This window comes from Podarcis melisellensis (assembly GCF_964234715.1).
Source record: "Podarcis melisellensis genome assembly, chromosome: 3".
NCBI lineage: Eukaryota > Metazoa > Chordata > Lepidosauria > Squamata > Lacertidae > Podarcis > Podarcis melisellensis.
The window spans coordinates 107,580,473-107,720,235 of record NC_138530.1 but is presented as its reverse complement, the minus strand read 5'-3'; the positions used below and the strand labels follow the sequence as shown (position 1 = coordinate 107,720,235).

Below are 139,763 nucleotides of genomic sequence, written 5' to 3'. Positions count from 1 at the left end.
AATGAGATTCAGAAGCAATACAAAACACAAGTGAGTGAGAAGATTAAAGATTTCCTTCTAAACAGCAAGCAATATGTACATACCAAGCAAGTGCTTCATTCTGCCACTGGGAAACCCTCAAGAAGCGGTAAAGTGACTCAGTTGGCACGGCCCCATGACCAATTGATCTGTGCATGAGCTTCTCCTTAACTCTGCCCCAAACCATCCAATTTAGACATAGCTAGCCTGTGTGGCTTGCCCAACCGGCTACGTGCAGATTATTCATTAGTGGCTATGTGCAGATCATTCATTAATGGCTACATGCAGATTATTCATTAGTGGCTACGTGCAGATTGGGACGTGGGTGGCGCTTTGGGTTAAACCACAGAGCCTAGGACTTGCTGATCAGAAGGTTAGCGGTTCGAATCCCTGCAACGGGGTGAGCTCCTGTTGCTCGGTCCCTGCTCCTGCCAACCTAGCAGTTCAAAAGCACGTCAAAGTGCAAGTAGATAAATAGGTACCACTCTGGCAGGAAGGTAAACGTCGTTTCTGTGCACTGCTCTGGTTCGTCAGAAGCGGCTTAGTCATGCTGGCCACATGACCCAGAAGCTGTAATGCCGGTTCTGTCAGCCAATAAAGCGAGATGAGCGCCGCAACCCCAGAGTCAGCCACAACTGGACCTAATGGTCAGGGGTCCCTTTACCTTTATGTGCAGATTATTCATTAATGGATACGTGCAGAGTATTCATTACTGGCTTGATGCAGACTATTCGTTACTGGCTATATCTAGATCATTCATTAGTGGCTACGTGCAGATCATTCATTAGTGGCTACGTGCAGATCATTCATTAGTGGCTATGTGCAGAATTATTCATTAGCCACCCTCTCCCAATGCCTCACTTTCTCAAAACAATGTCCAACATCAAAGAAGTTACCTAGCACTATCACTTCCTCCCAATTGATTAGGACATTAAAGGCTTTTCTCATGCCATCAAAGAACTTAGCAAGGGATAAGAAGGGGGAAGGAACAGAGGCAGGAAGGGTAACCATGTCAGATCACTAACTCCTCGAAAGACAATTTATCTTCTGGATAGATGGTCCATACAACTCGGTGAAGACATGGATCCAAAACAAGCAAGACACAGTGTTGCAAAATTTGGATGCCCCCAATCTCTGCCATGCTGTGGCAAGTTTCTAGGGGGTCCAGGGAATCCCCAAGGGTCAGTATCCCTGCGAGAATCAAGATGCGGCAGAGGCTATCATAGCTTTAAGAAATAGGATTCATTCACATATTGGCATGGACTGCTTGGATGCAGAGGAATAGTGGGGGGAATCAGATGGGGAAGCCCAAGAGAAGAAGGCTCAGGGCTCAGAGCCCAGGGAATGGTGGTGGCATGATGACGAGTTGTAAGAGGGAGAAGATTGAGGAGTTGTCAGAAGCTGAAGGGGTAACTGGGCTTAGTGAGCTGGGGGAGTCTGTGGCAGAGAGAAGTCTAGAATCAGAGGCAGAAGCTGAAGCAGGAGAGTGGGTTGAGGGAGGCCAAGAGGCAGAGATGAGTCCAGTTGGTGAAGATTCATAAGCATCTCTCCCTCCTGCAAGCTCCACTCCACCCTGGTCTCTCAGAACTAGAAGAGGCAAGAAAAGAGTGGTGGAAGCTCCTCCCCCTCCCAGCCTTCTCCCTTTTCTTCCTCTGACCAGTCATCATTGTCCCACCACCACCAGTCCCCAAACTCTGAGCCTTCTTCCCTCAGGTGTTTCCCAGCTGGGTCCTCCCACCATTCCTCTGCACCCAACCAGTCCCATATTTTCACCTGAATTTAGATGGAAGGAGCCCAGATCTTACAGCATGGTCATCTCCAGAGGGGCTTGTTCCCCACAGTAGTGCAGTTCATGAGTGCAAGGCATCTCCCCCAGCCTGCCTTCAGCCAACTGGCCAGAAGTCCTGTAACTCCACACTTTGTTGAGTGGAATCCTCACGATTGCTCATGCCACCAACTCTTCCTGAGACATCGCACCCAGTTACCCTGGCAACCTTCCACACCTCCTGTTTCTGATCGCACCTCATGGCGGGGGGGGGGGGGGAGAGAACAGATCTCTTGCATTACCAATGGCCTTCAATCATTACGTGGTCTGCCAAAACCCTCCGCAGTTTTCAAGTGGTCCATAGGGTGTCTGGGAACTGCTGACTTAAGGCATGCTGAATCATAGAATAATAGAATTGTAGGGTTGGAAGGGACCACAAGGATCATCTAAGTCCAACCCAAATCTTTTGTCCAACATGGGGTCTGAACCCACAACAATCAGATTAAGAGTCTTGTGCTCTCCCAACTGAGGTGTCAATGGCCTGTTTTATTTCTGAATGGCCCTAGCTTGGCCAGGTCATTTTGCTTAGGCTAGCCCAGGAATTCTTCTGCAGTTAGCTTTTTCCCTTCATATCCCGAATAACCAAAATCCTATAATTTCTCTCTGCTATTTACTAATAGACTCAGTTACCTCATAGCTGTAACAATACACTAGACCTGAATCGTTAACACAAATAGAAGTCATTAATATTGCAGTAATTGAAATTAATAAGATTTTGGAATGCAGATAACATAAAAAATCATCAAAACATCAAGTCTAGCACATGAGGGGCCACCTAAATTATTTAGTTTGGTATTTGAATGATTGGATTTTATTAACTGTTTTATAATTTGGCATTGTTATAATGAGGCTATCATTGGGTTGTAACTGAAAACTAATAAAACTTATTATCATCAATACCTGAATTCCACCCCCTTGGGTTTTAGGGGAGGAAAGCAGGAAAGGTCAAAGGAGCACAAGGATGTTCTGACCTCACTTCCGCTTTGCCAGCACAAGCGACGGACAGGAAATTCTCTCTCCCACCCTGTCCTTTATGGTTGTGGCCTGAATCGTGAGGATTCCACTCAACAAAGAGTGGAGTTACAGGACTCACCGGAAAAGTGGACCTTCTAGGAAGAGATGGAGAAAGGAAAAGATGGGGCATCAGGCTGGTCTTTGTGGGGAGGGGGGCAAGAACAAGGGAAAACTGGAAGGGGGAAAGTAGAAGGGCTAGTTATGCTGGCTGCTGTTTTTGCTGCCCACAATGAACAGATAATCTTCATACACCCCTCTCCTTTCATGCCTTTGAAAGGCTCTGCTTTGCAGATTGCAGAAAGAAGAGTTTTTGACAAGCAATGGAGCAACTTAAGCAAGGGAACCAGCGATGCTTTTCTGCAGGGCTGGAGGAAATGGGACTGTCTGCCATTAGCTCTGGCCTGCCTGGCAAATGGTCAGCAATTGTGGGAACTGTAGTTCAGCAAGATTGGGAGGGCCATGCAGGCTCCCAATTCCTGCTTTGATGCCCTCACATTATGGGACGCGGGTGGCGCTGTGGTCTAAACAACTGAGCCTCTTGGGCTTGCCGATCAGAAGGTCGGCAGTTCAAATCCCTGCAACGGAGTGAGCTCCCATTACTCTGTCCCAGCTCCTGCCAACCTAGCAGTTTGAAAGCACACCAGAGCAAGTAGATAAATAGGTACCACTGCGGCAGGAAGGTAAACGGCGTTTCCATGCACTCTGGTTTCCATCATGGTGTTCTGTTGCACCAGAAGCGGTTTAGTCATGCTGGCCACATGACCCAGAAAGCTGTCTGTGGACAAACCCTCGGCCTGAAAGCGAGATGAGTGCCGCAACCCCTAAGCCCTTTGACTGGACTGGAATCATTATTCTTTGTGGAAAGAAGAAAAGAAAACCAGTAATTTTTTTTTACCAAAAATAAAAAAGGTTAACCTTCCTTGGTATGTGTTCTTTAAAGGCAAGATCTAAATAGAAGAAAAGAAATAAAACAATCACATCCAGCGCACAATCCCAGTCATGGTCCAGCAGGCGAACAGCTGAAATTGAGGAATCAGCATTCTAGAGATACTAAATAGCAAATAGCATTCCAGTCAACCCTGACCTCTGGTCTCTTGTTTCCTGTTTTGATCGTCTGCCTTCTGCGCGGAGGCAATGTGGATTGTACTTTGTGTGGCGCAAAGGGGGAAGGGAGGGCGTCGGCCTCCCATCCATTAAAGGCTGAGCTGAAAATATACCCAAGTGGGGGCTCTTAAATGAAGCTCTTCAAAGAAAGTGCAGGATTAGACTGGATTAGCTGCCGACGTCACAGAGCCACACACAGAATGAGTTATGTAATGTGATTCTCTTTGTAGTGCAGCGACTGGACAAGAGTGCCGTTCCTAAGAATGACAGAAATAAGCAAGAACAGGACCAAGAAGGGGGAAGGATATTTTGACAAGATGTTTCCCCAAAAGCTCACCCCCATTAAAGTGTGTGGTGTTGTTGGCCTCCATGTGTCTCAAAGGACTGCTTTGAGCTGTGTTAGCAGCACCAAAGCGACCTCCCCGGGGCACAAGTCTAAGTAGTGTCTAGTCTAAGGAGATCCTGGGCTGCCCAAAAGATAAGACCCCTCTCTTGGCCTCGCTGATGTGGTCCCACAGGTATTCTGCAAAGCAGTGGAGGTTTAGAATCACCGTTTTCTTTCTCCTAGATGTTACAGTGATAGTTTGGCCCAAAACCCTACGTCGTGCGATTCACTCAAAGACGATGCCAAAGGCTGCCATATGGCCCCCTGAAACTATTAGCAGTGAAAATGCCACGTTTCATGATAGGCCCTAAAATGAGTCCTCCATGCCCTCCGTGCCCTCGTGGTCACAGTTTTGGCCAAGAACCTGACGTCGTACAATTCACTCAAAAACAGTGCCAAACACCTGCAAATTGCCCCCTGCAATGTTTGGCACTGCAAACGGTGCATTTCCAAGTAGGCAACAAAATGAGCAGTAAAGAAAGAGAAATATTTGCTTTCTACCCCTGGATTATTTGGAGATAATCAAGCAATGAAGCCAGGTTGGAATGACGCAACAAGCTGGACTCTTACGGTGTGGCAGAGCAAGAGGGAGGGAGGAACACCACAGAGTTTTTGCACCAATATAGTGCTGGTTCATATTAAACTATAGTTCGTTTTAAACCATGGTTTAATGTGGCATGCGGGGACGTGGGTGGCGCTGTGGGTTAAACCACAGAGCCTAGGACTTGCCGATCAGAAGGTCAGTGGTTCGAATCCCCGCGACGGGGTGAGCTCCCATTTCTTGGTTCCTGTTCCTGCCAACCTAGCAGTTCGAAAGCACGTTGAAGTGCAAGTAGATAAATAGGTACCGCTCCGGCGGGAAGGTAAACGGCGTTTCCATGTGCTGCTCTGGTTCACCAGAAGCGGCTTAGTCATGCTGGCCACATGACTCGGAAGCTGTACGCCGGCTCCCTCGGCCAATAAAGCAAGATGAGCGCCGCAACCCCAGAGTCGGTCACGACTGGACCTAATGGTCAGGGGTCCCTTTACCTAATGTGGCATGCAAACCAGGGCATTATGAATCTAAACTGTAAAAGACACTGACTTTTTACTGGGTCTTTTACTTGTTGTAACACTTTAAAATCTTTACCACAAGCTTCCTGCCTCCCCCTTTTAACTAAGCTTCTATTCTGTCCTAAAAATAATCTGCCTATTTTTTTCCTGGGGAGAGAGGATCTTTTCATGTGATTATGATAAAACCAAATGCATTTGCTTTCTCTGTACAGAAATAATCCTCTTGGCTGAGGCTCAGAATCGGGTCGTGTCTCCGCTTCCCTCGGTTATTTGCAGAAATCTATTTCTTGCACACCCTGAAATTGCATTTTTGAGGCCTAGCCATTGCCACCGGGTTTGCTGCTCCTCTTGCTGCAGGCCAATGCCCCCTTGCTGAAAAGAATAGAAATAAAGGGATGAAATTAAGATTTGGACTGGGTTTTTGCTTTGCAAAGAGTCAAAGCTGTTACAAATCTGCAAAAGTGTCTACAAGGCCTCATGGGAGAAGGGGAAGGGGAAGGGGAAGGATGATTTCTAAGCAGATTTGCACATTTATTTTCCAGTTCTGACATATGCAATTGAGTCTTGTCACCTTCTTAAATGCTTTGACGGCTGCTGTGTGTGAACAAAGCTGCCTAAATGCTCATTCATTTGGGGGAAAGGAGGCAGGCTAATCCTGTTTCACTGATGTTTTGAGAAATCTGACATGTTCGAATTGAGGGGTGTGTTCAAATGAGCAGGATTATTGGGATTCTAGCCTTTTACAACCGCCACACAAAGACTTTCTAAGTGGTCGAAATGCCCAACCGTGAAGCAGTAGAGGCAGTGGCATAGCATCGGGGGAGGGGGGCTGCTGCTGCTGGGACATTTGCCCTGGGTGCATTGGGGGGGTGCTGATCACACCACACACCCCCAGCCAGCCCTGCACCACTTTGCACGGCTGGGATCTGATGCTTACGGCTGCTTTGCGGAGGGCGGCAAGAGAAGGATGGCATGAGAAGCCACCTGCACTTCGATCCCAGGCCCTTGGGGGCGTGGCTGTGATTGAAGGGTGCAGGACGTCATTCTCACAATATGGTACGATGATCTTTATTGTCATTGTTCCATACAGAACAACGAAATTGAAAATCTGCATCAGACATTCTGAAACCCACAAGCCTGCTATCCCAGCTATCCCAGCCTGGTTAGCCCCCTAAAAACTCTGATACAGTGGTACCTCGGTTTACATACACTTCAGGTTACATATGCTTCAGGCTACAGACTCCGCTAACCCAGAAATATTACCTCGTGTTAAGAACTTTGCTTCAGGATGAGAACAGAAATTGTGCTCCGGCAGCGCGGCGGCAGCAGGAGGCCCCATTAGCTAAAGTGGTGCTTCAGGTTAAGAACAGTTTCAGGTTAAGAACTGACCTCCGGAACGAATTAAGTACGTAACCAGAGGTACCACTGTACCACATAACTGAATACAATATACTCCCATAGAGACTACCTTACACTGTGTTTAAAACCAAAATTGCATTTGGAGAGAAACTGTTTCTCAGGTGGCTAGTCCTAGTCTTTATAACCCTGTTACCTTCTTCCAGGGGATGCGGGTGGCGCTGTGGGTTAAACCACAGAGCCTAGGACTTGCCGATCAGAAGGTCGGTGGTTCGAATCCCCATGGCGGGGTGAGCTCCCATTGCTCGGTCCCAGCTCCTGCCATCCTAGCAGTCCGAAAGCACGTCAAAGTGCAAGTAGATAAATAGGTACCGCTCCGGCGGGAAGGTAAACGGTGTTTCCGTGTGCTGCTCTGGTTCACCAGAAGCGGCTTAGTCATGCTGGCCACATGACCCGGAAGCTGTATGCCGGCTCCCTCGGCCAATACCAATTAAGCGAGATAAGCGCCGCAATCCCAGAGTTGGTAACGACTGGACCTAAAGGTCAGGGGTCCTTTTACCTTTACTTTTACCTTCTTCCAGAAGGCAGAAGCTGAAAGAGATCGTTTCCGGGGTGCGCACACCACCCTCCCAAGAGCGGCTTTGCGAGGCTAGGATCATTCCAGCCTCGCAAACAGCTCAGGGCTGGGTTTGCTCTGGCAGCATCGGTGGTGAGAGCTCTGTTTGCGTATGGTGAACTCCTTTCGTCTTCCATGCGTTGCCTCATGTTTGAACCCTGGTGCGCATGTTCACCCACCCACCCTGGGCATTATTAAAGCACGCTCTGCCACTGCGTACAGGCACACCCTGATCTAGGCATGTTTACTCAGAAGTAGAACCAACTCTCTTGAATGGGGCTGACTTCCATGCCAGCATGCATAGAGTTGCAGTCTTTGGTACATTTCCTAAGGATAATGGAACCCATTTCTTAGTCTGAAGGCTTCTTTTTGGGTCGTCCTGCCAAGAGGATATTGCTGACTTTAATTACTGACTGTGTTGCAAACCTGTTCGTCAAGGGTAAGTAAAATAAGAAAACATATCTGGGGAAAGCAGCAAGAACTGCCTACTTTGAGCTGAGTACCAGACAACTGCTCTAAGATAAAACTAATGTCTCCTCAAATAAATAGAAGGAAGGGGAGTTCCGTTCAGAGATCATACACACACACACACACACACACACACACACACACACTGTATTTTTCTGTCTATAAGACGCCCCCATGTATAAGATGCCACCTATTTTTGGGGACCCATATTTAAGAAAATGGGGGTGATGGCCCCATGTATAAGATGCCCCTTAATTTTTGACATTATTTTTTTGGGGGGGGACCTAGTCTTATACACGGAAAAATACGGTCTATATAATTTTAATTAAATTTTCTGTTTTACAATTTAGAATATTGAGAAAACCTTACAATCTCAATGCCTTCACTTCTTCTTTTTCCATGGTTCATTTTGCATAACATAAATCCCTGCATATTTTATATAAACTAAACCATTCCGTATTCCATTATTACATCCATCAAAACGTATTTACACTGTTGAATTTATCTCAATGCTGCTGTTTTCAAGTGTACACAATTATCCCCCATATATTCAATAAACATTTTCCAATCTTCTTTAAACGAATGTTCTTCTTGTTTTCTTACTCTATAAGTTAGATCTGCAAGCAGCACATATTCCAACAGTTGAAGTTGCCATTCTTCTTTGGTTGGGACCTTGCTCGTTTTCCATTTTTGTTCAGTTCAGAAATCCTCACATGCAATAGACAAATCAAACAGGTGATAGGTGCTTTTACTGCTGACATATGAACTGTGTGGATAGTGTTGTTATATAGCTTATCCACTAGGTGGCGCTGGATAGAGTCACAAGTTTCCTGCTGTTGCTCTGTCCTTCATTCAGCAAGACAATAAAGTTCTTGTCTAGCTTCCCAACTAGAGTCTTCTCTAAGCCCTCCATCACGGGCGCCTATATGGTATTGCATGCCATTTCTGTGGGCAGACCCAGCCTTGCCACATGCAAGTGGAGATGTGTTCCACTGGTACACCAAAATCTGTCCTCCATTTTCTCAAATGTTCTTTTCCTCTGCAAAAGAGGCTTCTCGGGGCACTTTAGAATTGCCCTGGAAATTATAAAATAAAATTATATATATATTAGAATTGCTTTAACATGGGATTGAGGTGACTTTATTATTGCAAAGTGGCTGTGGCGGACTCCTTCTCCCCTTGATATTTAATTTTCTGCATGCAGGGAATTGTCTTTTATTTTTTTTACTGCGAGGAAGAATTCAATCCTGTGAGCTCTCCTCTGTAATCTGAAATAGCACAGCTCAGAGACAAATTTGCCAAGATAGTAAGAATGAGACCTCCTTGACTCGAATTACTGAGGCATTCTTTATATAGAAGTGGAACAGATTAAATGTCCACAAGGATGAGCCATATTCATCAATTGGATTAGGTCTGGAGATTTTTAAAGAAGCTTGCTTCAGGGTACTGGGTCAAGGCAATTACTTACTTGAGGTGAAACTTTAACAAGGGGCAAATTGTAGAGAGCAGGTATCTAGACTGGGTTTTATTGGGTACTGGGTTTTTTCTCTCTCCATATTTCTGATCCAGTCCTTATTTCCTCAACATTAATTTCTCCATTTCAGTTTTTCTCTGTGTCTCATTTTCCCAATCTTCAATTCAGTTCTCTACATCAGTTTGTAATTTTTTAAAGAAGTCCGTACAAATATTAAACAGCATTTTAGTGCTATTTTCCCTGAATATACACATTTTGCATGCAGTTTTGCCTAAGATCCAAACCAACTTCCCCTAGTATAAAACAAGTTTTCATCTTATATATATATTTATGCAAACTTCCCTCCGGCGTATGCATTTTGAGACTGCAGAACTGCATTGCAAAATTCAAAATTGGCTGCAGAACTGCATTGCAAAATTCAGAGAAGTGTGAATTTTGAGGACTGGCTGTGTTTCGGTTTGTGTATTTTTCCAGAAAAGCACAAATGAGGCAGATTCACCTTTAAATGCAAAATAAATCAAATCCTCCTCCTTGGGTGCTAACCATTAATTGAACAGCGTCAACTATCGCTTGGGCAGGGGAGCAGGGAATGATAATTTTCATTGCAGTTATGTGTTGCGTAACAAGAATATCAGGTGCATCAGCATTCAGCATCTGTTTGAGAGTGTGGTGGGGAGGAAAGGCAGATACTGAAGAGCTCTTTCTGAGCATATTATTCATGCATCAACTGTGTATGTCTCGTAGGCACCGAGTTTGTTGGCCTAAATACAGGTTTCCTCTCTGCATCAGGGAGTGATCATTTCTTTCCATGTCACTTGGGATATTCGCAATGAGGGGTGACGTCTCCTCTTCCGCGGCTCCAAAGGGAGGAAGTTAAGAAATGTGGGAATGTTAAAGATAGGATGGGCAAGCAATTTTATAGGTAATGAGCTTCTTAATTTGGGAAAGGATCTATTGAATAAGTATTATCCTCGTATCTATGGGACCGCCTCTCCTAGTATGCCCCGCAGAGGACCCTTAAGGTCCATGAATAACCATAGTTTAGAGGTCCCAGGCCCTAAGGAAGTCAGACTATCCTCCACCAGGGCCAGGGCCTTTTCAGTGATGGCTCTGACCTGGTGGAATGCTCTGTCCCATGAGACTAGGGCCCTTCAGGATTTAACCTCCTTCCATCAGGCCTGTAAGACAGAGCTATTCCGCTGGCCTTCAATTTGAATTCAGCCTGATCTTTTATTTCCCTTCTCTCCCCCCCCCTTTATGGAGATCACCCGCTCTGAGACCCCACAGCTAATTCTCCCCTGGCCTCCTTGCTGGTCCAAGTAGAACCAATTCAGCCAGCTAGCCCTGGGGATTGATTTTTGAATTTTATTGTTATTCATGTTTTTATACTGTATTTTATGCTGCTTTTATAATTAAGTGTTTTAAATTTGTTGTTAGCTGCCCTGAGCCCGGTTTCTGAACCGGAAAGCTATAAATGAATTTATTATTATTATTATTCCTTCACTAACGCTAGTAAGCAACGTAGCAGAACAGATTCCCCTCAATATAGCTGGAAGCTAGTTTGCAGATTTGTTTGAATCTCTTAGTTAAGATTATTTCCTGATGTCCCATTTAATCCCTCTTAAAACAATAAAGACACAAGAGTCTTTCTGAGTAAAGTAACAAAAAGTTTACTCACATTTCAATTCACAATTAGATCCCTGAAAGGCAGACTTTACTTAGTAGTTGCACAAAGAAACTGTGAGGGCCTTCTCGGTAGTGGCACCCACCCTGTGGAATGCCCTCCTATCAGATGTCAAAGAAATAAACAACTACAGTGGTACCTCGGGTTACATACGCTTCAGGTTACATACGCTTCAGGTTACAGACTCCACTAACCTAGAAATAGTGCTTCAGGTTAAGAGCTTTGCTTCAGGATGAGAACAGAAATCATGCAATGGCGGCACGGCAGCAGTGGGAGGCCCCATTAGCTAAAGTGGTGCTTCAGGTTAAGAACAATTTCAGGTTAAGAACGGACCTCCGGAACGAATTAAGTACTTAACCCGAAGTACCACTGTATCTGACTTTTAGAAGACATCTGAAGGCAACCCTGTTTAGGGAAGCTTCTAATGTTTGATGTTTTATTGTATTTTAAATATTTTTTTGGAAGCCGCCCAGAGTGGCTGGGGAAACCAAGCCAGATGGGTAGGGTATAAATAAAATTATTATTATTATTATTATTATTATTATTATTATTATTATTATTAGACTGAACTCACAGGATGCTGGCTAAGAGCCAGCAGACAGAAAAATTACATTAATACAGCAAAATAGCTGCAGGAGAGCAGCAACAAGATAGTAAGCAAGATAAGGCAAGACTGGTGGAGTAGACTAAGAAAATGGCTGCATGACTTGGCTCTTTTATGGAGTCAGTCAGGGCCACACCCATCTCCCAGATCGCAAGCAGGGGGAATAAGGAATGTTGAATTTGACTATACCAGTGGATTACATCCCACAAGAAACGGATGATTTCTCAGCAGTAAAAGTGGAGGAAGGAGACGGGGAGGCGGGAAGCATTTTCTTCCGGTGCTGCTTCTTTTAAGGAGTTAACCGGAGCTGAAATCACACCGTTGGTAGAGAAGCGTTAAGCAATTCTCGGCATGTACTAATGGTAATAGGATATCAATAATTTAGGAAATTAATCTCTTGGCGAGTGAGCGAGCAATCTCCCCAACTCGACATGCCCAAAGGAAGGAGAGACATCTGCTGTTTACCGAGCAGATCTAAAGCACACTTTGGGGTTCCTCCCCAGCCCTCGGTTTAGTAGCCATTTTTAATTAAGCAGATGGCAACAGAGCTCTCCTAAGGTTCCCAGTGACAGAGCTATGCTTTTGCGCTAGCGAGGGGGAAAGCCTTCTGTGCAAATATTTGGTTTCAGCTCCGAACGCAAACATGCAAACCTTGTCATTGCACCCACCGTCTAAATGCTCAGCACGTCTAAATAATAATAATAATAATAATTCGCCACATTCAGCCTCCGGAGAAGATACAGAAGCAGGGTGCGGAAATCAATGCATTGACTTAGCGCTTATGAGACTGGCAAAGAGCACTCCAGACTCATCCTGGACACTGTGGGAGGGTAAACACATCCACACACGTATATTGGTACAATTCGCCCAACAAATATGAAATCTGTTTAATAAAGGGCAAAGTTCCATTGTGGATTTTTATTCGAGTCCATGGAGATAGACTAGCTCCAGGAAAAAGGGGGGGGGGACCGATCAGCTTTCAGTTGAGGATGATCACAATTTTCTTTAAAAAGCAAACCTAAAACTGCAAAAACATGGGTATATTCTGCAACAGCTTTTCTCCCGCTTGGGGTGAGGGTGGACAAATAGCAGACAGGCAGAAAGTTTCTCAGGCATTTCCCTGTTTTCCTGCAGGTTCCCAGAGGCAGCAAATGCTGGTCTATTAGGGCGAATGGAGCCCTGTCCCACCAAGATCTGTCTGCCCTCACTTGCCTGCCAACCTGAACAGAGCAGAGGATGGCTCTGAATATCAGCTGCCTCCTTCCTAGTCTCAGTGCTGCCTTTTGTATAATGCAACAAGGAGGACGATGGAAACAAATGCAAAATGAGTTTGTCCTTCCTATTATTTGCTTTAGTTCCACTTGTGGCTTCCTCCTCCTCAATTTCTTTTCTTTTCTAAATTTTATTTATGCTTTTATAAAAATAATAATAATTCATTATTTATACCCCGCCCATCCGGCTGGGTTTTCCCAGCCACTCTGGGCGGCTTCCAACAAAGTATTAAATTACAGTAGTCTGTTAAACATTAAAAGCTTCCCTAAAGAGGGCTGCCTTTAGATGTCTTATAGAAGTCTGTTAGTTGTTTTTCTCTTTGATATCTGGTGGGAGGGCGCTCCACAGGGCGGGTGCCACTACTGAGAAGGCCCTCTGCCTGATTCCCTGTAACTTGGCTTCTCGCAGTGAGGGAACCGCCAGAAGGTCCTCAGCGCTGGACCTCAGTGTCCGGGCAGAATGATGGGGGTGGAGATGCTTCTTCAGGTATACTGGACCGAGGCCGTTTAGGGCTTTAAAGGTCAGCACCAACACTTTGAATTGTGCTTGGAAATGTACTAGGAGCCAATGTAGGTCTTTCAAGACTGGTGTTATGTGGTCTCGGTGGCCGCTCTCAGTCACCGGTCTAGCTGCCGCATTCTGGATTAGTTGTAGTTTCCGGGTCGCCTTCAAAGGTAGCCCCACGTAGAGTGCATAATAGTAGTCCAAGTGGGAGATAACCAGAGCATGCACCACTCTGGCAAGGCAGTCTGCGGGCAGGCTACGCACCAAATGGAGCTGGAAGACAGCTGCCCTGGACACAGAATTGACCTGTGCCTCCATGGACAGCTGTGAGTCCAAAATGATCCCAGGCTGCGCACCTGGTCCTTCAGGGGCACGGTTACCCCATTCAGGACCAGGGAGTCCTCCACACCTGCCCGCCTTCAGTTCCCCCAAAATAGTACTTCTGTCTTGTCAGGATTCAACCTCAATCTGTTAGCCGCCAGCCGTCCTCCATCTGCCTCCAGACACTCACACAGGACCTTCACCACCTTCACTGGTTCTGATTTGAGAGAGAGATTGAGCTTATACATTTCACTACCTAAACTCTACAGTGCTACCTTGGTTCTCAAATGCCTTGGTACTCAAACAACTTTTAACCCAAACACTGCAAACCTGGAAGTAACTGTTCCCGTTTGTGAACGTTTTTTGGAAGCTGAATGTGCTCCATTTTAAGTGTGACGCTTCCGATTTGAGTGCAACATTTCCATTTTGAGTGTTACGCTGAGGTCTGGGGGGGGGGCGGGTTGCTATTTATTTTCGTTTTTGATTTGGCGGCTCTATTTTTGTTTTTGTGACTTTGTGGAACCCAGTTCAGCTACTGATGCATTGATTGTTTGACTGCAGTACATTGTTTATTGCTTTCATTTTATGGATCAATGGTCTTGTTGGATAGTAAAATTTATGTTAAATTCATGTTTTAGGGATCGTTTTTAAAAGTCTGGAACGGATTTATTCATTTTGCCTTACTTTCTATGGGAAAGCACACCTTGGTTTTGGAATGCTTTGGTTTTGGAACAGACTTCCAGGATAGATTACGTTTGAGAACCAAAGTACCACTGTATAGAACTACCTAAATTATTAAAAAAAAAATATTTATGTATGCTACTACAGCAACAAGAATGTTACTTGCCCCCAAATGGAATGAAGTAGAAGTCCTAGCAAAAGAAGAATGGACACAAAAACCTATGGAATATGCAGAAATGGTGAAATTTATCGGAAAATTTAGAAATCAAGATAACAAACTTTTTATAAAAGAATGGAAATGGTTTATTGAATATTTACAGATGAATTGTAAACAGATAAGAACATTGGCAGGATTATTGTAACAACCTGCAGTTTCATAGCAGTATATATTTGAAGAAGATGAATAAATGAGCAAATTAAGTTAATTTGGATATGCAGAAGATATTAAGAATAAATTTAAGGAACTGCAGAAAGAGGGGGAAGTTTTGAAATGTCAAAATGATTGTCAGATCAGTGAAATGCATAAACCTGAAATGTATAAGGAATTCATTGATTTATTTTTTTAAAAAGGTGGGTGAGGACTGAGCATGCTCAGTGGGCACAAAATCCTGGCCAACAGCTGGAGGACCAAAAACGGGCGGGGAGATGCAATAGAATGGAATGTGTAGCACTCCACCTTGCAACAGATACTTGTATCAATCTTATCATTGCCTTCTGTATCATCAGGAGCTAGCATTTGAGGGGGGTGTCCAGATTTTCATATTTTTATAGCCTCTCTAACCCCAAAAAGATGAGATATTTTCTAAGACATTTTCAGAAATTCCAGACATGCAACTTTAATCTAGATTCTCTCCATTCCCTGCACACAAACACCCAAAAAATTCTATATAGTGTGTGTGTGGGGGGGGAGTATCTCCCCTTTGCAGTAGAAGTAGGTTGCTTACTCACAGCTACTAAAATTGTCAGTCAAAAAAGAGAAAGTGGGAAGGGGAGGGGTGCTGAGAAGATCCGAACTTAATTATATGCTTTGATTTGAATTACACAAAGTGGCGTCTTACTGCTGCTTCCTTTATACAACTCGAAACAAACATGAGACAAGAAGATTCCCTGTGTGAGTAATTCAGACCTAGTTTATGGTAAGGGATGCCAAAAGCAACTTGTCCCCTGTAGGCAGAAAACGAGTCTTTGCAAGAACTGTTTGATCTCGCTTGGGAATTGGAAGTGTGGCAGGTGGGGGGATGGAGAGGGAGAGAGATTTTCGTCATTTCCTCCACTCCTTGCGTAAGCTCACCCCAAACTCTGGTTTGTTTCTTAAAGAGAAGAAGGCGTTCAAAGGATGAAGTGGGGCGTTTGTAAGTGGCATGCTGCAGTGGCGTAGTGTGGGTTGTCAGCACCCACGGCAAGGCAAGTAATTTGCGCCCCCTAACCCGTGGATTTGCGCCCCCTAACCCTAACCCCCAGGTGTTGCGCCCGGCCCCCCCTGCACGCTACGCCACTGGCATGCTGAGAAAAGGGAGGAGGAAGTCCCAGCCAGCAGTTGGAAGATCTGCCATGTTTGGTGGAAATCTGAGCTTTTGCAAACTACAAAACACTTCCAAGGTTGGAAAAACTAAATGTGCACCTCCATCAAACAGGCCAATGAGGACTGGGAACCCTCAGGGATCATGAAATGTTGAGTGCCTGATGGAAAAGAACAGAAAGGGAAGAGGGGGTGGAATAAACTGCCTGGTTGGCTGGCCGGGCCCAAATATCAGCTTGTAACATGGGACCGCTCCCTATTTATTTTATTTATTCAATTTATATATCGCTCTATACTCGGAGGTCTCTGGGCGGTTCACAGAACAAGATCAAGGCATGCATCCCATGATTCCATCCTACACATACCATCTCACAAATCATGAAAGAAAACTTTCTGTTTTGAGAATACAATCACATTTTACACATTTCTGAAATCACACTGTGGTCCTCCATATTGGGCTTTTCTACGATGACCCAAATACCTCCCCACTCTGGTCTGGCTTACATAATAGTCTAAAGAAGAAGCCTAGTTTCATACAAACAAGCAAAAGTAGGAACTGCTGAAAAGACAGCAGTCACTTTGCGATTCTTCTGGTTGTGCTGAGCGTTCCCGACATTTTTCGTTGCAAAATCATCACACACACACACACACATGCCTATTTCTCTGTCGAGGTCACAGAAAAACAAACGAACAGGTAGACAGCTGAACTATTCTTTGAAAAACCGGAGACCTGTTTAATATCTCTGTTGCATAAAGACTCTCCTCCCTGAAAGAGAGGGGAGTGGTTGTGGGCGGGAGCCCGAGCACCGCCCAGCAGGGGGCGTTTGCCCTCTGCCTCCAGCTCACCTGGCTGGCGCTCACGCCCCCGCCGGTGGCCATCCAACCAGGTGCCACAGAGGGGGCGTGCTCAGCAGCCTTTTGCTACAGCGCCAGCCGCTGTATGGCCATTGAAAGAACCAGGAAACTCGTAAATCGGGCGGTAGCCCGTTTGGTGCGCTTTATGTATGGCCGAGTCATTTATCATGATCGTATCCGGATCGGCGACCAAGCTTTATACCGGAATGACGGTATCCACCTATCGGATCTGGGGAACGACATTTGGTTAGGTAGTGTCATCAAAAGCATCTGGGATTGGTTGCAGCCGTGAAGGTATTGGCGGCGAGCCTTGTGGGCTCGGGTGGCGGTTAGGCATTGGAATAATGTGCTGTGGTGTGTCGAAGTGCTAGGTGTGGCCATCACCTATGCCTTCAATTTTTAGGGGTATTCCGTTAAAGGAATCTGGCGGTCGTGTATTCTGTCCGATGCCTGCTTGGCGGGAGGCCATGGCACGACCCTCGGTGACAGCAGGGGTGAGCCTATAGTTGGATTAGCATCAACAGGCTCCACCTACTGGTGAATAAACCCACCTGTTTTGCGATCCAATGCCTAAGCCAATACCTTTTCACTGCTGTAATCAATAAAGTTGTGGCCTTTCCTAGCCCATTAACCTTATATCACATGTCCTTGTGTCTTCATTTCACTTTGCAGAGGTCGGGTCCTCGAACCACAAAGACTCTCCTCCCTGAAAGAGAAGGGAGTGGTTGTGGGCGGGAGCCCGAGCATCGCCCTAGCAGGGGGCTTTTGCCCCCTGCCTCCAGCTCACCTGGCTGGCGCTCACGCCCCCGCCGGTGGCCATCCAACCAGGTGCCTAAGCCAATACCTTTTCACTGCTGTAATCAATAAAGTTGTGGCCTTTCCTAGCCCATTAACCTTATATCACGTGTCCTTGTGTCTTCATTTCACTTTGCAGCGGTCGGGTCCTCGAACCACAACCTCATTGCATTTCTGGCTGACTGATTTGTACCGATAGCTAGACATGGCAGTGCTTCTGTGAGTGTAACGCCCCCCCCCCAAAGCAGCACTGGCATTCAGTGTCCCTGGGATCAGGGTTGTTTTAGGGTGCTTTGTACCGCGCCTCTCTCCTCATGCCTTTGCACAAGTTTCTCTAGTATTAGTACTCGAGAGAACATGTCACCTAGGGAATCATAGCTCTCTGTCTCTGGAGAAACTAATCCTAGATTACCTGCACAAGCACACACTGTACGTTCCAGGAAAGGACCTGGGCTGGTGATTCACTGTTCAGAAGTCAGAGCACGTTCTGCTCTAACACTAGCTACTGACTCCAGGAAACCTCACAAGGTCTTTGCAATACAAATATAAACACAGGGAAGTTTCCACAGATATCTTCAAGTGCGAGCTACATTACAACCAGCTCTTTCCCCAGCCTGATGGTTTGACTCTTATTCCACATCACTCCCCCAACAATCACTCTTGGTGACTTGCAGATTGAACCCTCAGAATGAGATAAATAAAAGTGGGGGAGCAGTGCAAGCTCCAGGATTTGGGGTACCCTCTGACATGCTTTTAATGTTTAATAGGTTATTGTATTTTAGTGTTCTGTTGGAAGCCACCCAGAGTGGCTGGGGAAACCGAGCCAGATGGGCAGGGTATAAATAATAAATTATTATTATTATTATTATTATTATTATTATTATTATTATTATTCCCTCCCCCTAACCAGGTTAGACCAGTGGTTCCCAACCTTCTTTTGGCCATGCCCCACCTAAAATCTTAATGCCCCCTCCCGTGACATAGAATTCTTATTACAGTGGTACCTCGGGTTATACGCTTCAGGTTACATATGCTTCAAGTTACAGACTCTGCTAACCCAGAAATAGTGCTTTAGGTTAAGAACTTTGCTTCAGGATAAGAACAGAAATTGTGCTCCGGCGGCGCGGCGGCAGCAGGAGGCCCCATTAGCTAAAGTGGTGCTTCAGGTTAAGAACAGTTTCAGGTTAAGAATCGTCCTCTGGAACGAATTAAGTACTTAACCCGAGGTACCACTGTATTCAAAAAGTGAACTATTCACGTACAGGAAACCTAAAAGGCCATTTACTGCTAATAACTCCTTCTTGAATTGTCCCTCCCTTAAAAATCAAATTGCCCCCCGTGGAACATATGCCCCATGTTGGAAACCACAGGGTTAGACATACAAACTGACAATTCTATTTAGTTGCACCTGCTCTTCTTGGGATTTTCTGCAGGAAGTGGCAACGGTAGCGCCATTATGTTAGTTTGCCTTCTGTTGGTTTGTGGATGCTGTCAAATGCCCACCCATGCCATTCTCTGGAGCTGGAGGATAGCAAACGTTCCTGCCTCCCATGGGGACATGGTGGGCAGCTGGATGAAACTTCTTGGAACTGTATGACATGGGCTATGAAGGAATCTGGTGCCAAGCATGAAGTTCAATACTTATTATTATTAGATTAAATTTATATACCGCCCTATACCTAGGGGTCTCAGGGCAGTTTTACTAGAAAGCTGGACCAAGAAAGGCAAGAGGTGGACGTTGTCTGCATAACGACAGTATCCTTCCCTTTCAAAAATTGCAAATCAAAAGCAGAGTTGTTCATAGTAATCAGGCCTGCTTTAAATACATCAATACTTAAAAATAAAGTAGTTTACACGTCCCTTCCCCATCTGCTGATTTTGTTTTTATTTAGTAGGATTATTTGACATCATACTGCTTGCTGCCAGATGGTACAGTATGCTTTTCGAAGTGACCAAGCGAATATTTGTTAGGATGTTCCAGCATGCCTTTTCTTCCCCCCCCCAACAGCTATCCCACCATGGTTCCAAAAATAGAGGCAACACTTTCTCCACATGGACAAATAAAAAACGTTATTTGTGGCAACTTGTTTGGTTCTAATTTTTGCCTTTAAAAAAAAGGACATTGTGAGAAAATAATTTCTGTTCTTATTTAGAGCTGCATTAAGGAAGCTTAATGACTTGGTCATGTCCCATGGGATTCTCTTCCGTCTTAAACAGCAAGTCCCTGTACAGTGGTACCTTGGGTTACATACGCTTCAGGTTACAGACTCTGCTAACGCAGAAATAGTGCTTCAGGTTAAGAACTTTGCTTCAGGATGAGACAGAAATCGTGCTCCGGCGGCGTGGCGGCAGCAGGAGGGCCCCATTAGCCAAAGTGGTGCTTCAGGTTAAGTACAGTTTCAGGTTAAGAACGGACCTCTGGAACGAATTAAGTACCGTATTTTTTGCTCTATAAGACTCACTTTTTCCCTCCTAAAAAGTAAGGGGAAATGTGAGTGCATCTTATGGAGTGAATGCAGGCTGCGCAGCTATCCCAGAAGCCAGAACAGCAAGAGGGATTGCTGCTTTCACTGCACAGCAATCCCTCTTGCTGTTCTGGCTTCTGAGATTCAGAATATTTCTTTTCCCTTGTTTTCCTCCTCCAAAAACTAGGTGCGTCTTATGGACTGTTGCGTCTTATAGAGCGAAAAATACGGTACTTAACCCGAGGTACCACTGTACATTTTTTATCATCACCTTTATTTTTAAAAATGTGGTTGACATATGGAACAGGGAGCCACTGATTAACAGCTTCACTTACAAAGCCATCTCGGGTTTTAATTCAGCTGTTGGAGTGCAGATATTTAAGTCTGTGGCTGCTGGTAAACCTCTGAACTCTGGTTCTGTTTAAAGATTGTTTGGCCAACAAAGAATGCATATATTTCTCAATCAAAAGTCTGTTCATCAATTAAGGGTTATGTTCCCAGACTTCTATTTTTCCTGCAATATCATGGATGTCATTTAGGTATTTTAATTGTGGACTGTACAACTGCGGCCTTCAACTGGTGAATCGTGTTTTCGAAATCTAAGTTTCAGCTATGGGGATAATTATCTGAGGAAATTAACATAATATATGGGGTTACTACTTCTGAACCCATCTTCAACCATACAGCTGGATTCAAAATGGCCAATTCAAAAGTCTATAAGGAACACACACACAAACACAAGATTTATTCTTAATTTCTAGTAAGGAAACCATCCATAGTGGCCTCCAAAGAAATTCATAACAGCAGCAAGTAGAAGAAGAGATGTCATTTTTATTGACAAAATATAACCATCAAACATAAACGACATCAGGAAAAGCTAGATGTTTGCATCATGAATTAGGCCTGAAAAGAGATTTGGGGTTGTGTACAAAACTCCAGCTCCACTTGCTCAACAGACCTCCATGCCTTTGACGGAAATTCCTTTCTCTTTCTTGTTCCCTGCAGCCCGTGTGTGGGACCCTCCAGAGCAGATTGGGAGGGGTGTACAAGGGAGGGGGAGGTGAGGAAATGGAGGACAATTATAGCAGAATTGAAGCATCCCCTTACTAATATTGGCTTTATAGATTCATCCGATGCTTCGAGCTGCCATGTGATACAGGAATTCTACAGCTGACATCGCGTGCGACACATTTTGTAACCTGCTTTTAATACATGACTAACCCATCAGATGTTTTTAAGCTGTTATTTTATCAGCCAAGTAAGGTAACCAACCTCCATTAACTGCCACCATTGGACCGCTGGCCCATCAGTCAGTAATACTTCCTAGAGAAAGGTTTTATTACGATGTATTTATTAAATAGGGATTTATTTGTTTTTCCAAAAGGAAAAAATACATGTTCCAATTTTTGCAGCCGTCTGTTCCCATTTTTGAAAGCAGCCATCCCAAGGATGGAGGCAGGGATCCCAATGAGATCTTGTGCATGTGCAAAGAGCCTTCAGGTGTGTGGGAGGAGCTGGCGTACTTTTCCAACTGCAGCTCCTTGTGCAAAGTCGAATGCTTCTTCCGGACAGGTCCTTCAAGAGGTTTTTCAGTGGGAGCAAGGAGACGTGATGGGATGGGGGGGGGGCACTAAATGGCAGCACACATGTGGAACGCAGAAACACTTGCAAACAAAACCTAATTACGATCTTCCACGATATAGGACAGATCTAAAAGCAGACTGGCCGTCTCGACGGCGACTTGTAGGCCATTCCTTTTCGCCGCAAAGCAGTCCAGAATGAGACTGTCGGCGGAGGTTACGGAAGACTCGCCAACGCAACTTTGCGGGGGGAAAGGATGAGAATGGCACTGCAGAATCTTCCAATTGAGACCTTGCTGGGGGCCACAAAGGCCGCAGCCGCACCTCTGAACTACGTCAGACCAATCGGACCCGCTAGGAAGATCAGGTAGAATGCTCCAAAAATGTCCCCATTTCGTATCGGTGAGAGCGTCGCCGCCATCATGCTCTAGGCAGCGAGACACAGATTCTAGCGAGCCGCAAAAGGAATCGGCCACCAACTGGAACTCTGCCCGAGAGCAGCACAAATTTTCCAAGGTGCTGGATGTCACAGCGCAACTCTAAAATAGGAAGGGGATGGGGTTGAGAAAACTATTTCCTAGTATGTTATGATTAAGATACAAAACAAAGATATTCAACGTGCAGAGCAATCCTATGCGCTGTTTACTTGGAGGTAAGTCTTGCTGTATTACTCTCAGGAAACTGAGCATAGGATTACAGCCTCCATATAGGGTTTGAGCCAGAGGAACCAAAGCAACAATAGCATTATTTTTAGAAAGCAAGTGTCTTAAATTAATATTTTGCCTGGAAAACAATGTTAATTACAATTCCACTCCTTTTATTTATTAGTAAATGTCACTGGGGTGGTTCCAGACTTAGTCATACTCAAAGTAAACCTAATGAAATCAATGGGAACTAAGTCTGTCATGACAGTTTAATGATTATTTATTCTTCCTCTTTCTGTATTATTTTAAATTTACAATTTACTCTGCGTATGATTAAGTCTGGATCCAAACTATTAAAGATCGTGTGCTCAGCAGCAGGCGACTTAGGTGGTTTGCAATCTAACAAAACCACCTTCGCCATTGGGAGTGGCCACCGGGACCATATAACATCAGTCCTAAAGGTTCTTCATTGGCTCTCAGTGCGTTTCCGAGCACAATTCAAAGTGTTAGCATTGACCTTTAAAGCCCTAAGCGGCCTCGGCCCAGTATACCCGAAGGAGGGTCTCTACCCCCATCATTCAGCCTGGACACTGAGGTCCAGCTCCGAGGGCCTTCTGGCAGTTCCCTCACTGCAAGAAGTGAGGTTACAGGGAACTAGGCAGAGGGCCTTCTCGGTGGTGGCGCCCGCCCTGTGGAACAACCTCCCATCAGATGTCAAGGAACTAAACAACCATCTGACTTTTAGAAGACATCTGAAGGCAGCCCTGTTTAGGGAAGTTTGTAATGTTTGATTTTTAACATGTTTTAATATTCTGTTGAGAGCTGCCCAGAGTGGCTGGGGAAACCCAGGGCAGGGAATAATAATAATAATAATAATAATAATAATAATAATAATAATAATAATAATAGCTACTACTCAGGGTTCATTCTGCATTATTATTATTAATGATCATCGTAATAATACAACTAATGGATTAATTTTATTACTCAGACTGCTTTCATACACTAAACATCAGATAAGTGATGAACAAATATCTCACTCCACAGTTTCAATTTACAGCAGGAAAAGAATTTTTCAAATAGCCATTTACGCAATACTGAAGAAGGAACGAAATAGATAGGAGAGTAAATGAGGCTGAGGCCTTTCACTAGAATGCGCTGATCGGATAAGATTTTAAGAAGTGCTTGTGCGTTTACTTTTTTCAAAAAAGAGCAGTACAGGCTTGAGGACGCTATGGCTCAGACTACTCAGTAACACACAGGTATCTGTGATGCTTTGTAGTCCAGTCATGCTCATCGGAGAAGATATCTGCAAGGCGGGGGAGACCCTGCTTTTCTCTCTCGTCATTTTCCAGACCAAAATTACCCTTCCCAAGCACGGCAGAGGTGGGGGAAGTTGTATGCCTTCCTCTCCCCTACTTCTCAGCAGGGGATAAAAACAACTTGGGAAGGTTTTTGTGCTGGAGTTTTCTCCATGTGGGAGGCAATTTTGAGCTGACAAGAGAATAAAGAAGGAAGGAGAGAGCATCTTCCTTCGCTTCACCCTTCCTGGGAGCCCGCCTATGCTGTTTTGGATTTAGACAACATCAGCAGCAGCAACAAAATCTCCAAACCATACAGGGTTTTAAGAATCACAGGCATTTAGAGCCTCGGAAAGGTGTTTCACCTCCGCCAATAAACCAATAACCCTCAATGCTCTGAGTGGATTTAAGTGCATTAAACGGCTTTAAAAAGCCACGCGGATCTCAGCATACCTTGTGCCTTACGTAGGACGACAAATGAGTTTCTGTACAGCCACCACCTAACAGTACCCAGGGGTCGGAGACAGTTAATTGCAAAACATGCTCCGCCGTTTGACAAGCCAGCTAGGAAAGAAGCAAAGGACTTTCTGTTGTTATTGTTCTTTAAGCCGAGGAAGAAAAATCCAGGTGAAATAAAGAAATGGTTTTAAAGTGGAGGTCTCCTTATGCAACCCATCTAAAACAAAAAGCCATTCGCTCATTGTATCTGCATACGCCACATTCCCTCAAGGAGCTCTGTGTAGCGGACGTAAGGCTTATCCCGTTCTGTCCACAGCAACCGTGTGAGCTGATTGAGGCTGCGAAGTCCTAACTCGCTCACGTCACCAGCTGAGCAGAGACTTGAACCCAAGACCAACCACAACTGGGAAGCAACACATTGGGGAAGGCTGATTTAGGTGAAAGGTCTCGCTCAGCTGCAGCCGATTTTGCTACCTACGCGAATTAGCTCAAGAGACCTCACTCGTAAACGCAATCCTGATAGCATAAGGCAGGCTTCCTCAACCTCAGCCCTCCAGATGTTTTTGGCCTACAACTCCCATGATCCTTAGCTAGCAGGACCAGTGGTCAGGGATGATGGGAACTGTAGTCTCAAAACATTTGGCGGGCAGAGGTTGAGGAAGCCTGGCATAAGGTCACTACTCTTGCAAACTGCCTCCTCAGTTAGCGTAAGCAGTGGTGGACTGGCAGATTTCCACAAACTATTAATGATTCGTCCCCTCAATGCTTCTCCAAGAATAGGCATCACAGCCGATATTTAGAGAGATTACACCTACCCTCAGCTCCTCCCATGCAGTCTCGTTCCTGCTACAGAGCACCAAGCTGCAGACAACCGGGTCGTCAGGGATTAGATGCAAGAACCGTTTTGAAGCAAACGACTCGGCCCGCAAGTCCTTCAGGCGGCCATAGCAAGCAGGGGACAGAAATTGCAAAGAAGGCATCGGCTGAGAACCTGTTCAAACGAGGAGAAGTCACAGCATGGCATTATTTCACAAACATTGCGCGTAGCGTTGCATGGAACCGAAGTGAACTTTTCTGCAGTGGCTCCCTGTTTGCAGAAGGCTCTCCCAAGGTAGGTTTGGCTGGCGCCTTCATTAGACACCTTGAGGCGCCAGGCACAAACTTATTTCAAAATGTAGGGGTGGGCTCATATCATTTTCTATAAAAGGTAAAGGTAAAGGGACCCCTGACCATTAGGTCCAGTCGTGACCGACTCTGGGGTTGCGGTGCTCATCTTGCTTTATTGGCCGAGGGAGCCGGCGTACAGCTTCCGGGTCATGTGGCCAGCATGACTAAGCCACTTCTGGCGAACCAGAGCAGTGCACGGAAATGCCATTTACCTTCCCGCCAGAGCGGTACCTATTTATCTACTTGCACTTTGACGTGCTTTCGAACTGCTAGGTTGGCAGGAGCAGGGACCGAGCAACGGGCGCTCACCCCGTCGCGGGGATTCGAACTGCCGACCTTCTGATCGGCAAGTCCTAGGCTCTGTGGTTTAACCCACAGCGCCACCTACGTCGCTATCATTTTCTATATGGTCCTCTAATTCTTAGTCTTCTTCCCCTGGGTTCTAGCCCAGGGATGAGGAACTTCAGGCCGGGGGCATGCAGGCCTCCATCTCTCATCTAGCCCTCAGGACTTTCCCAGAGGTCATGCCCCCTTCTGCCTCCCTCTCCCCAGGCCATCCCCCTCATTTGTCCTGCATGGAAACCTCAGTGTTTTTGCCAAGCTAAGATGCGTTTCTCTTCCCACTTGGTTTCAATGCATCTAAGTCGGGTTCATTGTCTGGGGCTTTTTTTTTTTGTCTGGTTGTAAGTTGTTTTGAGTTGCCCTGGGCTAAATAAAGCGACTTAAAAAATTAATCATAATAAAAAATAAAAAATCCTTGAATTCCAGTGAGGGCTCTTGCTCGCCTGCTTGGAGGAGAGGAGTTTTTAGAAACTAGCCTGCTGGATGAAAGGTAACATTCACATTAGTTCCTCTGCCCACCAGGTTGCCCAGAGAGCTGGGCTGAAAAATGTTGCTGTCAGTTATATGCACCACCATGTGCCCTCTTAAGTCTAGACCAGTGGTTCCCAACCTTTTTTTGGCCAAGCCCCAGCTAAGCATCTCTAAAATCCTGATGCTCCACTCCCCCCGTGACATAATTATCATTATTCAAAAAGTGAACTTCTATTCACGTGCAGGAAGCCTAAAAGTCCATTATCTTGGTCTAAACAAGCTTCCTAATTGCCACCCTTAAAAATCAAATTGCCCTTCTGTGGGGTGTGTGCCCCACGTTGGGAACCACGGGGCTAGACGTAGGTTTGCTACATGAAAACTACCCCGCTGGCGAGTTCAGGTACAAAAGGGAAATGGATAATGCAAGCAAGTTCTCTCGGAGGCTGAACGCCTGCTCACCTTTGATAGCCTAGCCAGATTCTACAAAAACTGGGTTGCATCATCACTGTTTATTCTTATTGCTATTAAATTTATATGCATTGTCGTAGTTGGGTTGCATCAGCAGAGCCAATGAAGAGCCACGTGAACCATTAGCTAAATGGACTATATTTGAACAGCGCACCCTCATTAACGAACCAAAACATGGGGGTGGAAAGTAGCACATCGGAGGAATTGTCACGAGCGAGAATACTGCTTATGGCATTACTCTTCCCCGAGAAGCACATCGTGAACATTTCAAGATCGAAAACTCTTTTTAAAGTCTTCATTTTGGCATTTTCACATGAATAAAGGTAAAGGTAAAGGGACCCCTGACCATTAGGTCCAGTCGTGACCGACTCTGGGGTTGCGGCGCTCATCTCGCTTTATTGGCCGAGGGAGCCGGTGTACAGCTTCCGGGTCATGTGGCCAGCATGACTAAGCCACTTCTGGTGAACCAGAGCAGCGCACAGAAATGCCGTTTACCTTCCCGCCGGAGTGGTACCTATTTATCTACTTGCACTTTGACGTACTTTCAAACTGCTAGCTTGGCAGAAGCAGGGATCGAGCAACGGGAGCTCACCCCGTTGCGAGGATTCTAACTTCCGACCTTCTGATCGGCAAGCCCTAGGCTCAGTGGTTTAAACCACAGCGCCACCCGCATCCCCTTTCACATGATTAGGAAAGAACAAAAATCTGCTCGTTACCTGTTATTTGCTTCAGCGGCTCCATCATTGCCGCCCCAACTCTTTCTACAGCCACAACATGTTTCTCCTTCAAGTACTGCTTCAGGGCTGGGTGGATAACTTTTTGGCACACCACAAGGCTCACACCATCGTCTACCATTTGCCTGCCTAAATTCAGCAACTGGCCTAAGACCTCTGCTTCCAGAAACATTCTTTGATGGACAAAGATGGTTCCTTCTCCCGTGTCAGACAAGTCTCCTGATAGGGACAGAGAGAAAAGCGCCATCTTGATTGCGCACGAAGCAGCCGTTCTGACAGGAAGCTCTGTGGTCAGATTCAAGTCGGGTGTTTCAATTAGAAGTCCAGGATAGACCGCAGAATCCATAGCTCTCCTATCTTTCACAGGTATATAAAGACATTTCCCGAAGGCAACGCTGGTCTCCGTGTTTTGTGGGCTGATGCTCAACACAAAGGCCTTCAGCACCAGAGTGCTGATATGATTTGCCTCACACCTGCTAAGCATGCAGGCCCGTTTGCTGGTCAGCACACTGCGCACCAAACCGAGAGGGATCTTGGAGCTGCCGAAATCCACCGGCACTCTACAGCCGCATGCTTCGGATGAGAGATAGTCGGTGCACAGGCTCAAAAGGTGCTGGCAGATTTTAATGGAAGTGCATGGAGCAACGTTCAAGGCTCTGATTTTTTCAAGCAGGCTGCAGCAGAGAATGGCCGTGAATAAGCCGCAGTCGCTGAAACGGGAGAGGTGACTCTGCACAGAGGCTGTCAGAAGTTTTAGCATTGGGTGGGTGACGCAGAGGCCAGCGAGCAACGCGGATGACTGTGATGTGGTGCGGACATATCCTCCCATACCATTGTGGAGCTGTTTAAACCTACCTGTGGGGCCATAGCAAGACTTGGCGATTTCACTGAACACAGACAGAACACAGCTAATGGCTTCCTTAGTCAAAGGTTCGCTGGTACACAATGAGGGCTTTTTAGCATCGAGGCGAGACATTTTTCTCCCCCCCAGGTAAGATTCCAGTCAGGACTTACTGCACCCCATATAGTTGTCTCTTCCTCCCAGTACTTATGGAAATGTTAAAAGGAAAAGAAGAAGAAAAAGGATATGTTTCCATTTCCACAAAGCACATTTAATCAACTATGGAGTCAATGACAAAACAAATGCACACTTGCTATGATAGCTACCAATGTGAAGATGCAGAGATTGCGTCATTCGTCAAGACCCTTTGATTTAATTTCCAAGCTTGTTTTAGCAGAGGACTTTGCGGCTCGTTGAATGAAATAGGTCCCAAGATGGACACCGACAAATGACAGTCCAGCCACAAGGAGCCAGTTTTTCCGAATCCAGCTGATCTTCTTCATCTCTTTAGTTCACGGCCCGAAACTCAAATTAACAAAGTGAAGTGTACCTACAGTTTTAGAAAAAGAGACGGGTGGTGAATGAGGCTGCCGTTAGAGGCACAGTTACTTGTTACTTGTTGTAGATACAATATATTTCAATGAGACCTGCGGGCAAACAGCAGGCCAGCTCAGCAGAATATGAGATTATAGCATAATGTGCAATCAAACTGGTTAAAAGACCCTCACATGTCCTTCCCTGTATAATTGGTTATGCAAGCACAATGCAAAAATCCCGTGTTCATTTAAAATGCTGGGAGGGAGAAACAGTAACCAAAGCAACCAGCCAAGGGAACACCCTAATTTTGACTTGCAGGGCTTCATTTCACCTATATTTTGGCGTACGAAGCAGAAACGTGACCGAAATAATCATGCATTTTCTCAGCTCACATTTTAGCAAGACAATTCACGCCAAACGGATCACTCTGCTTATCTTTTTAACACCGTTGGGGCTCATTTAAAGTCCTGTCATGTATTTGACAGAAGGCACATCATGTGATCTGGTATCCGATAACTCTGGCTGCACGAGCAAGGTGTGTGAAATATTGGAAACATCCTGTTTATGCTAGGGAAATGCTACCCCCCCAAAAAAAACAACTAGTGTGAATCCTTAGACACAACATATCCCAGCGACAAGATGTTAGGGGGCATGGCTGAATGGTATAGACTTTAACTGTCTTTTCAGGAGCCTGATATGTCATTGTAATTTTCTATTCAATGAAACAGAAAGCCTATTAACCTCTTGAATTTGGGGGGAATTATCAGTTAAATAGGGACACGGGTGGCGCTGTGGGTTAAACCACAGAGCCTAGGACTTGCCGATCATTAGGTCGGCGGTTCGAATCCCTGGGATGGGGTGAGCTCCCGTTGCTCGGTCCCTGCTCCTGCCAAGCTAGCAGTTCGAAAGCACGTCAAAGTGCAAGTAGATAAATAGGTACCACTCCGGCGGGAAGGTAAACGGTGTTTCCATGCGCTGCTCTGGTTTGCCAGAAGCGGCTTGGTCATGCTGGCCACATGACCTGGAAGCTGTACGCCGGCTCCCTCAGTCATTAAAGCGAGATGAGCGCGGCAACCCCAGAGTCAGCCACGACTGGACCTAATGGTCAGGGGTCCTTTTACCTTTACCTTACCTATCAGTTAAATACACAGCTCGAAGAGGAAAATAGTAAAAGTGGAATTCTTCACTGTAAGTGTTGCATCCCTTCTTGGCCAACCAATTCTTTGTCTGCTCCCATATCCTACCCACATTGGTCTCCAACGGTTGCCCCATGAGTCCTTGGCAATAAAATTCTAAATTGAGGGGGAGAGCCAGAAGAAAGGAAGCCACAATCCACAACTTCCCACTATAGCCGAAACCCATAAAGCCAAACCTTCAGACCAACATCAAAATGCAACAGTAGGCAGTGCAATGCAGCAGAAGGTTCCCAAAATCAACCCATGTGCCCAAGCAATACTACCAGCGTGGCCACAAAGTTCAGACATTGCAGCTGCACACCTTTTTGTCATGGCCCAACTAAACAAGGGAGCAGCAAGAGCACCCACAATTCATATGATCAGGTTTGCAGATGGGATCTGTAAGTGTCATTGGCCGTGGGTAGTTCTTGGTTGATGTCAGACTATGTGGCCTTCAAAACTTGATATGCTGGTGGAAGATAAAGCCACAGTTGCCATGCCCATCCCTGTAGGTGGGCAGGAAAGGGATCTCAGCCATTTGCTGGCTGCACCTTGTCATGGGCACTGGAATATGGAGGGCAGAACTGGAACAGTGGTTGTTCCTATACTCAGTCAATGGGAATTATAGAGACAGAACTACCTAAATTGTGTAGAAACTTATTCATGTATGCTACTACAGCAGCAAGAATGCTATTTGTCCAAAAGTGGAAAGAAGCAGAAGTCCCAGCAAAGGAAGAATGGACACAAAAACTTATGGAATAGGCAGAAATGGCCAGAAGAGTAAGAAATCAAGATAACAAACTTTTTATAAAAGAATGGAAATGGTTTATTGGATATTTACAGATAAATTGCAAACTGATAAAATCATTGGCAGGATTATTGTAATAACCTGCAGTTTCCTAAGAGTATATATTTAAAGTAGATAATTAAATGAATTTGGATATGCAGAAGGTATTAAAAAATAAATTCAAGGAACCACAGAAACTTTGAAATGTTAAACTGATTGTAAAACTAATGTAACGTATAAACTCGAAAAGTATAAATAAAAACTTTAAAAGAAATACTCAGTCAATGGGCCTACTCTAAACAGGATGAGTCTGGAATGAATTTGTTGCGCCTGGGCAATTTATCTGCAATTCTTGAAGCAGCTGGAATGAATTTGCTGTTCCTAGATTTGCTCTGCCAGTGGCCACCTCTTGGCTGCCTTTACCCATTAGGCTTGTATTCCTACTGGGGGCCAACGGCCACATCAGTCACACATCACCTTTGACCAATGCTGCAGGGTGGTTTGGGTACTGCACTGGTGATTACGATTGTTGTTGGGGTGGGAGTGTGTGATTCGGATCACTGCCATAAGGATCTGACCTAATATGCTTAATTTGTCTCCTTTTGCAATTGGCCCAGCAGCCCCTGCCTATATTAAATGTATGTTTATGAGCCCATTCTTCATCACAACCATTCTCGGATCATGCTACAATTATGGGAGTCCACAGGAGGAGAGGAAGAGGGCAATGGGATCTTCTGAGCCTCAGCTTTCTTGTTGAAAATATATATATATATTTAACATTTGCAGAGATATGAGGCAAAAACACACATGCAATATTCTCATATTGCCAGCTCCCCCTTTTAGTGTTCAACTTTCTATTCCAGGCATAGGCAAACTTGGCCATCCAGATGTTTTCGGACTACAACTCCTATCATCCCTAGCTAACAGGACCAGTGGTCAGGGATGATGGGAGTTGTAGTCCCAAAACATCTGGAGGGCCACATTTGCCTATGCCTGCTCTGTTCTCACCCCCACCCCAATTCCTGCAGATATCATTACAATGCAATTAAAAGAAACACAATTGAAGAGCCCAATGAAGATCTACAGCAGATTTAAAACCAAACCCTAAGACAATGTTTAAAACACACTTGTGCATAAAGACTGCATTTATGTTAATGCACTATAATCTGTCGGTATAAATTAGCCGAAGGACTGCAGTATTGATGACAAACCTTTTTTTTTCTACGTTTACAGAAACGACGGTTTTTAACTTTTTTTTTTAAAAAAAACACCTTAGTAATAATTATTGAAGCTTGCAGACAGGCGGGTTCAGAAAAATTAGGTTAGGCATGTGCTTCTATGCATTATGCATGGAGAACCGTATTTGCAGCAGCTCTGCAAAGGCAGGTGGTGAACCGCAGCTGGGATGCTTCACATTCATTACAGATCTGATCAGTGCCCGTGTCCCATTTTGCCACCCTGTATGAAAATGTAAACTGATGAAAAATGTCACAGCAGATGAATTCAAGCAACCAGGATGGCACATTTTTAAAAAGATAAACAGGCGGCGGTGTTGGGGGAATGGCTGCACCTTAAATTTAAAGCAGCAAATCCCATATTCAGACGTACGCCCCACAACCAAGATGAAATAAAAGCAAAAATGAAAGCTCGGATTCTTAAAGAACCCAGTTGCCCACCGCTGATTTAAGTGTTGCTAATCCCGGTGCATTTTCCTGGGTCACACAGCTGCCTGGTTTTCAGTTAGCAGGAAGAAAAATCAAACCAGGTTTTTATTGGGTTTTTCTGTGAAAACAATTTTAGTCATGGAGCTGTACACAACAATGTTACTTAGCATTTATTGACCGCTGTCGGGTTTTCAAAGTGCTTCACATTTTTGCTTTTTACAACAACCCTATAAGGTAGGGCCTGTGTAATTCTCTCAAGCCCCAGGGAGAACACCTTGCCTAGGACAACTTAGTGAGCTCAGGGCAGAGGTTAAATCTCAACCAAGGCCTTCCTGGTTTGTAGCTCAGCCTCGTAGTTACTATGCTATTAAGGGAAGTGGAGCAGATTTGCTTCCAAATATTCTTTCTAAACCCACCTCTCTGATTGACTGACTTTCAGAAATTGCTAGCGTAAAATCTGTGCCTGTCCTTGACAGGCAGAGCCAAGGACTGCCTATTATGGACCACTGCTGTTCTGGGCACAGGAAGAGGCTCTGGACTGTAGAGATGCAGGAAAAGGGAACAATTTCTATAATTTTGCTGCAATACAAGATTCTCTTTTATTTGCATTGCCTTGATGGTTTTGTTCTTGCTGCAGCAGGAACTTACCTTTCGATTTTCCTGCAGCACCGTTATTGGCTATTTTTTTTACTTTTGCTGTCCTGTTGCAGTGCGTATGTCACAAGGCCAGGGTCAGGGATAGTGTCCTCACTCTTTGGCTGGAACATAGGATTGGATTTGATGTTATACCAGCCCCAGTGTATCAACGCAAGGCTAGGTCCCATAACAATCAAAACTTTGTAGTTCTTCCAAATGCTTTTAATGCCCATAGCGTGTCTGGCTGCTACCTATGTAAAGAACAGGAAAATTTGAAATACGTTCTACTGAACACAATTTAAACACGCATGCACCCTCATACCCCAACAGTAATAATTGTGCAATCAAGCAAAGACTGAACATTTGCATTTGGGTCGCATGATCCTAGATACTTTCTCAGAAATAAGCCCCACAAATTTAAGGAGTACAGTCATACCTTGGTTGTCGAACGGAATCTGTTCTGGAAGTCCGTTTGACTTCTGAAAACATTCAACAACCAAGATGTGGCTTCTGATTGGCTGCAGGAGCTTCCTGCAAGCAATTGGAAGCTGAGTAAGCCGCATTGGACGTTTGGCTTCCAAAGAACATTTGCAAACCGGAACATACTTGCAGCGTTCGGGAGCCAAAAGGTTAGACTCCTAAGGTGTTCAGCTTCCAAGGTATGACTGTACTTGTTTCCAAGGTCATGCCATCTAGCCATAATCTTATAGCAATTTTTTTTTTCGATTCATGTTTGGAGAAAACCTGTGCTCTTTCCCCCACAATTCCCTCCCTATGCTCTGTGCCCATTAAATAATGAAATCCTTAACTACTTACAGCATAAGACCAGAGTCTGGATAGCTCGGTTGGTATGGGCATGGTACTGATAAATTCAAGGTCACAGGTTTGATCCCCTGTGGGACAGCTGCAGATTGCTGAATTCTAGGGGGTTGGACTAAATGATCCTCAGGGTCCCTTCCAGCTCCACAATTACCGTATTTTTCGTCCCATAGGACGCTCCATCCCATAGGATGCACCTAGTTTTTTTTGGGGGGGGAATAAAGGAAATTCCCCCCTTTATTTCCCCCCCAAAACCAGGTTGGGGAAACCGAACCAGGTTGAGGAACAGCGGGATGGCGGCGCTGTGCCCCCTTGCTGTCCCCCGAGCTTGTGGGGCTGGCCGATGTCTGTCCGGCGCGCGGGGCGGCAGGCTGCTATCCGCAGCGTAGGGAGCCCTGCAGGAACTCCCGCAGGGCTGTCTAGGCTGCGGATGTGTTCCTGAAGCCTGGAGAGCGAGAGGGGTCAGTGCACACTGACCCCTCTCGCTCTCCAAGCTTCAGCGAAAGCCTGCATTCGGCCCATAGGACGCACCCAGATTTCCCCTTCATTTTTGGAGGGGAAAAAGTGCGTCCTATAGGGCGAAAAATACGGTATATGATTCTATCTGGCGATGCACTCTTAAAAATCCTGCACTTACCAACTGTGTGATATGCAGCAATATGTGAGAGGGCTTTTTCAACAAGGGAACCTTGATTATGGAATCAAGCTGGCCTTGCCCCTGGTAGGTTTTGGAGGTGTCTTCTGAACAGGGCTGGATTAAGCATTAAGCAAAATAATCACATGCTTAGGACATCAAGGGAAGGGGGGCACCACAAAAAAATTCCATTGCTGGATTTACTATGGACCATATGGCACAGCTGAACAAAACATTATTTATATGGAAAAATAAACATCATTTTCCATCTTACTGTAGGTTGCTTCATTTCGAAAAACAAAATTTTATTTTATGGTTTATATTTTGAATTAGATATATATGAAGAGGAACCCAAATCTTTTAAGCGCTTAGGGCCTCTAAAGGTCTTAACCCAGCCCTGCATATGAAGACATTTTTGTTACCCAGGCATTTAGCTGATTTAAAGTCAATTTGTTTTGTGACTTGATCTGTATCTTTTGTTTGTTTCAAAATGGTACAATGATGTTTCAGTTAGGTTTATTAAATGTATATATTGCTTTCCACGACAAAAAAAATGCCCTGAAGTGATTTGAAAACAAATTAAATACACAAAAAAGAAACCACATAAGCACGTTAAAAACAGAGTTGGAATAAAATGCTTCGTTCCCACCAATCCAAAGCTGAACACCAAAACATTGCAAACACCCATATTCTCTGGCATATTTTGTAAGTGCCCTAAATAAATAATCTCTTTCAAAAACCTAGCTATATCAATTCTCCTTTTTATTGGAGGAACTGGGTTCGTATGTTGTTCTTTCTTTAACCTTTTGTTTTGCTTACTGAAATTAAGAGTCTGTGTTTCTAAAAGTTCCAAGTTCATTTGTTCCCAAATTCAGTGGTACCTCGGGTTACATACGCTTCAGGTTACAGGCTCCGCTAACCCAGAAATATTACCTCGGGTTAAGAACTTTGCTTCAGGATGAGAACAGAAATCGTGCTCCGGCGGTGTGGCGGCAGCAGGAGGCCCCATTAGCTAAAGTGGTGCTTCAGGTTAAGAACAATTTCAGGTTAAGAACAGAGCTCTGGAACGAATTAAGTACTTAACCCGAGGTAAAAGTGTCCTTAATTTATTAAGAACTGTTTTAAGTGGCTGCCTTCTTATGCTCTTTTTCTTCATTATTAATCTCCAGTACAAATTCGTTTTTCTGTTTTGCCTGCTCTTTTCTTTTCACGATAAGCACTGAGTGGGTTCAGAATACCTCTTAGAAATGCTTTGCTAGCATCCCACACTTGCTGTCTCTGGAACATTATTAACAGGGAGGGGAATGCAATTCTTCACATATCCTGATTACTTCTGGGTTTGAGAGCAAGAGCACATTTGACTTCTGGGGGCAGGCAGTTCTTGCTCTAGTTGCAATAATTGCATGGAAGTATGACTGTGCTCTATATAGGTTGATGTTTCATGAAACCTCCAGAGCAGATTAAGGGGTGGGTGGGGGGCAGAGTGGTGGAGGAGGAGTGGGGGACAAAAGACCAGGATCCCCATAGCGCAAATGGATTTTTGATGCACAAGCAGGCAGACTTCATTGGATTCTGCCTACAACCTCTGTTACAAGAATTCCAAGGTCTCAAATATAGAATAAAAAGGTAAAGGTACCCCTGCCCGTATGGGCCAGTCTTGACAGACTCTAGGGTTGTGTGCCCATCTCACTTAAGAGGTCGGGGGCCAGCGCTGTCCGCAGACACTTCCGGGTCATGTGGCCAGCGTGACAAGCTGCATCTGGCGAGCCAGCGCAGCACACGGAAACGCCGTTTACCTTCCGGCCAGTAAGCGATCCCTATTTATCTACTTGCACCCGGGGGTGCTTTCGAACTGCTAGGTTGGCTGGCGCTGGGAGCGAGCGACGGGAGCGCACGCCGCCACGGGGATTCGAACCGCCGACCTTTCGATCGGCAAGCCCTAGGCGCAGAGGCTTTTACCCACAGCGCCACCCGCGTCCCTTGTCAAATATAGAATGAATGTTCATAAATGTACACGGCAAACACATACATAAGTACAGTATATAAACCAGGCTTCCTCAACCTTGGACTTCCAGATGTTTTGAGACTACAATTCCCATTATCGCTGACCACTGGTCCTGCTAGCTAGGGATCATGGGAGTTGTAGGCCAAAAACATCTGGAGGGCAGAGGTTGAAGAAGCCTGATATAAATCATGTGTTTGAAATAGTACAGTCATACCTTGGGTTGAAGTTGCTTCAGGTAGAACATTTTTGGGTTGCGCTCCACGGTGACCCGGAAGTAACAGAATGCGTTACTTCCAGGTTTCTCCGCTCGTGTATGCGCAGACAGTCAAAATGACGTCACGTGCATGCGCAGAAGCAGCGAATCGCGACCCGCACAGGTTGTGTTCGCTTCAGGATGCGAACAGGGCTCCGGAACAGATCCCGTTCGTATCCAGAGGTACCACTGTACAGGAGAACAATCCTGAAGCCATTTTGACTCTCCCAAATTTACCTCAAACATTTCTCTGCAAGAAGGAAAGAAATGGGAAAAGCTTTCCAATTGTCTTTGGACTGTAGGGGCTTACACCTCCCTTATCTGTTAAACTGAGGAAACTATTGATTTTTACTGTTTGGCCTTCCAAATCGTGTATTTTTGCCCTTAGAGCTACCCTGGGCAGGACTCAATGCCCCATTCCTATCTACTGCTATCAGTATTTCCTAGTCTGAAAAATTAGATACAGTAGTCATAAAATTTAGGTTGGCCATCATTTGAGCATGTTTCCCTAGTGATCTGTTTACATTTAATAAAATAAACTGCTTTTCAGGGGCTACCATTTGATTTTCCGCAGTCTGTTCCCGATTCTACAAGTAAATCTCTGCAGGGCTGATTGTTCTGTGGGCTGCATATTCTCCTAGGCGTTTATTTTTAACAATTCTTCATTTCCTTATACAAATGTGTGTGTGCTTCTTGAAAGCTTTCACATTAGCTTTGACAATATATTTCTCCTTCTTCAGATTCAAAAACATTCTTCCCTTTTAATTAAAATGGTAATGCCAGGGTTACACAACGTGCTAAGAGGAAGGCACGCTTGGCAAACCCTCACCGTGATCAACTCCCACATGCAAACCTATGCTCCCACTGTGGAAGGATGTGTGGATCCAGAATTGGCCTCCAGAGTCACTTACGGACTCACTGTTAAAACCATGTTTATGGAAGACAATCTTACTTGGCTACAAGTGATCGCCAAAGAAGAAGACAACTTCAGAATTCCACTAGAGGCTTCCATGATCACAAAGCTGTAGAGTTGGAAGGGACCGCAAGGGTCATCTAGAAACTATTTTTTTTAAAAAGCAATAGATCTCTGCACATAGGAAAGTGGTGCATCAGGGAAAAGATGAGGCTAGAATCTTTCCCTCGATGTCTAGTCTTCTATGCCAGGGGTGGCCAACTCCCAAGAGACTGCGATCTACTCACGGAGTTAAAGACTGGTAGTGATCTACCCCCTTTTTGGGGGTTCAGGTCAAAGTTGTTGAACTTTTTGTAGGGAGGAGGGAAGCCCCTTTTTGGGGGTGCAGAGCTTTTTTTAGGGGAGCCAAACTTGTTCTTTGGGGAGAGCCAGTGATCTACCAGTGATCTACCACAGACATCCAGTGATCTACCGGCAGATCACAATCTACCTGTTGGACGTGCCTGTTCTATGCTAAGGGAATATTTTGTAGGAGCCAGTCAATCATCCTAAGGCACATTATTCATAGATATGAGCCTCATACATATGAGTATGCTAAATTGGTAAAGCTCAGGCACACCATTATCATCTCAGTGAGAACTACGTTTAATCTGCAGACTCACCTCCCACGTGTTAAAGAGCATATATAGATTCAGTTTTAAACTGAACTAGTCTTTTGCTTCCAATAAATGACCAGTCAGAGACATCTGTGCCAATTCAGTTAGAGCTGCAGGCAGGATGAACAAAAAACCATAAATGATTTTTACAATTTCACATCTTTTTTTCTTTTAAAATAAGCAACATCTTCTTTTTTAAAACAAACAAACCACCCCCCCCCACATTATTTGGTTTAAAATGAAGCCGGCTTTTAATACAAGCCAACATGTTTAAATGGCACTGAAAATAAATCCGTGCTCCTCTGACAAACACCCTTTTGCTTTTCTACGTAGAAGAACGAACGGGAGGTGGGAGGGAGAATCTGAATTTAGGTCATATGACTGTCAAACAAATGGCACGGACATTTAGGGCACAAGCCACCTAGAGTTAGGACATTTTTAAGCCAGTTGACTTCAAATGAAGGTTTAGGTTTGTGCTCCTGTCCTAGATTGTGTAAATGCTCTGCTTCATAGCAAACAAACATTATCATCGTTACAGCAAACAGGAACATGTGTTATCTTGTTCAGAAAATATATGAATTAAATAGTTGAATTAAAGTCAGTATTTTAGGGTGGGGGTGGGGTTATATAATCCATCCTAGTGACATAAAAAGGAACAATGATATTTACTGCTTGCACAGTCACGTAGATGGAGTAAAAGTTCAGTTCTGCGCTACTGAAAGCAATGCAGTACAGATAGAACAGCTCTGCAACTGAAGCTGCGTCCAATTTATGATGGTGGTTCCTGCTCCAGCAAGTGACATGCATGTGGAAGCCTTGCTCCCGTGGGTGGATCACATTATCTGCACTAGGGTGACAGTGTTTTGCAAATGGCAAACTTTCCTGCCCAAGCAAAATGGCAAGCTGTTAGTCAAAATGGGCATGTGCAGCTGCCCTTGGTCAAAATAATCCCCTTTAAGGCCAAAATCAATTGGCAAGTGCTGGCAGGATTGTATCTGGGGTCCGAATGGAGTACCTTGGAAAACAACATGCCTGGTTGGGTGGGTGGAACCCTGATCAGAAGCATTTTATATTGCAATGTTTTGTTGCCGGTTCCACTTGTAAACTCATAATACCATAGCTTAAGAACACAAAACGCAGAAAAACAGTGCTTGCAATACAGATGCCTGCATGATCATTAACTACACCCAAGTCTACATGAATTTAAAGACATAACAAGAGCATAGCTGTCAACTTTCAGATTTGAAAATAAGGGATCAGCAGCCTCGAAAATAAGGGATCAACAGCCTCACCTGTCCCGGGTACGGTCTACGGGATATCTAACAATCCGGGATAGCAGTGGGAAACGGCGCTGGAATAAGGGAATTTCCCGCAAAAAAAAGGGAAGGTTGACAGCTATGAACAAGAGCCTTCTGCATCAGGACAAAGGACCATTTAGTTCAACTTCTTATTCTCAGAGTGATCAACCAGATGCTTGCAGTAAGCCCCAAAGCAGGATTTATATGCCTAATGGAAACGCAAAACAAATCAGTTCTGGGTTTTGTTGTGACTGGTCATAGGTTATGAACTACAACAGGCAGAGAGAGACACTATTCAGGGCACAGTTCTGTATGCTAGATTTGCATAAATATTACAAGCAATGACAGGTTTTAAAATCTAAGTCACACGAGCAAACTTCCAGTTTCATAAATTACAGTAGTTCATTTCGTAGACTTGTAGACTTAGAAGGGACCACGATCTAGTCATCTAGTCCAATGGAACCCATGACCCTGAGATTAAGAATCTCATGCTCTACCAACTGAGCATATTTGGATAGTTACAATTCAATATTTGGACTCCAATATTCAAGATCACAATGAGGACGACCCAACTTTTTACACTATGCAATGAGCTTCCCAGTTCTAAATGAGATGTTAAGCTGGTTTCTGGGCTACACAACACTCCAGATTGCATGTGGACGGACTTATTTCTGCAGACAAAAAAACTTCCTGTTTAAAAACTAGTTTTTTACACAAGAAAGCTCCTCTCTGGCATGATCCTTTTTTACATCTGTGAAACAATAGCACTATAGTCAGCAGGTGGTGGTAATATGTCCTTTCCTTTGGTCTTGCAACACCACGAAACCCCGAAATAAAGAAGACTTTTGTTACCCTGTCAGTGCACACATGGATAAATGGGGATTCTGCTACTAAGGGCTTGAAAGCAGTTGTGTTATACTGTAGTGGTTGAAGTGCTGAAGAGAAACTATCAAGACATGGGTTTGAATCCCTACTTGGTCATGAAGGTCACTGGATGACCTTGGGCCAGTCACCTTCCCTACCTCTACCTCTCTCTTAAATCAGAGCCAGTGAAGGCGGTGAATGTCTTGTGTGAGTGTCTGGAGGTGGTTAGAGGATGGATGGCGGCTAACAGATTGGGGTTGAATCCTGACAAAACAGAAGTACTGTTTTGGGGGGACAGGGGGCGGGCGGGTGTGGACTCCCTGGTCCTGAATGGGGTATCTGTGGCTCTGAAGGACCAGGTGCGCAGCCTGGGAGTCATTTTGGACTCACAGCTGTCCATGGAGGCGCAGGTCAATTCTGTGTCCAGGGCAGCTGTTTATCAGCTCCATCTAGTATGCAGGCTGAGACTCTACCTGCCAGCAGACTGTCTCCCCAGAGTGGTGCATGCTCTGGTTATCTCCCGCTTGGACTACTGCAATGCGCTCTACGTGGGGCTACCTTTGAAGGTGACCCAGAAACTACAACTAATCCAGAATGCGGCAGCCGGACAGGTGACTGGGAGCAGCCTTTGAGACCACATAACACCACTCTTGAAAGACCTACACTGGCTCCCAGTACGTTTCCGAGCACAATTCAAAGTGCTGGTGTTGACCTTTAAAGCCCTAAACGGCCTTGGCCCAGTATACCTGAAGGAGCGTCTCCACCCCCATCGTTCTGCCCGGACACTGAGGTCCAGCTCTAAGGGCCTTCAGGTGGTTCCCTGCCTGTGAGAAGTGAGATTACAGGGAACCAGGCAGAGGGCCTTCTCGGTGGTGGCACCCTCCTATCAGATGTCAAGGAAACTATCAATTTTGGGGTCTTCCTAAAAAAAATTCAACAATTTGCAGGTGTCAGGAATTTGAAATTAATTTTACGTGCTTTTCAATTACCCTTCTCCAGCATTTCTAATTTTTTTAAAAGGGGAGGAAGGGAAAAAGTAGCCAAGTCTCTTATCTTTCTCTGCTGCTGAGAAAGGTTACAATTCAATGAATTCAATTCAATGTCCCTCCAGTAGTAGTAGTAGTAATAATAAAAATAAATAATAATAATAATAATAACAGAGTTTCCCTCCCCTGCTGCTCCAGTACCTCTATCTCTCTCTCTCTCTTGGACGGGCCAGCAAATACTCTGCAAACCTCTCAGGCTCCGCAGCTCTCCTGAAATGGACTTCAAGGAGAAATGAGACTACATATCCCAGGATGCACCACGAACGCGAAGAGCTAGGCCGTCCACGGTAAGGGGCCCTCTGTGCATTCTGGGAGCTGTAGTGCGCATGTAGGAGGGAGACTAGGCCTCTCTCCCATGAAACCGGCAGGCTAATTGCCGGAGCGTGGGCTGTGACGAGCTATTGGCTGCCGCCCGTCACGTGGCCCCGTAGAAAAGCCCTTACGTAAGGGCGGAAAACGGAAGTAGTCGGCGGACATCTTTGAATGGGCCGGAAGACGTCAAGCCTAGAGGAACCTTCCTCGTTTCCTATACGCGAATCGGCTCTTTTGAACCGGGCGGGGGATCCCAAGGGCCGAGCACTGCTGCTCGCGCGCCAGATTTCCGAGTCGTTTTCGAAGCGAGGGAGAGTGGCAAGGCCGACAAACGGCGCGTTATAGAGAAGCAACAGAAAAGCCGACTAAATGTTTTGGGGCTGGAAGCAAAGTGCGAGGCCCAAGTGGAGCTGATAAAGAGCGCCTCGCGGTGTAGTCCGTTCCATTCCCACCCACCCCCCCTCCGAACACAGCCGGAAGTCTCGTGCGCTAGCCTCGCCTCTCTTTCCCTCTAAGGAAAAAGGAGCCGAATTCAAGGTTGCCGCGGTGAGTTACTGCGGGGGAAAGCAGAGAGGGGAGCTGCTACCCGGAATCAAGGGCTCAGCTGGGGGTTTGGCCCTCTCATAGTGGAATTACATCTGTTTCCCCTTGGTGCATCTTATTTTGGAGCCTTTTGCACCAAGGTGTGCCGCTTTATGCCCCTGGTTTAGATTCCTAGAATTGCAGAGTTGGGACACCCGAGGGTCATCTAGTCCAACCCCCTCTGTCTGCCAGGAATCTTTATTTATTTTTTTTGCTCGAACCCACTACAGTATCCTGAAATGAAGAGTCTCCCAGGCTTTGATCGACCGAGCCATCCTGCTGCCTTCATTTAAACAGCCCACGAACCTTAAGCATTTGTGTGTGTTTCTCAAATTTATTTATTTGGTTTTTCAGATTTAAAATTTTACAGCCACGTATCGAACATACAACATAAAAACAAGATTCCAAGGAATCTCCTGGACTTCCCTCCTCCCCTTCGTAGGTCCTATTGTTAAGTACGTCCCCCGGCATCTTTTGTGATAATCCAAATCTTTTACCTCTCCGTTGTAATATGTGATGCTAGAGAATAATATGTTTAAAGTTAAAATGGAAAGAAAGAAAGACGTTAAGTGATTAAGTTAATATTATGAGAAAAATTGGTTTTGGAAAACTGTTACAATGATACACTGAAATTCATCTAGGGGAATTTGAGGAAGTCACTTAACAATGTCACTAAGACTGGATCAAGTTCAGATATGATTTGTGTCTGTTTGTTTAAAATTTTGGGAAACCAATAAAAAAAATTGGGGGGGGAAAATCACCATTAATCTACAAGTGCTATTCCAATCCTACTAACGTTTTTAACTGCTTGCAATGGTTTTTAAGATAAGTTATAAATTTTCCCTATTCCTTATTAAAATTTTGGTCTTCCTGATTTCTGATTCTTCTGGTCATTTTAGCCATTTCGGCATAATCCATCAATTTGATCTCCCGTTCTCCTTCTCTTCTTTCCATCTCTGGACCAATAATCTCTCTGCAGCTATGATCGCATACATAAATAATCTTTTCTGCTCTCTTGGGATTTTGGCACCTCAGAGATCCAGGGATTGCCCAGGCTGCAATCCTTCGTGCTGTGTTGGGATTTCATTGGAAGTAGTAATTCTGCATTCCGTTCTCTGCTTTAGTAGCTTTGTGCAGAGCAAATGGACGTTAATACATTTTTCAGTATGTTCAGGGGGTGAGATGAACTTAGAAACATAGAATCATAGAGTTGGAAGAGACCACAAGGGCCATCGAGTCCAACTCCCTGCCAAGCAGGAAACACCATCAGAGCACTCCTGACATATGGTTGTCAAGCCTCTGCTTAAAGACCTCCAAAGAAGGAGACTCCACCACACTCCTTGGCAGCAAATTCCACTGTCAAACAGCTCTTACTGTCAGGAAGTTCTTCCTAATGTTTAGGTGGAATCTTCTTTCTTGTAGTTTGGATCCATTGCTCCGTGTCCGCTTCTCTGGAGCAGCAGAAAACAACCTTTCTCCCTCCTCTATGTGACATCCTTTTATATATTTGAACATGGCTATCATATCACTGACCAGAAGCTGTTGGACCTGCACACCTTTCTAAACTGTGACCTCATGCCAGCTTTCTTTGGTCACATCCATGAGCACTACTAAACTGTGAATTATTATTCTGAAAGTAACATCATATAGAACTGGTTGACCACCACATTCTTAAACAGATGAGCGCTTCTATCTGCATAGTTGCTTGCAGTCTCTGGGAGCTTGTGTCTAGGAGCTCATGACCAGGACTTGTAGAAAGGGGATGTTTGTAAGGGGAATTTGTAATTGAAATTTTACCTGAGGTAAAATTAAACTTAACCTGAGGTACCACTGTAGTTAAATGTCACTTTGTCTTCACTTAGCCCTCACCCCATTGCTCTGCTCACAGCTGTGAAGAATATTCCTCTGTTATTAATTGTCTGGTTCACAATAAAAAAAGAGAGGGGGAGGGAGGAATAAACCAATATATATGTGGACTGTCCCTGGATAGAGTGACTTTTCTTTATCCTTTGCTGTCTCTTTGCAGTAATAATTCTTTTGGACACTAGATGTTGCTGTTGTATTATAAGTTTGAGGTGGATGAAGAATTTTGGGAGTGTTTCTGTTGTTAAAGTGTTGCACTGTTTTTTTTTCTAATTGAGTGTTGCTGCTGTTACGTATATTTGCTATTGCATCAGCTTTTGTTATATGTTTATCATATTTTCAGTGGTGCGCCATTTTTGTTGTACTATAAAATAATTATTAATTGCCTTTGGCTGAGCAAAACAGATGTTCTAAGGACAGCACAAGCAGTCAGGTTTTCTTCTAGCTTGATATGAAACTGTGCAGAATTGAAAAGCAGAAGGTTATAGAGGGATTTAGTGTTGACCCACCAGAATATTCCCATCCGCTCAGAAGCAGGGTAAGGTCATTGCACCATCGTAAGTCTTCGGTCTTTCATTGCTTGTTGAGTTACTACAAGTGGCTAAGCGCTTTGCAGTTAAATGTGGCTTGCCTGCAGGCCTGCAATCACAAATAAACAGGCCATTACAGTATAGGGAAGAGGAAGGATTGCACCAAATTTGTCCGGGGAGGATGAGAAGTTCTTTGACAGTCTCATGGCTGTGGGATGCTCGCCATTAGCTGTGGCAGTAGAACAACTTCCTTTCTCTTCTTCTCATTTTTTGTTTATTTATTTTTGCATTCGTGGATCATGTGATGTATCTAATAGCATCCTTGCCCACAGCAGACAAGCATATCGTGGGGAAGAGATTTAGCCTAGACTTCCCCATTAATTGCTAGCTTTCTACATGTGGGGGTTTGTTTTCTTCTGCAGAGGACTGTTCAGTCCTGTGAGTCTTTAGCTGCAGTCTCAGGTGGTACAGCCCTGGCACAGAAGGAGAGAAGGAGAGAAGGAGAGAACGAGACCTCAAAGACCACCTCTCTCCGCAGGAATTTGGGTTGCTCCTGAGATGATCCATTGAGTACCTTCTTTATGTGCCTCCCCGAAAGGTCCTGAGGGTGGCAGCATAGGAACGAGTGTGGAATGCACACCTTTGGTTGAAAATGTTCTGTTTCAACCAGGCCTTGGACTGAATAACATCTGATACCCTTTTAAATGTGTTGTGGGAATGGGGATTTTTGTTCTTGTATCTATTGTGTATTCTCTGTTTTATCTTGTATTTTTATGTGGCAAACTGCCCTGATGAAGGGCCCGTATACAAATTTTAATAATAATGGTCATAAAATAGATTGGCTCCAACCACCTAAAATACAGTGGTACCTCTGGTTGCTAACGGGATCTGTTCCAGAGCCCCATTCGCAACATGAGCAGAACGCAACCCGCATCTGTGTGTGCACAGGTCACGATTCACCGCTTCTGTGCATGCCCGTGACATCATTTTGAGCGCCTGCGCATGCGCAAGTGGCGAAACCCAGAAGTAACCCTTTCCAGTACTTCCGGGTCACCGTGGGATGCAACCTGAAAAGATTTAACCTGACGCAAACGTAACAAGAGCCATGACTGTAGATTGGCTCCCAGTTGTAACTACTCTCTTTCTCTAGGGTTATGGGTTATGCCCCATTCTATCCCTGTTCCACCCTACCCACCCCCCGTTCCAACCCTTTTGGGAGGGACACAGGTGGTGGGTGCTGTGGTCTAAACCACTGAGCCTCTTGGGCTTGCCAATCAGAAGGTCAGCGGTTCGAATCCTTGTGATGGGGTGAGCTCCCATTGCTCTGTTCCTGCCAACCTAGCAGTTTGAAAGCACACCAGTGTGAGTAGATAAATAGATACCACTGCGACAGAAAGTTAAACAGCGTTTCCGTGTGCTCTGGTTTCCGTCACAGTGTCCCTTTGTGCCAGAAGCAGTTTAGTCATGCTGGCCACATGACCCAGTAAACTGTCTGTGGACAAACGCCGTCTCCCTTGGCCTGAAAGCGAGATGAGCGCCGCAACCCCATAGTCGCCTTTGACTGGACTTAACTGTCCAGGGGTCCTTTATTTTTACCTTCCACACCCTTTTCCGGCCGCTTCCATGCACCATGATGTGCATGGTTGCGCATCATTTGGATGTTGTCTGTGCATACACACAATGAAAGCGCACACAAACAGAGTGGCTTGTCTTAAAACTGCTTAGCTAAAGGATTCTTAGTAGCTGTTTGGACACTTCAGAATAGAATTCAGTGCTTTTATGGTCCTAATTTGCTTTGCTTTTATTGGGTGGGTTTTTTCATTATTATTTAAAAAAGCTTAAATTCTGTCTGAATAGCTTGTTCCCTCTCTTCCCCTTTGCTCCGCTGCTCTTGCTCAACCAGCTTTTATCCTGCCCTGCTTTATTTTGAATCCAGGAAACATTTGCTTTTAATTACACAGCATTAGCCCTTCTGTCAGACCGTTAAGTGTTGAAGTGCAAAGATTAGTAATAAAAGAATCCAGCCTATTTTTCCCAGGACTTGAGGAATGCAGAAAGCATTTTGGTCGGTCTGATGAATGGCCTGTCTTGCATTTCCACCCCTCCCTCCCCTTTGCCTGAAGCACGATTCAGGACAGTGTCTGGAAAGGCAAAAGGGAAGCTAAGCATTTATGGCAGCAGATGATACAGGATGGAACATTGGGAAGCCTTTTTTCAATCTAAGGGTTGTCTCCCCGGCCAGAAAAATAAAAAATAGGCCGCTTCCTTCATTTGGGTCTATGCGGACATGAATTCAATTTTGGAACTGTGGCAAATTGAGCTGAGCTCTTCCCCACTTCATGACCCATTTGATTGACCTGTTGTTGTTGTTGTTGTTTAGTCCTGTCCGACTCTTCATGACCCCGTGGACCAGAGCTCGCCAGGCACTTCTGTCTTCCACTGCCTCCCGCAGTTTAGTCAAACTCATGCTGGTAGCTTCAAGAACACTGTCCAACCATCTTGTCCTCTGTCGTCCCCTTCTTCTTGTGCCCTCCATCTTTCCCAACATCAGGGTCTTTTCCAGGGAGTCTTCTCTTCTCATGAGGTGGCCAAAGTATTGGAGCCTCAGCTTTAGGATCTGCCCTTCCAGTGAGCACTCAGGGCTGATTTCCTTAAGAATGGAGAGGTTTGATCTTCTTACAGTCCATGGGACTCTCAAGAGTCTCCTCCAGCACCATAATTCAAAAGCATCAATTCTTCGGCGATTAGCCTTCTTTATGGTCCAGCTCTCACTTCCATACATCACTACCTGGAAGACCATAGCTTGAACTATACGGATCTTTGTTGGCAAGGTGATTGACCTACTGCCAGGCAAATAGAAGGCTGATTCAATATCCTTGTCTTGCCCTTCTCCCAACAGTCTCAGCCCACAGAGTAGTGAAGCAGAGCAGAAAAGTTTCTAGAAAAGTGGATCGGGTTACAATCCTGCTCTCACCCTCTTACACCAAGCACTGAATTAACTTTATCTGGAAGTTGTTAACCATAGTTTCCCAGGCTGTGTGAACTGTCAACCATGGCTAACAGCTTCCTAATAAGCCTACTGTAAACCATGGCTTGTTCTGAAGCTGTTAGCCATTGCTTCTGGGTTTGCACGTACAGTGGTACCTCGGGTTAAGTACTTAATTCGTTCTGGAGGTCCGTTCTTAACCTGAAACTGTTCTTAACCTGAAGCACCACTTTAGCTAATGGGGCCTCTTGCTGCCGCCACGCCGCCGGAACACGATTTCTGTTCTCATTCTGAAGCAAGGTTCTTAACCCAAGGTACTATTTCTAGGTTAGCAGAGTCTGTAACCTGAAGTGTATGTAACCTGAAGCGTATGTAACCTGAGGTACCACTGTAATCGGAAGCTAGGATTGATGCTGGATCAAATTCTTCAAGTGCCCCCCTTTTTTTTGGTAATTGGGGAACTCGGATTTTTCTGAGCACTCCATCAGCATGGCGGATTTTAGGCTCAGTTGAATCAGACTTATGTTTAATAAAATGTGGGCACTAGGAAAGAAATGGAGTTGTCCAGAGCCTTTAATTTTTCTTCTCCTGTTTGTTTATATCTGTTGGAGCTAGCCAATAAATTCACTTCAGTAACCTGCATCCTTTCGCAAAAATATTCCAGTTCATCAAAGCAACACATGGGCAAATAGCATTTAGCATGTGGCATTCTTCTTTTATTTGAAGTGGTGTTTTGTTTTTTTAATTCCCTAATGTAAAAGGATAGAAAATGCTTGTTTATTTATTGCCTCTGTTAAAGTCTTTATTGCCTCTGTTAAAAAGGAATATAGATGCCAGCATGATGTTTGATATTAATCAGCTATTGGAATAAATGCAGAAGTGATAGCAGGACAAGTCAATCTTCTGTGGTTCAGAAATGCCTATTCATCTCATAGTCTGCAGCAAACAAAACAGATTCAGCTGGGAGGCCAGATCCTTACCTCCTCCATCAGAGACAACTTTGGCAGGACTATCCAGCTGTCAATTACCTGATGCCACACTGACACCCTGTGTGGCCTGTTTTCCTTTGCCTGTGTGGTTTGAAATCAAACCAACATATAGAGGCTCGACACTTTTCGAGCATCGCTGATCATCAGTGCATGCAAAACCCCGTGTCTTTGCAAGTAGCAATGATGCGCAGTCCATCATTTCTTTATTTTGTCTCATGTCTTCCATCGTATATGACCAGAGATTAGGGATTTGCTCAGAAGCACAACCCACAGACAGAGATAGAAATAGAAATATTTTTAGGCAAAGGCCTTCCAATGCAACCTTACGTAAAACATACAATTGCTTCATTTGTTCCATTGTAATCTGAAAACAGCAGTTGAAGCATCTCACAGCCTAGCCAAAAACTCTCATAGAAATGAAGACATTTGGAAACAATGTAATGCTTGATGGATCCGACCCTGTATTCCTCAGGAGTTCTAAAGCTAGGGGGCCATCACAAATATGTCCCTTTTTCTGGTTTCCAATGCTCCAATCAAATTAACTGGTTCCCAATGCTCTGATCCAATCCTGTGGCCGCAGGATTCATTAATTCATTCAATTTGCATGCTGCTTTTGCACCAAAGTGTGGGATGCGATACATAAATAACAGTCAAATACAACATTCATTGTTTGCCTAGAGTGGACATGCAAAGGGGATGTTTGTTCCAGCCAGTCAAAAACTTCCTGTTTCCTCCTGGCCTGGAGCATCCTTCCTTTTGCATGTGACTAGAGATGGGCGTGACCTTACCTGTGCAGGTAACAAAAGCACAAAACACGCAGCCACTCTCTCTTTTTGACTTCGTTGTTGGAGCAACAGCTTTTAGCTAGAGATGCCCTGTTGGCTTTCAGCCAACAGAGGACAAAGAGATTATCTCTATATGGGATAGGCTCACATATATATATCTGTAACTAAGTCTGCCTTCAGGGATCCATCTGTGAACTGATGGTGCTGTGAGTAAACTACTTTTATATATCTTAAATAAGATTGTGGCATATTCTTTTAAGAGGGAAACAAGGGATCTTACCAGGAATCTATATTGAAAAGCTTAAGCAAGCTTTCAACCAGCTATCTGCTATGCACTTAAAAGGGGGGTGTTAAAACTCTGCTAAATTATAGAACTTGCTAGCGTAAGTTAGGAAGGGTGTTAATAAACAATATATCCTCGCCTGCCTCCCTGAACATTCCCACACAAAGGAATCAGGGTGGCTGGGGAAAGTCAGCCAGATGGGTGGGGTATAAATAATTTATTATTATTATTATTATTATTATTATTATTATTATTATTATTATTATTATTAATCATGCTCAGAGCTGCCTGCAACAAGGATACAGGGATGCATTTTGAGCAGACGCTACAAAAGCAAATTCCTAACATAGCAAAGCAACACAGCAACGATTTTGTAATGCAGCAAATTGATAGCAAATATAATAACATACCCCAAAACCAGATCCCAATACTGTAAATATAACAAGATCACTTAAACAACATGCAGCGTCCCATAGCAAAAATGACAAGTTTCATCTAAGTCCTGGGAACAACCACTCTCCCATGATGTTGCGCATCTGGGGACACCTAGTTTGGACCTCAGCTGTGAGTTGTTAAGTAAAGAGATACATGCCTAATGATGTACATAACATGTACATAACATTTCTCCCTCTAAGTACCATATTTTTCTGTGTATAAGGCTTTGGGGACCCCAAATTCAGAAAATGGGCATATGCACTATGTGTGCATAAGATGCCTCCAGATTTTTAACCTTATTTTAAAGTAAAAAAAAAACCTTGTCTTATACACGGAAAAGTACGGTACTCCCACAACTGTGTGCTTTTTGGAACGTTGACTTCAAATGCCGGTGTTTCTTGCCATTTTGCTAAAGCGACTCTCCTTCCACTTTACTTGCAGGCTGCATCCGAAATTGAAGAGGCTGCCGTGATGTTGCACAAATTGGTTATAAAGGTAAGCTGCTTTTCGGAACCTAAATAGCAGCAGATTACTGACTTGGTGAACTTTCCTTGCTTTGAAGTGCACAGCCTTAGGATCTCGACTTATTCCGGTACAGCGGCAGATTAGCATGGCAAATTGTGGTCTTGGTCCAGAGAGCAGCAGAGCTTGCGGCTTTCTAAACCATGTGTTAAGTGCACCTAATATGCTGAAAAATAAGCCATATAGGTGATCAAATAATAAAAAAAACAAATAAAAGCAATATACCAGCTGTATTATTGGTTGTTGGCAAAAGATGTTACTAAGTTGGATCCTAGGAGGCATGAATGGAAATCGGATAGCCAGTACAGCTGCTCGGCAAATTGTATTCAGAAGAGTTTTCTCCAAATAATTTTTATTGGCATTCGGAAGAGTTTGTGCAGTATCATAACTGATACGTTCTATGAGAAATCTCATCAGTCTGCAAGGATGATGCTTGTTGGGTGGAAAAACACATCTAGATTCAAGTTCACTTTTCTGTGCAATAGCACATGGTATAACAGTGTTTTCGAGGGCTGAAGATGCCTTCTGCATGGAGAAGGACATCTTTGGATTCAGCCAAGGTGGATAAAAATCAATGATTTAAAAAATATCAAATTGGATTTTTTAAAATTTAAATCGGATTTTTTAAAATTTAAATTGGATTTTTAAAATAAAATGCTTTTGGAGGAAAAATCTTTCTAAAGATAGTTTTTTTATTTAAGTTACATTATAGTCCAAAGGCTGTCCATCAGGAAATAAGGATTTGTTTTAAGTTTTTCTTGTGTGCTAAAACTCAGTCTAAGTTTCTGTTTTTGTTTTAAATTGTTTAACCACATCAGTTAACAAACATGGATACATGTTCTATAATGTTATTGCTTTAGTTAAATAAATGGTTTAAATTGTTATTAAGAAAATGATTGTTTTTCTCCTTCTAATAAAGTACAGCAGAAACGTCCAAATATAAAACAGTTAACTTATTAAACCGCACAATCATTTTATAATTATCTATGCAATAGTATTCAAATAGTATAACCAAATCAGTCATTTTGGATACAACTGTAAAGACTACTCTGAAAATTTATTATTCCAAAAAATGAAACCTTCATCTGGTTGAAAATATTAAGATTATACCAGCAAGAATGAATCTTTCTGTAAAAAAAAAAAGGTTTAAATCAAGTCTTACTGACTAGTGATTTAAATCCAAACCCAATGTTTTGTCATTTTCATATAATATCATTTAAAAAAAACAGAAAACCTTGAGTGGATAACCATTAGTTATTAAAATTAGTCTGTTCTCCTTGCAAGATTTTCCCATGTCAGCTGTGTGGAAAAACAAATGAATTTTGTGTGTGTGTCTTGGAAGTAATTGCACACTTGGGTGGTCATTCTATCACATTGGTAATGCCTGCACGAAATCTTTCATTTTTCCTATAGCAGCTTATCTGAACCCATCTGCCGGACTTTCCGAGTTTAAAAGTTAAGGGGAACATTTATGGGCTTCTAGCACAGTGCATCTCAGCTCTATTGAGGTGCATTTTCACAGTTTCCCCCATTGCATGGCTTTGCAGAATGTCAAGTCGTACTGAGCAGGCAGACCTGGGTAGGGTCAAAAAGCTGGAGGGCATTTAAAATCCCTGCTGCATTCAGTGTAATACGGAGGGGCAGAGGAAGTGCTTTGGGAGCACACTTAGGATTATATGGCTATTTTTGAGTTGCAGATAATGTAGTTCTGAAACTATTCAATTTACAGCAATCCCACTAAGTTCGGTTGGGCTGCTTTCGCTAGTGACTTGAGTTGATGCGCTTAAATATTAAATGCTACTAAGTCGTAGGGCAAAGGAAAGCAATCCAGTTAGAATGTACGCTTCCTAGCCTAGGTGCAATTAAATGGTAAAGGTAAAAGTAAAGGTACCCCTGCCCGTATGGGCCAGTCTTGACAGACTCTAGGGTTGTGCGCCCATCTCACTCAAGAGGCCGGGGGCCAGTGCTGTCCGGAGACACTTCCGGGTCACGTGGCCAGCGTGACAAGCTGCATCTGGCAAGCCAGCGCAGCACACGGAAACGCCGTTTACCTTCCTGCCAGTAAGCGGTCCCTATTTATCTACTTGCACCCGGGGGTGCTTTTGAACTGCTAGGTTGGCAGGCGCTGGGACCGAGCAATGGGAGCGCACCCCACCGCGGGGATTCGAACCGCCGACCTTCTGATTGGCAAGCCCTGGGTGTTAAGTTGTGGGTGAACCTATCAGACAACACAACGATTCTTGTTTATTCACAGGCCAGGACAGAACTGAACTGAAGGGTTCAGTCAGCCTGCTTTTAGAGCTCCAGTACAACTAACTGTAACAATTTTCTAAAACTATCCAATCACTGAACGTCACCTTTGATCCCTTATTTGCATAGCTATCTACAGTATCCCCCTGCTGGCCCAGGGTGAGAACTTCAGTACATAACAAGTTTTGTGGGTGGCAGCCTAGTTTGCCAGATGCGTAGAGGTGTACAGTTGATTTCTCTTGCAGAAAGAAACTTGGATGTTCTCTCCAAAAAGAGAGAGCTATCCATGGGGTAATTACACCCTTAGTCTGTGGCACTTCCTACACCTCTCCTCCATCTAGCCAAGGAGGCAACACAAATTAATATGTCTCCAATTCTCTCAACAAAAGCCTTGGAAGAGACTGCCTTTTTAGCATGCTTTAGCTATCTAGGAGATTAAAAAGCTATTAAGCAGCGAGCCAGCCCACAATTAAGTTACAGTGATGGCGTTTCTAGTTGCCTTTGTGCAGCGCAAGGGCGAGGAACCTGTGGTCTCAGATCTTGGATTCCATAATCCCTGGCCATAGGGAATGTTGGTTGGGACTGATACGGAGTCCATAACTTTTCAAAGGCCGTGGATTTCTCACAAGGATGTCTCTTCCAAGAGACTTCCTTTCACAGTCGAGTCTCTGGACAATCTTGGGGAAGGATCCTGAGCAGTCGTTTGATAGGACGAGATTCCTGCCTCATGCGAAGCCCACCCACCCACAATTTAGTAATGGATTTAACAGCTTGAAGAGTATGAGAGCGACACATTATCTCAGAGTGCAAGAATAGCCAGCCTTGGTTAACGCTGTGCGCCGTTACATCACGGATTAGGATGACTAATGTTCTGCATGCATAATACCATCAACTCAGGATGGAAGGAATGGCAGTCCGGCGATCTTCTGTCAATGTTTGGCATTGTTCATGCGCTACTGCGATTAACTTCCACCAAGGAATGCGTCAGGGGATACAAGCTGCTGTTGGTATTTTCGGTCCCCGGCAGAGCCCAGCTAATTTTACCGTGAATGTCCAAACCATGCTGTGGTCTGGAGACCACTGACTTGTAAACAGCAAACCCTCATCATGTGATGAGAGGAACGGTTCTAAGAAGGGCTATTAGGCTTGATTATTCGAGTCCTCCTGGTTTCCTTAGGAGACATGCGGCTGCCAAAGTAAATAAGTGGGTTAGGTTTCCACGCCGTATCGGGAGTCCAGAAATTGTTATGGTTGCTGATCAGCAATCTTGTGTAGACTCCTGGTACAAATGCAGAAATTCAGACATTCGCAGTCTACCTCTCCATTTATTTTGGCAATCAGCTTTCGGCCGTGACATCAGGATAGTTAAGCAAAACAGTCGCTTCCTCTGGAGGGCTTATTTCTGCCACACAAGTAAATATACTCTCAGCGTAACTTCCGCAGAATGAGAGAGACACATTTAACAATACAGACATATTTGTATTTCTACTTGTGAAATGATAATAAATCTGAATATTTTCTTTTTTCTTTTTTTAAAAAGAAAACAGTGTGAAGGAGGATCTGAACTGTCTTCTTCACTATGGTATCTGCAAATACATTGGGATCATTCCAGCCCACCTCATTCTCTGCAGTCTTATACACATACAGTCGTACCTTGGAAGTCGAATGGAATCTGTTCTGGAAGTCCGTTTGACTTCCAAAACGTTCACAAACCAAAGCGCGGCTTCTGATTGGCTGCGGGAAGCTCCTGCAGCCAATCAGAAACCACAGAAGCCCCATCAGACGTTCGGCTTCCAAAAAACCAGAACAGTTCATATCCGGGTTTGCAGCGTTTGGGAGCCCAAACATTTGAGAACTAAGCTGTTCAAAAACCAAGGTACGAGTGTACTCACCCAAGAGTAAATGCCATTGAACATAGAGGGACTTACATCTGAGTAAACAGTGCTTTGTTAATGTTTTGCTAAATCATGAAGGCCAAAAGACTTCCTTCTGCTCACTGGTGGAGAAAGCTGATGTTTTCTAGATTTTATAGCTTTCTAAACTGTTTACCCAGAATGTCTCTCCCTGAATGCTTTCCAGTTGCCCAGGCAGTGGAGGAAACGTGGGAGTATAAAAATCATTCCTTGCAATTGGTTTCAAATGATAAATCGGTAGCAGCTTGCATGATAATGCGTTTGGTATCAAACTGATTTTGTTTTCTGTGCTGAATAGATTTTGTTTTCTGTTCTGTAATATATAACTCAAAATGTTTTCACTAAGAAGACTCTGGAAAATTCGCCTCGGTGGTTTCAAATGCAATTTAGAAGGAGGAGAACACCTACAGTCTTAATAGCTTTTCTTCGTGGGAGCACAAGTATCATATTTGAAGGATCCCAGAGGGTTTCAGCGCAGTTTTCCTGATGCAGTTATGCAGCATTTTCTGAAGAGGGAGCACTTGATCTACATTTGAACTGCAAATCTTTAGTTGAAAAATTAACACCACATTAACTGAGGATTGTTTGACTAATCTTATGGTATGCTATGGAGGTTGTTAACATTCCAAATGCATGCATTTTGGTTGTTCCTTGGCTGGAATGGCAAAATGTGCTGCAATAATATATATTTCAAACAGACATGTGCTGCAAAGCAGCCCTCAGGTTGCATTCAAACATCAGTTTATTCCCCTTCTCCCGGCGTTTTCCTATCTGCTAATTTCCACATTACATTTCAGCATTCGCACAGATTTTTTAATTTCTTTCTGGAAGCAAATAACATGGAAATGAACAACGCTTAACTTAACACTATAGGTAAAGGTAAAGGGACCCCTGACCATTAGGTCCAGTCACGGATGACTCTGGGGTTGCGATGCTCATCTCACTTTATTGGCCGAGGGAGCCAGCGTACAGCTTCCGGGTCATGTGGCCAGCATGACTAAGCCGCTTCTGGCGAACCAGAGCAGCGCACAGAAACGTCGTTTACCTTCCCGCCGGAGTGGTACCTATTTATCTACTTGCACTTTGATGTGATTTCAAACTGCTAGGTTGGCAGGAGCAGGGACCGAGCAATGGGAGCTCACCCCGTCATGGGGATTCGAACCGCCGACCTTCTGATCGGCAAGTCCTAGGTTCTGTGGTTTAACCCACAGCGCCATCCGCGTCCCTACTTAACTCTATAGTCCACCGTATTCCAAGAAGTGGTGTTGACATCATGTGGAAGGTCAAATACAATGTGGAATTTAATACGTTAAAGTGACGTGTGAATGCAGTTGAACATAAGCCTTGTTGACGCACACAAAGCCACATAACTGCATGTAGATTGAAATGCAATGCTGATGGTAGCACTGCATTTTCACTTCTTTACATTGCATTTTTTAAAAAGCGTGCTAAAATAACAAGTAAGTATGCAGAGTAACAGTCATTGGTTGTTCTTAAAGCAGCTGGTAAAGGACCTCTGGACAGTGAAGTCCAGTCAAAGACGACTATGGGGTTGTGGCGCTCATCTCGCTTTGAGGCCTGGGGAGTCTCAGGTTAGCTCTCAAATGCTTGCTGCATCATACATATTAGGTCAGGTGTTGAGCTCTTTTTAAAAAATGCAGATCTGGGTTGGGCTGGTGTCAATGTAATCTGACCTCTCTGAGCACAGGATCAAATCTTTGATTACTCATAACTATTGAAGCTATTGTTGATACGAGCAGCAATTTTATCATGGAGTCTACTGTAAAGGAGTTTATCATGGAGTCTACTGTAAAGGAGTTTATCATGGACGCGGGTGGCACTGTGGGTTAAACCACAGAGCTTAGGACTTGCAGATCAGAAGGTCGGCGGTTCAAATCCCCACAACGGGGTGAGCTCCCGTTGTTCAGTCCCTGGTCCTGCCCACCTAGCAGTTTGAAAGCACGTCGAAGTGCAAATAGATAAAACTTGCCTCTGGCGGGAAGGTAAACTGTGTTTCCGTGTGCTGCTCTGGTTTGCTAGAAGTGGCTTAGTCATGCTGGCCATATGCCCTGGAAGCTGTACGCCGGCTCCCTCGGCCAATAAAGCAAGATGAGTGCCGCAAGATGAGAGTCGGCCACCACTGGACCTAAATGGTCAGGTGTCCCTTTACCTTTACCGTAAAGATAAAGATAAAGGACCCCTGGATGGTTAAGTCCAGTTAAAGGTGACTATGGGGTTGTGGCACTCATCTCGCTTTCAGCCGAGGGAGCTGGCGTTCATCCACAGACAGCTTTCCAGGCCATGTGGCCAGCATGACTAAACTGCTTCTAGCGCAATGGGACAACGTGACCAAACCAGAGCGCATGGAAACGCCGTTTACCTTCCCACCACAGCGGTACCTATTTATCTAGTAGCACTGGTGTGCTTTCAAACTGCTAGGTTGGCAGGAGCTGGAGCAGAGCAACAGGAGCTCACCCTGTCACGGAGATTCGAACCACCCACCTTCTGGCTCAGGAGACTCAGTGGTTTAGACCACAGCGCCACGTTAGAACATAACCAACCATACTACAATTGACATTTGCATTAAAATATGAAAACTTGGGGGGGAGCAAGTGGAGGCAGCAATGCTATGCACTTGGAGTAAGCATTGAATGTCTTACTTCTCGGTAAACGTGGTAGGGTTGTTCTCTGACTCTACTATCTTAGATAAGGTGTATAAAATAATATTTAAATCCGCAAGAGATGGAGCCATTTAATTGTGGCAACAATACTGTCAGTTCCACCAATTTCAGCGGTATCCAGATTTTATTTTAAAACAGCATAAACAAACAAATTATTTGTTACACAAAACTAAATTTGTGGCTGATAAGGTGGGGGCATTAAAGTAAGAGGTTGCCAGATTAATGGCAGCATCTCACTCAGAGTAAGAGTCAATCATCCACAGCTTTAGGTTTGTTATCATTTGCAAAGATGACAGAATACTACCCCCTGGACCAAATTTTCAGAAGGGCTCAGCGCTCTGAAGTGGTGTTGGATTATCAAAATAATCTCGTTTCTCCTTCTCCTGCTCGTACTTCTCTTGGCTCTTAGGTGTGCCAACCTCCTTCACCTTCAATGTTGTTTTTTCAAGAGCTTTTTATCTTTCTGTGTTCCATATCTCCTCGAGGGGATGCAGCCTACCTCCTCCCCCTGCCTCCAGAAAATAAATAAGATGTTGCCCAACAAATGAATGCGCTCTTGCCATCTCTGACAGCCCTGATTAAAAGATGAAATATGAAATGCTCTCCCCACAAAAACAAAACAAAAAAACAAGTTTGAGTTCTTCGTACTTCCTTAGGGCGCCCTCTGGAAGGCTTTAAAGTAGACTCCTAATAAAACTGGGATTATCTGCTCATTCCCTAACTTCCCTACTGGTTCCCCTGAGAAATTGTTTCCTTGCCAGGCAGCGTGCACCTTTTTGGATTCGTATCAGTGAACTGCAAGAATTTGGCTCAAACTAAGACCTGGATGCACTGTCTAGAGGAGCTTCTGAGAGCAGAATGCAAGTCTGAGCACACCCTTTGGCCAAAATCCAGTTACTTCCCCTCCTTTTTTCCTTTCTTTAAAAAATATATTATTTATTTGGTTTTTCAGATTCCAAAATTCAAGTGTTATTCCAATCCTATTAACGGTTTTAGCCTTCTAATCTTGCCCCTTTCTAAAATTTATTTATTGGTGTGTGTTTTCCGTTGTGCAAATCTGCCAAAAAATGAAATAAATTAAATCAGGAATAGGGGTTTTCTCAGGATAGCGCAGGTTTTGTGTGCTATGTCCTGTTGGTGTTTTGGCATTGGAAATGATCTGTGGGGGGTCGGTCAACAAAAAATGGGGGGCCAAGGAGTGTCAGTTTTGGGGGGGAGTGAGAAATGGCCCCATTGTACTTCAGCAGTAGATTATCTGTTTTTAATGCAGAAGGTCCCAGGTTGCCTTCCTACCATCTCTAGGTAAGGCCAGGGATGCTTGGAAATTGTTCAGGTCTGGCTGAAGGTCAACACCCTGGCTTTTAAGGACCATAGTGAATCCACAGGAATGGCTGGTTTGATTGGCTTCCGCCAACGTGGTTGGCTTTTGTACTACCAACCTTACTGTATTCTTGTGAAACATGGACCACTTATAAACGCTATCTCCAACTCCTCGAAAGATTCCATCAATAGTGTCTCCGAAAATTTTACACATCACTCGGGAAGACAGGCGAACAAATGCCAGTGCACTGGAAGAAGCAAAGATCACCAGTGTCAAAGCAATGATTCTTCAACATCAACTTCACTGGACTGGTCAAGTTGTGCGGATGCCTGGTTATTAACTTCCAAAACAACTAAAGTGGTACCTTGGTTTAAGAACAGTCTGGTTTAAGAACTATTTGGTTTACAAACTCTGCAAAACCGGAAATAGTGTCTTGGTTTGAGAACTTTACCTCGGTCTAAGAACAGAATCTGAACAGTGGAAGGGCACCGGCGGCAGGAGGCCTCATTAGGGAAAGCGCACTTCAGTTTAAGAATGGTTTTGGTTTAAGAACGGACTTCCGGAACGGATTAAGTTCGTAAACCGAGGTACCACTGTACTCTATTCCAAACTTTAAAATGGAAAGCGTAATGCTGGTGGTCAACAAAAGAGGTTTAAAGACTCTCTCAAGACAAATCTTAAAAAATGCAGTATAAGCACCGACAACTGGGAAACACTCGCCTGCGAGCACTCGAACTGGAGAACAACCTTTTCCAAAGGTGTTGTGGGCTTTGAAGATGCTCGAACTCAGGACAAAAGGGAGAAACGTGCTAAGAGAAAGGCACGTTTGGCAAACTCTCACTGTGGTCAACTGCTGCCCGGAAACCTATGTCCCCGCTGTGGAAGGATGTGAGGATTAAGAATTGGCCTCCACAGTCACTTACAGACTCACTGTTAAAACCGTGTTTATGGAAGACAATCTTACTTGGCTATGAGTGATTGTCAAAGAGAAAGAGAAGAGGGCCATTCAAATGTGATCCAAGCTATGTTGGAGCTTGTCGCGGAAAATGGCTCATGTAGCTGATGTTGACGTCATCGTAGTTGCAATCAACTGCAGGCGCTTTCTGTGAAGTTCCCGCGAAGCCAGTTCATGGAGGGGTTTGCCGCTGTGACTGCTCCTCTGCAAGACAGCTCAGTCTCGAGAGCCAGGCTTGTGCTGGGCGAACTGTTGCATTCAGAACATCAAAACCAGCCAAGCTCATCTCGGAAGATAAGCAGAGAAAGCTGGAGGGGATCAAAGCAGGGAAGCTGGAACCACCTCTCTCTAGAAGCTGTTATCACCACTTATCTTCCATTTCCTTAAGTGTCTAATTGTCCCTCCTCCCTGTTCCAATCCCCAAGGCAAATTAGTGAGAAGAGATGGGATAAGCACCGTTAAACAGGTGACAAATGGCCAATGCCTCCTGCTTCCCTGTTTCTTGGCCTAACATCAATCCTCTGAAGCTTTCTCTGGCTGTCTTTGGGGGAGTTCTCAATAGTCATCAGAACTGGTTTCAACCTTTATCCTGATCTACACTGGACTATTTTTGATCATCATGACTATAACATGTCTCCAGGCCCTTGACTGCATTCGCAGTTGGCGATGCTACCTAGTCTAAGGTCGTTCCAAGCAATGCACTGTCGATATTTCTTCTGTCCTGGAATGCAAATTGATTCGTTTTACTTGGTACAGTAAGAAACAGCACAATGCCCATAGCACAGGAGCAAGAGAGAAAAGCAGGTTTCTGGAGCCAGCCTTTGATGAAGGTTATCTACTATGTTTTAACTTCTGCTTCAAATGGTGCTGGGTTAGACCTCCGGCTGAAAGTAGGAAGGTGAGAATTGAGAGCGTGGTACAGATGCTGGAGAGAGTGTACCTCCACAGGCACATACCTCCACATGTGGTGGGAATGCCCCAAAATCCAACTATTCTGGACAACAGCCATACGAGAAATATGTAAAATAACTAAGCAGGTATTAGAAATCACCCCAGAATTGGCCCCACTAAACATCTTCCAAGACAATAATACCCATTTACATCACAAAGATCTCAGAGCCCACCTACTTTTAGCAGCCAGAAACATCATAACCAGACACTGGAGAGACCTGTCAGAAGTAAGCATGGACCAATGGTAGCAAATAGTATGGGAAACAGCCCTGCTAGAAAAATTAACCAATAAACTGAAACTGACACAGGAACAAATAGAAGAAGGCGCCTTCACCCTGCTATGGCTTCCCTTTATCACATACACAGCCCAACAAGACAATGACAGAAATCCACCAACAGCATACAAATCACTATGGCTAACCTGATCCAAAACACACACCCTCCCCACTCACACATGAAAACAAAGCTCACTACAGCCAAACACAAACAAACAACCACACCCTAGGCCAACCCCATCCTCTCTCACCACCAAAGGAACACAAGTGTATAGCATAGAACCTGCACAAGCGACACTGACACAAAACCCCACACATATATTAAGTAAAATAGAAATATCGCCACCCGACCCCATCCCCACTCGCCTTTCCTCCCTCTACCTCTTTCCTCCTTTTCTTCCTAGTCTCAACAAATGAAACTGATCTGTAAAAATGTTACTTGGAAAAGAAAAAAAGAGAGGCACTGCTCATACTTTTGTAAACCAATATTTTTAAAAATAAAAATACATTTACAAAAAGGGGGGAAGGGGGGGCAGCGTTTAAGAGTCTTTATGAATTATGAGTCATGGAATGATCGTACTTTAAGAATGTGGAAGAATTGGATTTGTTCCTTTGCGTACTGTAGAGTGCGTGGCAAATCTTGTTTAGCCTCTTTCAGTAAAAATATTTGTATTCAAAGTGAAATATCTGCTGATTTTGAGAAGGGAGTTACATTGGCCTGGTTCACACATAACACTAAACCATAGTTTATTGCTGTGTGGTGCTGTGGGTTAAACCACAGAGCCTAGGACTTGCCGATCAGAAGGTCGGCGGTTTGAATCCCTGCGACGGGGTGAGCTCCCGTTGCTCGGTCCCTGCTCCTGTCCACCTAGCAGTTCGAAAGCACGTCAAAGTGCAAGTAGATAAATAGGTACTGCTCCGGCAGGAAGGTAAATGGCATTTCCGTGCGCTGCTCTGGTTCGCCAGAAGCGGCTTAGTCATGCTGGCCACATGAACCGGAAGGTGTACGCCAGCTCCCTCGGCCAATAAAGCGAGATGAGTGCCGCAACCCCAGAGTCGACCACGACTGGACCTAATGGTCAGGGGTCCCTTTACCTTTACCTATATGAGCTGTAGGTTTTGTGTGCTCCCTTGCTTCTCCCACCGTGTGAAGGAGATCAGAAATATTTGCTTCCATTTTCAACGGACCATTATGTCTGAATTGGGACAAACCGTGGTTAGTGTTAACTGTGATTCATTGGAAAAAAGTGAACCGCGCTTTGTTTGCAATAAGCCGTAGTTATTTTATCCAGGTATGGACATAGTGTCAGACCGTTTAGTTGAAAATGGGAATGAATGCAATCTTTTTCTCATGGCTGTGTGGAAGCGAACACAACAGCCAAAGGTGTGTGCAGTTGACACTAAACCGTGACTCAGCATGATGTCTGGACCAGCCCAGTAATGCTCTGTCAGATAATTTTTCAGCATTTTGAGATAAACTATGATGGTATAAGCTGGAACGGAACAGATAAAAAACTTGCAGCTTCTGCACATGGGCTTCCCTTTTTCTGTTGACGTTTTTACTCAGTTATTTCCTCCACGCAAACCCCAAGCCCAGTTAAACACAAATAAGCTAGTTTAGTTCATTGTGTAGCGAGGATGTGGGTTTAGTTTCACTTCTCTAATCACCAGGGTGTTACTTGAGCGTCACACACAAACTGTTATTCTTAGCACTCTACCATGACTCTGCAAAAAGTTGCTGCATTTTGACAGCTTTGTGTTGATTGATTTTTTTTAAAAAAATGCCTCTGTCATTGCGACTAGTAAGCATCTGACTCATGGCTTTTGGAGAAACCCCTTTTCAACGCTGACTGAGGGTCAGCTGGCTGCAATGGATGTGCGTTCACGCTGACGGTCTAGCCAAAGTACTCATGTACTTCATCCATAAAATGCAACCATCATTGTGAAAGCTGCAAGTATAAACTCCCCTTGGCTAAAAATAAATTCAGGAACTGAAAATATGTCTGGAAGGTGAAGAAATTGCAGTTGCTCCATGAAACATCTATGGAAGTATGTCTTGCTTGGTGTTTTCTGACATGAGTGGTGCTAGTAAAATATTATATTGCCTTCCTCATTGTCAGTTAAATCAACTGAAGCCAAGGAATATGGTTCGTGGTTACTTTTGAAGCCTGTTCAATACATGGTTACTTTTGAAGCCTGTTCTGTACATCTATCTTCCTTATATTGTTTGTTAGAATGCCGTGATGTGTAACTGAGAGAGTAACTTTTCATTTATCCAACAGCATTCTAAATTTCTCTTTAAATTGCCAGGCACCAGTATCTTGCTATCAGTTAGAACCCAAGAGTTATGAGGTGATTTAGACTTCTAGTGGAAGTCGCTATGGCAGAATAAAGTTTTATTCTGATTTATGGGGGGGGGGGAACATATTAAAGAGAACACCGTCACATTCTCTGTTTTTTCCTTGATCAGCGGCAGCCTTGCAAATACATCCACACAAGTTTATGAGCACATGTAGAGGTTTTTTTTCCCCAAACTGCCTGCCTATGTTAAGTTTGATCAAAGCATTAATAATATGGGACTTCCCTTGTCTTAGCCATCTTTCTTGCTAATCCCCCTTTCTCCAACACTTAATTTTCATGTTTCTTACCCATTCTTTAAAAAAAAGAAAAAAATTCTACTCAATGGCTGCCTGATTATTATTATTTTTAATTCAAAGCAGAAGTAGGAGACAAACTTTTCTGAGTTATTGAGAAGGCACATAGCTGAAGAATGATACAGAAATAAAATGTGATCCAGCATAACAATAGCCCTGCTGGTCAAGCCCAAATTCCTTCTAATCCAGAGACGGGGAACCCCATCAGTCTCAGGCAGCATAGCCAAGGGTCAGGGATGATGATACAAGCTGGAGTCCAGCAACATCTAGGGAGCCACCAGTTCATCAAGTTTCCTCTAGGCCAGCCTTTCTCAACCTGTGGGTCCCCAGATGTTGTTGAACTACAACTCCCATAACCCCTAGCTAGCAAGGCCAGAGCTCAGGCATGATGGGAGTTGTAGTCCAACAACATCTGGGGACCCACAGGTTGAGAACCGCTGCTCTAGGCCATCATCCTGTTCCCCATACTAACTGGCTAGGTAACTGCTTATGGAAAACCCAAGCGACGCTGTTGAAAACAATATACCTTCCCTACGCCTAGTTACTTGGAATGTCCCATTTAAGTTCAGAAGGATTTATTCCCAAGTAAATATGCACAAAACTGTAACCAAAGCCTTCCTTTTTTTAATATAATTTTTATTAGGTTTTCCATATTTTATTACATTTCAGTATCAAAAAAACCCTTAAGACATTGCTTAAATAAAGCATCAACCTCCTTCCATCCCTCTAACAGACTTCCATATCTCATTACCAATTTCTCCACATTCCTAAATTCACTTTTTTACCTTAAATCAATCTTTTAACAATCACCTACTTATAAGTAAATCAGCTCCTTAATTTCCCATTACCAAACATTTCAACTTAAGCCTACAAATGTATTCAACTGTTTGCAATTTTCTTTCGTATAGAGTATAAATTTGCCCCAGTCCTTTTGGAACAAATCATCACAGCGATTCCGAATCTCCCCCGTCAACTTTGCCAGCTCCACGTATTGGACCATCTTTACTTGCCAATCTTCCAATGTGGGGAATTCTTGTTGCTTCCATTTCTGGGCCAGGAGTATTCAACGCCTTCCTTATTTAAAGGGAACCTGCCAGTGAACATTTCCTCTTCCTAGGAGTCCCACCTAGCACCCTAGCCCTCCACCTCTTGTTGTATTCTGAGCAAGAAATAACCAATGGGTGGCGTTGCAATGCCTGTTTGTCGATCCACTGGATCTTGTTGGTTGACCCACGTGTCATTTGCCCGTGGTCAGATATTCCACGTGATCCGGAATGGCTTTCTGCGAGTTAGGACCCACCTTTTCAATTGCAATGTGGTATCTTCTTAAGAGGGATGCGGGTGGTGCTGTGGGTTAAACCACAGAGCCTAGGACTTGCCGATCAGAAGGTCGGCGGTTTGAATCCCCGCGACGGAGTGAGCTCCTGTTGCTCGGCCCCTGCTCCTGCCAACCCAGCAGTTTGAAAGCACATTAAAGTGCAAGTAGATAAACAGGTACTGCTCCGGCAGGAAGGTAAACGGTGTTTCCGTGCGCTGCTCTGGTTCGCCAGAAGCGGCTTAGTCATGCTGGCCACATGACCCGGAAGCTGTACGCCGGCTCCCTCAGCCAGTAAAGCGAGATGAGCGCCGCAACCCCAGAGTCGGTCACGACTGGACCTAATGGTCAGGGGTCCCTTTGCCTTTACCTTTACCTTCTTAACACCCTCCAACGGATCCTGCTAAAAGAGGGACTCGGGGGCGGTTTCACCAGCGATACACCACTAAGTGAAACCGACATTGTGGTCTGCTCCTCAGACCGGTCCTGGGCGATGTATCGATGTATTGCTCAGGCCTAGTGAGTACCAGCCCCTCTCTCTTTTTGGTTAAAAAGTGTGACACTTGCTGTAACAACTTCACGGCAAGTACCGGCACCTATTTTTTCTAGGGAGTGGGGCGTAGTAAGTAGAGTACAGTGGTACCTCAGGTTAAGAACTTAATTTGTTCTGCAGGTCTGTTCTTAAACTGAAACTGTTCTTAACCTGAGGTACCACTTTAGCTAATGGGGCTTCACACTGTTGCCACCGGGGCGTGATTTCTCTTCTCATCCTGAAGCAAAGTTCTTAACCCGAGGTACTATTTCTGGGTTAGCGGAGTCTGTAACCTGAAGCGTCTGTAACCCGAGGTACCGCTGTACTTGCTTCATTGAGTCTTATAAGGTGGTGGGGAGGAGAGACCCAGGCAGAGTGGGATGAAAACTAAGGAAGCATTTTGCTTGGCAAGCTCCAGCAGCCGTAATCTTTGTGAGTCAAGCTTTCGTTCGATAGCTGAATCATTTGGCAAATTTTGGTTCTGTGCTAAGAAGCCCCTCTTGAAATAGTGGAACTTCTTGGGAGTTTCCCTGCAGTACTAAGTGTAATCCAATGTCATTTGCAACTGAGTGACATTGGACAAACAGAGATGCAAATGTGAAAGGGGAGGGGTGTGCAGTTTGTGTATTTTGCTACTGCCTTTTTTCTTACATGGCATCCCCTGAGCATTTATTTGCTCATTTTTAATTCCGCTCTTCATCAGCCATGCTCTCAAGGTTACAAAATAACACAATGCTACAACAAAATGCACAACGCTGATTAAAGGTTGTGAAATATACTCAGAGTCGCAAAGTGATTTCATGCTCTTTATTCAGCTCATAGTGGTGAGGAGGAATGAATGAATGTCCCCTCAAAGTATCTGCTTTATATACATTATTTACACAATGGGCTGCACATGATTGGCTAATTCCGGAATTCTACTGTAAGCCAATCAGGTTTTGGATTCACTTCTATCTGGAGCATGATTGGGTGGTTCCTGCCAACCAATCATACTGCTGCATTGTTCTAGGACCAATCAGACTGCTGCATTCTGAATCCTATTGTTCTAGGACCAATCAGACTGCTGCATTTTGGATCCTATTGTTCTAGGACCAATCAGACTGCTGCATTTTGGATCCTATTCAACTCAGTACATAACAGGTTGTATCAATTAGTTAAACTCAGAGTGGTCGCATTGAAAATAATGAACACGGCTAGCTTGGGTTCCTTAATTTTAATAGATCTATTCTGAGTTTAACTTAGTTGGAGAACACCCTAACAGGAGCATCCTAGCCATGTCTACTCAGAAGTAAACCCCATTCAGTTCATCAAGGCTTGTAGGTTAGCATTTGCAGCCTAAAACATCTATTAAAACTAATTAGCAACAATTTCACAGCTAATTAACATATCGCCTGGCTGAATTAAATCCCCATAAAAGCTTGGGTGAAGGGAGAAATCATTAGTGATTCAATGGCATCACCATCAACTGGGCTCTGTAGCATATAGGCAACCAGTGCATGTTTTTCTGGATTGGGGTTAATGTGCTACAGGTTCCCTGTACTGCTAAAAAAAATCTGGCAGCCCCATTCTGCCTATAGGACAGCTTCCAAATTCTTTTCAGTATAGCATTATTTGGTTTTGAACATCACTTTCCTGACCATAGTATATTGATTCCTCTGACCAGCATTTGTTTTGAGAACGTCTCTAAAGCTCAGCAACCAAGAAGACAAACTTTTAAGAAAGAATGGGAAAAATTTATTTAGGAGACCACTGTAAGCAGATAAAAACATTAACAGGATTTTAATAACACTTGTAATGTAGCAAACACTGTGGATAAACATGGAGAGATATAATACATGGATTGTGAAACAATATGTAGCTGAAGATGTTTGATAATTGGACCCACGGGGGGTGGGGGGGAGTTGGGAGAGTCAGGGAAATCTCAATATATGGTTATCTATGTGGTATTTGTGTTTGTAAAATCAAATAAAATAATTTCAAGAAAGAAAAGAAAAAAAGAGAATGTTTCTCGCTGTCCTAAAACGTATTCGCTGCAATTGCAAAATCGTTTCACCCTTCGTTTTTAGTTTTAGTAATTTTCTCTCTGTTGCTTTAGACTTCCCCACGATTTCACCAGCTGTAGTGGCATAGCGTGGGTTTTCTTCCTAGGTCATTTGGGGTGTCATGATCTTAACATTTCTGTGCATTTGGAAACAGTTCGAGGGAAGAGCGCTGCTTTCGTTCTGCAAGCATGGGCTTGCATTTCCCCCTCTTAAACACACATCTAGAAAACTACCCTCCTTAGCCCACAGAATGGCTCTGTAGCAAGCCTGGGGAACTCCAGTTTCTGTTGCTATAGCAATTGAAACATTATCCTGGTTCACATGGATACTCTCTTACAGCAGAGCTGGGCAAGGTTTGCACGGCCGAAAAAATGCCATTCTTCATTCTTCCATATATTGAATCATTTGAAGATTATATTACCATTTGTCTTTGCTTCTGACATGGGAAATACGGTCTCAGGCTGCAACATGAAACTTTAATATTTAAGGGCTTCTAATGGAATTCCTCGGGACAAAAGGTTAGTCTCCAAACTAAACCTGGAGAAGTTAGCTAAGTGCAGTAATATAAATGATTTAAGGGGGGGCAGGAACCACTTTCAAGCTAAGATAAGATCCTGCAGCTCACCACTTCTGTGCAAGGAAGTCGGGCCTTTCCAAAACAAAAGGGTTGTATCCAGCGGGTGGCTTTGCACAAACAGAAAGTATTGTGTAGTTTTCACACATGCCCACACCTACACACACCAAGCTGCTCTTGAGGGTTGGCGGATCATCTGGAAATACAGGCCCTGTTTTCCATGGGCAGTCCCGGATTTACAGAAGCTGTCCTGATTTCTGATTTGATCCCAGAATATCCCGCTTTTCCTTAGGACGTCCGTATTTTCAGTGGAGAAATGTGGGTGGTTTGGTAAAGGGACGCCTGAACTTTAGGTCCAGTCGCGGATGACTCGGGGGTTGTGGCGCTCATCTTGCTTTACTGTCCGAGGGAGCCGGCGTACAGCTTCCGGGTCCTATGCCCAGCATGACTAAGCCGCTTCTGGCGAACCAGAGCAGCACACGGAAATGACATTTACCTTCCCGCTGGAATGGTACCTATCTATCTACTTGCACTTTGACGTGCTTTCAAACGGCTAGGTTGGCAGGAGCAGGGACCGAGCAACGGGAGCTCACCCCATCATGGGGATTCAAACCGTTAGCCCTATTTCAATCCATGAAATGTTGGAGGGTATGGAGTTATCTGACCCCCAAGCCAAGGAGATAAGTAGCTATACAACCTTTAGAAGACATCTGAAGGCAGCCCTGTATAGGGAAGTTTTTTAAAAATGTTTTATTATGTTTTCATATATGTTGTTAGCCCCCAGGGTGGCTGGGGCAAGCCACTCAGATAGGCAGGGTATAAATAAGAAAATTACTACTACTATTACTACCACCTAAGGGAGACCTTTAAGGAAGCCATGTGTGGGATGTGGGTGGCACTGTGGTTAAATCACAGAGCCTAGGACTTGCCGATCAGAAGGTTGGCGGTTCGAATCCCCACGACGGGGTGAGCTCCCGTTGCTCGGTCCCTGCTCCTGCCAACCTAGCAGTTTGAAAGCACGTCAAAGTGCAAGTAGATAAATAGGTACCGCTCCAGCGGGAAGGTAAATGGCATTTCCGTGCGCTGCTCTGGTTCGCCAGAAGCGGCTTAGTCATGCTGGCCACATGACCTGGAAGCTGTACGCCAGCTCCCTCGGCCAAAAAGCAAGATGAGCGCCACAACCCCAGAGTCAGCCACGACTGGACCTAGTGGTCAGGGGCCCCTTTACCTTTACTATTATTATTACTACCACCACCACCACCACTACTACTACTACTACTACTACTACTACAACTACAACTACAACTACAACTACAACTACTTCTATTGAACAAGGAGCCCCCATTTTCACTGGAGAAATGTTGGAGGCTTTGGATAAAGCATGGAGGGCTGCAGCGGGATAAGTGAAAACTGGATGCGCCATCTTATGTGACCAGAAACACTTTACGGCGTTGCACAGCCACCTCTGGATGAAACCTGAGCTCCTCGTAACGCTGCACTGTAATTCTGTGCAGGAGAGGAAATCCAAAAGCCAATGGCGATCTCTCGGCCTTCTGGCGATCATGCCCTGATCTCAGTGTGCGCACATTTATAGAAGAAGTTTCAGTAGCTTATGTGGTCCGTTCCCTGAGTTTGGGGACAAGCCATCAAGCATCATCATTACGGACACACACACATACACCGAAACGAAAAGGGACGCGAGTGGTGCTGCGGTCTAAACTAGGCTTCCTCAACCTCGGCCCTCCAGATGTTTTGAGATTACAATTCCCATCATTCCTGACCACTGGTCCTGTTAGCTAGGGATCATGGGAGTTGTAGGCCAAAAACATCTGGAAGGTCGAGGTTGAGGAAGCCTGAAACCACTGTGCCTCTTGGTCTTGCCGATCAGAAGGTCAGCGGTTTGAATCCCCACCACGGGGTAAGCTCCCGTTGCTCTGTCCCAGCTCCTGCCAACCTAGCAGTTCGAAAGCACGCCAGTGCAAGTAGATAAATTGGTACCACTGTGGTGGGAAGGTAAATGGCGTTTCCATTCGCTCTGGTTTCTGTCATGGTGTTTTGTTGCACCAGAAACAGTTTAGTCCTGCTGGCCACATGACCCGGAAAACTTTCTGCAGAGAAGCGCCGGCTCCTTCGGCCTAAAAATGAGATGAGCACCGCACCCCATAGTTGCCTTTGACTGGACTTAACCATCCAGGATCCTTTACCTTTTACTTGTACCCATAAGACATAAGTGTTGTGGCATAAGACAAGCTTATATATGCCTGCAGGAGCTCTTCAGAAGTTATCCAACATGTACCAACGTTTGGTTGCGTAAGGGCGTACAGCAGTGATGCCACCCTGCGACGTGCCAGATGTTGTTGTAATCCACTCCTGGCCGGTTTGAGAGTTGTAGTTCAGTAATATTTGGTGCGCCACAGGTTCCTCATTCCTGGTGCACAGCGTACAAAAGAATCTTGCGCTCTGCAATATATCCCTGCTATGTTCGTGTGTGTCGGTTGCATGCGCTTATCTCAATGCTTATTCTTCTGCTTGCCCTTTCTCCATCTCTCTGGGTGGGCAGGGAATCTGAGAAAGTAATTGGGACGAAGGCCCAAGAGGTAATAGAGCTAAGGGATAGGGCTGGGCAGGAAATGCGGGGTGGGTGGGACTAAAGTCCAGCCAACTGAGGGAAAGAGACGGATTAGCCTGTGTGCATGTGAGAGAGACGGAGCTGATTTTCACATACCAATTGAGATAACCATCCACATCTTTTTGCAGGTCCCTGGTGAGTCTAGCACTCGGCTTGTATGCCACCGGCATTATCTGCCCTTTGAAACTGCAGGCAGGTGTTAACCACAATTAGTACCGAGGTTTGGTTATCCTTCCCTTCTGGCAGATTGAATTGCTTCTCTTTAATAATAAAACAACCCAGCAAAGCAAAAGGAGAGACAAAATGGCCCAGGAAACCTGATCTAATTCCAGGATAATACATCACTTTTCTCTGTCAAGTGGTTTTTTGGGTTTTGTTTTTTTTTAAAGATAGTGTGTTTCTCTGCTGTGGTGGTTTTCCTTGACAAGCATGCAGTGAGCAAGTGATACTCCAGACACATGTTTGCTTTCTGAAATTCGCCCAGAATGATTACAAATGCTCTTGGGCTGGTGGCGAGATCTTCATATTCTCTGGTAATTGTTCTTTTTTTTAAAAAAGTCATACCTCAGGTTGCAGACGCTTCAGGTTGCGCGTTTTCGGGTTACGCACCGCGCCAAACTTGGAAGTACCGGAACTGGTTACTTCCGGGTTTCAGCACTTGCGCATGCACAGAGGTGCTAAATTGTGCTTTGCGCATGCGCAGAAGTACTGAAGCGCGACCCGCGCATGCGCAGACGCGGCGCTGAGGGTTCCGAATGCTGCAGGTTGTGAATGTGCCTCCCGCACGGATCACATTCGCAATCCGTGCGTCCACTGTACAGTAACTGTTAAACACTTAGCCAGCAGTTTCAGCTAATGGTGTTTGTGTTATCCGTTGTTTCTAGACATATGCTTACACATGCAACATTCAAACATGCTACTTAACGCAATCTCTGCACTGAGAATCATTGCACAGACGTGGATGCCGGTTTTGAACATAAAATGTGGCATCTGAGAAATATATCTTAAATTCTTCCTGCAGATATTAAGCCCCGAGGGTGGAGACTTCATGGGCCAAGAATGGAGCATCTAGCCTCTCTCTCAAGCTATTTGCCAACCTTGTTGAAAGTTATACAGTGGTGCCTCGCAAGACGAAAAGAATCTGTTCCGCGAGTCTCTTCGTCTTGCGGTCTTTTTCGTCTTGCGAAGCAAGCCCATTAGCGGATTAGCGGCTTAGCGCTATTAGCGGCTTAGTGGGCTTAGCAGATCAGCGGCTTAGCGGATCAGTTGATAAGCGGCTTAGCGGCTTGGGAAAAAGGGGGGGAGGAAACAAAACCCCGCAGGAACTCGCAAGACATTTTCGTCTTGCGAAGCAAGCCCAAGGAAATTCGTTTTGCGAAGCACCTCCAAAACGGAAAACCCTTTCGTCTAGCGGGTTTTCCGTCTTGCGAGGCATTCATCTTGCGGGGCACAACTGTATAGGTTTTGAGAATAAGTTGAACGGACTCCCATTGTAGGTGGTGGGCTCTGCTTCTTGGAGATTTTCATTGGAGATTGGATGACCATCTGTCTTGGATGCTTCAGTTGAGATTCCTGCATTGTTGGATGAGATGGTCTCAGGGTCCCTTCCAACTACAATTCTACGATTCTGTGAATTTCTCCGAATGATATACAGTGAAATTGCATATGCCCATTGTGCTTAATTTGCAGAAATCTGAGTAGAGTGCATAGCACCTTAGTTTATATGAGCATTTAAAAAACGCGTTCTCTTTTGGGGAAAAAAACCCCCAAACCAGCATCAAAAGTGGTATCAGAATGGAAATGTATGGTTTTTGTTTTGGTTCTCAACTATGTTTTCAAACACGGGTGGCGCTGTAGTCTAAACCACTGAGCCTAGTGCTTGCTGATCAGAAGGTCGGCAGTTCAAATCCCCGTGACGGAGTGAGCTCCCGTTGCTCGGTCCCTGCTCCTGCCAACCTAGCAGTTCGAAAGCACGAAGTGCAAGTAGATAAATAGGTACTGCTCCATCGGGAAGGTAAACGGCGTTTCCATGCGCTGCTCTGGTTTGCCAGAAGCTGCTTAGTCATGCTGGCCAGAGGACCTGGAAGGTGTACGCCGGCTCCCTCAGCCTGTAAAGCGAGATGAGCGCCGCAACACCAGAGTCGTCCGTGACTGGACCTAATGGTCAGGGGTCCCTTTACCTTTAAGTTTTCAAGCACAGCTCAGACAGCACAATTCCCATCACCTGATTTTGCCCTAGAAATAAGTTGCCATTTCTGTACACCACCCACCACCTGATATTTTTGTATGCTACTTAAACACAACTGTTTTCCTACTACTCTCAAGCAGCAAGGAGATCCAGTCAGATTGAATTCCTGAGCAGGATTTATTATCTGAGCAACCGCAGCTATAATGGCAAATAATTGTTTCGTGTAGGTAAAACTTAAGATGGAAAGCTCTGCCTCCTGTCTCCCCTTTTGTGGATTGCTAAGAGCATCTTAGTTTGACTTGTGTCTTCAGTAAATCCCGAAATTGCTCGTTAGATTTCCTGTCTCCTCTGCTGCTGTTTATCTTCTGCTGAATCATTTTTATTCAGCGTATGTGTGTTTAGAACACGCTTTAAGTTGTATCTTGAGAATTTCAGTAACCAAATTGTGGCCTCCCTTGCAACTAAAATGATTTCCATGCTGCTGCTCTTTATATTTGAGGTTATAATACTGAAAGATAGACCACACACAGACAGCCAAGTCTCTAGCCACTTAAGCATGTAAACAGTCTGGATTCTTACGAAGTGGAAACATTTATTGTGCCCTGTTCTTAATATGATCAGCATGTTAAAAGTTCTGTGTGCGACTATGTCAGCCCTGTTTGGCGAACTCTTCCATTCTGTAGCCTCCCATTAATGTGGAACTAAACTGTTTACTTATGCAGATTTTATGCAGGAATTAGTGTCTGGACCGAGTTAAGTATTATTCATAGTTTTGTGTCAGCTGCCTTTAAAGCAAAGGGAGACTCCATGTTCTTGGAGGTGACCAAAATAATGTGTTGAAAGAACCCATTTATGAGCAGTAATAGCTCTGCATTTGATTACCTTTCTTCTTTAATGAACATTCGTAGCCGAGTAAGATTGTCTTCCATGAAAGTGGTTTTAACGGTGAGTCCGTAAGTGACTGTGGAGGCCAATTCTGGATCCACACGTCCTCCCACAGTGGGGACATAGGTTTCCGGGCGGGAGTTGATCACGGTGAGGATTTGCCCAATGTGCCTTCCTCTTGGCACATTTCTCCTTTTCATCCTGAGTTTGTTCTTCCTCAAAGCTCACCACACCTTTGGTAAAGGCTGTTCTCTAATTGGAGCGCTTGCAGGCCAGTGCTTCCCAATTTTCTGTTCTTATACCACATTTTTAAAGATTTGCCTTGAGAGAGTCTTTAAACCTCTTTTGTTCTCCACTGGTATTTCACTTCCCATTGTTAAGCTGGGAGTAGAGCAGTTGCTTTGGAAGACGATAATCAGGCATACGCACAACATGACAAGTCCAATGAAGTTGATGTTGAAGAATCATTGCTTTGATACTGGTGATCTTTGCTTCTTCCAGTACACTGGCATTAGTTCACCTGTCTTCTCAAGTGATGTGTAAACATTTTTGGAGACACCGTTGAGGGAATCTTTTGAGGAGCTGGAGATGGTGTTTATAAGTGGTCCATGTTTCACAAGCGTACAGGAAAGTTGGCAGTACAATAGCTTTGTAAACAAGCATTTTGGTTTCCCTGCGAATGTCCTGGTCCTCAAACAATCTGCGCTTCAATCGGGAGAAAGCTGCACTCGCAGAGCTCAGATGAGGTTGGGTTTCAGCATCGATGTTGACACTTGTGGAAAGTTAACTGCCCAGGTAGGAAACATTGGAAACAACGTTTTCCAATGTTACTCCATTAAGTTGTATTTGTGGCGCTGTGGAGGGGTTGATTTGTTCTTGTTGGTGCAGCACTTTGGTTTTTTGGATATTGAGCTATAGGCCAAGCTTTCCATAAGCCTCTGCGAAGATATTTAGGATGGTTTGGAGGTCATCCTCTGAGTGTGCACACACTACGTTGTCATCTGCATATTGAAGCTCTATGACGGAAGTTACGGTTACCTTAATCTTTGCTTTGAGCCTACTCAGTTTAAAGAGCTTCCCATCTGTTTGATACATAATTTCTACCCTGTGATAATGATCAAGTGATTGACAACTTTTAGTTGACATTGAAGTTTCCTTCCATTTCTGAGTTTTGACTTACTTGTAGTTTGGGTTCGGAATCCCTGAACAGAACTCAAGGCTGAGACCAGGGCCATCTCACCCTCGAGGCAAAGTGAGGTGACTACTTCAGCATAGCTGTCAACCGTCCCTTATTTGGTGCCGTGTCCCGCTGCTGTCCCTTATTGATGATGTCCCTTAAATTTCCCGGGTTTCAAAGGAAGCAGCTCCTCTCTCTCCCTCCCTGCCAGCCAGGGAGGAAGGAGGCTCCAACTGTGTTGCTTGGCTGCGTTGCTCACCCAATAAGGAATCTAAGAACGACTGGGGGGGTGGAGCTTGCATGCCTTGTGCCAATCAAATTGGCCGTGTTGCCTGGGGACTCGCCTTTGCTCAGCGCTTCCCAGCGGAGAGGTGAGGGTGGTTTCCCTTGCTGCATCCCCTTTGCCGGGTTGCTGTGCTGTGGGAACCACCGCTTGAGGCTTCGTTTGGCTGCTGGCTGGGCTTTCTGCCTTTGGCTCAGAGGGGCTCAGAAGTTGAACACACCTGTGCTGGGAAAATCCCTTATTTTGGCTGCTGATCCCTTATTTTCAAGGCTGCTGGTCCTTTATTTTCATATCTGTAAGTTGACAGCTATGCACCTCTCAGGCTGCAGGTTAGAAACTCACAGATATATAAGCTATGTACCAAAATGGTTCCTTAAACCAAGGTTTCAGTCACCAAAACTGAATGTATAGTTGAAATTCTGGAGCAAGCAAGCTCTAAAGTCAGGATGCCAAATGCCTTCAGTCAGTATTAATGGGGGAAATCATTCCTTTTTGCCCGAGATCTCTGCTACACCAGCATCTGATAGCAAGGTTAAAGGGCAACAGCGCTGAGGAATATCCCCGCTCTTTACTGCAGCTTTGCTTGCTTGCAAGAGCAGGTTTTTGACAGTGGGAACCTCTGAAAGAGATTAGTGCAAGTTGAAGGGCACTTGGGAACCCAGACTGATGAAGACCAGAGCAGCATTTCAGCAAGTAGGAGGGAGAAAAGCAATCTTTAAAATATTAGTGTGCCAGCAATTATTCATGGGTTGTATAAACCAGAATTTCTTTCTTTTTATTATTATTTCTAATCTTGCTGTGATGATAGATAAAAAGAAATGGAGAGCTAAAACATTATTGCTTTTGTTGGCGCATAAGACACACGGGAAGGGGGAGAAGATCCCACCCCACCCCCCACCCCCCGTTTAAAAGCTCATAATTTACATTTTCTGAAAACCCCGTTTAAGTGTAGAATGCCTTCCTTTCTGCCGAAGTGTTCTTTATGATCCAGACACTCCTGAAGAGTTTGGAAGTCTCTCTTTGGAGATTTACTTGCTATTGAACTCTCATGTATGTTTGCTTGTGAGTGGGTTGTGTTTGATGGGCTCCACTCCCAGGAAAGTGTGCATAAGATGCTGGCCTATTGGGGTGTATTTGTGGAACATTTATGAAAAGTGACAATATGGGTTACCCAGTTATTTCTTGGTATAACTGCTAGAACAGCGAAGACATCTGGAAGGATTTAGCCTTGATTAACTTGAATTGATGGCTTTATTACATATATTTTTCATTAAAAAATATTGAAATAACTGTGGCATGGACATGACAGTAAGTCATGTAATAGATTATAATCCTTTTAATCAAGTGCATGCAAGGCAGATGGATATCCACGGGTCCATTGCAGTTGCAGGGAACCTTTGGCATTGCCTATGCATGCTAATGGGAGTTCTGATTCCGCAATATCCCGAACATCGATAGTTCCCCACTCTTGGTCACTGGGAGTGGCCACCGAGACCATATAACACCGGTCCTGAAAGACCTACATTGGCTCCCAGTACGTTTCTGAGCACAATTCAAAGTGTTGGTGCTGACCTTTAAAGCCCTAAATGGCCTCAGCCCAGTATACCTGAAGGACCGACTCCACCCCCCCTCCCCCATCGTTCAGCCCGGACACTGAGGTGCAGCGCCGAGGGCCTTCTGGTGGTTCCCTCCCTGCGAGAAGTGAGTTTACAGGGAACCAGGCAGAGGGCCTTCTCAGTGGTGGCGCCTGTCCTATGGAACACCCTCCCATCAGATGTCAAGGAAATAAACAACTATCTGACTTTTAGAAGACGCCTGAAGGCAGCCCTGTTTGGGGAAGTTTTTAATGTTTGATGTTTTATCATGTTTTTAATATTCTGTTGGGAGCTGCCCAGAGTGGCTGGGAAAACCCAGCCCGATGAGCGGGATATAAATAATAAATTATTATTATTATTTTATCATTATTATTATTATCATCATCACCATCATCTTGGCCCATTGAGTTGAGCATCCCCTGACATCTTTTACTGTGGTGTTCAGAAACATGATCAATAGCCATTTTTCTTTCCAAAGGAAATGCATTGTCTCTCTTTTTCTTTTTTATATTTATTTTTAATAGTTTTCCCAATTATTACAAATCCGAACAAATTACTTTAATTTAATGTACTTTCTTTAAAATTAGGTTTCCCAATCCTGTTGCAAACTTATGTCCATCTCTTCCTCCTGTTGCCACTTCTTCTCATCTTTCATTTCCATTTCAACCATTACTCGTTGTCCAACTTGCAGCCAGCCATATTTTCCTCCTCACAGACAGCACTTCTGTCTTTTCAATACTAAATCCATTTCTCATGCACAGTCTTTTATAATCTTCATGTTGTCTCAAACCTAGTGTGCCGGGAGAGTTGAATATTCTCCTTTCCTTGCGACTTTATTCTCTTTATTCTCTCCTATGTACAGTTTGCTCGCTGAGATTCTACCAAATACTACATTCAAATTATTACCGCGTCAGAGATCCTTTTTGTGCTCCCTTTCACCCAAAAAGAGTGGCTTGCGAAGGGTGAAGCACAAATCGAAAGTCGCAGTGCAAAAAAGTTACAAAAATGTAAGATAACAGAATATTAAAAGAGAAAGACTAGAAGCCAAATACACCCATGTTCCTGCCAAAAGGAACATGGCAATCTGTACAAAAATATCAGAGAGAGCAGAAGCAAACCTTTAGGCAGCATGCGGCTGGCGCTGTGGGTTAAACCACAGAACCTAGGGCTTGCTGATCAGCAGGTCGGCGGTTCGAATCCCTGCGACGGGGTGGGCTCCCGTTGCTTGGTCCCTGCTCCTGCCAACCTAGCAGTTCAAAAGCACGTCAAGTGCAAGTAAATAAATAGGTACTGCTCTGGCGGGAAGGTAAACGGTGTTTCTGTGTGCTGCTCTGGTTTGCCAGAAGCGGCTTAGTCATGCTGGCCACATGAGATGAGTGCCGCAACCCCAGAGTCGGCCACGGCTGGACCTAATGGTCAGTAGTCCCTTTACCTTTTAATAGGGTAGCACTTATTGTAAAGGTAAAGGTAAAGGTACCCCTGCCCGTACGGGCCAGTCTTGACAGACTCTGGGGTTGTGCACCCATCTCACTTAAGAGGCCAGGGGCCAGCGCTGTCCGGAGACACTTCCGGGTCACGTGGCCAGCGTGAAATCGCTGCTCTGGCGAGCCAGCGCTGCACACGGAAACGCCGTTTACCTTCCCGCTGGTAAGCGGTCCCTATTTATCTACTTGCACCGGGAGGTGCTTTCGAACTGCCAGGTTGGCAGGCGCTGGGACCGAGCAGCGGGAGCGCACCCCGCAGCAGGGATTCGAACCGCCGACCTTTCGATCGGCAAGTCCTAGGCGCTGAGGCTTTAACCCACAGCGCCACCTGTGTCCCGCACTTATTGAGGAGGCGTTAAAAAGGCTAGTCCGTTTCTGTTCAGTTGCAGTCCATCCAAGGCATGGACTAAGAAGGTAGAGCATGGGTAGGCAAACTAAGGCCTGGGGGCCGGATCCGGCCCAGTCGCCTTTCAATCCAGCCTGCGAACGGTCTGGGAATCAGTGTGTTTTTACATGAGTAGAATGTGTGCTTTTATTTAAAATGCATCTCTGGGTTATTTGTGGGGCATAGGAATTCATTCATTCCTCCCCCAAAAAAATATAGCCTGCCCCCCCCCCAAGATCTGAGGGACAGTGGACTGGCCCCCTGCTGAAAAAGTTTGCTGACCCCTAAGTAGAGCATCTGTGTGGCGAAATAACATTAACCGAGAAATCAAATTTGAACTTGGGGCGGTGAGTGCCATTTTAATTTATTTCCGAATCAGAAGCAGCTCTCCCATTTACGAATCTGGCAAAGATATCCTGCTTTTCACAGATTTTTCGTTTTGGTTGGTTATATTAATGGCACTACAAAATCTGTCAAGCTTTTGTTTTTTTTTTAGATTTTGAAGAGCAGCATTCATAATTTGAATCAATGTCGTATTTCCCAGGTGGGTGGGTGTCTTCGTTTTCCTAATTACTGCCCATTACCGCAGCCGCTTGACATGATAATCGTTAACTGTGGGAAATATTTTCCGCGTAGTAACACAATCCAATGGAAATTAAAAAAGGAGGCTTTGAAGTATTAAAACTTGTAAGGGCAGGTTTGGAAATGCACTTCTCAGGACTTGCATCTTTGCTTTTGGGAAGTATATTTGGAAATAGTCGCCTTTGGTCAGTAATGTTTCTATAAATGGAACATGTGGATTCTTGAATGCTTTATCTGCAAATCGGAAGCCTGTGAAGATTCGGGCAAGTGCTGTCTTCGCCCTCGCAGACAGGAGAGCTGTGGCTGAGCTCCCGTTTGCAGGATCCTCAGCAAGCTCCCCTCTCCTGGCTGCACGGCACACCCTTTCCACCTTGGCTGGACCGATTCCCGATTCTTGTAAAACAAATTCTACTTGGTTTTCGGTGTGAAATGCTCACATCTTGCATCTATTATGAAGGATGCACAGTTGTCTAAAGCATGACATTTCATATATAAACACAGGAAGCTAACTTATGCTCATACCCTTCAGCATTCCTCTGAAAACATGGACATTCTGCTAATACCAAGTGAAACCATTGGTTCAACCAACTCAAGATTGTCTGCACTGGGCACTGGGGTGGATTGCACCCTGCGCCTTGCAGAGTCAGGCCCAGGCTGCCACCCGGCCCAGCACTGGTGGCAGCAACAAGCAGATCGGGCTTGCCCAGTCCTACCCATTGCCACCCTACTGTTAGAATTCCTGCTCCATGATTGCAGTCATGGGATTTTTGTCTATCACATGACGGTGCATGTTTTGATTCCACAGAGTGGGAAGTGACGGAGACAGGATGTGTGTGTTACTGTGTTCCACGAAGTGGGACTATTGTCCTTTGTTCTTTTTCTCTTTGCTGTCTGATGCTAGAGAGAGAGGGAGCCGTGTTGCAGTGCTCTGCGTGTGTTTATATGTAAATAAAGTATATTAGCCAAAATGCTGAGTTGCTGAGGTATGTTACGCAAACTGCGAACACTCTGCAGATCCCAAAGTGTGCCAGTGTCTGTTGGCATCGGTCGCTGTGATGTTCGGGCAGAAGAAAGCTTTTGAAGCTCATGTCCAAACGACCAGGAGGGAGAGAACATGCCAGTCGGGCATGTGTCTCTGCCAGAGTCCTACTCGAGTGTAGGCCAAGCTCCTAACACCTACCACCGCACCTACCTGACCTGGGGGTCCCGGATCATGGGCTCTACCTGTCAAAACGGGAGCCTCAGCGATCGCCCTCTCCCACCAGAAACATACCAAGACTGCTCCAAGAAAATGCACGTGCCAAAAAGGAGCACTAGGCCCTAGTGGGCTGCCCCCTTACCCACTTCTGATTGACCAAGCAGATAGCCAATTAATCTGGATTAAAAAATAATAATGATGATTTCCCCCTTCACTTCTTACTTCCCTCTGTGGCCCCCAAGTATTGTGCTGTGGCCCCCCATTTACACAATTTGAACCTGTGCCAACCTTGGGATACCCTGGGACCATATGCCCCCTGCTTGGGAAACACTAGTCTATGTAGCACTGACTAGCAGAGGCTGTCCAGGGCTTCAGTGAAGAATTGTCTTTCATTTGCCAGGAATTGAAGCTGTAATATTTCATCTGCCAAGCAAGTGCCCTTCCACTAAACTTTGGTCCTTCTCCTGTGACTGGTGGGGGCAGAAGGAGCATTGCATTCCTATTTTGCTGTAGAGAGGAATAGGCTGTGGTTAATAAAAACTTGGTGAATATGTACTTTGTAATGTGGGCATTGGAAATACATTTGTACCTTGGAAGTGAAAGAGAATCCATTCCAGAAGTCCGTTCGACTTCCAAAAAATTTGGAAGCCAAAGCGCGGCTTCTGATTGGCTGCAGGAAGCTCCTGCAGCCAATCAGAAGCCGCAAAAGCCCTGTTGGACGTTCGGCTTCCAAAAATAGTTTGCAAACCAGAACAGTCATTTCTGGGTTTGCAGCGTTTGGGAGCCAAAACGTTTGAGAACTAAGCTGTTGGAAAACCAAGGTACGACTGTACCCGAAATAAGTAGTAAACGATGCAAAGTACCTGCATCTCCAAATAAAGTTTTGTTTGTTAAAATACATATTTTGTGCCATCCTTCGCAAAATGTACCAAGGCAGCTAACGGCCTGTAACTCTACGTTTACTATTTGCTTATTTGTATATTTGTCTCTTTCCACACACGTCTTGAGGCAGTGTACAAAATACAGTAAAACCAGCGAAAAGCAAGACGCACAAAATAGCAGCAGATGAAATTAAAAACAACGCAAAGTGGACACCCATGGCAGAGGTCTTTTCATCCGGCTGGGAAAACTTGTCAGAACAAAAGATGTATTTTCAATTGTTTCCGGAAGGTGTGCCTGTTGCATCTTGACAGGAATGCTATTCCAAGCCTAATGATTCTTATTAGGCTTACATTCCAGAAAATCAAAACAAAGGAAAAAAATCTTCCGGCAGCCTAGAGACAAGGAGATTGCCATAAACCACCATAGAGGACAATCTTGAGAGATGCAAAGGTTTTAATGTTCTCAACAATTATGTTCAGTGGTATTGTAGCCTTTCCCCCGATCCCAGTTATGCAGAGGTCTAATATTATTCCACAACAGCCATGACAATGAATCTGACCATCTGAGTTAAGAGCAGAAGTTCTGGCCTTAGCACCTTGTAAGTGCTGATCTTCAGTACATGTGGATTAAATGTTGAGTAGCAATACAATCCTACTGCAGCAGGAGACCCCATTAGCTAAAGTGGTGCTTCAGGTTAAGAACAGTTTCAGGTTAAGAACGGACCTCTGGAACGAATTAAGCACTTAACCCGAGGTACCACTGTAGATAAATAGGTACCACTGCGGTGGGAAGGTAAACAGTGTTTCCATGCTCTCTGGCTTCTGTCACGGTGTCCCGTTGTGCCAGAAGCGGTTTAGTCATGCTGGCCACATGACCCGGAAAGATGTCTGTGGACAAACGCTGGCTCCCTCGGCCTGAAAGCCAGATGAGCATTGCACCCCATAGTCGCCTTTGACTGGACTGAACCGCCCAGGGGTCCTTTACCTTTACCTTTAACTAGTCCAGTTTATTTTTCAAGGAAGAATATGAACTGAGTCAAATGCATGAGCTGAAGCTTTGCCGTGTTACAAGTTCATGCCTGCGCAATCAACACATCTTTTAATGCACTGCAGTATTTTGGCATAGTAATGTAACATCTGCAGATGTTTTTTTGTGTGTGTGCCGGAATATGGTGCGCACATGATGACTTAATGAGTTGATTGCTGCGGTAGGTAACATAAAATAATGGGAAAATGAAGAGAGCCGAGGCACATGGGACCCGACCCTCCCTTCTGTCAGTGGAGCTGGGAAGCTGACTTTTTATGGAATTAATTGCAAATTTGGAGGAATCTATTCCCTGCTTGACAATCCTTTAGTGGCATGGCTGAAAAGTAAACTTCTTCCACTTCCCAGCTTTCTGCCAGACAGTATGCGCAGAGATGCCTCAGGATGTTAACTCTTTCCAAACTCGCCTGAAGGGTGCGGGTGCCTTTCAATGCTCTTCCATCCAGCATTACCTTACCCGAACTTTCATAGCTTTGAAAGCCTTTCTCAGGCTCCGTCTGACTAGGTGAGCTTCTCAGTGGAGTAATAACGCACATCAAAAGCTGCAAAGATGATAATCTCCTTCCTAGATATTTCTCTATTTTATTGTAATTGGATGTGTTCTTGTGCTTCATTAAATCAAAAGAGTTCAGAGCAGAGCCCTTCATTCCTATTGCTTCGCAGTTTATATATATATATGAGAAAAAATTCATTTTGGTTTGCACTTGCAACAGCCCCCTTGATGGAGATTGCATATAGTAGTTCATTTAATAATACTTTTAAAAAAGAAATTATGCAAGTGTTTACACTTTCACATCAACTAATCTCAGAAAATCCAGCCAGGACAGCTATACCTTTGGACTATGAAGTTTTGCTTAGCCTGTTTTGCATATGTCAGGAAGATTGGCAGCAAGTGAAAAGGTTGCCTCTCTGGCATCCAAAAATCATGAGCAGGCAGAAGATACTGCTGGTGGTATCCTTGGAAGCAATTGCCAGTGTAAACGCCTGAAATGGGGTGTGTTGAGCATGGGCAGGAGGTGGAGCTAAGGCAAGGATCTGCCAGATCCTAAAATAATCCAGCTACCAGCACAGTGTGCAAAGAAATCCAAGCCAGGCCTGTTTACTGTGCCAAGCTAGAGCTGGCATGGGAAACCTGCGAACATATCCATGCCCTTCGAACAGCTCAAATGGCAAGGCATCCACCGCTGCCTGGCAAAGAGAATTCTTTCTTTTTCCCCAAGCCATTTTTGTTTTTGTTTCCATGGACTCAGCGACATTAGCCAAAAAACAACAATTTGAATATGTTATAAACCTGCAACACCAGGTGGTGGCAGAGAGCAAAAATAAAATAAAATTCTATGTGATTTTTACATAGTGTTCCCCCCCTTTTGTTATAACAATTTAATTCTGATTTAAAGGGTTCCCCCTCCCCTTTGTGTAGATCCACTCCATCTCACACAGGCAATTCAAATAGCTCCTCTTTACCCCTTGTTTTCTTCCATTTCCTTTGCAGCTCCTTAGACGAAATAGTTTGCTGCTTTGAATTTCATCAGCATGTTCTGATGCTTTCGAATGAAATTGCCATACATTATGAGTGCCTGTGAGTACGGTGCGATTCTGTGCTGCTGAACTATATAGTGGATTCACACCGACAGAGATGCTCCCGGCGAAATGATGGGACAATATTTTGCAAAGTCCTCACTTCAGAGAAGTACTGTTGTTACTTCAGTAGACTTGCCACAAATATACGAGTGACGTTGGTGTTGGAAGGCTCCATTTAAACCCGTAAATTGAGTACCGACAGCAGGATCCTAGGCATGTTTACTCAGGAGCAAGTACCACTGTGTTCTGTGGTGCTTCCTCCTAAGGAGGCATACATAAGATTGCAACATGAGTGCCATGTGAAACTTGAAATGCCCATTACCAATGGATTTCTGTTGCCAATTTTCACTTCAAGGGAATATTTGATGCAAGGTGAGTGAGGTTGCATGAGTTGGGACGTTCCATTCCACCCTAAGGAACAGACGTGGGATTGTTGCGTGTCACATGTCTGTAACACATACTAGTATTGCATGCTGGGAACTTCCATTTGAGTATAGCTTTCTGTTTCGCTTTGGACACGAAGGAGATCAGACATGCTTCCTTTTGTCCTGATCTACGCTGATCTATCCAGTTCAGCCAGTGTTTTCCTTCTGCTTCGTGATTAACTTATCACTACCTCACCAGACCATTTTTTTCAGGGAGAAGGGAAGAGACTGTTTTTGTGACTGAGCAGATCTTGTGAGTCACCCTCATGAAGCAGCAGTCGGCTAGGAAAAGAAAAGCCTTTCCTGCAGTTATTATTATTATTATTTTTCTTGTTGTGGGCAACTGGCCTTTGGATTTCCATGCACCTCTGCAAGTAGGAAGCTGTCAGATGATGTGTAATGAGGTTGCAGTTTCAGATGCTATCTCCAGTTGTTCCTTACTCATGTTCGGAGAGAGCTTGTGTTTCATCATCTTTTGGCTTTCAGAAGAAGGAAAAGTGCTCCGGCAGCATCAGAGAGACTCAAAATTCCCAACAATTAAAATAGCGAGGTGACTCTTCGGTTATGAAATATGGCAGTACCAATTTTGGAGAAATTGCTGCCCCGCTTGTGAGCCACGGGGAGCTTAAAGAAGGTGACTTTTGTGGCATCCTGTTTTGGAAGGGAGAGTGTTGTTGGGAGTGGAAAGAAATGCAGCCCCCTTTCTGCGCAGACCAGGCCACCCCTCCCTTCCAGTGGAATGTACATCCAATTTTCACCCCGGTGAAAGAAATGCACCAAGAGGAAACAACACACTCGGGTGCCATTCCACTGTGCTACGTTATACTTTCTCTGGGATGCATCCAGCTCTTCGTCAACATGCAGAAGTTCTCATTCGTCGTCCCTGCCAAGCAATAGAGCAGGGAGGAGAATGCACGAAAACAACATTGAAAGTACGGGTTGTTGTTGTTGTTGTTTTGTAAAATATCCCCATCCCCAAATGGGAACATTTGCAGTGAAAACCAAACCTTGCCAAAATTCAGTATGGCCCTACTTGTAACGCTCCCAGATCCGTTGGACATCATTCTCTCTGCAGTTGTGAAGCTTTAAAAGGTAAAGGGTAAAGGGACCCCTGACCATTAGGTCCAGTCGTGACCGACTCTGGGGTTGCAGCGCTCATCTCGCTTTATTGGCCGAAGGAGCCGCCGTACAGCCAGCATGACTGAGCCCCTTCTGGCGAACCAGAGCAGCGCATGGAAATGCCGTTTATCTTCCCACCAGAGTGGTACCTATTTATCTACTTGCACTTTGACGTGCTTTCGAACTGCTAGGTTGGCAGGAGCAGGGACTGAGCAACGGGAATTGTAAAGCTTTAGCATGTTGCTAAATGTGTTTTTTTGTTAATGCTTAACAATTAAGAAAATTCTTAACAAAGGAGCTCCTCCCATGGCAGTGTCTCACCAGTTCCATTTTCTTAAATGATGAGCAACTGTTATTATTTTTTTGCAAATAAAGGGGCGTGGGTGGCGCTGTGGTCTAAACCACTGAGCCTCTTGGGTTTGCCGATTGGAAGGTCGGCGGTTTGAATCCCCACAACAGGGTGAGCTCCTGTTGCTCTGTCTCAGCTTCTGCCAACCTAGCAGTTTGAAAGCACACCAGTGCAAGTAGATAAATAGGTACTGCTGCAGCGGGAAGGTAAACGGCATTTCCATGTGCTCTGGTTTCCGTCACAGAGTCCCGTTGCACCAGAAGCGGTTTAGTCATGCTGGCCACATGACCCAGAAAGCTGTCTGTGGACAAACACTGGTTTCCTCGGCCTGAAAGTGAGATGAGCGCCGCAACCATGTAGTCGCCTTTGACTGGACATAACCGCCTGGGGTCTTTTACCTTCGTTTACACACAACATATTCTGCTTCATTTGTTTTAGCTGCAGTCCGAGGAAGAGTTCTGTGAAATCCAAAGCAGGAGTGGGAAATCTGCGGCCCCCACAGATGTTGTTGGGACTACAAATTCCACCATCTCCGACCGTTGGCTGGGGCTGTTGAAAGTCCAGCAACATCTGGAGAGGCATCTCTATCTGAAGCAACCACACTTCTTTTTTGGTTGGCCCTAAGAAAGATACTGTTCTGTTACTATCCCTTGGATCTCCTTCAAAACAGATCAGCCTGGCTGCTTGGCTTTTCTGTGCGCTTGCTTTGAAGAGTTTCCAATAAGCAATCAATAAGCTACATTCGGGTTTCTTCCTTCTCAAGTTCTGCTCTGATGCACTGTGAACCTACTGGCGACTGGCCACAAATTAAGAGCATGAGTGAAAAACCCCAGTTTCCTTAGCAACCAGCTGTTTTCCCCATCCTCAATCCAGTAAACTATTTATTAACAGAGGACATGGGGAGGGGGACAGTGAGTGCAGGGATGAAAGTCTGTCTGTCAGTTCCCAGCGCTGCATATGAAACTGGAGGAGCTGCAATGATTTATCATGGAACTGTTGGTTCTCTTAGACAATTAAGGGAATCTTAAAGTTGATGATTTCTAACCCTTGGCTGCAGTGGAAGGGCGTTTCGCATTGAAAAGTAGGAGGTAGTCTGGAGCAAAGTCGAATCAGACAGTTTTGACATGGATCTGTTTCCATTTTTTCCCAGTAGGGAGAGTCATACAAGTACCTCCTCCCATGACTCACGGTTCATTGTGGCTGGACTATAGACTCATCTTTAAAACTTGGTTATATGTCTCTGCACGTCTGGAATTTGTTTTTGTTTTTATACCGAATATGCACCATATATGCTTCTATTATTGTTTATATGGTTGTGTGTTAGATTGTATGTATAATCTTCTTAAAACCAAGGTTACAATCACCCAAATGGAAAATGATGGACTGGCTGTGATTTATTCTCAGCTGAACATCTGGCTAGTTTAGATGGCAACCTTGAGCTAGGTTGAGAGCTTTGAGAAAGAAGAAAAGTCACTTGATCCAGGGACAGTCCATACACACACACACACACACACACACACACACACACACACCTCTGTTCCGACCTCTTTTTCTTAATGGTGACTGCTCGGGCTTCAGAGAGAAAGCATTCCAGTTGTGTAGAATTCTACAGCAGGGATGTCCAACAGGTCGATTGCGATCTACTGGTACATCCCTGCGAGGTTTTGGTAGATCACAGTCGATCTCTGGCTCCCTTTCCTTAGCATCGCTAAAACTGACTCCTGCCCCACCCTCCATTGTTGTATGATCTCTGGGTGGGAAGACGGAGCTTTCTCTGTGCTGCGATCTTTTTGAGTGACTTTACCCCTTTGTCTCTTGCCTTTAACCCCCAACATGGAACTTCCCCCCCCCAAACAGTCATTTTTAAGCCCCCTTTAACTTCTCCCTAAAAAAGTTCTACAGGATGGGGTATCAGTGTGTGAAATGATCCAATGATCCCCAGGCAGGCACCTCCAGCTGGTGTAGATGTCATGGGCCAGCATGACCAATGGTCAGGGGAGATGTTCCCCAGTAACACCAGGAGGGCCACATTATTGTGAACTGCTTTGAACTCAAAGTACATTGCGTGGACAGGCGGAGTCCCCAGATCCTGCGCGGTCCCCCCGTCATGTGGAATAACGACTCAAGACAACGTGCTATGGGATTAAATTGGCCACAACTTTATTAAATTTCAAATGTGGGTAGACCTTGGCTCAGGCATTGGGCGTTCTCCCTCCCCAGTCCCCAGCCGGGGACCTAGGGAGCATCAGGGTTATCCAGTGTGTGTGTGGGGGATGGGCCGGCTCTGGAGAACATATGTTCAAGCAGAGATAGCCGCCCCCGTAACGCCGCCGCCGCAGGGGAGAGCAATGACGACCTTCCGGCGTACGGTCAAAGCCTCCCTTCAGAAACCCCTTTAACGGGGAACCCTGGTATCGCCGCCGCAAAGAGGAAGATGGACAAAAGGATTCCGCCCAAGGCCTGATACTGCCAAAGTTGTGACGTTTTGCTACGGGAAAGGCGAAACCTGCCAATGCAGGGAAATTCCTTTCCGGCCCTTTAACAGCGACCTTAACGTAGCAGCGCCCGCATACCTGTGAAGAAAATTAACTTGCAAAACATGTGAGGAAAATTAACCTGCAACATAAGACATTGACTGAGGGTGGGTAGGGTGGGAGAAGCTCTGGAGCCAAGTGAGAATTCCCAGGTAAAATCCTCCCTCCTTTGTGTGGGCAGGTAATCCCTCCCCCACCTGGCCTGGTCTCCTTGGCAACCCTTTCCCCCAGGTGGGATTGGACAACTGACTGAGGTAGGCGGAGACCTCCAGGTATCCCACCTGAGGGATGGCATAGCCTAGCCTATGCTGTTGGAGCCGCTCCAGGTCTAGGGGCTGCACGCGTCCACGCAAAGGGTGCCCCCCGTTTTAAGCGGGGAGCGGTCATTGTCAGAAAGATGGGATAGAAGATTAAATTTAATCAAATAGAATAGCAAGTTCCCCGCCCACGGTTTTACAGCATGCAGACACTAACCGGCGAAGATGTAGCCATCCATTGCATGAACTCCCTGATGTCACATGGGTTGTTGCCAGTGTTAGAAACTCGGATATAAAAGCTAGGCGCCAAATGGCTTCTTAGCCCAAGGGTACAGTCCCCCAAACAGAATATCTAGTTGTCATTTTGGGTTAAGGTAAAGGTAGCAGGACCCCTGACCATTAGGTCCAGTCGTGGCCGACTCTGGGGTTGCGGCGCTCATCTCGCTTTATTGGCCGAGGGAGCCAGCGTACAGCTTCCGGGTCATGTGGCCAGCGTGACTAAGCCGCTTCTGGCAAACCAGAGCAGCGCACAGAAACGCCGTTTACCTTCCCACCGGAGCAGTACCTATTTATCTACTTGCACTTTGACATGATTTCGAACTGCTAGGTTGGCAGGAGCAGGGACTGAGCAACGGGAGCTCACCCCGTTGCGGGGATTTGAACCGCCGACCTTCTGATCGGCAAGTCCTAGGCTCTGTGGTTTAACCCATAGTGCCACACAGCTCTAAAGTCTTATTTTTCAAAGGATAGCCTGACTGATTGATTCCTAGGTCAGATGGCTACTTTGAGAACTTAAGCAAGAAAAGCCAATAATAGTAGTAGTAGTAGTAGTAGTAATACTAATAATAATTATAATAATTTTATTATTTATACCCCACCAATCTGGCCTATTCCGACCTCTTTTTCTGAATGGTGACTGCTACCCAGGATGCACAAGAAAAAGCAATTTGGTCCCAGAAATTCATTCTGATTGTGCCGATAAAATATAACGGATCGAATTCTACAGTATGGGGTATTAGAGTGTGCGAAAAGTCCAGATCCAATGATTCCCAGGCATGCATCTCTAAGTGGTGGAGATGTCAAGTGCCATCCTGGCACCAAGGCACCTTCACTTGGTCGCAAATGGTTGATAGCTGGATGCAAAATGATCCTGATGCCTGGCTAATTTCAAAGACGCCGTCGGAGGTGCTTAGGGGCAGACCTTCATCGCTGTCTTTTGGTAGGTCCAGCTTCCACAACTCTTCCCCCCAAGTTGGCCAAGGTTGCACTCCTGAAGAGCTTAGTTTGCATTTGCCTGGGTCTAGCTAACGCATCACGCTGCAGACGTAGAATTACTCGAGGCAGTTTTCAAGTATTGAAGGTTATTCGAGTACTAGAAATATCATATCAATAGCAGGAAGGCACCTTTACAACTGGGTCATTGTGAAATCAGTTTTGCTAGGCTTCTGTGTTACAGGTATCACTCACCGAAAGAACAGAATGCTTTGATCTTCTTTTATCAAAAGCCTGCCCTCTGTTTTCTTCCCAAGAATGAAGAATTAACAGATGGCGGCTGGACCGAAACTTTTCATGTTTTTAATCTGATGAGATAAAGAGCTCCTGAAAAATATCTATCCAGTCAATAGTTAACACTGAACGGATCTGGGAACATTCTGTGGCCATTTTAAAATGTACTCCCAGTATATCGTATAAAAAAACCTAGCATGTTACATTCAACAAGTGATAACGTGAATCCAGTGGTCACAGGGTGGACTGTTCCTGCTCAGGATGCCCATTCAAGTTCCACTCCACCCACCCCAGTTTTCCAGTCGACCCTGACAAGAATCATTCAGTATTTTGTACCGCCTGAGCATCCTTGCTGACATGTTTGGGGGTGCCCCACCTTGGTTTCTTCCCACCGAAAAGTTGTTTGAACTTCTGCAAACCTCAGGGATTCCCTGAGCCTCTGTTACTTCCACCTTGTGTGTGGATGGTGCCATTCTGGCTAAGTAAGGATGGTCAATATGAGTAATGACCAATACCCAGTACGTTGTTGAGCACAATTGAAAGTGTTGATGCTGTCCTTTAAAGCACTAAACGGCCTCGGCTCAGTATACCTGAAAGAGCGTCTCTACCCCCATTGTTCTGCCCGGACACTGAGGTCCAGCTCTGAGGGCCTTCTGGCAGTTCCCTCCCTGCAAGAAGTGAGATTACAGGGAATCAGGCAGAGGGTCTTCTTGGTAGGGGTACCCTCCCTGTGGAATGCCCTCCCATCAGATGTCAAGGAAATAAATAACTACCTGACTTTTAGAAGACATCTGAAGGCAGCCCTATTTAGGGAAGTTTTTAATGTTTGGTGTTTTATCATGTTTTTAATATTCTGTTGGGAGCCACCCTGAGTGGCTGGGGAAACCCAGCCAGATGGATGGGGAATAAATAATAATTATTACAGTGGACCCTCTATATACAAATTAAATTCATTCCAGGGGTCCATATTTAACCTGAAAAGTCTGTAACTGGAGGTGCCGCTTTTATGCACGCGGGCAGTGCAATAGGGCACTTCTACACATGCATGCGCTGCGAAACACGGAGGTATACACTTCCGGGTTTGCAACCCGAAGGTTACATATCCATAGCGGTACGTAACTCAAGGGTCCACTGTATAATTAGTAGTAGTAGTAGTATTACCAAGATGAAGGTCTACCAGGCTTGCGAGCTGAACACGCTGCTTTATGGAAGTGAGTTGTGGGCAACTTCTTCCCACCATAAGTGACACCTCAATGCCTTCCATATGTGCTGCGTCCAGAAGATTTTTGGCGTCACATGGCAGAGCAGAGTCTCAAACAGAGATGTACTCTCCAAAGCCCACATTCCCACCATGTTTACACTCCTGTCTCAGCAAGGTCTACACTTCGCTTGTTCATGTACATGGAATGGAATGTGGCAGGATCCCCAAGGATGTGTTCTATGGGAGGGTTGGCTTCAGGCACTCAGGTCATTGGCAGACCAACCCTGCATTGCCAAGACATGAAGGCAAATGGGACATGAACGCTGGCAACATTAACCCTGCCATGTGGGAACCCCTTGCAGACGACCACAGCGCCTGGAGACAGACAGCCCGGTCATGTATACACAGCTGTGACCAGAAGAGGAATGACCCCTGGGAGGAGTTCAGAGATAAGAAACGCCATGGTGCGACTGTAGCAGCAAAACCGGACACCTTCATCTGCCCCAGCAGCAATAAAACATGTCTCTCCCATATCAGTCTCTACAGCCACAGCAGACGCTATAACTCTCCAACAGTTGGACTTCATGCCTGAAGACACACTCTTCCATTGTCTCCTGAGATGGATAGATGCCAACTACAGAGAACATGTGGAGGAATATTCAGTAAGCCTGTAGCTGTATAACCCATTCCCTATTAAAGTTTGTAACCCATTCCCTGTTAAAGCTTCTCTCCTCCTGGTTTCTGACTTTCCCAGTCATTTTCACCATTTTGGTGTAGTCCATCATCTTCATCAGCCATTTGTCTCTGGTCGGAACTTTAATTTCTTTCTATCTCTGGGCCAGTAGTATCTGCACTGCTGTTGTCGCATCTGTTCCTTTGATATCTCTGCACCTAAAATTCCTAATTAAAAAGCTTCTGGTTTTCTCACAACGTTATTTTAAACATTTTTTTCCAACTCATTATAAATCATTTCCTAGAATGCTTTTGTTATCTTGCATGTCCACCACATGTGGTTGAACGTATCTGCCATCAAATCTTGAGCCTCTCCATCATTTGGTTGATCCCATGGTGTGCCTTTAAATCGCCTCGAGATATGTATGGGAAACGAAATTCTTACATTCATTTAAATAATAATAATGATCCTGGTAGCTTCTGGCAGGGCGTGTGGAGAATTTCAGCATGATAATTTCCCTTTCTCCTTTCATCCTTGGCAAATCAAGAGTTCTGGCAGCACCTTCAGAAACCTGAGTCCTGTAATGGCACACAGAAAGACATCATTTGATTATGCTTTTTTTTCCTAAATAAGGGCCAGCTTGAGGTTATCTTACAAGTTCCTTGATAAGGGCCACCCATTACACCTGTCAGCCTTAATATCCCCATTTTTAGAGCCCCAGATTTCATCCCAATTTACACAGCTTGGAGAATGACTTGGTAGATGAGAGAGGAAACGTTCTCACTGCCTTCCTTTCAGAGGTTTCTTACTAAAGGGTTAAGACAGGAGGCAAGTCAGCTGTGGTGTACCTGTTAATGTTTTCAGATACAGCCAAGTTCTGTGGGTGGGAAAATCTTGCTCTGCCTCATCGCCTGCTGGTTCCTGTGTGTCTTAATAGAGCTTGTGTTAGCAAAAAGTGGTTTTGGAGGAAAGAATTGATGAAAGGCTGCTCACTCCACCTCATTTACTGCTGGAATGGGGGATTCAAACCTGGCTTACTTATGTTTGCATTACCATGGTGCCCCGTGTAATATTTTTCGTGGTTACTTGAATTGCGTATGACCAGCTGTCTATAAATAGCACTTATATTAAGTACTTACATGCCGCACAAATTCTTTCTGCTTTCACAAATAAATTTATAGGACACACATAAATCTTCACCGAGAAGTCATACATTGCAAAATAACATATATATATATATATTTTAAAGACAATCCCATAGCATTTAGAAATCAACGGAACATGTTTTGACACCTGTCTACAGATGATTTCCCACTTGTGTCATATTTTGGCTATCATCGCTCGCCGCGAACATGAGCAACTCCTTGTGAACTTTTGAACCTCTGTAGTCTCGTTCACTCATCAGGATAAGAATTTGCATTCTTCCAGCAGGTAGCTCTCTTTCCCTCTGAATTAGCGTCCTGATCCTAGTCCCAAACGGTGGGAAATGGAAGCAGTGGTCTGTCCTTTTAGACAGAAAAGAACGTCATGTTGATGCCTCCATGTAGATAGGAGCCTTCAGTTGACGGGCCAAATGCACAGAAATGTAGATTTATGGTTCTCGGGGAGAACTTGAGACTTCTTTGCAAGGCGAGTTGCACCAAACAATTCACTCACTGTGCACAGGTAGTTCAGATAGATGAGTTACTGACACCTCCTGTTTATGCTTGTTTGATGGCAACGTTTTGTGGATGGTGGCAACTGGTAACCATGAGGCTACTGCCTTTGAAAGACAACTAAGGACTAGGGCGGCCACACCCTTGCGTGCAAGTGCTGCTATGCAGTGAAGGCATGAGTGCTGCTGTCAGTATGTCTACAAAGTAATAGTTTACAAAGCTGTTGTACTACCAACCTTACTGTATGCTTGTGAAACATAGACCACTTATAAACACCATCTCCAGCTCCTCAAAAGATTCCATCAATGGTGTCTCTGAAAATTTTTACACATACTTGGGAAGACAGGCGAACTAATACCAGTGTACTGGAAGAAGAAAGATCACCAGTGTCAAAGCCATGATTCTTCGACATCAACTTCGTTGGACTGGTCATGTTGTGCGGATGCCTGATTATCGTCTTCCAAAGTGACTACTCCATTCCAAATTTAAAAATGGAAAGCTTAATGGTGATGGTCAACAAAAGAGGTTTAAAGACTCTCTCAAGGCAAATCTTTTTTTTAAAAAAAAATGTAGCATAAACACCGACAACTGGGAAACACTGGCCTGCGAGAGCTCCAGTTGGAGAACAGCCTTTACCAAAGGTGTCATGGGCTTTGAAATAAAAAAAATCCTTTCAGTAGCACTTTAGAGACCAACTAAGTTTGTTACTGGTATGAGCTTTCGTGTGCATGCACACTTCTTCAGATACACTGGAAACAGAAATCAACAGACCCTTATATATACCCTTCTGAGTAATACCCCTCCCCACTCTCACTATATGACACACGAAAGCTCATACCAATAACAAAAAAAATTCCTTCCAGTAGCACCTTAAAGACCAACTAAGTCAGTTCTTGGTATGAGCTTTCGTGTGCATGCACACTTCTTCAGATACACATCTGAAGTGTATCTGAAGAAGTGTGCATGCACACGAAAGCTCATACCAAGAACTGACTTAGTTGGTCTTTAAGGTGCTACTGGAAGGAATTTTTTTTGTTTTGACTATGGCGTATCAACACGGCTACCTATCTGTAACTGGAACCAATAACATAGTTAATCTCTAAGGTGCTACTGGAAGGATTTTTATTTTTATTTTATTTTTACAACGCAGACTAACACGACTACCTACCTGTAACTAGAACTATGGGCTTTGAAGATGTTCGAGCTCAGGACGAAAGGGAGAAACGTACTACGAGGAAGGCACGTTTGGCAAACCCTCGTCATGATCAACATCTTGCCTGGAAACCTATGTCCCCACTGTGGAAGGACATGTGGATCCAGAATTGGCCTCCATGGTCACTTACGGATTCACTGTTAAGACTGTGTTGATGGAAGACAATCTTACTCGGCTACAAGTGATAGACAAAGAAGAAGATGTATTTCTGATGTCATGACACATATTTGTGCTGGGCAGCTGAATAGTGATGACGACATAGCCCTTGTATCTCTCTGTGCTTCCACGGATGAATATTCACCAATAAGGATGTCTACTTTCTCTTGGGTACTCGTCAGTCACAGCTCCCTCTTCTCTACCAAACTACCTCATCCGCTGGAAAAGGGATACTTGAGGTCCTTGGTGATAGAGGTGACCCCCAGACCCTCACCTGGTCTTGCCACAGGTGAGACCTAGAACACCACAGAATGCTCCTCCACTCATTCATTTCTGTTTAGGCCAACGTAGCTAGGAAAAGGCGGTTCTTAATTTTTTTAAAAAAAGTAACGTGAACAGTTTGATAGGTTAACGTGAAATGTCAGGCACACAATTCAAAGAAGAATTTCTCAATCCATTTTTAAAAACTTAAGCTGGCGTGAATTGGGTAATTTTTTTATGTTAAAGTTTATACATGCTAGTTGATGCATTGATATTGAATTGATTAGGTTTTCATAACAAAATATGAAGATTCCTATGCTAAACAGCATGTTCGTAGGGCAGTTATGATGCTATGTTATATCCTGCACATGGGTAATATTCAGTCATATAAGACCTAGCTTTGAACTCCAAGAACCACACTAAGCTTGCAGCAATAAAACGGCTAGCATGTTTGCAAAGCTAAGCAGCGTCTGGTATGGTTTCAAATTGGATGAGGAACAGCTTGTTGAGATTCCTGCATTGCACAGGGTTGGATCAGCTGACCCCTGTTGTCCCTTTCAACTATGATTCTATGATGATGTGTATAATAACACTGTTATCTCCCTCTTCTTCTTTCTACCACAAACATCCGAAGTGTGGAAACTTTGCTGTTCTGGTGGATTTCCATGTTACGTCGCGTGACTCCAGTAAGGACACAGTGTGGTTTTCTGATCGTAAGAGAGAGGTAAGGCTCAATCGTTTGTGCTTTAAAAGCACACATTTTAAGCGGGGGAAGCAGGAGATTGCATTGACTTCTTCACATTTGGTTATTGCATGTTCCTAACATCTTGGGAGGGACGCGGGTGGCACTGTGGGTAAAACCTCAGCGCCTAGGACTTGCCGATTGTCAGGTCGGCGGTTCGAATCCCCACGGCGGGGTGCGCTCCCGTTGCTCGGTCCCAGCGCCAGCCAACCTAGCAGTTCGAAAGCACCCCCGGGTGCAAGTAGATAAATAGGGACCGCTTACTAGCGGGAAGGTAAACAGTGTTTCCATGTGCTGGCCATGTGACCTGGAAGTGTCTGCGGACAGCGCTGGCCCCCGGCCTCTTAAGTGAGATGGGTGCACAACCCTAGAGTCGGACACGACTGGCCCGTACGGGCTGGGGTACCTTTAATATCTTGGGAATTTTTATTTGTGCTGCTGGAGGCTCCCTTTTTTCTTCTTTTTTTTTGGAATTGATACAATATTTGAAGATACTGCAGGGGAAAACTCTGGAAAAGTGATCTGAAGTTTACAGCATGTCATTCTTTGGAGAAGAACTACCTGAAAATGATTCACAGATGTTATTTAACTCCGAGTAGGCTTGCTAAGGATGTATAAGACTGAATCAGATAAGTGCTACAGATGCAAAGAGGTTGAGGGAACATTCTTTCATATGTGGTGGACTTGTAAAAGGGTAAAAGAGTAGCGGGAAATGATCTATAATGAATTGAAAAAAGTGTTTTAAAGTACTTTCCCAAAAAACCCAGAGTCCTTTCTGTTGGGGATAATTCAGGTGACTATTCCCAGTTGTCAGAAAAGGTTATTTATGTATGCAACAACTGTGGCCCATGTTTTGTTAGGCCCAAAATGGAAAACAAGTGAGGTCCCAACCAAAGGAGATTATAACTTAAAGAAGACTGGAAAACGTTTAATGAATATATAAGAAATAATTGTGTACAGCTGAAAACGCTGGCAGCATTAAGATAAATTTAGCAGTGTAAACAAGTTTTGATGGATGCAATAATGGAATACTGAATGGTATAGTTTTTATAACATATGCAGGGATCTATGATATATAAAATGAACCATGGAAAGAGAAGAAGGGAAGTCATTGATATTTTAAGGATGTTTAAATGAGTATTTTAAATTGTAAAACAGAAAATTTAAAACAGATATATAGATGATAGATAGATGATAGATGATAGATAGATAGATAGATAGATAGATAGATAGATAGATAGATAGATAGATAGATAGATGATAGATAGATAGATGATAGATAGATAGAGATAGATAGATAGATAGATAGATAGATAGATGATAGATAGATAGATGATAGATAGATAGATAGATAGATAGATAGATAGATAGATAGATAGATAGATAGATAGATATAGATAGATATAGATATAGATAGATAGATTTGAAGATACTGCCTGCATGTATGATCTGGAGTTCATGATCTTCTAGAACAGCTGAAGCTGCAGGTATTTGTGCTACTGCAGCAAAGGAGCATCTCCCTTCCTTGCTTCTCTTTACTCCCAGCTGGAGGGGTGTGCCTGTCTTGCTGATTCCTTAATGTCACAGCAGCCCATAGAGCAGCATATGTAGAAAAGAAAACATTTATATTTGCCTAAGGAAGAATAAGGGCAGTGATGTGTTGCATTTATATTCTGCCTTTCCATTTAAAAGACAGCAACTAAGCAGCGTCAGTCTTGATGCTTACCTTTCTGCCTCCCCCACTTTGCTTGCCTTCTCCTGTTTGCCAAATCCCTTTGCCTGCAAGCTTGAGGGACGTCTCTTTATTTTGACTGATGTGTACAAAGTACGGTACAAAAGCAAAGAGCAGTCACTTTGCTGCTCCTGCCCTCAGCTGTAAGATTGCTCTGGGATTTGTCACTAATCTATTTTCTATTATTTCCCTCCTCTCCGATATCCAAAATGCTCGCTTAGTATACGTGGATCTAGGAATGACCATGATGTACTTAAAAATATATGCAGTTGATTTCAAATCAAGTTTAGAACTGCAGCCTGCATTGCTTTTCAGCTTGTTTGCAAGGACACTGCACGATAAACAAATCTGAGAATTCACAAGTGGTTTCTTAGACTTTGTAGAAGATGCTCCAACCTGTCTGAAAACAAATATTTCTTCTAGGATGTCTGCTTGCTGCTAAAAGATGTGGTTGATTCAAGGGTGACGCAGTACCTGAAAGGTCGCAAACGGCACGGACAGTCGAAGGAAACAGAACACGCAAAAGTTAATCCTTTGTCTCTGAAAGGTAGGAGCTGCTTATAACAACAAGCACAGTGCGATTTCCCCACGGTTGTTTTTTAGCTTAAGCTTTTGAGTGTTGAATTGTCTCATTACCTAGACTTCCATCCAATAGTCAGGCTGAACACCTTGGAAATAGCTGAGCACCATTAGAAATTATTTTGCCTATGATAACATTGGCTTGGAGAGGGATACAGTCATTGCGTCAAGCCAGCACAAGGCATTCTGTCCTTGGGGTACAATGGTCCAGAATTCAGTACAGACCAATAAGACAGACAGCCTACCACCTGAGAAGACAACAACCCACTGTTGGGTTGAATAGAAAGAAGAATTTCACTGGTAGCGAATTAGCTAGTGACAGATAGAGCCAGCTAGCAAAACTCCATGGCTCAGACTGGTCCCTTGGTTTGCTTCGGCCCGGTCTTATTCAACATCTTTATCAACGACTTGGATGATGGACTCAAGGGCATCCTGATCAAATTTGCAGATGACACCAAACTGGGAGGGGTGGCTAACACCCCAGAGGACAGGATCACACTTCAAAACGACCTTGACAGATTAGAGAACTGGGCCAAAACAAACAAGATGAATTTTAACAGGGAGAAATGTAAAGTATTGCACTTGGGCAAAAAAAATGAGAGGCACAAATACAAGATGGGTGACACCTGGCTTGAGAGCAGTACATGTGAAAAGGATCTAGGAGTCTTGGTTGACCACAAACTTGACATGAGCCAACAGTGTGACGCGGCAGCTAAAAAAGCCAATGCAATTCTGGGCTGCATCAATAGGAGTATAGCATCTAGATCAAGTGAAGTAATAGTGCCACTGTATTCTGCTCTGGTCAGACCTCACCTGGAGTATTGTGTCCAGTTCTGGGCACCACAGTTCAAGAAGGACACTGACAAACTGGAACGTGCCCAGAGGAGGGCAACCAAAATGGTCAAAGGCCTGGAAACGATGCCTTAGGAGGAACGGCTAAGGGAGCTGGGCATGTTTAGCCTGGAGAAGAGGAGGTTAAGGTTATGATAGCCATGTTCAAATATATAAAAGGATGTCACATAGCGGAGGGAGAAAGGTTGTTTTCTGCTGCTCCAGAGAAGCGGACACGGAGCAATGGATCCAAACTACAAGAAAGAAGATTCCACCTAAACATTAGGAAGAACTTCCTGACAGTAAGAGCTGTTTGACAGTGGAATTTGCTGCCAAGGAGTGTGGTGGAGTCTCCTTCTTTGGAGGTCTTTAAGCAGAGGCTTGACAACCATATGTCAGGAGTGCTCTGATGGTGTTTCCTGCTTGGCAGGGGGTTGGACTCGATGGCCCTTGTGGTCTCTTCCAACTCTATGATTCTATGATCCCTAGGATGAAAACTGTCTCATATAGGGTGAACATAGCTTCATGGAACTAGAAGGACATTTGTTCATTTTTGCTAACTTGCTTCTTTAAAATAGCCACTAGGTTATATCATGAGTGAATAGTAGGGCATCTGGTGAACTGGATTTGCCCCACGAGCCTACTGCTATTCTAAAGTTTTTTTGTTTTTGTTTTTACTAGAAAAGCAAGAAATTGCATCTCTCTGCTCTCCATCTCCTGCTTTGGGGCTCATATTGCCTAGCTTATTTCTAAAAGCAGCATGGATATCCTTTCCCCATTTTCAGAAGACCTTGTGCACCCTAAGTTTTTCTCCCTATGGCTCCTGTGTCTGGAAGGGATAATGTGAACAGGATGTCCTACAAAGGAAAGGGTAAAATGAGTTTGGAGACTGTTTTGATTTGGACATTTGGATAATGTGTGAGTGTCTGGAGGCGGTTGTAGGATGGATGGCGGAAACTACAACTAATCCAGAACGCGGCAGCTAGACTTGTTACTGGGAGCAGCCGCCAAGACCACATAACACCGGTCTTGAAAGACCTACATTGGCTCCCAGTACGTTTTCGAGCACAATTCAAAGTGTTGGTGCTGACCTTTAAAGCCCTAAATGGACTTGGTCCAGCATATCTGAAGGAGCGTCTCCACTCCCATTGTTCTACCTGGACACTGAGGTCCAGCACCAAGGGCCTTCTGGCGGTTCCCTCACTGTGAGAAGCCAAGTTACAGGGAACCAGGCAGAGGGCCTTCTTGGTAGTGGCGCCCTTCCTGTGGAACGCCCTCCCACCAGATGTCAAAGAGAACAACAACAACCAGACTTTTAGGGTTAGGGTTAGGGCAGCCCTGTTTAGGGAAGCTTTTAATGTTTGATGTATTACAGTATTTTAATATTTTTTGGGAAGCCCAGCCAGATGGGCGGGGTATAAATAAATTGTTGTTGTTGTTGTAAATAAATTGTTGTTGCTGCTGTTATAAGCTTTTAGGAGGTGGGATAGAAGAGCCCCTATCCCCACCCCTCTGGATTTCTTGTAGTATGGATAGCAAGAGAAGATCTGCCTAGTTTTCACAACATTTTTACTTGCACTTGCAAATGCATTTGTGCATATCCATCCCATTCTCCGTTGCTCTGCCTTTCCCTCCCTCTGTTGCCTCTCCTGCTGTTGACATTTAAATTGTAAGTTCCTCAGGACGGAGGACTGCCTTTCTTGTTCGTTGCTTTGTAAAATGCCACACACACTGATGGTTTTACGGAAATAAACAGTAATAAATGTATGTGCTGGGAGGAGTTGCCCGTGTGCCTGTTTTGACTGGATTATTACAGGCCTGGCTTCTTGGAAAGTGGGGCAACTAGTCTGTTTGCTTTCTCTTCCACACTTTGTAGTCCTAATTCACACTAATAGCAGACGAGATGGTAAACCTGTGTCTGGTCTAAACTGCTTCAGACCATGGTTGGGAGCTCATATGAATGGATCTGGCAAAATGAAAACCTCTACACACAAAAATTAGAAAACTAGATGTTGGGGGAAAGAGTTCTTGACTCATGTTCTCTGTGACATACTAGTTTCCTGCTTGGATGTTTTTGAATTAAGTTTTATGGAAATGTTTTCTCTTCAGCCATGTAAAGTCCCACCTGCAGCCTGAGGAAGTACACTCTGGATCAGAGATTGCCAATCTTTTTGGACCAAAAGGAATTTTTTCCCCTACAAAGTAATAATCATAAATAAATAAAAATAAAAATGTGCACCCCACCACCACCAAGACCATTCCATCGTAACTATCCAACCTCCCAAAATTTCAACACCTCTTTTGATGGTTTGATCCCTTTCCATTTTAACAGTACAAATTCTACAAACAGCCTCCATATCTCCTCAAAATCATCTCTCCTACATATTCCCCGTCTTACCTTAATGGCACATTTTAATTTATCATTAATATCTTACACCTTTTTGTACCATTCTTCCATTTTATATTCGCTTGCCCCTTACACTCCCTAAAGGTAAAGGTAAAGGTACCCCTGCCCGTACGGGCCAGTCTTGCCAGACTCTGGGGTTGTGTGCCCATCTCACTCAAGAGGCCAGGGGCCAGCGCTGTCCGAAGACGCTTCCGGGTCACGTGGCCAGCGTGACATTGCTGCTCTGGCGAGCCAGAGCTGCACATGGAAACGCCGTTTACCTTCCCGCTAGAAAGCGGTCCCTATTTATCTACTTGCACCCGAGGGTGCTTTCGAACTGCTAGCTACACTCCCTAGCTACCCCAATTTGTGCAGCTGTCAATAATTTTGTGAGCGAGGCCTTCATAGCCTGCAAACCTTCTACCCCGTCATAAATTGATAACAATGCTACCTCTGGACTTTCGGAAATTTAAATCTTGAGAGAAAGTGCTATGGTGCCAGTCACAAAATGGCCCCCATGGGGCGCATGGCATGACACAAAACTGGAGACCATGGAAATCCATGCTATATCCTGCTGGTCCTTACTGCAGAGATCACTCTATATTATTCTGCACATTCACTAGCTCACTGATGTTGTTTTTGCCTGATAGCAGCAGGGAGCATTGTCCTGATCACACTGAGCTCAGTGGTGTAGCGTGGGTTGCCAGAGCCCGGGGCCACGCAGAAGGGGTGGGAGGAAGGAAAATGGACAGAGTACACATGTGCATTCAACTGTGTCACCCAGGAGATCGCAGCTGCAGAGATAAAAATAAGAGTCATTCCGTTGTCTCGAGAAGTCACTTCCTGGTTTGCATGGAGAAGCCTTTTTCAACGGAGCCCAGCAACAGAAGCACACAACTATATTCAACACTGAGTGTTGAGATTTTGTTCCCTTAATCATTTTGTGCCTGGGGTAATCGCCCCATGGCCTTCTCAAACTACGCCACTGACTGAACCCCAAGTCAAAAGCAAATGCTCTTGCATCAGAATTTCATTGCAGAGAACCCAACCCAACACACATTTGCTGCAGAAGCAGGTAGCGATGTCGGGAGCGGCACACATTAAAACTCAGCCTCACTCCTCCGTGAACATGGCAACATGTGAGTGGCGCATGAATTGGGCTCAAATCCTTTCCCGTCCAGAACTCTCATATCCAGGGCCAGATTTAGGTTTGATGAGGCCCTAAGCTACTGAAGGTAATAGGGCCCTTTATATGTCCAGCTGTCCTTTGTCAAAAACAAATTGTTGCTGTTTTTTGTGTTGAATATATGCTGTATGGTAATTTATGGACCTAATAGGTATCTAAAGCCATTTGCACATGTTGCCATGCAACCCATCCATGCAGAATGTAGGCACCCTATACATAGAAATGAGCAAACCAGTGATATTTTAGGGAGCAGGCTAGCAGGCGGGGCCCATTACTTACATCATAGGAGCCTACACAACACAAAGCACTGTTACTGTATGTAGGTTTTATTTTATTTGTTTTTTATTTTATATTTTGGAAAGGTACATCCAGTTTTTTCCCCTTTAATTTTTTTGGGGGCCCCCAAGAGTGTGGGGCCCTAAGCTATAGCTTGTTTAGCTTATACGTAAATCCGGCACTGCTCATATCCCTTTGGTTCATCTCACTAGGTTTCCAGACAAAATTGCTGACAGCAAATAGTTGTGAGAATAGGAAAAAGAAGAGTTTGGACTTGATATCCCGCCTTTCACTCTTAAGGAGTTTCAAAGTGGCTAACAATCTCCTTTCCCTTCCTCCCCCACAACAAACACCCTGTGAGGTGAGTGGGGCTGAGAGACTTCAGAGAAGTGTGACTAGCCTAAGGTCACCCAGCAGCTGCATGTGGAGGAGTGGGGAATCGAACCCGGTTCACCAGATTACGAGACTACCGCTCTTAACCACTATACCATGCTGGCTCCTATATATCTATCCATTTCCACTCCCCAGCTACTTTTCCAGGCTATCTGCCACCAATTGCCCCGAGAGAAGATTGCAGGAGAGAGATTCAGGCAGGCAGGCTGCCCTTTAGGAGGGATTGTTGTATTTTGACATCATTGATTGTGATTTTGTATTTATACGAACAAACGTAATAAAGCACCCCCTTTCTCTGTTTCCCCTGCGGCTTCCCACCACCACCCAAAAATTGCTCTGAAACTTCTTTGAACCCCAAAGGAAAGATTTGACGCAGGGTGCTATTGATGGTCATTGGCCGTTCTCATTACCTACCCACCCCCACATTAGCCAGATATATGTCACAAGTCTCAATGGGATTTCTCAAGCGTTTGACCTGCTCTGGAATTTTTTACTGGGAGCAGCAGGCAAACTTTAAATGAAAGCTCTTTTCTGTAGCTTCCAGGCTTCGCTGTTGAAATATTGAGCAGAGAAAGATAATTAAGGGATTAGATATCATTAAACGTCCCGAAAATGCAGAGAGCTGGATTTGCTAGTAGGGATGCTAAATATTTATGTGCCTACATGGGCTAACAAATGTTACGCTCTTAAAAGAAATTAGCCAGATTAGACAATCAAATCTTTTAGCACTCTTGCGAACTTCTGCTTCAACCAATTATCTCGTCTACTGTGTGTCACATTTTAAAATATATATATACTTTAATTTTTAATGTATTTTTTCCAGATATGTGAGGTTTTCAGTCCCTGCAGCAAAGAAAAATGGCCTGTCTTAAAACATAACTGAGAAGCAAAGAACAGAGTATCTAAAATGACTGGGCGGTAAAGTGGGGGGAAATACATAAATTTTGGAACAGAGCAAACAATGGGAGCGACACGTACAGAAATGTTTTGGATCACTGTGGGCCTCCTAAGGCCTGTTTTGTGGTTTTGAAGAAGGCTTTGCTGAATTCATTCGTGGAGCTCTTCAGCTGCCAGTTTTTGCTGGGAAGGGCACACCTGCCAGGCTATTCCAGATAACTCAGCAGCAAAAAAGGCATTTTCCCAGGCTCCCCAGGTGAACGATCTTTAATAGCCGTGGGAGACAGCTTTACGCTGCTCTATCCTGTGCTGCAGATTCAGGTACTGCCTTAGTAAGCTTTCCGGAGGAGGTTGCAGGTGACCGGGCAAGTTCAGGGACTTGCAAAGCAAACCAAGGAGGCTGAAATACCACTTCCTTCAAAATGCTATAATTAGGGGCAAAACAACACTACTTGCAGCACCAGGCTTAGTCCAGCATGCTGTGGTTTCTGCGGTTAACTCAAAAATCTCTCTCTCTCTCTCTCTCTTGCATTTTTATTAAATTTTCTGCTTTACAAGTTAAAAGGTTGCTTAACAACCTTAAACTATCAATGACTTCCCTTCTTCTCTTTCCATGGTTCATTTTGCATAACATAAATCCCTGCTTATTTTACATAAACTAAACCATTCATTATTCCATTATTACATCCATCAAAACTTATTTACACTGTTGAATTTATCTTAATGCTGCCAACTTTTTCAAGTGTACACAATTTCCCCAATATATTCAATAAACATTTCCCAATCTTCTTTAAACGTATGTTCTTCTTGTTCTCTTATTCTATATGTTAGGTCCACAAGCTGCGCGTACTCCCTCGATTTAAGTTGCCATTCTTCTTTGGTTGGGACCTCGCTCGTTTTCCATTTTGGTCGCGAACAAAACACAGGCCGCAGTAGTGGCATACATAAATAACCTTTTTTGACACCTGAGAATTTCCATCTGAATTATCCCCGACAAAAACGTCTCTGGGGTTGTTGTTTTTAAAAGTGCTTCAAAAAGTTTTTTTCAATTCATTATGGATCATTTCCCAATACTCTTTTACCCTTTTATAGGTTCACCACATATGAAAGAACGTCCCCTCAACCTCATTGCATCTCCAGCACTTAACTGATTCAGTCTTCTACATCTTAGCAAGCTTAATCAGAGTTAAATACCACCTGTAAATCATTTTCAGGTAGTTCTCCTTCAAGGAATGACATGATGTAAACTTCATCTGAAGTTAACTCAAAAATCTCGACAAGACCTCTGCTGCTGGGGTCTTGCCTCCTCCAACCTTAATTTCTTTGCAAATGGTGGTGTTTTAAATGGCACATCTCATTGACTGCTTCTTCAGCTGCATGGAACAAATACAGGGAACTGGACGCAGCAGACATGCAGATTCTTAATTCCCCCACCCACTGCGGTTTGGTCTGCCAGTCACCTGATGCTGGGTGATTGGCACCTGTCAGTATTCCAAGGAGGCCACAGTAACTGCCAATCAGCTGGCCGGTGGTTGCAGGGTCTCCATTTGGAGGAAGCAGTTTGGATTACGGTAATACTGCCTCTTTGAAATGGAAAAAATAAGCCCCACTCAATAGTAGTTGATGGGGAGCTTCCTGCTTCTTCTGTTCCCAGTGAGGCTTCTGGTCAGAGATCCCTGCTTGCAGAGGAACAAACGGTCGTTCGCTTGAAGCTTCCAATTTATTTCTTTGCAGCTGTTCTATTGTACCTGCCCCTCAACTGAGGACATCAGGTGAGGGAGGCAGGCAGGTGTGGCTTATAATAATATGAGCCAGAATAATAATTATGACCCAGGATGGGCAAGGATCAAGGAGACAGGTGTTCGGTTTCACTCGTCCAAGCAGCCTGTCCACATCCTCGGAGGTAATGGATTGGAATTGATCCCATGTAACATGACTAGACAGCACTCTAGCACTCTCCTGCCCTGGCCCTGCTCCCACGGTGGAGTCCACCTCTTTCTGAATCTGAGCGACTTTATCTGCAAAAAACTGCAAGATCGTTACAGAAGATCTTGAGGTCCTTACAGGGCCCCGATAATGAAGGTGGGTCTGCTGAATTGTGAACCGCCTGAAAGAGTCTCCTGCTGCTGTTTTCGGCAGTGAAGAAGGTCCTCTTTGCCATCACTATCGCCACTTAGTAGTGTTGACGTTGAGGTCTAACCATCTCAGTGATTGTTTCATTGCCCTTAAAGGTAAAGGGACCCCTGACTATTTGTCCAGTCGTGGTCGACTCTGGGGTTGCAGCACTCATCTCGCTTTATTGGCCGAGGGAGCCGGCATACAGCTTCCGTGTCATGTGGACAGCATGACTAAGCCTCTTCTGGTGAACCAGAGCGGCACACGGAAACGCCATTTACCTTTCCGCCACAGTGGTACCTATTTATCTACTTGCACTTTGATGTGCTTTCAAACTGCTAGGTTGCAGGAGCAGGGACCGAGCAACGGGAACTTACCCCGTCGCGGGGATTTGAACCACCAACCTTCTGAGTGGCAAGCCCAAGAGGCTCTGTGGTTTAACCCACAGCGCCACCCGCGTCCTTTCATTGCCCTTAGCCCTGGAGAAAACCACGGGGCTGTCCAGATTCCATGCAATCAGAGAGGGCACTTCAGACCCAGATAGTCTATAGCCCTGGTTAACTCTGCGTTCCAGTGGGCCACCAGCAAATAAGCTGAAAGGCCATCAGCATGAGATAAAACATCCCCTACTACTCTCTGGAAACCATTTAGGTCCATCCAAATCGGTCCCACTTCCCTGTAGAGTAGAAGTGTAGCTTATTGGGGGTTGCCTTGCGAGCCAAATTGTGACTTATTTCCAACTGCTAATATAAGCATTTGTGGTAGGCCGGAGCCCCCACGGGCAGGTGCCTGAGATGATCAGCTGACTGGATAGAGGGCCATTTCCTGCATCCAGTGGCCCCTAAAAGCTTATTCTACATAAGCGATTAATCTTTGAGGAGCCACAAGAATTTTGGTTGTGGCGGCTGCCATGGGCTAACCTGGCTAACCCTCAGGAATTTATTCTTTTTTCGAAATGAAAATGTTGCTGCCGCCTAAATAGAAACAGCTATTTTTAAAACAAAGAAAATGTTGGCACTGTCAGTTCACATTTAGGGTCTTTTGCATTCAACACACTAAAGACATAGGATGCGGCTGTTGATCAGCTCCTCTAATTTTTCTAATCTCTAACCACAGGGGTGTGAACAGAGTGACGAAGGCCTTTGTCTGTAGTTGTCATATCAAAGGCACTTTTCCAAGTGAAATTGGTATCATTTGAATGAGTTCCAACTCCCAGCGGAAACAATTTTTTCCTCCTCGTAGATCATACGCTTTTTCTCTCAAAGCTACATGCCGTGATGAGGAACTAGGCTTTAGGGAAACTTTTGAATTTCTGTGGAAGGTGTTTAAGCCTCCTAAAATAATGTCAGGATCCAGTCTTGGCTTATTGGCTCTCATCCACTACATTGCTGTATCCAGGCACAGATCCATGACATGCGCACCTCTCCTGACTCAAATGTTACAGGGAAATAGAGCTGGGTGTCATCCACATACTGGTGACACTTTGCTCCAACTCTCCTAATAGCCATTCTCAGCAGCTACATATAAATATTAAATTGCATTGGCAACCGGATAGGGCCCTTCAGTGTTCCAGTTGCCAGGGAGCCACCCCATGCTATTTTCTGGAACCATCCCTGCGCGTAAATTCCCCCCCCCCAAAAAAAAAATGTTTTATTGATTTTCATACAATTTAACAAATTCAGTTAAGTTTCAATGCCGTCTTTCCTTAATATTTTGACTTCCCTTTCTTTACTCCCATGATGTTTCTGTTCAAATCCTTTATCTACTGCCTTAAATGTTATGCGGTAGTCTATTCAAAAGGGGCCTTTCATTTGGTCCGGTTAGTTATAGATCAGTTACTTTGCTACCTGTAATTAGCAAATTATATGCAAAGCATCTTTACAGTAAGCTTGTTGATTGGATAACTGATGAAGCTGTTTTTGCCGAAGAGCAAACTGGGTTTGGACAAGGCAGATCCAGTATAGACCATTGCTTTGTACCAGCCCATTTGATAGATAATTATTTATGTATTTGATAGATAATTATGTTAAGAAATCAAGTGGTGTGCTATACGCAGCTTTTATTCATGTGAAAGGTAAAGGTAAAGGTACCCCTGCCCGTACGGGCCAGTCTTGCCAGACTCTGGGGTTGTGCGCCCATCTCACTCAAGAGGCCAGGGGCCAGCGCTGTCCGAAGACACTTCCGGGTCACGTGGCCAGCGTGACACCGCTGCTCTGGCGAGCCAGAGCTGCACACGGAAACGCCGTTTACCTTCCCGCTAGAAAGCGGTCCCTATTTATCTACTTGCACCCGAGGGTGCTTTCGAACTGCTAGGTTGGCAGGCGCTGGGACCGAGCAACGGGAGCGCACCCCGCCGCGGGGATTCGAACCGCCGATCTTTCGATCGGCAAGCCCTAGGCGCTGAGGCTTTTACCCACAGCGCCACCCGCATCCCTGTGAAAGGTGCATTTGATTAAATCTCTCAAGTAAGACTGTGGGATAAGTTGGACTCTTCAGGTATATATAAAAGATTATTGTTCTTGATTAAATGTCTGTGTAAAAACACTGGAGGAGACTCTTGAGAGTCCCATGGACTGCAAGAAGATCAAACCTATCCATTCTGAAGGAAATCAGCCTGAGTGCTCACTGGAAGGACAGATCCTGAAGCTGAGGCTTCAATACTTTGGCCACCTCATGAGAAGAGAAGACTCCCTGGAAAAGACCCAGATGTTGGGAAAGATGGAGGGCACAAAGAGAAGGGGACGACAGAGGACGAGATGGTTGGACAGTGTTCTCGAAGCTACTAACATGAGTTTGACCAAACTGGGAGGCAGTGGAAGACAGGAGTGCTTGGCATGCTCTGGTCCATGGGGTCACGAAGAGTTGGACATGACTAAACAACAACACATTCCAGTACCCAGAAGTGAAGAGCTTACTTCCAAGAAATGACCAGTCCATAATTTTAATGGTATGTTTATTGTAGCTGTGAGAGACAGAGTAACAACAGGACAACCCCCAGAAACCCAGAAGACAAAAGTCAGAGATTGATGTGCATTATAATGAGTGAAATAAGTATTTGATCCTTTTGCAAAAGATGACTTAGTACTTGGTGGCAAAACCCTTGGTGGCAATTACAGAGGTCAGATACTTCAGGTAGGTGGCCACCAGGTTTTCACAAATCTCAGGGAGTATTTTGTCCCACTCCTCTTTTGCAGATCCTCTCCAAATTAGTAAGATTTCAAGCTACATTTTTTCACGTGTAAAACTGAACTGCTGCAACACAAAATCTCTGATCCCTAAGCTTTTGAAATGGTGCAGGGGAATATTGTGAGCAGAGGTATCCATAGCTGCTGAGACAGCCAGCCAGATTAACAGGCTCTCACTCGCCCATCTCTCTCCTGGACCAGGTCATCAGAACGACAAATGGCCAATTCGGCCCCCAAACCTGACCTCCCCAGACAAAGGTGACTTTTGGAGCCAATACAAAAAAATTCCTTCCAGTAGCACCTTAAAGACCAACTAAGTTAGTTCTTGGTATGAGCTTTCGTGTGCATGCACACGAAAGCTCATACCAAGAACTAACTTAGTTGGTCTTTAAGGTGCTACTGGAAGGAATTTTTTTGTTTTGACTATGGCAGACCAACACAGCTACCTATCTGTAACTGTTTTGGAGCCAATGTATTAGTGAGGTCACACGCAGAGTGGCAGTAAAACACCGCTCCGCAGCAACAGTTAAATATGAGTCAGTGTGTCATGGAGCTAAACACTAGAGATCCATGGGATATCTTTAATTACTACTTGTTCCTAATAGCAGGTAAATCATGAATTAAGATGGCTCCATGCAGGTAAACTGCTAATTATTGCATTTTAAAGAGTAGTGTGGAAAGACATACAGTGCCTTCTCTCATCCATGTGGTTTGGGCAAGTCCTTAAATAAATGCAACGGCCTGGTTTGCATGTAAGGTAAAAAGTAAAGGACCGCTGGACAGTTAAGTCCAGTCAAAGGTGACTGAGGTTGCAGCGCTCACCTCACTTTCAGGCCGAGGGAGCCGGCGTTTGTCTGCAGACAGCTTTCTGGGTCATGTGGCCAGCATGACTAAACTGCTTCTGGGGCAATGGGACATCATGACGGAAAACAGATAGCACGGAAACGCCGTTTACCTTCCCGCCGCAGCGGTACCTATTTATCTACTTGCACTGGTGTGCTTTCAAACTGCTAGGTTGGCAGGAGCTGGGACAGAGCAACAGGAGCTCACCCCGTCATGGGGATTCGAACCACCAACCTTCTGATCGGCAAGCCCAAGAGGCTCTGTGGTTTAGACCACAGCACCACCCGCGTCCAACAACTGGCATTTAGATCCATTGCTGCTTCCTACTGTGGATGCCGAGCCGAGCTGTCATTGCTAGTAGCCACCAGTCCTGTCCTCTGTGAAGTTGCCTGTTCCTCTTTGAAAGCCATCAAAGTCATTGGCCTTTGCAGCCTCCTGTGGAAGGAAGTTCCCTTGTTTAACTCAGCGCTGCATGAAGAACTACTAGTGCACAGTGAGAAAACCACCAGCACATCACTCCTTCCCCTGTTCCTGCTGGGCTTCCAGGAACTCATCCATAGTTTACACACACGTCCCAAAAAAGCCATGAGGGGTAAGCCACGAACAGACTTTAGTTACAGCTTGTAGTTTGTTTACAACAGCATTTCTCAATTTAGGTTCCCAGCTGTTGTTGACTACAACTCCCATTATCCCTAGTAAGGAGGACCCGTGGTCAGGGATTATGGGAGTTGTAGTCCAACAACAGCCAGGGACCCAAGTTTGAGAAACACTAGTTTAGAGGATGACAAACCACAAGACCAGGTTCAGATTTACAGTGGTACCTCGGGTTACAGACGCTTCAGGTTACAGACTCCGCTAACCCAGAAATAGTACCTCGGGTTAAGAACTTTGCTTCAGGATGAGAACAGAAATCGTGCTCCGGTGGTACGGCAGCAGCGGAAGGACCCATTAGCTAAAATGGTGCCTCAGGTTAAAAACAATTTCAGGTTAAGAACGGACCTCCGGAACGAATTAAGTACTTAACCCGAGATACCACTGTAATGCCAAGGCTTGGCTCCTAGTATAGCACAGGAGGAGGAGGAGCAAAACACCACAATTTTCAGCAGTTATTTTCTTATCATTGCATTTATTAGAGATAAACTAGGAGCTTTGGAATGACCTTATAAGGAAGGTAGATTTAGAGGTGTGGGAGACAACAGGGAGACAACAGGGCAGATAGATAGTCAAAGCTGGGGGGAAATATGGGAGAAACATACCTTGGAAATGTTAAAGAGATCTTCTTATATGCCACGGTTGCAGCAAGAGTTCTCGTTGCAGCAAATTGGAAAAGTGACAAAGTCCCGTCAAGATTAGAATGGATTCAAAAATTGGCTGAATATGCGGAATTAGATAGCATGTCAGAAAAAAATAAAATAAACCAAAACAGGTATTTATCTCAAAATGGGAAGTTTTTAAAATATATTTGAAAAATAACAATTGTAGTCTAAGGTTATTTGCAGCATTCGAATAATTTCAGTAGCAGTTGTAAGAATGATGTAAAACTTATGAATGGATCAAGGGTAATTAAACTTGAACAAAACTAGTTATGTAATGGCAATGAACAAATGATACAGAATCTGTAATAAGGAATAGACGGGAAGTCTGGTCGATAGAAAAAGACCACTTTTATTTTATGATTTGAAGGCTAATAGTTGATGTATTAATTCCCTTCATTTTTGTTTGGCGGTGATAGAAATTTGCTTTCTTTTTTCTTTTTGGTGTGTTAGAGTGAATGATAACAATCAAATCTTTAAAAAGAAAAAAAAGAAAGAAAATGTTGTCCATAAGAATAAAAGAAAATTATTATAAATTCATGGTATTTAACACCAGTCAGATTAAATCAAATAAACAATGAATATTTGGTGTTATGTTGAAGGGGATGCCAGGAAACCGGGAATTATGTTCACATGTGGTGGGGGTGTAAATATGTACATTCTTTTGGCAAAGGGTGTTTAAGGAGATAACAGAAATCACTGGGTTAAAGCTGACTGAAAGCCCAGAGGTAGCATTATTATTAATTTACGATGGGGTAGAAGGTTCACGGGCTAGGAAGGATTTGCTCACAAATTTATTGACTGCTGCACAAATTATTATAGCTAGGAAGTGTAAGGGGCAAGCAGAATATAAAATGGAAGAGTGGTATAAAAAGGTGTGGGATATAGCTATTAATGATAAATTATCATATGCCATTAAAGTAAGACAGGGAATATGCAGGAGAAATGATTTTGGGGAGATATGGAGGGTGTTTGTAGAATTTGCACTGTTAAAACAGAAAGGAGTCAAACCATCGCAAGAGGCGTTGAAATTTTGGGAGGTTGGATAGTTAAAATTGAATGGTCTCGGTGGTGGGGTGCACATTTTTACTCTTATTTATGTATGATTATTACTTTGTCAAAATAAATATTTTAATTAAAAAAATAAGGAAGGTAGATTTATAGCAAGTGTCATACCTTGGATTACAGACGCTTCAGGTTGCGTTTTTTTGGGTTGCGGACCGCTGAAACCCAGAAGGACCAGAATGGGTTACTTCTGGGTTTCAGCGGTCGCGCATGTGCAGAGGCTCTAAATCGCGCTTTGCGCAGAAGCAACAAATCACAGCCATGTTCAAATATATAAATGGATGTCACATAGAGGAGGGAGAAAGGTTGTTTTCTGCTGCTCCAGAGAAGCAGACACGGAGCAATGGATCCAAACTACAAGAAAGAAGATTCCACCTAAACATTAGGAAGAACTTCCTGACAGTAAGAGCTGTTTGACAGTGGAATTTGCTGCCAAGGAGTGTGGTGGAGTCTCCTTCTTTGGAGGTCTTTAAGCAGAGGCTTGACAACCATATGTCAGGAGTGCTCTGATGGTGTTTCCTGCTTGGCAGGGGGTTGGACTCGATGGCCCTTGTGGTCTCTTCCAACTCTATGATTCTATGACAGCACGTGCAGACCCAGGTTGCGAACACTGCGGGTTGCGAATGTTGCAGGTTGCGAATGTGCATCCCGCACAGATCACGTATGCAACCCGAGCGTCCCCTGTACTTACTTTTCAATACAGTTGAAAAATATGAATACAATGGTACCTCGGGTTACAGACGCTTCAGGTTACAGAGGCTTCAGGTTACAGACTCCGCTAACCCAGAAATAGTACCTCGGGTTAAGGACTTTGCTTCAGGATGAGAACAGAAATCAGTTTGCAGCAGCGGGAGGCCCCATTAGCTAAAGTGGTGCTTCAAGTTAAGAACAGTTTCAGGTTAAGAACGGACCTCCGGAACAAATTAAGTTCTTAACCCAAGGTACCATTCAACCAGCATTTACTATGTGTCATTCACCTTGTTCAGATTAAACAGTTTGCAAAAGAATTAAGGACATGGAAACCATTGCATTTTATCCAGGAATGTAGCATACACTGTGCAGGAAGGAATGCAACTTATAGCTGGTTCTTGAGCATTTGCCGCAACAATTGCATCTACAGTCAGACCTTGTTCTGTGTCTGCAGCAAACCCAGAAGTACTGCAACAGGTTACTTCTGGGTTCGTCGCTTGCATAATGCGCAGAAGCACTAAATCATGCCACGCGCAGACGTAGCGCTTTCACGTGCGTCATTTTCGGCTTGCAGACAGGCCCCCGGAATGGATCCCATCCACAAAGCGAGGTTTGACTGTACTTTGCAAACAAACATTTGAGCCTCCCCAAGCATCTGAGACCAGAGAGGAAAAATTCTCAGTGCGGGAAATATAATAGTATGGAGAAGTGGCCATCCTTAGATGCCACAAGGGATATTTCCAGTTTGAGGAAAGAAGCAGACGGATTCACTGCTTTTTGGCCTACTTTAAAGCCGTACAGCAAAACATACATTTTCGTTTTGTTTTCAGTTCAGGCTTGTTTGGTAGCTAGGATTAAGTTGCAGTCTACTCTGTTGACTTTGTGGATTTCTATTCTCTAGATTTTTGGAGAGGCATATTCTGATAACATGTGCTACTTGTGTGAAAGCAGCATGGATCAATAAGCCTGTCCAGGTGATTTGTGCTTATATTGTGATGGCCATTGGCTTTAAACAATGAAAAAAATCTATTGATGGCTGTCCTCATTTTTGTTTTTTATGTTGCAGCTGGCGACTTTCACATTTCAGCCTACTTTGTCAAAAGATGGACGAATCTTCGATGTATTACGGGTCAGCACCATGGCGGTAAGCTGTCTGTTTAACACTTTGGAGAAAGTGAGTGATGGCAGGAGAGGTTTATTTACAGAATGGCCAGACCAGCAAATGTATTATGAGGCAGTCTGTTTGTGTTGGTTAAAATAATGGATTACACTGGAGAATGCAGGCATCCTGAACTTAGAAGACCATGATTTCAAATTCAGCGGGCATGCATGTCTTTGGCATGGGAAGGCAAAATTTTATAAAAGTTTTATGAACCATATTCTTAGGAAGAATCTGTATAGAGTTTGAGAGACATATAAAAAAATCTGCTGGAAAGGAAAACACCTTTATGGCTATATCCTATCAAGGCTATTACTATTAAGAGAGTTAATATCGATAGACAGTGGGCGACTTACAGGGAACTGCTGTACTTTACGGGGAGCGGGACCCAAACTGAAATCAATGGAAAATGTACGGAGCCATGTTACGGATTGGTTACAATACCATCAGTTGCATGAAATGTTTAAATTAGATTTGGGGGGGGGGAGAGATTTTTCAGAGCAAAGCTCATAATTCGAAAAAGATCTACAAACAAAGAGAATGGCCCCAGTCTCAGTGGTGTTCTAGAACAGAAAAAAAGTGTAGAGTGAAATGATCCCTTCCACTGGCGTCTCCCTTTCGCTTGCTTGAACTAGTGATGTTTTCTCTGGTTGTGTTGACCATGTCAGGGTGAATACATGTGGCACAGACATACGTACCCCCCCACACACACAATTGAATGTCACACAATCCCACGTTTATGTGTGGGGTGAAAGGAGGATGCTACCAAACAGCAGCAGCAAGTGTACATGCCCTTCTTTTGTGCGAGAAGAATGGAGACAACACATCGCAGCTGCCGGAAGCACAACAGCAAGCACTGATGTGCTGATGATCCATTTCAGCCACACCCTGAAACACAGTCTTTCTTTCAGCTGCTAGGGAAGCCCGTCTGCTGAATCAGGGCCAATATTTGCGTTCAGATCTGGCTGTCGTCCTGTCGTTCTTTACTGCTAACTAACTTCTTAATTTTTTTAAAGTTTGCTTTTAACTCGGGTCAGGGTAATTGGCTGGGCCGCACACCACATTTCTGCGAGGACAAGACTCAGCGCTTTCTTCCCCGAGTCTCCAGATTGTAAATCAGTGGAGTTTGCTCTGTGAGTCAGGCCTATTGTCAAAGGGTGGTACAAGCCCATGCAAGGAAGGGCTGTTGCCCAGCCTGCTTCTAGAAAACCGATTCTAGGTGATGTCATTGGACCTGGTCTCTCTTCATGTTTCCCCAAGCCAAGGAGCAAATAGGAGGATATGACATCAAATCTTACGCTGCCAGAAATAACATCACTTTCAGAACTTTTAAGAGTTAGGCTGAAATCCCTGCTTGAATCATGTTCGTCTTTAAATTAATGCTACATTTTTTAAAACACTGGATGTTTACTCTTATAGTAGAGCTTAGTTTTTAAAATAAATAAATGCATCAGTCTAGTTCTTCACTTTTGGGGCATGTGGGGGTGGGGATAAGAATTCAATTAAGTTTCAGTACAATCTTTCCTTAACATTTTGACTTCCCATCCTTACTTCCATTATGTTTCTGTTCAAATCCTTTATCTAGTGCAGGCATCCCCAAACTTGGTCCTCCAGATGTTTTGGGACTACAATTCCAATCATCCCTGACCACTGTCCTGTTAGCTAGGGATGATGGGAGTTGTAGTCCCAAAACATCTGGAGGGCCAAGTTTGGGGGTGCCTGATCTATGCCTTAAATGTAATCCTTTTTTTCCTATAACATGCATCCTACATGATATTCCTTTATGATTTGCATTCCTTTGCTTATATCTCAAGTCCTGCCTGCAATTTCATTTGACTATAGTATTTTCTCAGAGGGTTTCCACTCTTCCACAGGCATTTCGTCTTTTGGCTCTCTTATTTTTGCAGTCAATTTCACCATCCCCACATAGTCTTAATAGTTTTAAAGTCCACTCCTCTTTTGTTGAAACTTCTTCTTCTTTCTACTTCTGTGCCTGCAAAATTCTGGCTGCGGTAGTAGCGTACATAAATAATTTAACCAACTTTTTTGGTTCAGGCTTTTTTGAGACGACTGTTTTAAACATCTTCTTCAACTCATTATGTATCATTAACAAGTCCACCACGTATGAGCGAATGGCAATTTCAGAGGTGCTGTTTCTCTCAGGACTACAGAGAGAGAGAGAGCGCGCAGCTCCCCATCCCCACAGCTACTATTTGAATAACAAAAAAGGGTGTTGTTGTTGTTTAGTCGTGTCTGACTCTTCGTGACCCCATGGACCAGAGCACGCCAGGCACTCCTGTCTTCCACTGCCTCCCGCAGTTGGGTCAAACTCACGTTAGTAGCTTCGAGAACACTGCCCAACCATCTCATCCCCTGTCGTCCCTTTCTCCTTGTGCCCTCAATCTTTCCCAACATCAGGGTCTTTTCCAGGGAGTCTTCTCTTCTCATGAGGTGGCCAAAATATTGGAGTCTCAGTTTCAGGATCTGTTCTTCCAGTGAGCACTCAGGGCTGATTTCCTTAAGAATGGATAGATTTGATCAAAAAAGGGTACATTCATTCTATTCTCACAATGCCACAACTAGCTTGGCTCACGGAATCTAGTTTCCATGCCATGTGTTATGATATGGGTTAAGAAATGATTGAGAATTGGAAAGAAGAAAAAATCCCTACTAAAGAGGAATGGCGAATCAAGGTGTTGGACTACGCCGAAATGGCAAAATTGAGCAGGAAGCTCAGGAACCAAGAAGGCAAAAACATGAATAAAGAATGGGAAAATTTTATATTTAGGAGGCCCTTGTAAGCAGATGAAAACATTAGCAGGATTTTTAATAACACTTGTAATGTAGCAAATAATATGGAGAGGTATAAAATATGGATTATGAAATAATATGCAGTTGAAAAAGTTGATAACAGGACTCATGGAGGGGATGGTGGGAAGTCTCGAGATTCAGAGAAATCTCTAAATATGGATATGTATTTGGTGTTGTTATAACTCTACACTTGTAAAATAAATTTTAAAAATAGTCTGAAAGTCAAAGGCAAAGCTGCGTCATTAAAACATATTTTGGTAAAGAAAAAAGAAAACAGCAGATTTATGACAACATGATGCACTGACTCTACCCACATGAATATCATTAGTGTCATACTCTATCTTCTCATCTTGTGACAGAAAGAAAAAGGAAAGAAAACCTAATTCAGACTTTTTCTTTTTTTGCTTCTGTGCTGCATGATGTGTAGATCTTTAAATCCCAATAAAACATATTCCCAAAAAGCAAAAAAAAGAAAAAGAAATAATTGGGCAAGGTGCAAAGAAATAGAAGTGTAATATTTTATTTTCTGTCCTCTGTGTGTGGCAAAATCTTGTGGTTTGGGGTTTTTTGGGGGGGTTTCTTCAGTTCTAGCGATTGACTTCAGCATATTTCCATGAGGCTTATGCAGTTTGGGTGCTCTTGTCTGTCAAGAGAAGTAAGTAATGCCATTAGCATAGATGCCAGTTGAAAAAAGTGCTGCGTGTTTAAAATCTTAAGGGATGAGGCAGCTTAGAGAGGGGTGTCTAAGCTTGTTAATATGTGTGTATTTGAGGGAGCGGGGCAAAGATACACACAACATCCCTGTGCTTCCTTCTTTTGCAGAGTTGCGAGTGTTTCCTGACCGATTTGTGGTTTGTGTCACAAGACTTGACTCCAGTCCACCTCCTCAGGTCAGTGAGAGTGTGGCACCGGGACGCACTGAAGGGTATTAAGAAACAGCACATTTTGCCATGTGTTGGTTAGAAACGTGGGTGGTTTTTATATTGGCCTTTGCCATTCACAGATTCTTGGCACGTGCTGGAGATGGAAAATGTTACAAAAATACTTAGGCCAAGTAGTTTAAAACTTGGAGTCAAGAAAATGTTTTCTGGGATCACAAGCTACACACCCAAGCAGGGGGGATGATGAGAACTTCTGGCAAGCGGACCACTTCTGCAAAGCAGGGTCGTTCCTTAGGGTGCAGAATAAAGCGACTTTACAAGCTTATTTTTTTCTAATTGCAGCCTTTTTAAAAAAATATTTTAAATGCTTTAATTTTGAGTGCTTCTGCAATCCATACTAAGCAGCTAGGGATTCTTGCAGAATTAATTATTTGCCACATTGCAATATGATACAGATCTCCCGCAGTAACGTCCAGAGCGAAATAGAGTCGTCCATTGGATTTCACACTTCTTCAAATTTTGTAACGCTAAAAACAAATGTGGATAAGAAGGCCTAGTTTACAGGGGGCAGGGTTAGACGTTCATACATTGTGAAAAATATGTATTTAAATGCTATTTTTGCGTTAAAAAACAACAGCCCGCAGATGAATAGAGGGAATGGATGATCACAAGTGAAACTGACAGTGACTGCTTGATTGATTGATTGATTGATTGATTGATCCATCCATCCCCAACTTTAGCTGAAGTTAAGGTAACATCCATTTAGTAATTAGAAGTATGTTTTGTGATTCTGAAAAAAATCAAAAGTATATGTAAAATGTGTTGGGTATATGTTGTTGTTTAGTCGTGTCCGACTCTTCGTGACCCCATGGACCAGAGCACGCCAGGCACTCCTGTCTTCCACTGCCTCCTGCAGTTTGGTCAAACTTATGTTAGTAGCTTCGAGAACACTGTCCCGCCATCTTGTCCTCTGTCGTCCCCTTCTCCTTGTGCCCTCAATCTTTCCCAACACCAGGGTTTTTTCCAGGGAGTCTTCTCTTCTCATGAGGTGGCCAGAGTATTGGAGCCTCAGCTTCCGGATCTGTCCTTCCAGTGACAACTCACGGCTGATTTCCTTAAGAATGGATAGGTTTGATTTTCTTGCAGTCCATGGGACTCTCAAGAGTCTCCTCCAGCATTGTGTGTCTGTGTGTGTGTGTGTGTGGAAACTGTCACACTATTGGAGAATGCTAATGGTAACCAGTCTCTTTTTAATGAATTGGGCAATGGGCATTGGTTCTTGGCACTATTGGCAGGCAGCAAAACCTGGCACGAGAGAAATTAAAAGTGCTTCTGGGACTAGTTTTGTTTTGTTGTAACGCTCAACATCATAAGGCGTTTCAGAACAGAATTATTTTTTTCTGGGTGTGTTTTAAAAAATAACCATTCTTTGTGAGCCATGTCCAAATCAAACAGGGAGGGAGTTGATTTAACACTATTTTTTAGGTTGGCTGACCCAAAATGAGTGTATACAGGTTCCACCACTTCTGACCACTGTAGGAAGCATCAGTAGGAAGCCTTGGATTCAGAGGGCAATTTCACACTTAGACCTTTCCAACACATCTTTCATGGGAGTGCAGTGGAAAGGAATTTGTCAAATGGGATGCATGTATGCTCAACCATTGTGGAGTTGCCTCCTTATTTCAACTTCCAACTTCCATTCATTTAATTCAGTGTTTCTACAGCCGTTGAGAATCTGCCTTATTTTTGCACATTTCATTGTTGGATGGTCTGCAGATGAAATGATATTTGCACATAATATTGGACAATCTGCTGATGAAATAATTTTGTACTGTGATTTGAAGCTGCCGGACACCGATGTCTTCTTGGCTGTGAATGAACAAATATACAGTGGTACCTCTGGTTATGAACTTAATTCGTTCCGGAGGTCTGTTTTTAACCTGAAACCGTTCTTAACCTGAGGTACCACTTTAGCTAATGGGGCCTCCCACTGCCGCCGTGCTGCTTCTGTGCGATTTCTGTTCTCATCCTGAGGTAAAGTTCTTAACCCGAGATACTACTTCCAGGTTAGTGGAGTCTGTAACCTGAAGTGTTTGTAAACTGAGGTGTTTGTAACCCAAAGTACCACTGTATAGACAGCTGTTTGAGGTTCTTTCAGAAGTCATTTTTGTCTGTTGTCATTTGAGATGCTTTTTAAGAGAAACACACACACACACGGAAAGAGCATAGCACAGCTTTCATTAAAAAGTATGGGTCTGTTGGAAGGTCTCTTGAACTACCAGGATGGTGGATAGACCTCTCCCTGCCCCACCAGATTTTTTGGATAGTGCTGCTCCCAGCTTCTTAGGTGGTCTCTTATCCATTGTTTAGACTGCTTTAGAATGCCCTGTGTAGGAGAAAGGTTTGATTATACATTTGTGTACATCTGAAATACGGCTGGTGTTCTATTCTTAAATACGTGGCTTTAATAAAAATATTTCCCCACTGATAATGCATTATGCCGCTGATGGTGGCAAGATTCATATTAAACTGTCATCTTGCCAAATAGATGGTGCCTCCTGTTCTTGAATATATTGTTTGCTAGGGTGACTGGGGCAACCCAGCCAGATGGGCAGGCTATAAATAATAAAATTATTATTATTATTATTATTATTATTATTATTATTATTATTATTTTAAAATGAGGTGAAGCTAGCTTGAGCTCGAGGGAGAAGGGAAAGTCTAAGGACATCTTTACGCCAGTGTTTCACATCGAATGCCAACATCAAACACCGACTGAAAGCATGAGAGATGAATGGCGATACCAAGATAGACTGCTATGATGTTATCCACGTTATCAGAAACAAGCATTGCCTTTTTAAAGGATGCCGTTCCTTACTGCAACACCTTTAATGCAGCTTTTACATTTTCCTAGGATGGAGGCATATTGGTTTTTGATTGTTGCTTAGCAGATGCTGAGCATCTGCTTGAAACAGAGAGCTGTTGTGGTGTAGTGGTTAAGAGCGGTAGTCTCGTAATCTGGAGAACCGGGTTCGTGTCTCTGCTCCTCCACATGCAGCTGCTGGGTGACCTTGGGCCAGTCACACTTCTGTGAAGTCTCTCAGCCCCACTCACCTCACAGAGTGTTTGTTGTGGGAGAGGAAGGGAAAGGAGAATGTGAGCCGCTTTGAGACTCCTTAAAGCGAGTGAAAGGCGGGATATCAAATCCAAACTCTTCTTCTTCTTCTTCTTCTTCTTCTTCTTCTTAGTGGTCCTGAGCTGCCCCCTGCGTGTATTCTGAGCTGACTCCTCTATTCAGGGCAGATTTGGGGCCAGTATATCCATTCAGCTACCATACATCAAAGGACAAAGCTTTTTCTTGGACTGCGCCACTTCAGGTAGCAGGGCGAAAGGATATTGACAAGCTGGAATGTGTGCAGAGGAGGGAGACCACGATGATCAGGGGTATGGAAACTAAACCTTAAGAGGAACGGTTGAAGGAGCTGGGAATGTTTAGCCCAGGAAAGAGACAGAGAAGAGATGTGAGAGCCATCTTCAAATATCTCAAGGGCTGTCACATGGAAGAGGGAACAAGCTCTGAAGGAAAGGGCTCAAACCAATGGCTTCAAGTGGACAAGAAAAGACATTCTGACTAAACATTAAGGAAGAAATTTCTGACAGTAAAAGTTGCTCAAAGGTGGAACAGTCTCCCTTGGGAGGTGGTGGACTCTTCTTCCCCCTTTTCAAGAATCTACACAAAAACCTTACACATTCGAAAGTAGTTGGATAGGGGGAAGTTTTGAGATGACTTTCAGACATTCCGCCCCCTGCCATTGTTCAGGAAGGTTTATCATAAGCAATTGTTCAAACAAGGTATGAAGATAAAGGACCCCTGGATGGTTAAGTCCAGTCAGGCGACTATGGGGTTGCGGCGCTCATCTTGCTTCCAGGCCGAGGGAGCAGGCGTTGGTCTACAGGCAGCTTTCCGGGTCATGTGGCCAGCATGACTAAACCGCTACTGGCACAACGAAACACCGTGATGGAAGCCAGAGCGCATGGAAATGCCGTTTACCTTCCCACCACAACGGTACCTACTTATCTACTTGCACTGGCATACCTTCGAGCTACTAGGTTTGCAGGAGCTGGGACAAAGCAACGGGAGCTCACCCCCTCACGGGGATTTGAACAGCCAACCTTCTGATCAGCAAGCCCAAGAGGCTCAGTGGTTTAGACCACAGCGCCACTTGCGTCCCAGTTGTTCAAACCAGCACCTTCTTCACCCGTGGCCTGAAATGGTATGGTCTGGGGAAAGCTTTATTCCGCAATCCAGTGGAATGAATAAACTGGCTCTCGAGAAAGCTAAAAAGTGGAAATGGGGCATGCCTATAAAAGGAGGTGGTATAAAGTTATGAAAGATGGCAAATATTTTGAAATAGCTGTGCACAGAATATAGCTAAGAGGCCCTTAGGGCTAAGCAGTAAATATTTCCAGCTTTTCTGAGAGATCTGCATTTGTTCAGTGTTGAAATAATGGAGATATTTGGGAAGATGGGGAAGTCTGGATGAAACAAAGCTACTTTGAGGGCACACCCAGACTTAGGTTAGGAAATAACTTCTAAGAGAGCAATGATACATTTTCACTCTCCATAACCATGATTAATGGTTGTCAGTACCTTCAACAGGAATAATTATCTAACAGATACATTCGGATATCACTTTTTACGGGTGGGACACCAGAAAGGGAAGTGTCTTTTAGCATAGACCGATTTACAAAGATAAGCCGTAGATTTTGCAATGTATATAAAATATATATATCACCAGGTCCCTCGGTTGTTTTTCAAAGATGCCAAGATAGTGAAGAGTGGAAAGCAATCCTCATGAAATCAGAATTCTGAGTGTTAACTCTCACTTCAAACTAAGAGCTTGTATGTTTATGTCAGCTGTAATGCTTTTATTTCCTAAAGTCTTTTCGTTGTCCTGCTTTTACCCTAGGTCTTGTAAAATTCGATGCCTATTTTGCTTTCTAAATATTTGATTACACTTTATTGCCTATTGAAAATAATGTTTTATACCTTGCTGAATTGCTAATTGTCTAGAAGGACATCCCTTCCTTCTGTTTGCAACGGTGCAAAATGCACATAAGCTTATTTGGAGTGATTTTATACAATGCGATAGAAGTGGGGGAAGTTGGTGAGGAGCTTGTTGTACTAGGGAAAAAATCATGAAAATTTGCCTTATGCCTATTGGCTTCTAACTTTTTGGAAGTCGGTGCCATGATTTCTGAAGCCTTCCTGGGAGAACACATATTAGCAGACCTGCTTCCTTTCCAACAGTGGGTAGCTGAATCTAAGCCAAAAGAAAAAATAAACAAAGGGGAAGGACACTGAAGCAGGGGCAAGGTTCATTTTCTTCAATTAAATATGCATTTATACCAAAGTACTGATAAAAACACTATTCACCCTTGCATTCTAGTAATGCATTAATACAGTGTGCTGTTTTTGCTTTCCCTGGCAATAAAAACTGAGCTCGCCTCTTGAACAATTTTCTTTTTCTTTATAATTTTTTTTCAAATTACAGTTTTACAATCACATATCCAACATACAACATAAAGACAAAATTCCATAGAATCTACTGCACTCCCCTCCTCCCCTTTGTGGATCCTATTGTTAATCATTTCCTCCTGCATATTTTATAATAATTCACATCTTTTAGATCTCCATTATATCCAAAATTCACTATTAAACTACAAGTGTTATTCCCATCCTACTAATGGTTTTAACTATTTACAATGTTTTTAAAGATAAATTTCCCCATTCCTTATTAAATTTTTGGTCTTCCCGATTTCTGATTCTTCCGGACATTTTTACCATTTCGGCATAATCCATCAACTTAATCTGCCATTCTTCTCTGGTCAGGACTTTATATTCTTTCTATCTCTGGGCTGAACAACAATTTTCCACCTGGCATCTGTTGCAATCTTCTTCTGAAAGGAAGAAGCCAGGATGAAGACCACATGAGTAATGGCTGGGATGAAAGTGTGAGAGAGGGGATTTTGTCCTGGTTAGTGATGCTCCCCATGTCTGACCACTATTCTCATCGAGGGCAAGTTGATACTATCAGCTGAGCCTCCCTAATCCAACTATAAATGGCAAGATCAAGGATAAGTGCTATTGACCTTTGAAGTCATCAACAGTTATTGTCCATGCTGCCATAATTAGATCAGCAAACAGCCACTTCTATTGCTGTTTTGGAATTTACCCTCGTAAAATAAGGGTGTTTATTTCCAGCAACCGTTTGGGATATTGCATAGGTGAGTTGGCAGAAAGTGTGCTCAGTGGAAGGGAGAATGAGTGAGAGGGATGCTTAATGCAGCCTTCGACAACCTGGTGCCCTCCACCTGTTTCGGACTGGAACTCCCAAGGCTGGCTGGAGCTGATGGGAATTGCAGCCCAAAACATCTGGCGGGCACCATGTTGACAAAGTCTGCCTTAGTCCCCCACCAGTCCTCCCTCTTCCTTCCCAAAAGGGTTGGGACTTGCAAGTGAGGGGGGAGAATTGGAAAGAAGAGGAATAAATTGTTTTAATATATTAACACATTTCTCTCCCTCTGTCAGCTCTCCCCAACTAATGCCTTGTTGCTCTGTGTAGTTCATCTGTCATAAGTTAGTACTTACATGGGTGTTCCTTTATTTTGATATCCAGCAAAACTTTGATACAGTTGTACCTTGGTTAACAAACGACTTGCGAGTTGAATGTTTTCGCTCCTGAACACCGCAAACCCGGAAGTGAGTGTTCTGGTTTGCAATCATTCTTTTGGAACCCGAACATCCATCACAGCTTCTGCGACTTCTGATTGGCTGGCAGGAGCTTCCTGCAGCCAATCAGAAGCCGCTCCTTGGTTTCCGGATGTTTTGAAAGTCTAACGGTTTCTGGAACAGCTTTCCGGATGTTTTGAAAGTCTAACGGTTTCTGGAACAGCTTTCCGGATGTTTTGGAAGTGGAACGGTTTCTGGAACAGCTTCTGTTCAGCTTCCAAGGTACCACTATATTTGGAAATCCATGTTCATTTTCCCCTGTAGTTTTATTAACATTTCCACTTTCTTTCTTCTTAAAATATTTTATTGATTACCTTCCTCCTGTGTTTCTTTCAGCCAAATGATAAAATAAGCTTTCAAGATTCCCAAGTCAGAAATGCAATAGTTTTGTCTTCCCTCCTCCATAACCGTAGCCTTCCTATGCTTGCTTTAAAGTAGGGAAATAGAGAGGGTTCAGCAGATAAAAGAGCATTGTTAAAGCATTTAACAACCAGAAAGAAGTAAAACTCCGAAGACCATCTTGGCTTCAGTTTCCTTTGTATGTTATTAAGCAAACGTTGTCTTGACTATAAAACCACTGACCTTTCCCCCGCCTTTGTGTTATCGCTGAACAATAGATCCATTCTCTGCAAATATTCCCTCTGAACCCACCTTCAATAGACACATGACATAATGTACAATCGGAAGCAATTCATGCCTCAATTAACATCTTAGCCTTGGAGTAACAGTATTAAGCATATGTCTTCAAGGTGTAGCTGTTTGCATGTGGCAGCACAAGAAATGCTCTGTATTCTACAGTAAAAATCCAATCAGGTAAACAAATACCTAGCTGTTGAAGCAGCTTGGTTTTGCAAACTGTGAAAACTTTCTTTTGTTTTTTAGTACCCCTGCACATTTAAAAAAAATAATGCACATGGGAGAGTTTAAGAGAACCATGTGATTGTATTATTCACCTCATATCCTCCCCTCCCTTTCCTTTAAAATATGGCTAATGTTCATTCTAGTCAGTGACAAACCTAGACAGCATCTTAAAAAGCAGAGACATCACCTTGCTGACAAAGGTCCGTATTGTTATAGCTATTCTTTTCCCAGTAGTGATGTATGGAAGTGAGAGCTGGACCGTCAAGAAGGCTGATCGCCGAAGAATTGATGCTTTTGAATTATGGTGCTGGAGGAGACTCTTGAGAGTCCCGTGGACTGCAAGAAGATCAAACCTATCCATTCTGAAGGAAATCAGCCCTGAGTGCTCACTGGAAGGACAGATCCTGAAGCTGAGGCTCCAAGACTTTGGCCACCTCATGAGAAGAGAAGACTCCCTGGAAAAGACCCTGATGCTGGGAAAGATGGAGGGCACAAGGAGAGGGGGATGATAGATGACGAGATGGTTGGACAGTGTTCTCAAAGCTACTAACATGTGTTTGACCAAACTGCAGGAGGCAGTGGAAGACAGGAGTGCCTGGCGTGCTGTGGTCTATGGGGTCACGAAGAGTCGGACACGACTAAACAACAACACATTCCAAAACCCAGAATTGAAAAGCTTAGTTCCAAAGGGGGGCACCAGAAACAGACGTTCTTAGAAAGGTGATGTGCAAAGTAGTCAGGGAGCAGCCCCTTCCTTTTCCCTCAAGTGTTATAAAGAGGGCACCAACCTGGCTAGCCCTCAGGTGAGTGCAAGGGACTGGAATTGACAAGGTCTTGAGAATAGTCGTTTTCAGTTTCCTTGTGAATTCCTTCTTGGAAGGTGGAGTATTTGTGCTAGAACTCAAAATGGTGCAGTCTTGGGGAAGCAGGAGTCAGCAACAGGGGCGAAGAACAACAAAATGAGTCACGGCATCTTGAAGGCACCTTGACTATGGCGCAAGCTTTTGACAGATACAATCCTCTACTTCAAGATGCATTAGCAGGAAACTAGGAGGGAGCCATTTAGTTACCGTAGATTACAATGGTTGATCAATCTCATTTCTATGATTCCCCCCGAAGACATATTATTTTATTTATGTTTTTCAGTTGTATACATTTCAATAATTTTACAATCACCTTAACATTTCAAAACTTGACTTCCTTCCCCCTCTTTCTGCGGTTCCTTAAATTTTTTATTATTATTATTTTCTGCATATTCCAAATAACTCAATTTACCCATTTATTCATCTACTTTAAATATATGTTCTTATAAAACAGCAAGTTTTTACAATAACCCTGCCAACTTTCTTACCCGTTTACAGTTTATTTGTAAATATTCAATAAACCGTTCTTTTATTTAAAAGTTTGTGATCTTTCTTTCTTATTTTTCTGGCAAGTTTCGCCATTTCTGCATATTCCATAAGTTTTTGTATCCATCCTTCCTTTGCTGGGTCTTCTGCTTTTTTCCATTTTGGGGCAAGTAGCACTTTTGCCACTATAGTCGCATACATGAATAAATTTCTATATAATTTGGGTAGTTCTGTCCCTATAATTCTCAAATAATGTTCCTATAATGCCCTGTGTTATTATTCATCATTCATATGATTATCAGCACTAGAATGAGATCATAAAGGCCAATCTCTCTCCTTCAGGTGGACAACACCAGCATGAGGACACAAAGACCAGTCTCTCTCCTTCATTGGCCACTATCAACATGAGGTCACAATGGCCAGTCTCTCTCTCTCTCTCCTTCAGGGAGGCAGCATTCTCATGAGGTCACAGTGGCCAGGAGAGGGTCAGAGAAACCAGATCACAGCAGGCTGTGTGTGCAGATGGTAGAGGCAAATATAGCCTGGCACCCCAAATTCAATGGTGAGCCTTCAAAGTCCAGTAGCCATCGCAGGTTGAGGGCAGAGTAGAGAGAAGAGATGGACTCGGCAGCAAATGATGGGGAAAGCAGCAGCTGAACAGCCAAGAGGAGACTACAGTGGTACCTTGGGTTACAGACACTTTAGGTTACAGACGTTTCAGGTTACAGACTCTGCTAACCCAGAAATATTACCTCAGGTTAAGAACTTTGCTTCAGGATGAGAACAGAAATCATGTGGCGGCAGCGGGAGGCCCCATTAGCTAAAGTGGTGCTTCAGGTTAAGAACAGTTTCAGGTTAAGAACGGACCTCCGGAACAAATTAAGTTCTTAACCCAAGGTATCATTGTACAGAAGAAGAGAGGAAGGATAGGAGATAGCACCCAGCACTTGGAGAGGAAGAGAGAAGGTAATTTGGACAGGAGTAGCAATGTTCATCAGATTTCTTATTCTTCTGGTAAGTTTCGCCATTTCTGCATATTCCATAAGTTTTTGTATCCATTCTTCCTTTCCTGGGACTTTCGCTTCTTTCCATTTTGGGGGCAAGTAACATTCTTGCTGCTGTTGTCGCATACATGAATAAGTTTCTATACAGTTTAGGTAGTTCTTTCCCTATAATTTTCCTGTGAATTTCTCAAAGCCTTCCAAACTGGTGGCCACATCTTGTGGCAGTGAATTTCATATGTTAATTCTGTCCTGTGGGAGGAGGTCCTTCCTTTTGTCTCTCTTGAATATTCTGCCAATCAGTTTTAGCAGGTGTCCCCAAACTCTAGTACTATGGATGGTGTTTTCAGACCTGTCAAGTTTCCCTATTTTCCAGGTACCGTCCTGGATTTACAGAAGCCATCCCAGAATGTCCTGCATTTCCTTAGGAAATCCATATTTTCATTGGATAAATATTGCAGCCAAGGAGATAACTATACAACCTTTAGAAGACATCTGAAGACAGCCCTGTATAGGGAAGTTTTTAATGTTTTATTATTTTTTTTTATATGTTGGAAGCTACCCAGAGTGGCTGGGGCAGGGTATAAATTTAATAATAATAATAATAATAATAATAATAATAATAATAATAATGGGATAGGATGTCCATATTTTCATTGAGGAAATTATTTTTCTTCTGTGAAGAATGTGTCCGAGTTCCATTGATTATTTGTTCATCCTTTTCTGCGTCCCCTTTTCGCTCTCGCAGTAACACTATTATTATTATTATTCATTTTTAGATTAAATTTTCTGTTTTACAATTTAAAATACTCATACAGTGTCTAACCTCTGCAGTCATTCTTTCTGCCTGTGATATTTTTCTTTATTTTACTGACTTAAAAAAAAAAAAAGGGATTCCCAGACAGGATGAGAACAGATTTAATCTTCCCTTTTTCATTCAGAAGCTTTGGCATTCCCACAGGAAATAAACAACAGAATTATCAAAAGAGGCTCCTCATCCGTCCTCGCCTGCCAGTCCCCTTCCCACATCTCATCAACTAATTATTAAAGCAGGTATCACCATTAATACTTAAGATATATGAAGTGTCCACTTTTTGTTCCATATATATATATATATATATATATATATATATATATATATATATATATATATATATATATCTGGTGCTATTCCAGCTTCAGGCAACTTAACATTCCTCCTAAAAGCAAAAGGCTCTCTGGTTCCCACAGAGTCGTTCAAAGAATGACTCATATTCCTTATGTTAATTGTTCAGTTCTCAAAATATAGCACTTACAGGGTGTGGCTCTGAGGGGAAAATCTACTATACTTACTGGGCATGTTGAGAAGTGTTTCACATATGCATCATTTTTCCCTTGTTATTTTTCAAAGTTTTAACCCTTTTCCGCCCCCTCTACGGACAAATGCTATAAAGCAAACCAAAAGTCAAAGAGTTCAATCTTTTCCCCTCAGCAACACTTTCCCTGCAGCTAAACTGCAAAGAGGGTTTAGGCCACGAGTTAAAAGGCATGCATGAATCTGGCCTTGCAAGACTCTTCTTCATGTCATCAAGGCACAATGTTATATGACATGGGAGAAGTGTGGCACCTTTTGCTTCAGTGATGCTCTGTGGACCGAGGCCTCCAATTTTTGACCGGCTAGGCAAAAAGGCAAATGGATGCCACACCTTTTCCCCTCAGCAAGATGGTCCAATTTCAAGTATTCAGAAGGGTTGCAGTGAGGAGCGTGACTTTTACAGGAGCAGTGTGTGAGGGATACATAAATAAAATTCTCTTCCGTTCATATATATAGGTTTTAATAATGAAGAGAACAATCACGGTTCTGTGTGCATGTACAAACGTATATATTTATTAAAGTCACTTTGTTGTTGTTTAGTCGTTTAGTTGTGTCCGGCTCTTTGTGACCCCATGGACCAGAGCACGCCAGGCACTCCTGTCTTCCACTGCCTCCCGCAGTTTGGTCAAACTCATGCTGGTAGCTTTGAGAACACTGTCCAACCATCTTGTCCTCTGTCGTCCCCTTCTCCTTGTGCCCTCCATCTTTCCCAACATCAGAGTCTTTTCCAGGGAGTCTTCTCTTCTCATGAGGTGGCCAAAGTATTGGAGCCTCAGCTTCAGGATCTGTCTTTCCAGTGAGCACTCAGGGCTGATTTCCTTCAGAATGGAGAGGTTTGATCTTCTTGCAGTCCTCCAGCACCATAATTCAAAAGCATAATTCAAAATGAAAGTCACTAGCAAAGCTGAATATGATGGATGGATAGACAGAGTTTTGCAAGTCTCTGTATCCCATGTAGTTAATATGGGAGATCATAGGAATCCTTCAGAGAATAACGGAATAGACACGGTTCCATTAACTCTTCAATAACAAGTGACAAAGCAAGCTGCTGTTGTCTGCTACACAGACTCCTGGCATCTGTCACAGTTCGAACCACAGAGACATCAAATATTTGCCAGCAATTTCTTCAGATGGCTTGGAATCCAGCTCATTGGCCTTGTTTGTTTGTGGTTCAGTTCAGTGGCTCAAAAATGTGTAGCAGGAGATTTCTGCAGGAAAGACCGCCCTTGGCTTAGTGCAATCTGGTGTCCCTTTTCATCTGGAGAGCTGGAAGAGGTAATAACGAATACATGTATAAACTATGGGGGGGGGGGGAATGAGTAAAATGAGTAAACTGGCAAAAATGTAGAAATCTAAATCAAGTAAGTGTTGGAAATGTAAAGAGAATGAAGGTTCTTTTTATCATATGTGGTGGTCTTGTTGTAAGGTTAAGGCTTACTGGGAAATGATATATAATGAAATGAAAAGGATGTTTAAAATAACATCCTTTTGTTAAAAAAAAAAGAAACCAGAAGCTTTTCTTTGGGGAATTATAAGGACAGATCTGCCATCTGCACACACAGCCTGCTGTGATCTGTTTTTTCTGACCCTCTCCTGGCCATTGTGACCTCATGAGGATGCTGCATCCCTGAAGGAGAGGCAGAGAGACTGGCCATTGTGACCTCATGTTGATAGTGGCCAATGAAGGAGTAAGACTTCTCATTGTGTCCTCGTGCTGATGTTGTCCACCTGAAGGAGAGAGATTGGCCTTTATGATTTCATTCTGGTGCTGATAATAATATGAATAATGAATAATAACATAGGGCATTATAGGAACATTATTTGAGAATTATAGGGACAGAACTACCCAAACTGTATAGAAATTTATTCATGTATGCAACTACAGTGGCAAGAATGTTACTTGCCCCAAAATGGAAAGAAGCAGAAGACCCAGCAAAGGAAGAATGGATACAAAAACTTATGGAATATGCAGAAATGGTGAAACTTAACGGAAGAATGAGAAATCAAGATAACAAACTTTTTTTAGAAAAGTATGGAAATGGTTTGTTGACTATTTACAGAAAAATTTTAAACAGATAAGAACATTGGCAGGAGTGTTGCAATAACGTGCAGTTTCAGAAGAGTATATATTTAAAGAAGATGAATAAATGAGCAAATTAAGTTAATTTGGATACGCAGAAGATATTAAAAATAAATTTAAGGAACCACAGAAAGAGGGGGAAGGAAGTCAAGTTTTGAAATGTCAAAATGATTGTAAAATCTGTGAAATGTATAAAGAATACAGTGGTACCTCGGGTTACATACGCTTCAGGTTAGATACACTTCAGGTTACAGACTCCGCTAACCCAGAAATATTACCTCAGGTTAAGAACTTTGCTTCAGGATGAGAACAGAAATCGTGCAGCGGTGGCGCGGCGGCAACGGGAGGCCCCATTAGCTAAAGTGGTGTTTCAGGTTAAGAACAGTTTTAGATTAAGAACAGACCTCCAGAACGAATTAAGTTCTTAACCCGAGGTACCACTGTACATTTATATTGTAATGTTTTGAAAAATGTAGTCTGATGGGTCACCGTTTGAAAGCTTTGCATTACCTTTTGGATTAGGAAGAGGCCCTTCCTCCTGGGACATCTGAATATTTCGGAGAATCTGCGGCAGCTTCCTTGACTCAGCAGGAAAAGCAAAACGCCCTGAAAAAGATGTGAGTGCTCTCCCCTGCTCTCACTCACACACCACATACATGTTTAAGATGGGAATAGGAAACCTGATAGTGCCAAGGCTGCAGCACAGTCCCCAAAGTCCCCACGTCATTCATGCATATGCATGGTTTTTAATAAAAAGCAACTTCCTAGAAATAAACAGCAACGACGAAAAACTGGAACCCACACAGGGTGGGTGGGAAGGAACTGTTTTTCATTCCTACCCTTCCAGCTTTCTCTCACAGTTAATTGATCATGGGGAAAGTTGGGTCTTAGGAAGTCAGGGTGGCGGTCCGATCACCAGTCTAGCTGCCGCATTCTGGATTAGTTGTAATTTCCGGGTCACCTTCAAAGGTAGCCCCAGGTAGAGCGCATTGCAGTTGTCCAAGCGGGAGATAACTAGAGCATGCACCCAGGGCTGTCTTAAGCATATGCGGTGCCAGGGTGCAAAGATCCGCCCAGCATGCCCCCCCCCAGGTTGCCTGGTCCCAGGCGTGCAGGAGGGTGTATCCAGCCGGCCACCTCAGCATCTCGCTGGCTCTGTCACCCCCGAACTTGTGGCGCAGAACCGCCTGCAGCAAAAGAGCCGACCAACGGCCGGGCTCTTCCCCAAACTCAACGCTCGGGCCCCGGACTCTCAGCCTGGCGCCCCTGAGAGCCCAGTGCCCAGGTGCCCTGCACCCCACCCCTTGCACCTATGGGTAAGACGGCCCTGCATGCACCCCTCTGGCGAGATAGTCTGTGAGCAGGTAGGGTCTCAGCCTGCATACCAGATGGAGCTGGTAGACAGCTGCCCTGGACACAGAAATGACCTATAGCATTTGTGTGCTTCTTTATGCTGCCAGGTATATGGGTGCAGTCCTTGGCCCACGTCGTGTTTTGGGGTGCAATGAGAGGTATTCTACCCCCTTGCTTTCTGGAAATGGATATGCTTCCTAACCCATCTGTGAGAGCCATCTGTCTAACATGTAGCAATACATATGATGCATTTATTCAGAATTCAAAGTAGAAATTCATTTTGCAACAGGCAAAATGAAACCCCGTGTCCAAATGAATTGGGCAGGCAGGGCAAAGGTGCTTGTTCCCCTTCGTAAGTTACCAGTTGGCTGGTCAATGTTCCTTTGATCCTTCCCTTGCATTCCCAGAGCTTGCACTGCTTGGGAATTGAATCAGTTCCCAAGGTATAGAATAAAATTTGGGTCCTTTCTCTGTTCGTTTGAAAAGCAGCTGAGGGTCCTCTATGCTTAAGTAATCACTTGGCCAAGGAACATTCCTTTTCTCCTCCGTGCTCTTTACGCCAACCGCAAATATTAGTGTTAGTTGAACTTCAGCCTTCATTATGCTGTGGCCTTTGCACAGAAGACTTACCCCCCACTTTAACTTAGCCTTAAAGCTGAGATTTCCTGACAAAATCCAAGACACTGCCCTCTTCCTTCTGCCTGCGGTTAACAGCCTAGCCTGTTTAAAGTTCATCTGTGCCAGTGGCATGTGCTAGGGGAAAGCATTTGATAGCATGTTGTCTGGGCTTTTCATCTTCCTCATTTTGCCTCCTGAAAGATCACCCAGCTCCTTAACTACATGTTTCCCCAGATAGCCGGGGAACGACTATAACCATGGGCGCATCAGTCTGGAGAAGCGAGGACGTGGGTGGGCTGCAGGAAGCCACATGTAGGTCACTTTGAGGCAGTGGTGTAACGGCGTTTGCTGGTGCCCGGGGCATGCATGGAGCACAGAGGGCTAATGGAGCCAGGTGGGGCCACACTGCATTGCCTGCCCATCCACGCAGGGAGGAGCCTGGCCAGCCGGCATGGCTCTTGGGGGGCAAATCCCCCCCCCCAACGCCTGTAGAGAGGAGGGCCAGGCTGGGGTTGCCCCATGCCTGCCTCCCTCTGTCTGAACTCGTTCACCATCCGAGTGACGAGTGAGCAAGGGCTAGCCGAGTGGTTGTTCAGCGAGAGGGCCAGGGATGCTGTGGCAAGGCCAGGCCGGGCTCCAGGGCCCAAAGACCCCGGTGTCAGGCAGGGTGGGACTTTTTCAAAAGGTTTTGCTCCACACAACAGTAGGGATACATCTGATAGTGAAGAGAATATGGCCAGCGGGGAAGTAGGATGGAAATCCAGTTGATTCTCAGTCTCTTGGCTTCAAGTTTTTTTGTTTCCAGAGGATTGACTAAGTAGTTTATGGGCTGCCCATCCTCATCTGTTCAATTGGAGGCAGCAGGTCCCTGGATGTAAAGGAAAGCATATGTGGATCTACCTCCATTGGAATGAATCAGCCAACCCATAGGGGCACATGGATTCAGCATGGGAATCACAACACTTCCATACCTCTGCTAAATGTTTATTTGAAAGATTTTCACCCTGGTCCAAAAATCAACAAGGTGCTTTATGATCACCTAAAATGCATATCAAAAGGGACACGGGTGGCGCTGTGGGTTAAACTACAGAGCCTAGGACTTGCCAATCAGAAGGTTGGTGGTTCGAATCCCCGCGATGGAGTGAGCTCCTGTTGCTCGGTCCCTGCTCCTGCCAACCTAGCAGTTTGAAAGCACACCAAGGTGCAAGTAGATGAATAGGTACCGCTCTGGCGGGAAGGTAAACGGTGTTTCCGTGCGCTGCTCTGGTTCACCAGAAGCAGTTTAGTCATGCTGGCCACATGACCCGGAAGCTGTACGCCGGCTCCCTCGGCCAATAAAGCGAGATGAGCGCCACAACCCCAGAGTCGGCCACGACTGGACCTAATGGTCAGGGGTCCCTTTACCTTTACCTTTAAAATGCATATCAACATAAAACCAAGGCAGAGAAAACAGAAACATGCATAGTATTTAAATTAAGGATGCACACCAGCATAACAGAAAATCTAAAAGTGGCAAGCATTGGCCCAAACCTCAAGTAATGTGGCGAGTTGTGAAAATATGGAGGTTTGGTCATCAAATTTTATGGGTCTGTGGCCTTCCGTGCCCCAATTTTTCAGACTCTCCCTCTCTGGAATCCATAAATGAAATGGACCAGTTCCTAGGACTCCCAGAATCATCCCTCTCACCTGTTCTTGGCCCCAATCTTACCTGGATATAGTAGCTTCCATAGTCTTGGAAAGTGCTGCAAAGATGTATCAAGTCTGCAAGGAAACATGGGAAATGTACTTCCCAAACAACATTCCTCGATCCAGGATTACCAACGTCCTGCCCTCTAGATGTTGTGGACTACATCTCCCTTTGGCCATACTGGCACTGAAGGGAGTTGGAGTCTAAAACATCTGGAAGATGTTTTGGCTACCCATCCTCTGCTGCCATGAGCATCCAGAAGATGTTCGTCACCATCATTCCCCCAGAATCATTTTCCAGTGTGGACTGGGAAGGGAGGGTTCTCTCTAATATTAAATCACAGGACTGAGAATTGTGTGCTGTGTTCATCTGCTATAGTCTAGCGTCCGCTGTGTTAATGAAAACGGCATACAATTTGTGCAAGCCGAAAAGTCTAGAATCCCTCTCTGGGCACCTACGTCTTTTTCTTGTTTTTTTATTTATTTTCCTGAAAACATTGTCTTTCAGTGGGGAAGGATGTGAAGACAACGTGCATTGTGGGTTGTAACATCTGGATAAAATTCCACCCTGCCCTGTGGATTTGGACCCGAAGCCCTGCACAACTCATTCTTTCGTAAATTCCCCCATTGCAGACGGCGGCTGCTTGATCTTACCCATACTGGGCAAGCCGTAGGTGTTTGCCAAGACAATAAGCAGGCTTGTCATTGACAAAAGCCGATCCTCCCGTAGCCTTCCTGAATTCGTAGAAAGAGCAAAGCTGCTGCGAGCTACGCATTATTAAAGAAAAATATATCTTTTCTAAAATTCTTATTAGAGTGAAGAGGACCAAAACAAAGAAAGCTGACGAGAGCAAGCAGCCCAGCAAGGACACCATGAAAGTGTATCTTGGCTCTCTGCACTCAGACAGGGAGTAGGAAGAATGCATCTCCAGCTCCTTCCGATGCTCAGCCCGAAGCAAAAAACGTAGGCGTGGAGCTCGACCAAAGGATTGCATAAATACAGCTGAGAGCAGCTTGGGGCTTCCTGTTTCAGAATGGGACAAGTGATGTGAATTGGAGACAGCCGAGCCGTGCAGCCAGCCAGCAAAAACTTCATTTTGCGGCGTGGTTAGACAGGGCTTCGACGCAGGAACCCTCGGCGGTGCTGTGAGTCAGCAGCCCTGCCGCATCCAAACCAAAGTCAAAGGGTGACTGAAACGACTGCTGTCCTGTCCTGCAGGAGCAATAAGGTTGTCTCCGAGGCAGGATCACTCTGTTCCCAGACTTGCAGTCGTGCTGGTTGTCCGGGGACATCTTTCAGAGAAGTTCCCCCCACCCCCAAATCCCACATTGTTTTTTCTACACGAGGCTTTGGCAGGAACCGAGTCTGATGGAGAGTTGCTTACTCGAAGAAAAAGCCTTCCTGAGAGACTTGTTTTTATGAGAAATACGACGGGGCCCATCATGCAGACAAACCAAAACCGACTGCAGTCACCAAAGAATAACGCTTAACCCCTCATATGCCAAGCTTGCAGAGAGACTCATTCAGTTTGTGTGTGTGTGTGTGTGTTTTGACTGGGAATTGCGGGGGTTGTGGGTTGGGGGAAAGGCAATTCTAAAAGCAAGCCACAGAAAAAGTTCCCCAAATTTAAAGCTATCATGATTCTGTCTTCTGCCAGGGCCATAGTTAATATATATTGGTTTCTTGGGGGGCTTGCTAAGTACCTGCAAGTATCATCTAAATGGGCATTTCTCCTGAATTTTCTTAAGGTTTCAGATCCTTGACATCACTGAAATGTAACAAGAAACAAGTTGCATATATCATTGTATTCTACACCTGGTAGTGATCTATGACAGGTAATTGGAGAAGTGAATTTTGATCTGTTTTTGGCTTCCCTCAAATACCCTTCTTCATTTTGTCATGAATCCATTATGGGCCTTTATCTGCTGCAGTTGTTTACAGCCTAATTGTCATCGTTTACTTCCATGGGAATCAAACTGGGATTTAGGTTCTTTTGCCCCTATTTCTCTCGGCCTTATTCCTGTTTTTTTGTATAGCTTTTAATATGCAAAAGCCATTTAGAAGAAATAGAGTGTGCTGAATGGAATATATTTCCCCAACCAGCAGGTTGGGAAGAGAGAGAGGCAGAAAGGATAGAATTAAGCCCACCTCTGTATCTCAAATCCACTTAAATTTGTTTGGAGCTGAACCTCTATTATTGGATTATTATAAGATTTACTATTCACTTGACTCACTTTTCTTTCTCCGTTGCAATAAATGTTTACGAGGACATTAAAACTGCATCAGAATTGTTTTAAGGAGGCTTGAGATCTAAGAGCTCACAAAACTAGTAGTGCAATTGATCAGGAAGACAATACACCCATTTTCTTTACTTCTCTGTTGCACGTTTGCCCCCATTTTTATGCTTGCGAAAACTGCCAAAAGGATCTGATTGGTCCAAGATCATCTAGTAAAGTTTCATGGAAAGTGGAGATTCAAACTGCTGTGATATTCCACTCATATCACTGCCCTGGTGCAGTGATTGGTGTACTCAGCTGTTTCCACTGTTGGTTGCCTATGGGCTTCATGAAAGGTGGCAGACGATTGCTTGTATGTGAGCTAGGCAGTCGCTTCATTCCACAATTTGCTTTCAATTCTCTCTTTTTAATATATATTTTTTATTAAATTTTCTGTTTTACAATTTAGAATACTCATTTTTGACCAAACTTAAGATATCAATGCCTTTCCTTCTTCTCCTTCCATGGTTCATTTTGCATAACATAAATCCCTGCATGTTTTATATAAACCACACCTTTCAATATTCCAGTATTACATCCATCAAAACTTACCTAAACTGTTGAATTTATCTTAATGACGCCAACATTTTCAAGTGTACACAATTTGCCTCCATATATTCAATAAACATTTTCCAGCCTTTAAACGTATGTTCTTCTTGTTCTCTTAGTCTATATGTTAGGTCCACAAGTTGCGCATATTTCATCAGTTTGAGTCAGGCTTCCACAAACTCGGCCCTCCAGATGTTTTTGGCCTACAATTCCCATGATCCCTAGCTAGCAGGACCAGTGGTCAGGGATGATGGGAATTGTAGTCTCAAAACATCTGGAGGGCCAAGTTTGAGGAAGCCTGGTTTAAGTTGTCGTTCTTCTGTAGTTGGAACCTCGCTCATTTCTATTTTTGGGCTAACAAAACACGGGCCGCAGTAGTGACTTACATAAATAACCTTTTTTGACACCTAGGAATTTCCATCTGAATTATCCCCAACAGAAAGGAGTCTGGTTTTTCCCCGAAAAGTGCTTTTAAACATTTTTTTCCAATTCATTATAAATTATTTCGCAATACTCTTTTACCCTTTTACAGGTCCGCCACATATGAAAGAACATACCCTCAACCTCATTGCATCTCCAATACTTATCTGATTCAGTCTTATACATCTTAGAAAGGCTACTCGGAGTTAGGTACCATCTGTAAACCATTTTCAGGTAGTTCTCCTTCAAGGAATAACATGCTGTTTTCTTTTTTCTACCTTTTGTGTCTTGCCCCATGGGGCAAAGAGCTGTTTCAGAAAGTGATTTCAGCTGAGAAAAACTGTGCAGAAGAAAGGATAGAACCCCCCCCCCCCTCCCCTTCTTCCAGCATTGTGATCCTGGTCAGAAAATGTTCTGTTTAAGAAACCTCGTTGGATCTCTCAATGGCTAGCTCGCCTTGTTTGGCTCTAAATTACAACAGTAATCTTCTTTTATTTTTCAAAAAGTTAAGTAGGCATGCAGTGACTTGCGCATAGGAAATCGCCCTGTTCTTTTTTGTTTTCTTAAAAAAAAAATTAAAAATCATTTTTTGTCCATTAAGAGATTCTCTCCCCGCTTTGTCAAGACTCATTTACTAGATTTATTCTATGAGTCTTAGCATGTTTCAGCAAGTAGGGCCCAAACATCACAGCTTTAGTTTCTTAAATACTTGAAATCCTTTCCTTGTATAAGGAGGAGGGGGAAACTCAGTACTCCGTTTAAACAATTACAGAAGGAAAGTTTATGATCTCATGTAGTGTGTATAGTATATTAGTAGACTGAATGGGTCTGTGGGTATATCTGAATTTTCTTTCTTGGGGGAATACCCTTTTAATCAAATTTCCCCTTAATTGAATAGTGAATAGAATGAAATGCTCCTGTTTTTCATCATGAAGTTTAAGAAAGGGCACACATCAGTAAAGGATATCATGGATGTTGTGTAGAACCACCAGGTACTACACCATTCTTGGTCTTCTTCT

The 139,763-nt window shown here is 44.2% G+C and overlaps 3 protein-coding genes across 5 annotated transcripts; 1 reads left to right on the top strand and 2 right to left on the bottom strand.

Moving 5' to 3' along the window:
- Nucleotides 1-20,825: 20,825 nt before the first annotated feature.
- MKKS (MKKS centrosomal shuttling protein) lies at nucleotides 20,826-28,163 on the bottom strand. Of its 2 annotated transcripts, XM_081906289.1 has the most exons (4): nucleotides 27,162-28,163; nucleotides 24,813-24,988; nucleotides 23,992-24,102; nucleotides 20,826-22,132 (listed from the first exon to the last, which is right to left on the bottom strand). In XM_081906289.1, the coding sequence occupies exons 1-4, from the start codon at nucleotides 28,153-28,155 to the stop codon at nucleotides 21,692-21,694; spliced, it is 1,722 nt and encodes a 573-aa protein (XP_081762415.1). In that variant the 5' UTR covers nucleotides 28,156-28,163; the 3' UTR covers nucleotides 20,826-21,691. The 2 variants fall into 2 exon arrangements, with proteins under 2 accessions (XP_081762415.1, XP_081762416.1); XM_081906290.1 differs by lacking the exon at nucleotides 23,992-24,102.
- Nucleotides 28,164-28,269: 106 nt separating this feature from the next.
- LOC309367272 (uncharacterized protein) lies at nucleotides 28,270-41,687 on the bottom strand. 2 transcript variants are annotated; one of them, XM_081906695.1, is made up of 3 exons: nucleotides 41,449-41,676; nucleotides 32,832-33,070; nucleotides 28,270-28,570 (listed from the first exon to the last, which is right to left on the bottom strand). In XM_081906695.1, exon 3 carries the CDS (start codon nucleotides 28,521-28,523, stop codon nucleotides 28,371-28,373), a length of 153 nt encoding a protein of 50 aa, XP_081762821.1. In that variant the 5' UTR covers nucleotides 28,524-28,570; nucleotides 32,832-33,070; nucleotides 41,449-41,676; the 3' UTR covers nucleotides 28,270-28,370. The 2 variants fall into 2 exon arrangements, with proteins under 2 accessions (XP_081762821.1, XP_081762822.1); XM_081906696.1 differs by lacking the exon at nucleotides 32,832-33,070 and having other exon boundaries at nucleotides 41,449-41,687.
- A 459-nt stretch (nucleotides 41,688-42,146) lies between these two features.
- Nucleotides 42,147-137,776, top strand: SLX4IP (SLX4 interacting protein). The gene is given in 9 exon segments (XM_081906602.1): nucleotides 42,147-42,165; nucleotides 50,514-50,567; nucleotides 95,954-96,043; nucleotides 98,217-98,340; nucleotides 114,619-114,696; nucleotides 118,345-118,412; nucleotides 132,364-132,458; nucleotides 136,314-136,403; nucleotides 136,405-137,776. Coding segments are annotated over 8 exon segments (660 nt in total). The 5' UTR covers nucleotides 42,147-42,165; nucleotides 50,514-50,543; the 3' UTR covers nucleotides 136,496-137,776.
- Nucleotides 137,777-139,763: the final 1,987 nt, after the last annotated feature.

Excerpts from the sequence above, each read along its gene's own strand:
- LOC309367272 (XM_081906696.1), bottom strand. The coding sequence starts at position 28,523 with ATGAAGAAGATCAGCTGGATTCGGAAAAACTGGCTCCTTGTGGCTGGA.
- MKKS (XM_081906289.1), bottom strand. The coding sequence starts at position 28,155 with ATGTCTCGCCTCGATGCTAAAAAGCCCTCATTGTGTACCAGCGAACCT. Across the intron at positions 24,989-27,161 it reads GCCGCTGAAGCAAATAACAG|GTTCTCAGCCGATGCCTTCT; the intron begins GTAACGAGCAGA and ends TCGTTTGAACAG. Across the intron at positions 22,133-23,991 it reads CGTCCTACGTAAGGCACAAG|AGTTGCGCTGTGACATCCAG; the intron begins GTATGCTGAGAT and ends TTCCTATTTTAG.